The sequence below is a fragment of the Heptranchias perlo genome, chromosome 6 (assembly GCF_035084215.1).
Source record: "Heptranchias perlo isolate sHepPer1 chromosome 6, sHepPer1.hap1, whole genome shotgun sequence".
Lineage (NCBI taxonomy): Eukaryota > Metazoa > Chordata > Chondrichthyes > Hexanchiformes > Hexanchidae > Heptranchias > Heptranchias perlo.
This window is the reverse complement of record NC_090330.1, coordinates 40,976,261-41,097,865: the sequence shown is the minus strand read 5'-3', so window position 1 is coordinate 41,097,865 and position 121,605 is coordinate 40,976,261. Positions and strand designations below refer to the sequence as shown.

At 43.1% G+C, this 121,605-nt stretch overlaps 1 protein-coding gene across 2 annotated transcripts; it reads left to right on the top strand.

The window, feature by feature from the left end:
- Nucleotides 1-9,863: 9,863 nt before the first annotated feature.
- Nucleotides 9,864-119,388, top strand: LOC137322931 (coiled-coil domain-containing protein 138-like). Of its 2 annotated transcripts, XM_067986168.1 has the most exons (16): nt 9,864-10,184; nt 12,700-12,754; nt 24,326-24,395; nt 37,396-37,520; nt 39,383-39,570; nt 42,094-42,252; nt 47,207-47,326; nt 49,761-49,838; nt 55,469-55,579; nt 57,490-57,651; nt 59,896-60,015; nt 90,879-91,071; nt 91,167-91,214; nt 103,620-103,796; nt 116,366-116,504; nt 117,249-119,388. In XM_067986168.1, exons 1-16 carry the CDS (start codon nt 10,032-10,034, stop codon nt 117,427-117,429), a joined length of 2,079 nt encoding a protein of 692 aa, XP_067842269.1. In that variant the 5' UTR covers nt 9,864-10,031; the 3' UTR covers nt 117,430-119,388. The 2 variants fall into 2 exon arrangements, with proteins under 2 accessions (XP_067842269.1, XP_067842270.1); XM_067986169.1 differs by lacking the exon at nt 91,167-91,214 and having other exon boundaries at nt 9,865-10,184.
- The last annotated feature ends 2,217 nt before the right edge of the window (nt 119,389-121,605 follow it).

Sequence of the window (121,605 nt, the reverse complement as noted above, 5' to 3'; positions counted from 1 at the left end):
TTTTTCCTCGTGCAAATGTTTGCTTATCAAAGTTTGTCTTCAAATTCTGCATATTCTCTTATTGTACATACAGAAGGCACATGTAGCAGGAAAGAACCCACCAGTATAATATAGTGTGAAGATTCTCAGTTTCCCTAGGCAAGGATGATGAGATTATCCTGAAGGACAGGATGGTTTTGGTTACCTAACCCCACATACCAGGTATGAGTCTTGGGTCTAACGGATGTTAGCTGTGGCTCAGTGGTAGCACACTCGCCTGAGTCAGTAGGTTGTGGGATCAAGCCCCACTCCAGAAACTTGAGCACAAAATCTAGGCTGGCACTGACTGAGATGCTGTCTTTTGGATGAGACTTTAAACCGAGGCCCCGTCTGCCCCCTCAGGTGGATGTAAAGATCCCATGGCACTATTTTGAAGAGCAGGGGAGTTCTTCCTGGTATCCTGGCCAATATTTATCCCTCAACCAACATCGCTAAAACATCCTGTCATTATCACATTGCTGTTTGTGGGACCTTGCTATGTGCAAATTGGCTGCTGCGTTTCCTACATTACAGCAGTGACTACACTTCAAAAATACTTCATTGTCTGTAAAGCACTTTGGGACATCCTGAAAGGTGCTGTATAAATGCAAGTTTTTTTTTTCTTCAAACCAATCAAAGAACACAAGCACCCCAGCAAACAGCAGTAGAATTGTAGCAGATCTCTTGACCAAATTCATGCAAACTGCAGTCAAGGTAGGCTTTATGCTCCTCATTTGATTAGTAAGGCTATCAATGTATCTTACGTGCCTATTTTATTCCCAATGTTGAGCAACTAAGGTGAAGGAGATACAGGCACCATCACTGCTGCTGTGACTGGTAGGCTTTCAGGAGGACAAGTTAAAACTGAATTCTGATACAAATATAGATTTTGCTCATTCTGAACCAACACAGTCAGATTTGTATATAGATCTTATCCTGACTGCTGCTTGTGGATCAAATGTTTTTTCTTCACCACCCCCCCCCCCAAAAAAAAAAATCCAGTTCCATTAAGGTGTCTTATACCAAGGGGATGAGTGTCAGATTGGGCTTGGTTTGCATAGTATTTTCAAGACCAAAACCGATACAGAAGACCTACATTTAACTTTCAAGAGACCCATGGATGAGTGAGCCCTTCAGTCATAAAGGTTTCCCAAATAGCTTGACTGGTACAGTTGAAAGCAGCATTGAGTTGGCCTGTATATCCTCTGCCATAGGAGTTGATTGCCTTGGTCCATCTGGACTTGGACCGCATTTCCTATTCTTCAAAATCTGATAGGATGATTTGTTTAAAAATTGATTTTCGAGATGTGGGTGTCGCTGTTGATGGTCATTGCCTGGCACTTGTGCGTTGCAAATGTTACCTGCCATTTGTCAGTCGAAGCCCAGATGTTGTCTATGGGTTGCTTTGTTATTGGAGGAGTTGAAACTGGACTCATCAGCAAACAGCTTGAGTCCACATGACTGAAGGAAAATTATTGAAAAATCAGCTAAAATGGTTCTGTTTAGCATGCTTCCCTGAGGGACTCTTACAACAATGTCCTGGGGTTGTATGATTGGCTTCCAATAACCACAACCATCTTCCTATGTCTCGGGTATGACTCCAGTCATGGGTGGGTTTTCCTTTTATGAAGACCTCAGTTTTGCTTGGGCTCCTTAGTGTCATACTCAGTTGAATGCTGCCTTGATGTTGAGGGCAGTTACTCTCACCAGACTTTAGGCATTCAGCTCTTGCATCCATAATCTGGATCGAGCCTATGACCAGGTCTGGAGCCAAGTGGTTCTAACGGAGAGCAGGTTATTGATTCTCGTTCCATCATTTTATTGATGGGAGGAGGCTGATGGGGCGGTAATTGTTCAAGTTAGATTTATCCTTTTTTGTGGTTGGGACATACCTGGGCGATCTTCTCATTGATGAGTAGATGTCAATGCCATAGCTGTACTGGAATGGCTTGGCCAGGGGGCAGTTAGTTCTGGAGCATAAGTCTTCAGCATTACAGCCAGTATGTGGTAGGGGTCCGTAGCCATCACCGTTCATAGCATTCGGCCACTTGTCATGAAAAGTGAAGCAAATTGGTTGGACATTGGCATCTATGATGGTGGGGACCTTAGGAGATTGAGTAGGATTGTCCATCCAGCACTTTTGAAGTCTTGTCTTTTGCACTCATATCTTGGGCTCCACCATGGTTGAGAATGGTGATGTTCATAGAGCCTCCAACTCCTGTTAGTTGCCAGATTGTCCACCACCACTCTTCACTGGATGGGGTAAATCTACAGACCTTAGTTTTGATCTGTTGGTTGTGGGACTGCCTAGGTCTGGCGAAAGCCTGCTTCTTTTGGTATGTGGCATAGAGGAAACCCTGTGTTGTAACTAGTTCAGCATATCATTCTAAAGTATGTCTATGCATCTGGCATAACTTTCTACATTCTCAATTGAACCAGATTTTGCCTCAGACTTGAATTCGATGGAGTGAGGGATGTGGCAGGCCATAAGGTTGCAGATTGTTGTGGTATACAAATCATCTGATGGCCAACAGCACCTCATAATGCTCACTTTTGCACTTAGATCTGTCCTTAATTGGTCTCATTTAATCTGATCGTAGAGCTGCTCTACATGATAAAGGATATCCTCACTATGGAGAAGAGACTTAGCCTGGATTTTCCTCTTGAATTACTGCCCATTCTGGGGTGAATTTGGGATGCGGAACAGAATGGGTTTTGAGGCTACTGTTTCAATATGCTACCGAAAAAGAATTGCACATGAATTATCCTCCCAAAAAATTGCTAAGTAAATAGGGTCAAGAAGGTGTGGCTTTTCCCAACTTCCACCCTAAACTATTACTGCTACTATATAAGTAATGGTAAGGAGTACTAGTAAAATAACCCTACATAGATAATTGTTTAAGGAGGCCATTTTGGTTGCTGTAACTGTAGGTTGGTGCTGCTTTGCCTACATGTAAATCTGTTTCATACTTGAGCTTGTGTCAGAACTTTTACTTAAAAGGTATGACAATAGATAAGCAGTAGCAGACATTTAAAGAAATATTTCAGAATTCTCAATGAATATACATTCCATTAAGAAATAAAAACTCCATGGGGAAAGCAATCCATCTGTGGCTAACTAAAGAAGTTAAGGATAGTATTAGATTAAAAGAGGCTTATAATGTTGCAAAGAAGAGTAGTAAGCCTGAGGATTGGGAAAGTTTTAGAAACCAGCAAAGGATGACCAAAAAATTGATTAAAAAGGGAGAAAATAGAATGAGAGTAAACTAGCAAGAAATATAAAAACAGATTGTAAGAGCTTCTACAAGTATGTAAAAAGGAAGAGAGTAGCAAAAATAAACATGGGTCCCTTAGAAGCTGAGACAGGAGAAATTATAATGGGGAATAAGGAAATGACAGAGACATTAAACAAATATTTTGTATCTGTCTTCACAGTAGAAGACACAAAAAGCATACCAAAAATAGTGGGGAACCAAGAGACAAATGAGAGTGAGGAACTTAAAACAATTAATATCAGTAGAGAAAAAGTACGAGGCAAACGAATGGGACTAAAAGCCGAAAAATCCCCTGGACCTGATGGCCTACATCCTAGGGTTCTAAAAGAGGTGGCTGCAGAGATAGTGGATGCAGTAGTTGTGATCTTCCAAAATTCCCTAGATTTTAGAATGGTCCCAGCGGATTGGAAGGTAGCAAATATAACCCCGATATTTAAGAAAGGAGGGAGAGAGAAAACAGGGAATTACAGGCCAGTTAGCCTGACATCAGTCATCGGGAAAATGTTGGAATCCATTATTAAGGAACTGGCAACACGGCACTTAGACAATCATAACATGATTAGGCAGAGTCAACATAGTTTTATGAAAGGGAGATCGTGTTTAACAAATTTATTAGAGTTTTTCGAGGATGTAACTAGCAGGGTAGATAAAGGGGAAACTGTGGATGTAGTATATTTGGATTTCCAAAAGGCATTCAATAAGGTGCCACGTAAAAGTTTGTTACGCAAGATAAGGGCTCATGGGGTTGGGGGTAATATTTTAGTATGGATAGAGGATTGGTTTACGGACAGAAAACAGAGTAGGGATAAACGGGTCATTTTCAGGTTGGCAGGCTGTAACTAGTGGGGTGCCGCAGGAATCAGTGCTTGGGCCTCAGCTATTTACAATCTATATTAATGACTTAGATGAAGGGACCGAGTGTAATGTATCCAAGTTTGCTGATGATACAAAGGTAGGTGGGAAAGTAAGCTGTGAGGAGGACATAAAGAGTGTGCAAAGGGATATAGACAGGCTAAGTGAATGGGCAAGAAGGTGGGAGATGGAGCATAATGTGGGGAAATGTGAGGTTATTTGCTTCGATGTGAAGAATAGAAAAGCAGAATATTTTTTAAAATGGTGAGAAACTATTAAATGTTGGTGTTGAGAGAGATGTGGGTGTCCTTGTACAAGAAACACAAAAAGTTAGCATGCAGGAAGGCAAATGGAATGTTGGCCTTTATTGCAAGGGGATTGGAGTATAAGAGTAAGGAAGTCTTGCTACAATTGTACAAGGCTTTGGTGAGACCACACCTGGAGTGCTGTGAACAGTTTTGGTCTCCTTATCTAAGGAAGGATATACTTGCCATAGAGGCGGTCCAACGAAGGTTCACTAGATTAATTCCTGGCTGAGAGGTTGAGTAAAATGGGCTTATATTCTCTGGAGTTTAGGAGAATGGGATCTCATTGAAACAATTAAGATTCTGAGGGGGCTTGACAGGGTAGATGCTGAGAGGTTGTTTCTCCTGGCTGGAGAGTCTAGAACTAGGGGGCATAGTCTCAGGATAAGGAGTCGGCCATTTAAAACTGAGATGAGGAGGAATTGCTTCACTGAGAGGGTTGTGAATCTTTAGAATTCTCTACCCCAAAGGGCTGTGGATGCTGAGTCATTGAGTATATTCAAGGCTGAGATAGATAGATTTCTGGACTCTAGGGGAATCAAGGGATATGGGGATCGGGCGGGAAAGTGGAGTTGAGGTCGAAGATCAGCCATGATCTTATTAAATGGCGGAGCAGGCTTGTGGGGCCGTATGGCCTACTCCTGCTCCTAAATTCTTATGTTCTTATGGATGGCAGGGACCAAAAACATTTAGGCTACTGCCTTCCACCATTTCCTCCTCTGTGCTGAGCTCCCTATTCCGACTTGTTCCAATATCTACTCTTCTATCCATGATAAAGCTTTTAGTGGCCGCTTCCCTGTGCTCTACTAATTTAAATCCAACCCCAATGCTCTTTTAACCCTCTTAGCAAGGAGATTGGTAATCCAGTTTAGGTGAAATCCATCCTTCCTGAACAGCTTCCTCCTTTCCCAAAATGATCCCAATGTGTAAGAAATCTGAACTCTTTCTTCCAACACCATCTCTCAAGCTGTATTTTCACATACCTTATCTGTCTCTCCCTGTCTGTGCAGCACATGGCACTGGTAGCAATCCTGATACTACTACCCTGGGGATCTTGCACCTTATTCTATTCCTTGGTCTTGAAGCTGACTTTGTTGACCTCGGATCTGTCCTTTATGATGTCAGTTCCCATGTGACCTACAATTTTTGGCTGTTCACCCTCCCTTTCCAGGAGTTTCTCCACCCGCAACATAATGTTCTATACGCTTGCATCTGGGTCATATGCCATACAGGACTCCCAGTCACAACTGCAGAAAAGGCTATCTATCCCCCTAATTATACAGACCCCTACAACTACTACAATCCTGTTCTGTTCCCTCACATAGCCATTTGCTTCATAATGCCATGGCATTACTTCTGGCTACTGCTTTTTAATTATCAAATTATAATTCTTGAAGTTCTAGGGTCCTCTCCATTGTCAACATGTAAGAAACAGTACAGTATTAGGTGGGATCAGACTAAGCAAGAATAGAAGGAGGTCTAAGATAGGTTTACAGTGCACAAAGCGTAGTAAATAAGGTTGGTGAGCTGCAGGCACAAATAGCCACATGCGAATATGATGTGGCAATAACGGAGACCTGGCTCAAAAAAGGGCAGGATTGGGTACTAAATATTCCTGGATATAAGGTGTTCAGGAAAGATAGGGAAGGAAAGAAAGGAGGTGGGGTGGCAGTATTGATTAAAGAGAATATTGCAGTGCTGGAGAGAGAAGATGTCCTGGAGAGGTCAAGGACAGAATCTATTTGGTTAGAGTTAAGAAACTATAGAGGACAATTACACTACTGGGTGTATTTTATAGGTCACCAACTAGTGGGAAAGATATAAAGGAGAAAATCTGCAGGGAAATTACAGAGAGGTGCAAAAGTCATAGAGTACGAATAATGGGGGGGACTTCAACAATCCTAATATAGACTGGGATTGTAATAGTGTAAAATGCAAAGAGGGGGAGGAATTTTTGAAGTGTGGAAGGAGGCATTGCTGGATCTGGTTCTGGGGAACGAGGTGCGTCAAGTGGAGCAAGTGTCAGTGGGGGAACATTTAGGGAACAGTGATCATAGTATCATAAGGTTTAGATTAGCTATGGTAAAGGACAAAGAGCACTGTAGAGTAAAAATACTCAATTGGAGGAGGACCAATTTAAGTGGGATCTGGCCCAGGTAAATTGAAATCAAAGATTGCCAGGCAAAACTGTAATCGAGCAATGGGCGGCCTTTAAAGAGGAGATGGGTCGGGTACAGTCTAGATACATTCCCACGAGGGGGAAAAGAAGCCATTGCTCCCTGGATGACGAAAGAGATAGAGAGTAAGATGAAGCAGAAAAAGGGGCCGTTTGACACATGTCAGGTTGAAAATACAAGTGAGAACCAAGCTGAAGAGAGAAAGTTCAGAGGGGAAGTGAAAAAGGAAATGAGAGGGGCAAAGAGAGAGTATGAGAATAGACTGGCAACCAACATAAAAGGGAATCCAAAAGTCTTCTATAGGCATAAAAAAATAGTAAAAAAGTAGTGAGGAGGGGTGGGGTCGATTAGGGACCAAAAAGGAGATCTACTCATGGAGGCAGAGGGCATGGCTGAGGTACTAAATGATTACTTTGTATCTGTCTTTACCAAGGAAGAAGATGCTGCCAAAGTCACAGTAAAAGAGGTAGTTGAGATACTGGATGGGCTAAAAATTGATAAAGAGGAAGTACTAGAAAGGCTGGCTGTACTTAAAGTAGATAAGTCACCCTGTCCGGATGGGATGCATTCTAGGTTGCTGAGGGAAGTAAGGGTGGTACTGGCCATAATCTTCCAATCATCCTTAGATACGGAGGAGGTGTCAGAGAACTGGAGAATTGCAAATGTGACACCCTAGTTTAAAAAAGGATAAACCCAGCAACTGCAGGCCAGTCAGTTTAACCTCAGTGGTGGGGAAACTTTTAGAAATGATAATCTAAGACAAAATTATGTCACTTGGACAAGTATAGATTAATTAAAGAAAGCCAGCACAGAATTGTTAAAGACAAATCGTGTTTATCTAACTTGCTTGAGTTTTTTGATGAGGTAACAGAGCGGGTTGATGAGGGCAATGCTGTTGATGTGGTATATATGGACTCCCAAAAGGCGTTTGATAACAGGCTTGTCATCAAAGTTGAAACCCATGCAATAAAAGGGGCAATGGCAGCATGGATACTAAACTGGCTAACTGACAGGAAATATAGAGCAGTGGTGAACAGTTGTTTTTCGGACTGGAGGAAGGTATACAGTGGTGTTCCTCAGGGGTTGGTACTAGGACCACTGCTTTTCTTGATATATATTAATAATTTGGACTTGGGTGTACAGGGCACAATTTCAAAATTTGCAGATGACACAAAACTTGGAAGTGTAGTGAACAGTGAGGAGGATAGTGATAGACTTCAAGAGGATATAGACAGGCTGGTGGAATGGGCAAACACGCAGCAGATGAAATTTAATGCAGAGAAGCGCGAAGTGATACATTTTGGTAGGAAAAACGAGGAGAGGAATTATCAACTAAAGGGTACAATTCTAGAGGGGGTGGAGGAACAGAGATACCTGGAGGTATATGTGCACAAATCGTTGAAGGTGGTAGGGCAAGTTGAGAAAGCGGTTAAAAAGGCATAAGAGATCCTGGGCTTTATAAATAGAGGCATAGAGTACAAAATTAAGGAAGTTATGATGAACCTTTATAAAACACTGGTTCGGCCACAATTGGAGTATTGTGTCCATTTCTGAGCACCGCAATTTAGGAAAGATCTGAAGGTCTTAGAGATGGTGCAGAAAAGATTTACTAGAATGGTTCCATGGATGAAGGACTTTAGTTACGTGTATAGACTGGAGAAGCTGGGGTTGCTCTCTTTAGAGCAGAAAAGGTTGAGAGGAGATTTGATAGAGGTATTCAAAATCATGAAGGGTCTAGACAGAGTAGATAAAGAGAAACTGTTCCCATTGGCGGAAGGGTCAAGGACCAGAGGACATAGATTTAAGGTGATTGGCAAAAGACCCAAAGATGACATAAGGAAAATTTTTTTACACAGCGAGTGGTTATGATCTAGAATGCACTGCCTGAGGGGGTGGTGGAGGCAGAGTCAATCGTGGCTTTCAAAAGGGAATTGGAGAAGCACTTGAAGGGAAAATATTTGCAGGGCTATGGGGAAACACTGGTTCAGCCACAACTGGAGTATTGTGTCCAGTTCTGGGCACTGCACTTCAGCAAAGATGTGAAGGCCTTAGAAAGGGTGCAGAAGAGATTTACTAAAATGATTCCAGGGATGAGGGGCTTTAGTTACATGGATAGACTGGAGAAGATGGAGTTGTTCTCCTTGGAACAGAAACGGTTGCGAGGAAATTTGATAGAGGTATTCAAAATCATGAAGGGTCTAGACAGAGTAGATAAAGAGAAACTGTTCCCATTGGCGGAAGGGTCAAGGACCAGAGGACATAGATTTAAGGTGATTGGCAAAAGAACCAAAGGTGACATGAGGAAAAACTTTTTTACACAGTGAGTGGTTAGGATCTGTAATGCACTGCCCAAGGGGCCTTCAAAAGGGAACTGGATAAGTACTTGAAAGGAAAAAAATTGAAGGGCTACAGGGAAAAGCAGGAGCTCTGGAATTAACTAGATTGCTCTTGCAGAGAGCCGGTAGGGGCTCGACAGGCCAAATGGCCTCCTTCTGTGCTGTAACCATTCTATGATTCTAACATCTGTCCTACCCTGTTCCCCCTACAGGCTTTGATATTCAACTCTTTCAATCGATGAGGTGATCACCATCTGCAGTACATGTTCAGAAAAATTCTCCCCATCTTGTACGTATATTGCACAATGTAAACAATTGTTCCTGAGCTCAGCAATGTTCTGTTTAAGAGTCACAATCCTCAGACACTTAATGCAAGTGTATTTCTCTAAGTACCTTATGGATCCAGGATAGCCCCATCATGCATGTGGGATATATCCTGTAAGCCTCCTATTGCTCTGTAATAGTCCTTTCTAAATATGATAAAACCACCTCTTATGTGACCTGTCCAGACAGTACGAGTTATCCTGAGCTTTCTCTTATCACCAAACTCTCAAGAACCGAAACTCTCTTGCTCACTCCGCCTCTGAATAATGTCTTTGGACTTGAACTTGTGTCTTTCTTTCTCCGACCTGATTAGTGACTTACAGCTGCAGAAAGATTAACTTTCAATAGCTAGAAAGTGTAAGGTTTAAGCAATACATCTTTAAACAATATACATATATCCCCACCAATTAACTTGCTTATGAACCAAAATTCGGTTTCTGCCCCTCTGTCTCTGCTGGTTTTCTCAAGTTCCGGTTTACTCCATACTTGTCTATACCATGTAATATTGGGCGCGTCAATAGCCTATGCACGGCCAGCTGCGGTGTTGGTAATCACATACAGTCCTCAGAATTGCAGGCCAGCTGCGTTATCAACAGTCACTGCGATGAAGCTTAACAGTCGCCATAGCGCCTAGCCTTCCCTTTAACCTATGAACAACCGGAAGTTCCGGTTGGAACGGCTCGAAATTCGAACGGTTGCCCCGGAGACGCAGCTTGGTTTGTGGCGGCGAGGAGCGGGACGGTGATGGGAAGTAACGAGGACGCGGCCCTTGATTCCGTTATCGCGCGGTTAAAACACCGCTACCTCGACAATAAGGAGGTGGGAAATATCGGGGGTTCTCCTGTGAGCGCGATCGTGGAGCGGTTTAAAGAGCGGCTCCGGGACTGTGTGGATCAGGTGAGAGGATGGTGGCGTTCGCGGTGCTGGAGGAGGGAGGTGCGAGCGGCGGGGTGTGGTGCCGGGGGCTTTCATCAGTTGCTAACACGCCCCGCTGAGTCAGATGTCGAGGTTTCTCAGCCCACTCCAGAAGCTGGGCTGACACGCTGAGGTGCTGTTAAATCGAGGCCCAGCCTACCTCTTCCTGTGGACTTCAAAGATCATATGGCCCTGTTTCAGCCCGGAGCACTCCCGGTGTCTTGGCCAACTTTCCTCCCTCAACCAATAACAAAAAGAAATCTGCTGGTCATTTATCTCCTTGTTTGCGGGATCTTGCTGCGTGCAAAATGGCTGCCATATTTGTCTATATAAGTTACTGCACTTCAAAATAATCCATGTATTAACGACTTTAAAAGATGCGATGAAGTAAGCCAAGATGCTTCCTTTTGAACCTGCAGTAACCACCCATATCCTTGATCTACGATGATGTTCAATATTAGTATCAATGATTTGCTACAATATTACTGGAAGCTTGGCATGACATAATTCTAAGTGAACTCATTGCTGCAGTAGGTTAGCATACTGTACTGTGGGACCCAATTTTAAGTGACGGGATGAAATACGTCTGTGTGTCTGTCTCTCTTCTGCTTCCCACTCCCCCAAAGGGTTGAGAGTACAAAACTGCCCACACATTAGTGATTTTTTTCAGTTAGCATAGAAAGTGAAAACATTATCAGGGAATTTTTATGATGTGGCGAGTGTCTATTGGGTTGAGATGGCTGGATTTTATTTCATGGAAAAGTCCGTGGGCAGCGTTACTTCACGTGACCAGTTGAAAGGTGACATGCAGTTCTCCCTCCATTGGCTGCATTCAGTGTGGCTGTCCTGATGTTTGGGGAACCAAAGGTATTGTCAACCCATGATGTGCCCTTGGGTTAAGCCTGTCAGTTTCAGTAGGGTAAACTGGAGAGTCTGTCCCTTGACAATGATACATTAACATCCCAAAGTGATTCACAGCCAATGTATTTTTTTTGAAGTGTAGTCACTGTTGTAACTTCGATAAATGCGGCGGCCAATTTGTGCACTGCAAGGTCCCACTGATAGCAATTAGATAAATGACCTGATGATCTGTTTTAATGGTGTTGAGGGAGAAATGTTGGCCGGGACAATGGGAGAACGCCCCTGCTCTTGTTCAAATAGTGGCATGGGATCTTTTACATCCACCTGAGAGGCAGACAGGGCTTAAGTTTAACATCTCATCCGAAAGACATCACCTCCGACAATGCAGCCCACTTCCTCAGTACTGCACTGAAGTGTCAGCCTAGATTATGTGCACGAGTCACTGGGGTTGGACTGGAACCCTTGACTTTCTGACTCGGAAGCAAGAGTGCTATCACTGAGCCAAAGCTGACACCTAAATAATAGCTGGTCAACAGAGGCTTTTATATAATTAACTATACTTGGCAGGACTTTAATTGTATCATATTGTATTCATTTTGATAAATGCTGCATTTTTAGTGAGATGTACGTGGCATGTATCAGTGAGAAGGCAGATGTGCTAGTATATTTTGGGTTAGCACTGCAAGATTTAAAAATTGATTATGAACATTTATCGCTAATAACATCTCCCAATTTCATCAGTTCAGTTTCATTCTGGGTCTTCCTATTGTACAGTGGAGCCCAGTAGAACTACAGAGACTGGCTGTTATCATAGAGGATGCTCTCCCGAAACAGAATCAAAAACCTAGAGGTGAAAAAACAATGTACTAACATATTCTGCCACCCAATGGTTGTATTCTAATCTGCACTCATTAAATTGTAATACTAGAGGCAATTGTTATTTGCTGTTTATATACATTTTTACAGAAGTTAATTTCACAGATGTCAGTTGAAGCAGAGTATTTTTATACGTTGCTCCGTTTCTTTGTGTTTTTGTCGCAATTGACCAAATTAGCATACTGTAGCACTTTGGATAATCAAAAGAATGTTCTGGTTAAAGATTCCAGGAAAATGTTGTTAAAAAGTCAGACATGAGAAAACAGAAATAAATTTGATGGAATCAAGTATAAAATCAGGTATCAAAATAATAATGAAAATGAGTTTCATGCACACAAAATACTGAGACATATAGCATTGTTTGTAACTCCTATTGGTATTTCACCTCAACTTCGTGAGACTGGTCACTTGCTAAATGAAAGTGTAATAAAACATTAATTTTAAAATAAAATGCTTTTCAACTTTCATTTTAATCCATAAATGTCCATTTGATTCATCTGTAATTATCCCAATATTATAACGCATCATAAAGTGTTGCTAGGTTTATATTGTTCACAAGAAAGATGTGGTAACTTGCCCATAGTCTTTTATTACTTGTTAAATAAACCTAGCACTATATTGCTGTGGTGCAATATTTTACATGTAATGTAGCATATGTTTTCCCAACATTTTATGCAGTGAACTTTGCATGTTTTGCTATTTTGGGTATCTGATTTAAAAGTCACAGTATTCATTTTCAATAGTTCATGTTTTATTTTAGGACTCCAGAATAAATATGACCAGAATTAGTATGAAAATCAACCCATCTATCAAAAGTAAGGCTATATGATTTTAACTTTTCTATGAAATGAAAATGGTACATGTACTAGATTTGTAAACTGGTGTGTATTGCTGCAAAAATTTGTCACAGCCAGTCAGTCAACTTGTTTTTTATTAGTATATATCAAAATATTTGTACACTTATTGCCATTTGCCTTTCCAGAGCACAAGAGCTCTGGGAAGCTGTCCATAACTATAACTGACAAGTGAATTTTAAGAATGAGAAATTAAAAAATTATATGTACTAGTGGATCATCTGTGGTGCCAGAGGATACAATGGAGTTACGATGCTACTCAGTGGCAGCAACCTGTAACTGCAGTATCACAGATTTACTTACATAAGGGATTCCTATTATAACTGGTTACTGAAGCATTTTCAATGTTATAAGTTGACATGAAAGGTGTGATCAAAATTGCAGATCAGTATCCCCTCCGCCACTCTTCCCCTCCCTTTCTTTCTCTCTCTATCTCCATCTCTCTCTCTCTCTCTCTCTTGAACAACTAAGTCCGTCTTTGATAAGGTCCCACACAAGGGATTATTAATAAAAATGAGAACCTATGGAATTGGAGGTAACCTTATGGTTGGGAAGTAGTAGGAGAGAGAGAGAGTAAAGGGAATGTACTGTGATTGGTGGAATGTGACAAGTGATGTTCCAGGGTTCTGTACTGGGTGCCTCAGCTTTGCACCATATATATCAATGACTTGGATGAAGGAATAGAGATTTATATATCACTAAGATAGGAGGCACAAGAAGTTGTGTGGATGGGAGCAGGAAGTTAAAAAGGGACATAGATGGACTAAGCGAGTGGGCAAAACAATAGCAGATAGAGTTCAATGTGGGGTGTGAGGTCAGCCACTTTGGATCCAAGAAAGACAAATCAGAATATTTTCTTAACGACAAGAGACTAGGAACTGTGGAGGAGCAAAAGAATTTGGGTGTTTTACTAATAAATTACTAATTGCTCGTGCACAGTTACAAAAAGTAATCAAAAAAGCTAATGGAATGTGGGCCTTTTTCTCAAGGGGGCTGGAATACAAAGGGGTGGAAGTGTTGCTTCAGTTGTATAGAACCTTGGTCAGACCCCATCTGGATTACTGCATTCATTTTTGGGATGGATATATTGACCTTGAGTAGGATACGGTGCAGATTCACTAGAGTTACACCAGGGCTTAAAGGGTTAAATTATGCAGACATAGACTTAGCTTGTATTCCCTTGAGTTTAGAAGGTTGAGGGGTAATCTAATTGAGATGTTTAAAATGATGAACGGATTCAATGGAGTAGATATAGAGAAGGTATTTCCTCTGATGGCGGAATCCAGCATAAGGGGACACAATCTTAAAATTAGAGCTAGGTCATTCAGGAGTGAAATCAGGGTAGTGGAAATCTGGAATTCTCTTCCCCAAACGGCTGTGGATGCTGAGTCGATTGAAATTTTCAAGACTGAGAGCGACAAATCTTTATGAATGGCTTACTCCTGTTCCTGTTCTTATTTTAACAAATAGCTACAACTCATCATTTTGTTCTATTCTAACCTTTTTGAATCCTTTATATCCTTTCAATTGTAATTCTGCAGCAACATTTGTGTTCAAACCATGTTTCAAACATCAATGTAGTCTGAACTCTGCTTGGTTGCAGAGGACAAGAAAGAAAGAGAAAAAGATAATTTTCAGAAGGTGCTTAAGAGACATTTTTTCTTTTACCTTTGGACTGTGTCTTTTTCCAAAAAAGCCACCAACAATTACATCATGTGGCATTAGAATAGGATGAAAGGGGGTTGGGGGTTGGAAGAAGTTGCTGCTGCTGCCCTCAGGAGGAGGATACGGGTGAGGACAGGGCTGTGTGTGTATGCATGTGCATCCAGGTCTTTTACTTTCTTGGATAAATAAATTCATCTTCACTGCCCTATTCAGAATCTTGTCAGTGGACCTTCTGGCCTTTTCTCCACTTCTTTCTCCTTCACCAATTTGGGGGAAGAAAAACACAACTTCACAAGTCACCACTTGTCTTTGGATATTGGACAGGATTGCTCTAAATGCTTTCCTACAAGGTTACAACGTTGATCATAAACCAACCAGTGCCTGTCATTCTTTGTGAAACATTTTAATTCCTCCCCTTGACTTTCTCACCAACATCCACAGGAAATTAATTGATTTCTTCTGGAATAAAGGGAAGCACTGGGTCTCTGCTGAAGTTCTGAGTCTACCACTTGGGGAGGTCATTTAGGTGCTGGTGTGTGTTTGCTTGCAGGTGGTGACTTTCTGCTTTCAGACCCTGCAGAGATATGTCGAGGATGCTTCAAAATGGTGTGCGTTGGTGACATACCATCGACATCATGTCTGACCCTGAGCTGAGCTTTACACCCAACATCCTTTTCAATACCAAGAGTACTTAGTTCCACCTTTGCACCATTGTTGACCTCCTCAACATTGCCCCTCTCTCTTTCCCCCCCACCCTGCCCCCAATCAGCCACTCTGCTCCTGCAACCCTCATCTCTGCTTTCGTCACTTCCAGACTCGATTACTTGTATGCTCTTCTTACTGGTTTTCCATCGTCCACCCTCCAATTTACACAAAATGCAGTTGCCTGTACTCTGTCTTGCTCACCGATTATCCACATTCTCAGTGACCTACACTGGCTCCTTGTACCCCAGCGCATCTAGTTTAAAATCTATGGCCCCTCTCCTCCCTACCTCTGCAATCACCTTTAGTCTTGCATCCTCTCCCAAACTCTTTGGTCCTTTGACTCTTGTCTCCTGTGCATCTCTTTACCCCATCATTGATGGTCGAGCCTTCAGATGCTTCTGTTCTACTGTTTTGAAATCCCTCCATAAAATCTTCTGCCTCTACTTCTCTGTGCTGATTTTAAAAACTCAAAATCCGTATTTTCGATCTAGCCTTCAATCACTTCTCCTAACCCTCTCCTATGGCTCAACATTCATTCGTCTAGTTATTTCTCTGTAAATCGCTTTTACAATTTTGTGGGTTTTATGTTGGATATTCTCTTGAGTTCATTGTTACTGGTCACTCCCATAATTGGGCAATGAGTCCTCAATGTTCCAGACTGCACCTTTACTGTCCAATATCTAGTTTAATGATGGCGTATTCCAGGGATCATCACATGCAACCCTTGTTCCATTAATTGGCAATTGAAGCCTCGCCACATGTGTTCTCTTGTCTTTAAGGAAAGTGGACTGAGACAAGGCATGATTATAGATCAGCAAACTAGTTTATTTTACATAATATACATGAATGAACAAAATACAGTTTTCACAATGAGATTGATCAATGTCCTACCCATAAAAATAATAAAATGCAACTCTGCTGCTGTTCTAGGTAAAAACGCATTTTTACGCTAGCTCTTTCTAAGATAAATGGTCATGTCTTCCTTTGTTACAGTCTGTATGGGTTTAGTCTGGAATCAGCATCCCCAGGGAGAATCAAAGGCAGTCCTCTGATCCCTCTTCATTCTGACAGCTCGTCAGGCCAATCCTCTGCACACAAAGTTATGATCCTAAAAAGAATTACATTTCCTTTGCTGTAGGAGCCCACGGCTCCTGTGTATCTGTTTAGCTAAGGCTCCTTCTGGGCACATTGAATGAAAATATTCCATTACAATGGCAAAAAATGCTTAGAATAATACACAATTGTCTCAAAGCTAAAGTAACCTGCAGAAGTAAATAGTCTGGTGGTTATTCCATCTTTCTTTGGTAGCTCATTAACAATCCAAATCACCCAAACCTCCACCCATTGTTTAATTTCTACTGGCTTTAATGTTAAATCAAAAATGCTGCATTAAACATACAAATACATCCATGTGATATCAAGAAATGGCTGAGTGCACAGGATACAGCAAAGGCTACGGGCCCCGACGATATCCCGGCTGTAGTGCTGAAGACTTGTGCTCCAGAACGAGCCGCGCCTCTAGCCAAGTTGTTCCAGTACAGCTGCAACACTGGCATCTACCCGATAATGTGGAAAATTGCCCAGGTATGTCCTGTACACAAAAAGCAGGACAAATCCAATCCGGCCAATTTCCACCCCTTCAGTCTACTCTCAATCATCAGCAAAGTGATGGAAGGTGTTGTCGACAGTGCTTTCAAACGGCACTTACTCACCAATAACTTGCTCACCGATGCTCAGTTTGGGTTCCGCCAGGACCACTTGGCTCCAGACCTCATTACAGCCTTGGTCCAAACATGGACAAAAGAGCTGAATTCCAGAGGTGAGGTGAGAGTGACTGCCCTTGGCATCAAGGCAGCATTTGACCGAGTGTGGCAACAAGGAGCCCTAGTAAAATTGAAGTCAGTGGGAATCAGGGAGAAAACTCTCCAGTGGCTGGAGTCATACCTAGCACAAAGGAAGATGGTAGTGGTTGTTGGAGGCCAATCATCTCAACCCCAGGACATTGCTGCAGGAGTTCCTCAAGGCAGTGTCCTAGGCCCAACCATCTTCAGCTGCTTCATCAATGACGTTCCCTCCATCATAAGGTCAGAAATGGGGATGTTCGCTGATGATTGCAAGGTGTTCAGTTCCATTCGCAACCCCTCAAATAATGAAGCAGTCCATGCTCGCATGCAGCAAGACCTGAACAACATCCAGGCTTGGGCTGATAAGTGGCAAGTAACATTCGCGCCAGGCGATGACCATCTCCAACAAGAGAGAGTCTAACCACCTCCCCTTGACATTCAATGGCATTACCATCGCCGAATCCCCCACCATCAACATCCTGGGGGTCACCATTGACCAGAAACTAAACTGGACCAGCCATATAAATACTGTGGCTACAAGAGCAGGTCAGGGGCTGGGTATTCTATGGCGAGTGACTCACCTCCTGACTCCCCAAAGCCTTTTCACCATCTACAAGGCACAAGTCTGGAGTGTGATGGAATACTCTCCACTTGCCTGAATGAGTGCAGCTCCAACAACACTCAAGAAGCTTGACACCTTCCAGGACAAAGCAGCCTGCTTGATTGGCACCCCATCCACCACCCTAAACATTCACTCCCTTCACCACCGGTGCACTGTGGCTGCAGTGCTTACCATCCACAGGATGCACTGCAGCAACCCGCCAAGGCTTCTTCGACAGCACCTCCCAAACCTGCGACCTCTACCACCTGGAAGGACAAGAGCAGCAGGCACATGGGAACAACACTATTGGCACGTTCCCCTCCAAATTACACACCATCCCAACTTGGAAATATATCGTGTTCCTTCATCGTTGCCGGGTCAAAATCCTGGAACTCCCTTCCTAACAGCACTGTGGGAGAACCTTCACCACGTGGACTGCAGCGGTTCAAGAAGGCGGCTCATCACCACCTTCTCAAGGGCAATTAATGATGGCAATAAATGTGGGCCTTGCTAGCGACGCCTACATCCCATGAATGAATTAAAAAGAAAATACAAGAATTATAAATTATCAAAATTTTGCTCAGGCAATACGGGTAAAACCTAAACTACTAAAAGTGACGTGAGATGTTTTATAGATTAAAGCTGTTATCTCCCTAAACCTATTCACCTCTCTCTCCTTTCAAGACGCTCCTGAAAGCCTACCTCTTTTGGTCACCTGTCCAAATGGCTCCATTTTTGGCTTGGTGTCAATTCTTGTCTGATTACGCTCCTGTGAAGCGCCTTGGAACGTTTTAGTACGTTAAAGGCGCTACATAAATGCAAGTCCATGGAATCATAGAATTTTACAGCACAGAAGGAGGCCATTCGGCCCATCATGCCTGTGCCAGCTCTTTGAAAGAGCTATCCAATTAGCCGTACTCTCCTGCTCTTTCTCCAAAGCCCTGGAAATTCTTCTTTTTTGGCGATGGGTGAGAAGGACTTAATACAGGATAGGTTATGAGCAGCAGAGCTTTAGATTAACTGAAGTTTACGAAAGGTGGAGGATGGGAAACCAGCTAGGACAGCATTGAAATGGTTGAGTGTGTAGGTGACAAAGGCATGAATGAGAGTTTAACATAGAAACATAGAAAATAGAGGAAGAGTAGGCCATTCGGCCCTTCAGGCCTGCTCTGCCATTCAAAATGATCATGGCTGATCGTCTAACTCAATACCCTGTTCCCGCTTTTTCCCCATATCGCTTGATCCCTTTCGCATTAAGAAATATATCTATCTCCTTCTTGAGTACATCTAATGACTTGGCCTCCACTGCCTTCTGTGGTAGAGAATTCCACAGGATCACCACCCTCTGAGTGAAGAAATTTCTCCTCATCTCGGTTCTAAATGGCATACCCCGTATCCTGAGACTGTGACCCCTGGTTCTGGACTCCCCAGTCTTCAGGAACATCCTCCCTGCATCTAGTCTGTCTAGTCCTGTTAGAATTTTATATGTTTCGATGAGATCACCTCATTCTTCTAAACTCTAGTAAATATAGGCCTAGTCGACCCAATCTCTCCTCATACGTCAGTCCTGCCATCCCAGGAATCAGTCTGGTAAACCTTCGTTGCACTCCCTCCATGGCAGGACATCCTTCCTCAGATAAGGAGATCAAAACTGCACACAATACTCCAGAAGTGGTCTCACCAAGGCCCTGTATAACTGCAGTAAGACATCCCTGCTCCTGTACTCAAATCCTCTTGCAATAAAGGCCAACATACCATTCGCCTTCCTAATTGCTTGCTGCACCTGAATGCTCGCTTTCAGCAACTGGTGTACAAGAACACCCAGGTCTCGTTGCACCTCCCCTTTTCCCAATCTATCACCATTCAGATAATAATCTGCCTTTCTGTTTTTACAACCAAAGTGGATAACTTCACATTTATCCACGTTATACTGCAGCTGCCATGTTCTTGCCCACTCACCCAACTTGTCTAAATCACATTGGAACCTCTTTGCATCCTCCTCACAGCTCACATTCCACCCCAGCTTTGTCATCTGCAAACTTGGAAATGTTACATTTAGTTCCCTCATCCAAATCATTGATATATATATATTGTGAATAGCTAGGGCCCAAGCACTGATCACTGTGGTACCCCACTAGTCACTGACCCGTTTATTCCTACTCTCAAATTTTGCACACTAACCTCTTGTGTGGGACCTTATCAAAAGCCTTCTGAAAATCCAAATACACCACATCCACTAGTTCTCCTCTATCTATTCTACTAGTTGCATCCTCAAAAAAAACTCCAGTAGATTTGTTAAGCATGATTTCCCTTTCATAAACCCATGCTGACTTTGTCCAATCCAGTTAATGCCCTCCAAGTGTTCTGTTATCACATCTTTTATAATAGACTCTAGTATTTTCCCCACTACTGATGTTAGGCTAACTGGTCTGTAATTCCCTGTTTTTTCTCTCCCTCCTTTTTTAAACAGTGGGGTTACATTTGTCATCCTCCAATCTGTGGGAACTGTTCCAGAGTCTATAGAATTTTGGAGGATGATCACCAATGCATCCACTATTTCCAGGGCCACTTCCTTTAGGACTCTGGGATGTAGATTATCAGGCCCTGGGGATTTGTCAGCCTTTAGCCCCATTAATTTCCCTAGCACTATTTTTTTGCTAATACTGGTTTCCTTCAGTTCCTCCCTCCCACTAGATCCTTGGCTCCCTAACATTTCTGGGAGGTTATTTGTGTCCTCCTTTGTGAAGACAGAACCAAAGTATGTGTTTAATTGTTCTGCCATTTCTTTGTTCCCCATTATAATTTCCCCCATTTCTGACTGTAAGGGACCTACATTTATCTTCACTAATCTTTTTCTCTTGACATATTTATAGAAGCTTTTACAGTCAGTTTTTATGTTCCCTGCTAGTTTACTCTCATTCTCTATTTTTCCCCTCTTAATCAATCTCTTTGTCTTCCTTTGCTGAATTCTGAACTGCTCCCAATCCTCAGGCTTGCCGCTTTTTCTGGCAATTTTATATGTCTCCTCTTTGGATCCAATACTATCCTTAATTTTTTTTGTAAGCCACGGTTGAGCCACCTTTCCTGTTTTATTTTTGCACCAGACAGGAATGAATAATTGTTGTAATTCCTGCACACGTTCTTTAAATATTAGCCATTGCCTATCCACCGTCATCCCTTTTCGTAAAGTTCCCCGATCTATCATAGCCAACTCGCACCTCATACTTTCGTAATTTCCTTTATTTAGATTCAGGACCCTAGTTTTGGATTCAACTACTTCACTGTCCATCTTAATGAGGAATTCTATCACGTTATGGTCGCTCTTCCCTAAGAGACTCCGCACAACAAGATTGTTAATTAATCCTTTCTCATTGCACAATATCCAGTCTAGGATCGCCTGTTCTCTAGTTGGTTCCTCAACGTATTGGTCTAGAAAACCATCACGTACACACTCCAGGAATTCCTCCCCCACAGTATTATTGCTAATTTGGTTTGACCAATTTATATATATATATTAAAGTCACCCATGATTATAGTTGTACCCTTCTTGCATGCGTCTCTAATTTCCTGTTTAATGCCCTCCCCTACATCTCCACTACTGTTTGGGGGTCTATGGACAACCCCTACCAACGTTTTCTGCCCCTTGGTGTTTCTTAGCTCCTTACATACAGATTCCACATTGTGATTTTCCAAGCCAATATCCTTCCTCACTATTGCATTGATTTCCTCCTTTACTAACAACGCTACCCCACCTCCTTTCCCTTTTTGCCTGTCCTTCCTAAATATTGAATACCCCTGGATGTTCAGTTCCCATCCTTGGTCACCTTGCAGCCATGTCTCCATAGTCGCAACTATATCATAACCGTTAATATCTATCTGCGCTGTCAATTCATCTTACTTATTGTGAATGCTCTGCGCATTAAGACACAATGCCTGTAGACTTGTCTTTTTAAGATTGCTAGTCATCTCAGTTTTATTTTGCACTATGGCCCTATTTGTTTTTCGCCTTTGTTTTCTTTGCCTTCCACTATTGCTTCTTCCCTTTCTGGCTTTTGTTTCTATCCTTGTTTCCCCCTCCTCTGTCTCCCTGCTCAGGTGCCCATCCCCCTGCCATTCTAGTTTCAACCTTCTCCTACAGCACTAGCAAATACCCCCACGAGGACGTCAGTCCCGGTCCTGCTCGGGTGTAACCCGTCCCGCTTATACGGGTCCCACCTTCCCAGAACCAGTCCCAATGTCCCAGGAATCTAAATCCCTCCCTCCTACACCATCCCTGCAGCCATGCATTCATCTGGTCTATTCTCCTGTTTCTATACTCACTAGCACGTGGCACTAGTAGCAATCCTGAGATCACTACCTTTTGAGGTCCTGCTTTTTAATTTATCTTCTAACTCCTTCAATTCACCTTGCAGGACCTCATCCCTTTTTTTACCCGTGTTGTTGGTACCGATATGGACCATGAATACTGGCTGTTCACCCTCCCCCTCCAGAATGCTCTGCAGCCTCTCCATGACATCCTTGACCCAGCACCAGGGTTCAGCAGCATATCTGGAGCAGAGGTGGATAATGTTACAGAGATGAAAGTAGGCGGTCTTTGTGTTGGGGTCGGAAGCTCAGTTTGAGGTTGAATGGGAACCTGAGGTCGTGAACTGTCTGGTTCAGCCTGAAACCATGGCTGTTAAGGGAATAGGGTTTGTGGTGAGGATGCGGAGTTTATGGCAGGGGCTGAAGACAATGACAATGACTTCAGTCTTCCTAATATTTATCCAGAGGAAATTGCAACTCATCCAAGACTGGATATCAGACAAGCAGTCTGACATCACAGAGGTCGTGGATGGACCAAGTGAGGTGGTGGAGAGGTAGAGCTGGGTGTCATCAGCATACATGTGGAAGCTGATCCATTATTGCCAAAGGGCAGCATGTAGATGAGGGCCAAGGACGTATCCTCGAGGGACTGCTGAAGTGACTGTGTAGGGGTGGGAAGAGTTACAAACGCAAAGGTAAAGAGTAGACCAAGCCTTTTCTGTTCCAATACCAAATATGTATACACACTTAGAATTTCCAAACATGTGCATTGATTGCAGAATGATGAGCAGTGTCCAAAATTCAATTACAAGTTCTCCCATTAGCAAAAGCTTAGTCAACCAAAATAGGACTGAATGAGGCTGAAATAAAGAGAATGAATATGTAAATGTAGAAAGTGTGCATAAAAGTGTTGCATTCAAATATTATAAATCCTGTATTTAACGGTCACCTTTGTGGATGTAGAGAGGAGTACAAAATCTAGGCTGACAATCCAGTACAGTACTGAGGGAGTGCTGCACTGTTGGAGGTGCCGTTTTTCAGATGAGACGTTAAACCGAGGCCCCGTCTGCCCTCTTGGGTGGATGTAAAAATAAAGGATCCCATGGCACTAGTTCGAAGAAGAGCAGTGGAGTTCTTCCCGGTGTCCTGGCCAATATTTATCCCTCAACCAACATCATTAAAACAGATTATCTGGTCATCATCACATTGCTGTTAGTGGGACCTTGCTGTGCGCAGTTTAGCTGCCACATTTCCTGCATAACAACAGTGACTACCTTTCAAAAGTACTTAATTGGCTCCAAAGCGCTTTGGGGCGTTCTGATTGGTTGATGGTAATTAGGAGCTGAGGAGAAGAATTTGGGTGGCAGGAAGCTGAGAGGGGGGCTGTTGACTGACCAACTGGTGGGCTTCATGGACAAGATAAGTTTAGTGAGGGCAGATGGGAGTCTTTGAATATGAGTCTCTAGATTTGATGAGATTTACCAAGTTCTAGGTTTTAGTAAGTTGAATTCAGTCGGTTTTATCTTATAAAATGTACTGCATCAGCTTACTATACCCCTCAAAGAGTGAAAACTGAGCATTTCTGTGAGTCAGCCTAGATTTCAGAAGAGTTTTGTCCTATTTCAGATTCCTACTTTAAGCCCCTGGAATGGCAAAACTAACACTTCTATTGACACCTTTAATGTGGAGACCCTCAAACACACTTAACAACACTTCACAGATATATACAATTGGCAATGGTGAACAGATGTTCTGGGCAGATATGATCACTTCTACAAATCATATAGTGGAACAAACAAGTTCTTTCACATCAAAGAACCAATGCTGCAAATTAAATCAAAGATATGAGGCAGTTTGTTCTTTGAAGTAAATGAAACGAGCAACCAAGCCTTGTTACACATAGCCTAAATATTCCTCAAGGCCTGTTAAAGGAATTTAAGCTGTATGACCATTTCCACAAGTAAGATCAGGTCTGCCAAGAAACATGTGATGGAAATGGGTGTATTAGGTTTTTTTTGTCTTGTATTCCAAAGTTGAATGAAAAATTTTAATTATCTCGCTGAAAAAGAAGTATTTGTATTTTACTTTCCTCATTCCAAGATCTGGACCTTGGTATGATTTCTTAAGTTCAATTTTTTTCCCCAGTGAATGAACTATTTAACAAATTCTGTCCATGCAACCTTTTACCATAGAATCAGTAGATACTCACCATTTGAGACAGTTTTTTGAATGTAATTGCTGGTTCTTGATGTCAAATTTGAACCAGCAAACTGACACTTGTCAAATTTTTACCTTGTTAAATAATGATTAGTGGCAATTATGTTGTACAGTACACAGCTATAATTTTTGGTATTTATGTTGTGTGATTATGCATTCTGAGTAATCCAAAACCAGCTTTGTCCTGAATTTTAGGTGTTCTGGATACATCATCAGGAAAGAGATGTTCACCTTCTTCCTTGAAGTCACCTATATCTGATTTGAGGTACAGCGAGAAAAAGCATTATAACAGAATTTTGGGTAATCTATGCAAGACAATAAAACTTAACTCTGCATGGTAAGAGTAGAGACTGATAAAGGCGTGGTATACCTCAACATAGAGTATGGCTTTCTGCAACAGAAACGTCTTTTTCAGGGAATACCGTTAATTAAGAAATATTTCATTTTCCCTTGTATTCAGCATTAGATGTGAATGATTTTGAAAACTGCAAAGAAAATTGTGCACTAAAAAGCTTATCAGTGTGAATTAGGTACAGGTCAAGATGCTGAAAGTATATCATGTTAAGTAAAGATGATCACTTTCAAAAAGAAAATGAAATGCCTATTCTAATCATGTAAGGATGCATTCTAGGCTCTACCAATAGGCGCAGTGAGAGGGGGGATGGATAAATTGGGTATCTAGGAATTAATTGCTGTAATGTCACTTCCAGGCAAAATGTTAGAATTTGTAATTTGAGAAAAAGTTAGTGAGCATGTAGAAATGCAAAGGTTAATCACAGTTTGAGCCTAAGAGCACAATCTCACAGTTTGTGGATACACACAATTGGAAGATTTAGTAAACAGTGAGGAGACATTTAAAAGACCAGGAACATATAGAGAGGCTTACTGGGAGGGGCAGACAGGTGCTCGGAGGATTTTAATTTGGGTGAGTGTGAGGTAATACATATTGGGAGCTGAAGCAAGGAATAAGATTGTACACGCAATGAAAAGATGTTGAAGGGTGGAGATAAATAGAGAACTAGCAGTTCAGTTGTAACTGTGCGAGTGCAGGTAGATCATGCCATTATAAAGGTCATCAGCATTTGTAACTAGGAGCATATAATACATTCATAATGAAGCAATGATAAATTTGTGCAAAACAGTAGTTAGGCCACAGTTAGAGTACTATGTGTGGTTTTGGGTGCCCCATTTTAGAGAGGACAGTAACAACAACAACAACACCTTTTAATGTAGTAAAACGTCCCAAAGCACTTCACAGGAGTGTTACCAAACAAAATTTGAAACCGAGCCACATAAGGAGATATTAGGACAGGTGACCAAAAGCTTGGTCAGAGAGGTAGGTTTTGAGGAGTGTCTTAAAGGAGGAGAGAGAGGTAGAGAGGCGGAGAGGTTTAGGGAGGGAATTCCAGAGCTGAGGGCCTAGGCAGCTGAAGGCACGGCCACCAATGATGGAGCGATAAAAATCAGGGGTAAGAACATAAGAAATAGGAGCAGGAGTAGGTGATACGGCCCCTCGAGCTGCTCCGCCATTCACTAAGAGTACGGCTGATCTTCGACCTCAACTCCAATTTCCCACCCGATCCCCGTAGTCCTTGATTCCCGTAGAGTCCAAGAATCTATCGATCTTAGTCTTGAATATACTCAACGACTGAGTATCCACTGCGCTCTGAGGTAGAGAATGCCAAAGATTCACAACCCTCTGAGTGAAGAAATTTCTTCTTATCTCAGTCCTAATTGGCCAACCCCATATCCTGAGACTATGCCTCCTAGTTCTAGACTCTCCAGCCAGGGGAAACAGCCTCTCAGCATCTACCCTGTCAAGCCCTCTCAGAATCTTGTATGTTTCAATGAGATCACCTCTTATTCTTCTAAACTCTGGAGAGTGTAGGCTCATTCTACTCAATCTCTCCTCATAGGACAACCCTTTCATCCCAGAAATCAGTCTAATGAACCTTTGTTGCACTGCTTCTAAGGCAAGTACATCCTTCCTTAGGTAAGGAGACCAAAACTGTGCACAATACTCCAGGTGTGGTCTCACCAAAGCCCTGTATAATTGCAGCAAGACATCCTTACTCTTGTATTCCAACCCCCTTGCAATAAAGGCCAACATACCATTTGCCTTCCTAATTGCTTGCTGTACCTGCATGTTAACTTTCTGTGTTCCATGTACAGTGACACCCAAATCCCTCTGAACACCACCATTTAATAGTTTCTCACCATTTAAAAAATATTCTGTTTTTCTATTCTTCCTACCAAAGTGAATAACCTCACATTTCCCCACATTATACTCCATCTGCAACCTTCTTGTCCACTCACTTGCACAAGAGGCCAGAATTGGAGGAGAGCAGAGACTTGGAGGCTTGTAGGGCTTGAGGAGGTTACAGAAATAGGGAGGGGTGAAGCCATGGAGGCATTTGAAAACCAGGATGAGAATTTTAAAATCGAGGCGTTCCCAGACTGGTCAGTGAGCACAGCGGTGATCGGCGAACGGGACTTGGTGCGAGTTAGGATACGGGCAGCAGAGTTTTGGTTGAGCTCAAGTTTATGGAGGGTGCAAGGTGGGAGGCCAGCCAGGACAGCATTGGAATAGTCGAGTCTTAAGGCAACAAATGCATGGATGAGGGTTTCAGCAGCAGATGAGTTGAGACATAGCCGGAGATGGGTGATGTGATGGTCTTGGTGAAGGAGAGGATATGGAGTCGGAAGCTCAGCTCAGGGTCAAATAGGACGGCAAAGTTGCTAAAAGTCTGATTCAGCCTCAGACAGTGGCCAAGGAAAGCGATGGAGTCGGTGGCTAAAGAATGGAGTTTGTGGCGGGGACCGAAGACAATGGCTTAGATCTTTCAAATATTTAATTGGAGGAAATTTCTGCTCCTCCAGTATTGGATTAAGGTCATAGAGTGCATACAGGTAGATTCACCAGGATGATGCCGGGGATTGGAAACTATAGTTATGAGAAGAGACTTGAGCAACTGGATCTATATCGAATGGAGCAAATAATAAGCGATTTAATGCTTTTTAAAAAAATTATGAAGGATTTTGATAGATGAATAGGGAAAGACTTTTCTCTGGTTTAGAGGTTAGTAACTAGGAGTACTCAATTTAAAATTGTCACTGAGAGTAGAGAGGTTAGGGAAAATTTCTTTATGCAGAGAGTTGTTGGAGTGTGAAATGCATTTCAGGGAATACTTGAGGCAGGAACTGTTGTATCTTTTAAGGGAAAATTGGATAAATATTTGAAGCAGAAGGTGCCATAGGGCTACGGGGAGAGCGCAATGCATGGAATTAGTTTTGGATTGCTCTAACAGAGCCAGCACAGATTCAATGGACCGAATGATTTCCTTTTGTGTCTCCAAATGCAGTAATGTAGAAAATACTGTTGGGTGCAAACAATAAAATAAGATTGCTCTGCAAAGGTAGATGCCTTTCTTTTTGTTTTCAGGAAATACATACCACCCAAACTATAACTAGAGATACTACTGTGAGTTACACAGTGTTCACAGCAAAGAAACAGGCCTTGCAATCAAGGAGAAGCTGGGAACAAATTTGTGACTGTCTCACAAGTTCGAAACTAACCGCTAATCGCAGACATTGTTCTGCTGTGTACTGCTCACATTTCAATACTTAAGTTGGATGTGATTGTGTAGTTTTGAATCAAGCCACTAGATGGTGCTCTGTTCAAAAGTCAGTAATTTCTCATTCTTGATTTCAAAGTTTAAATGAAGAGTGGGCATCTGATTGTGAATTTGCAACTTGAAAATACAAATTTGCAGTAATGTGGGTGCTCTTTACAAACAACAAAACTAAATTTGAATTTGCCTGGGTTCTCCTGAACTAGCTGCGCCTCGAGCCAGAACTAGCTGCGCCTCCAGCCAAGCTGTTCCAACACTGGCATTTACCCAACAATGTGGGAAAATTGCCCAGGTATGTCCTGTCCACAAAAAGCAGGACAAATCCAATCCGGCCCATTACCGCCCCATCAGTCTACTCTCAATCATCAGCAAAGTGATGGAAGGTGTCGTTGACAGTGCTATCAAGCGGCACTTACTCACCAATAACCTGCTCACCGATGGTCAGTTTGGGTTCCGCCAGGACCACTCGGCTCCAGACCTCATTACAGCCTTGGTCCAAACATGGACAAAAGAGCTGAATTCCAGAGGTGAGGTGAGAGTGACTACCCTTGACATCAAGGCAGCATTTGACCGAGTGTGGCACCAAGGAGCCCTAGTAAAATTGAAGTCAATCGGAATCAGGGGGAAAACTCCAGTGGCTGGAGTCATACCTAGCACAAAGGAAGATGGTAGTGGTTGTTGGAGGCCAATCATCTCAACCCCAGGACATTGCTGAAGGAGTTCCTCAGGGCAGTGTCCTAGACCCAACCATCTTCAGCTGCTTCACCAATGACCTTCCCTCCATCATAAGGTCAGAAATGGGGATGTTCGCTGATGACTGCACAGTGTTCAGTTCCATTCGCAACCCCTCAAATAATGAAGCAGTCCGAGCCCGCATGCAGCAAGACCTGGACAACATCCAGGCTTGGGCTCATAAGTGGCAAGTAACATTCGTGCCAGAAAAGTGCCAGGCAATGACAATCTCCAACAAGAGAGAGTCTAACCACCTCCCCTTGACATTCAATGGCATTACCATCGCCGAATCCCCCACCATCAACATCCTCAGGGTCACCATTGACCAGAAACTTAACTGGACCAGCCATATAAATACTGTGGCTACGAGAGCAGGTCAGAGGCTGGGTATTCTGTGGCGAGTGACTCACCTGACTCCCCAAAGCCTTTTCACCATCCACAAGGCACAAGTCCGGAGTGTGATGGAATACTCTCCTTGCTTGGATGAGTGCAGCTCCAACAACACTCAAGAAGCTCGACACCATCCATGATAAAGCAGCCCGCTTGATTGGCACCCCATCCACCACCCTGAACATTCACTCCCTTCACCACCGGCGCACTGTGGCTGCAGTGTGTACCATCCACAGGATGCACTGCAGCAACTCGCCAAGGCTTCTTCGACAGCACCTCCCAAACCAGCGACCTCTACCACCTAGAAGGACAAGAGCAGCAGGCACATGGGAACAACACCACCTGCATGTTCCCCTCCAAGTCACACACCATCCCGACTTGGAAATATATCGCCGTTCCTTCATTGTTGCTGGGTCAAAATCCTGGAACTCCCTTCCTAACAGCACTGTGGGAGAACCGTCACCACACGGACTGCAGCAGTTCAAGAAGACGGCTCACCACCACCTTCTCGAGGGCAATTAGGGATGGGCAATAAATGCTGGCCTCGCCAGCGACGCCCACATCCCGTGAACGAATAAAAAAAAAAGTCACAGCACCCCGTCCCCATTCCAGCCAGTTTGATTTCTTCTTCCCGCCTCATTTCAAACTTCACAAAGTTTAGCCAGGGCCCTGTTTATGCTCTCACCATTGTAACTGACTGAGTTGACCCTGTCCCTCACGTTCTCACCATTGTAACTTATGGCCTCCAACTTCTTTCATCACACCTCTTTCTGTTCAGCAGGCATGAAGGAGGGGAGAGAGAGGGACAAGGCTGGGATAGAGGAGGAGCAGAAGGAGAATGTAGGAGAAAAGCAGATGCGCAGAGGAGGGTGGAGAAAGAAGCAGTGGGAGGGCAAGAAATTGAGAGGTGGGGAAGTGAGGGAGCTATGAGAGGGGGGATATAGAGAGAGTGAGAGAGGGGTGTGGGGAGACTGACAGTGGGTCCAGGAGAGTGAGAGGTCAGGATAGAGATGTGGGGTAGGGGGGTGAGGAGAGAGAGAGAGAGAGACACCCAGTAGGGGCAGATAGTGTCTGAGGGAGAGAGCGAGAGAGGCATAGAGGAGAGAAAGAAGTAGAAAGGGAGCAAAAGAGAGGTGTCAGAGAGCGCAAAGCAGTGTAGGGGGTAGAGGCAAAGTAGCGGGGCTGAGTGGGGGCAGCAGAGCTGGCAGAAAAGTTGAAGAGGAGAGAAACAGAGAGAAAAGATTGGGGATAAAGAGAAAGAACAAGAAAGAAAGTGAGAGAGAACCAGTGGTTTTATTATACAAGACTTGTTTTTCAGCAGGGATTGCAGGTAGGAATGAGGCTGTAATTTTACTTTTTAAAAAGTTTAGACTAGCGAAACAATTTTTAAAACTAACATTGGAGAGCTGAGAAAAGGAGAGCACATTCAGGAGCGGGTCGTAGTTTTTTTTTTCTAGGGGTAGCATTGCAGAGCTGGGAGGAATGAGGCTGGGTGGTGCTCCACTGTAAATAGAGACAGGAAAGCTGGCTGCAGGGCCTAACGCAGAAGAAAGGGTTAAATTTCTTAGCAGTCAACTGGGCAAAGATTGAAGAACAGGGCTACATTTTAAATTTTTTCTTGTTGGAGCTGCGAAGAGTGGTCCTGATGGGGACTGATTTAAAAAATGTCTTTTATTAGTGAAATCATGGAAACAGCCCGGAGCAGGGCTCAATGGTGCTGTATTTTAAATCTCAGAGAGCAGGGCCTGATGGGGCACAGGTCCAATTTTTATAAATTTTTTTCCGGAGACTGTGGGGAAGGGGCTGTGTACTTGGATGGGATTGAAGGCATGAATGTTTCAACAACTTTACTGGCGGCCTCAAGTTGTAAATTTGTGAGACGGCAGGGGTTGGGGCTATTCGACAGAAGTTGTAAATTTTTTTAGGTAGGGCTGCAGGTCTGAAGTTAAAAATGAAAGTGTGTGTGTGTGTGTGTAAATTTTTAAATCAGATAGCTCAGAGTGGGAGCTGGGGTGATCTCAACTGAAGAATGATTTGGATGCAGGAATCCTAGCTTACTGATCTGGACTTCATTCAGCAAACTCTGATGAGCTGTTGGAGCCAAGATAAACTCAGTTCAAGTTGAAATTGACTTAGACTTATCCCACTCTGTTCAGTTTCTCATAAGGAGCATGCTCTAAACGACTTGTGCTCCCCATCAGGCACCTTGCTTTAGCATGCTTACCATTTAAGTGGAAATACTTTAGAAATGTTGTTCCCATCTACATGATACTAGGTTTGGAAAGCACTAAGCAATTGAAAGGTCTTCCCATAGCTTAATATTTGAGCATTTCATGGAAGTGGCTCCTGAATTAGGTATCCTACTGTCTCCTTACCAACAGCAATATCCAAGGAGTGGGTTTTAAAGTCCATAACATGAACATTGCTTTTAAAGATCCATAACCCAAAAATTTTCTTCATTTAAATCTAACAAGTATATTCTAAAGCAAATATATCCTTAAAAAAATCAGTAACCCAGCTCAGAGTGGGAACGGAGCAGTTGGCTTGAGATAGATTGGTTGCAAAGTATTTTTTTTAAATCAGCCCTAATATTGCAAATAATTTTAACCTTTACCAAAATATTAGCAACTTCCAGAGCACAGAGTGTGCCATGACAGTCAACTGTGACTTTTCAACTCAGCATTTAACATTGAAAGTTCAATCTGTGCCATCTACAAGCACTTTTTTCTCCCTCTTCCCCCCCCCCCCCCCTCTCTGTCTCTTCTATATGCCTCTCATGCAGTTTGTGTTTTTCTTTCTTTCTCTCTGTATGTTTGACATTCAAAACTTTTCTCTCCCCTGCTCTCTATGTATGTGTTTATTCCTGTATGTTTTGTACTCTTTCATTTTCCCCTCTCCTACCAGGGAGACCTGAAACCAGATACAGGGCTCTAAACCACAAAAGTGATCTTGTGCCTGAGTGGAGGGCTGGGTGTGTACCATGTCACATTTGCGCAGACGAGCTGGGACAATGACCTAGGATGGGAGGGAGCAGAAAACTGGGTGAGATAGGGAGGGATGCAGGAAAACAGAAATGTACAGGACTGGAAATGATAATTTTGTTTAGTCAGAAACAGAATGTACAGTTCACTACTATATTCCTCAATTGATTTTTTTTTTGTATTACGTGTTCTGGGGATCTGGGTGATGTTGGCAAGGCTCATTTATTGCCCACCCCTAGTTGCCCTGAGAAGGTGATGGTGGGCCGTCTTGAACTGCTGCAGTCCTTATTGTGATTGTGCTCCCACAATGGTTTTAGGTAGGGAACTCCAGGATAATTATCCAGCAATGATGTAGGAACGATAATGTATGCCCAAGTCAGGCTGATGTGTGACTTGGAGGGGAAGTTGGAGGTGATGATATTCCCACAACTGCTGCTATTGTCCTTCCCAGTGATAGAAGTCACAGGGGAGGGAGGTGCTGTAGATCGTACATACTGCAGCCATAGTGGTGGAAGGAATAGTTATTGAGACACGTAACCTGGGGCTTGATCAAGCGCATTGCTGCATCCTAGAAGATGTTGAGCTTTTTGAGTGCTGTGGCTGCACCCATCCAGGCGAGTGGTGAGTATTCCATCACACTCCTGACTTGAGCCTTTGTAGATGGCAGATAGGCTTTGAAGGATCAAGAGATGAGTCACTCGTCGCAGAGCACCCAGCCTCTTTCCACTCTTGTAGCCACTGCTTTGATATGGCTGGTCCATATAGCGTAGGAAGTGCGGCCAGCGTATGTATCACAAACCTTGAACTGCTATGTATTCTTTTTAGACTATTGTGCTGACGATTGCTTCTAAGCAACCTTGAGTATAATCTTTAGAAATTGGTGAGTGTCAGCATTGCTAAAACCGTAATGTCTGGGTACGGGTATAATAATAAGCTAAGTCGTTGCTCACGTCTGTTACAATTGTATAGAAAGGTGAAGTGTCAACAGATGGTCTTTGTATGGACAAGTAAAACAAGGAAATAGTATCTATATCTGATAATGAAATAGCCTTCGGGTCATAGTTAGAACAATGCACGGAGTCCTTGTTATGGTTGAGCAAGGCCAGGTCACAAATATAGTAAACAAGTTGGATATAAATATAAATAGTGTAGCTGGTGTCTGGCAGAACAGACTTAAGAAGATAACATGCTGAAACCACTGTACTCCTGTTCCTGGCTTGAGGTAATTCCACTCTTTCTGTATTTTGCAGTTCTGTTAATAAAGTCTTAAAAGACAATCTGTTATTGTGAGCTTGATTGCATGGTTTCTGAAACCATAAGATTCAATCCTAACAGTCAACATTCAGTTAAGCGTCTGGTCAATGGAGAGCCTCTAAACGTTCATAGGAAATTGGTGTTGGTGGGCCGTTGAAGGTCAAGGGGAGATGGCTGGACATGGTCACTACCTAGCACTTCTGTGGCATGAATGTTACCTACTTGCTTGATGGCACTATTGATTTTCTTGCCAAATGCATCTCTAGCTTCCTTTCAGAAGTACTAATGTTATCAGCTTTGACCACCTGCTCGGGCAGTCCACTTGAAACATTCACCATCCTGTATGCAATATAGTTGTTTGCACTATTAATTAACATTAATATTATTGTTGATGTGTCTTCATCATTGGCTGCATAGCACTTAGACTGATCACGAGGATGTGAACGGTGCTATACAAATGAAAGTTTTCTCTCTTTTTCTCTATTTGTTGTTGTATGAATCTTATTGGCATAATACAGTTTTACTTCTGTTATTAATGTGGACTTCTGTATTATATAATCGCACTATTATTGCTGTGCAGGAGAAGTAAAGTCTAGGATCTGGGTAGGTTGGCTTAAATCTGAAGGCTGAAAAAGCAGGAGTAGTAAGGGGAAATATGCCAGGAAACAGCAAGGTTGAGCCTGTGGTAGCAAGATCATACTGAAATAAATAAAGTCAGTAATCTGTGCATGAGATGATTTTCTTTCTGGTGACTATTAACTTTAAAAGATACTGAGATAACTCGCCAAAACAGTAAAGCAGGACAATTTGGGGTCGATTTTTGGATGTCCGAGCGGGTGTGTTCATGGCAGGGGGGCTGCTAAAATTCGGGATTCCCGGGGTGGGTCCGGAGCCTGGCTCCAACCCGCTCACTTCCAGGCTCCCCAATGATGCGCTTAGATGTGCGCGCAGCCCCCGCATGCGGGACTCCCACCGGCAATTAAAGCCGGTGGGATCCCACTTAAACCAATTAATTAGATAGTTCAGGTTGTTTGCAGACCTGATTGGGAGGCTATTTTAGGAGGGGTGGGATTTTCATTTCAACTGAGTGTGTTTCCTGTACTGAGGGAAACACTCCCAGTTGAAACAGACGTGTTGCAGCCACCAGCCTGTGGGAGCTGCAAAGGTCCATTTGACAGGGGGGGGGGGGAAGAGACCCCCACTCATTGCAGGAAGCCACTCTTGTCACTTTGGACAAAGTTTGGCCTGCACCACCCTCCTCCTAACACAAAAATTCACAAACTTGGAACCTCAACTCCGGTGTGCAGGCACATTTACCTACCTTGCGGACCCCCTTAAATGTACATCTTGCAAATGGGGGCCGCCGTAGCTGCAGTCATGACCTCGTCGGAGGACGAACAGCATCACCAGCCTCGCCGTCCACGCCGTCCACCTCTGACACGTGGAGCTCCACAACACAGTGCTGTGACACATCCACCTGCACAGCAGGAGGGAGGGCAACCACAGAGAGAGATGCGTCGCAGAAGGCACTACCCTCGCCACAGGGTCTACAGACCGAGGCTCAGCTTCCTGGACCTCTCTGAGCAGCAGTGCACACGGAGGCTCAGAGTCACTCGACATGTAGTCATGGACATCTGCAGCCTCCTTGATGTCGAGCTGCTCCCGGTTGGCCCGAGCACCATCTTCTTACCTGTCGCTGTAAAGTCACCACTGCCCTCAACAACTTCTCCTCCGGATCCTTTTAGGGTGCCACCGGGGACATCGCCGGCTTCTCTGTCGTCTGCACAAAAGAGCCCTGCAAACACCTACACCCACTCTGCAATGACACAATGGGTGGTATCAGGTGTGGGTCTTCATGGTGATCCTCAGGAAAGGGTATTATTGCACAAACCAGACAAGATTTGCAAAGACGTGGCAGTAGTGGTGATAACAAATTTTAATGTGCTTGGCAAAACAAACAAAACTAAATGAAAAACATGACATTCTGTCATATACCCTTGTGCATCCCCTTTGTACTCACAAAAACTTAGCCTCACATTTACGGGAACCCCGACATGGTACTACCCCTGTGGCTTCAGCAGAGGTAGTGGCAGGTTGCTCCTGTCCACGCTCTGACCAATGAGATGCTTTGCGCAGACACCCTCTGGGTTTCGGTGCCCGTGAGGGCCCCTCCAAAGACTGCTCCACCTGCACCTGTGCAGGGGCAGACTCGGCCACCTGGAGAGGAGGCAGCATTGCGGATACTGGTTGAGACGGCGGAAACGGGTGAGACGTGGGAGCGCTTTGAGTGGCGTCCCCACTTCCAAGTTCCCTTTCGCCACCATCCCTCTCCTGGGCCTTCTGGCATCTCTTCTCCTATCAAGGCAAAACACAGAGAGGCGTGATTGAGTGATGGTTGCATCGTGACCTGCTGCATGCATTGGTGTGGGTGGGGGTGACCATGAGGGAGATGCATGGGAGGGTGCGTGTGATATATAACCATGAGATTGTATGAGGATTGGGTTGTGTGGTAGTGTTCGAATAGGAACTGGGGCAGCGAGTAAGTGCAGGCAAGGTGAAGATGATGGTTGAGTGGATGTGAGGAGTGATGCGAGAGCATTGTGGTGGCAGTGCAGAAGAAGTTGTGTGGTGGTGGAGGTGATGTGGAAGACGGCGTGTGGGAGAATGCGTAAGTATACTCATTTTGGCTGACCTGGTTAGGTCATTAAAGCGCTTCCTGCACTGGACCCAGGTTCGGGAGATGTTACTGCTTCTGCTGACCTCCTCCACCACCTCAAGCAAGACCTTCTTGGTGGCAGAGGCTGGCCACTTCCTCCCGTCCACTGGGAAAAACGTTTCCTTCCTCCTCCTGACCCCACCGAGCAGCACCTGGAGTGAGGAGTCTGAGAACCTTGGAGCAGCCTTGCCTCGGGGCTGCTCCATGCTGCCAATTTGGTTCTTTGCTGCAGGAGGAGCATTGGAGGACTGCCCCTTTAAATAGGGCTCCTCCTGCTGACAGCCTGTGATGCGGGTGTGCAGCGCGCCCGCTGCGCAGGTATGGTACGGGAAACCCGGAAGCACGCGTAAGTACGTTCAATTAGGCTGCAATCGCGTGCAGAACACCCCGATTTCACTGGGCGCGTTACCCACGCGCCCAGTCGCCCCCCACCCTGGGCTGCCAACCCACCTCCCTCCTAATTTTGGGCCCTTTATTGCAGTCACTAATCTAGTTCCAAACAATTTCCATTGTCCTAAAAGACTCCCTCCTAAGCTGGACCCATGTTAGTAGGATAAACATGCCTGCTTGTCCACTCTGCTATAGAGCAATGTGACTTTATTTTGTCAGCCTCCTAATTGTCATGGGCTGCAAATGGGCATAGTATGCTCAGAGCTCAAAATATTGGCAAGAAAGCCCAGGAAAACACTGCTAGTGTCTGGAACTAAATAGAACTCCAACTGCAATTCCCAGAGATAGTGACCTACTTATGCAGACAACAGTATTTCGAAGATAAAATATACAGATTTATGGATCAAGTTAGTGATTTCTTTGAGAGATTTTTGTTTCTTTTTAAAATTATAAAAGAAATATAACCACTTGGAAAAGTTGGAACAAAGTTTTTTGAGCAATTTGGTTAGTTTTCAGTTACTTGAAGTAGCTTTGAATAAAATTGATTTAATAGCTTGGTTTTATGCTGGATGCTCATTGCTGATTGGTAACTTTTGCTACCTCCCTAGTGAATTAAAAGTATTTTGATTGACCAAATGTGTATCATATATATGAGCCAATCAACACAATTAATTTAACAGATGGTTATTTGAGAAAATTATTTGTTGCCCTACTAATGTGGCGGTTTTTGAAGTGTGATGCTGCAGACATAACTCTGGAGTTCCAATTATATAGATAGCTCCTTTATGAATGTGATACTAATTATGTTGGTCATATTACGTTTATGGCAAAAATAAATGTGTGACCTTATGAAATTTTGCATTCAAATTTTGCTGGAACAAAGAACTTGCATTTATATAGTGCCTTTTATATGTTCAAAACATTCCAAAGCACTTCACAGTCATTGAGTTACTTTTGTGGTCACTATTTTGCAGGCAAAACACCATTGACTACACTATGACTATTGAATGTGCACTTAAAAATCAATTGCTTCATACTTATGTAATAATGTCAATAGATGAAAACCTGGTGTTCATGTTTGTGTAGCTTCAAGAAAAAGTTGTCTAAATATTTTAACTTGTATTTTAAACAATTTAATGATACTCATTTAAAACTTCATTAAATTTAAAGGGTTGATGATGATGCTTATGACTATGCTCATAACTCAGATCAAGCATTAGAGGGATATTTGAGTGAGGAAGAACCCACAACGTACACAAGACAAGACAGTGGAACACAATTTTACACAGAAACTGGTTAGTACTGACAAGAGTCAAGCTTCTTTTATACCAGTGTCTGTAGTGGTACTTTGTTTTTGTTTAGTTCTTGGTTTGGCAAGTTGATGGGAACAATATGTTCTTAAAGAAAAATGGCATCTAAACAAACCAGTTGCTGTCATGTTTTTTTTCCTGTTATGATCAAACATTTTATGGGTGGTTTCAGGGCAGCCCAGTGTGCTCAATCTTTGGCTCATCAAAATTTCTACCGATTGACAATGATTTGGTATAGGGTCTGCATGACTCCAGCCTTCACATTGGGCCAATCACCCAGCATGGGTCTGTCCTGTATAAAGCAGAACATCGAACAGTTTTTCTATGCTCCCACTGGTTAAAAGTATGCTATTCCTCACAGGGTGATCAAATTCCACAAAATGTTGGGGAACTACTGTAGGTTCCTCTCTGAACCCACCTCCCATTGAGTTCAGCCACAAATTGGGGTGTCTTTCTAGTAGGGCTCATTGAGTCTGGTGACTCCAAACTAAATTTGGAATACGTAGTCTCTGTCAAGTACAGGCTTTACTTAAAAAGCACTGTGAATGGTTGTGCTACTGGAACATTTCAGCTTCTTTTAGAGGGAGGATCTGCAACAATTTATAGTCTTCAATCCCAAAACAAGTGAAAAAGAAAAAAAAAACTTGCTTTTATATAGCGCCATTCATGACCTCAGGATGTCCCAAAGCACATCACAGTACTTTTTGAAGTGTAGTCACTGTTACAATGTAGGGAAACGTGGCAGTGAATTTGCACATAGCAAGGTCCCACCAATGGCAATGGGATAAATGACCAGATAATTTGTTTTTTTAGTGGTTTAGGGACACAGGGAGAGCTCCCCTGCTCCTCTTTGAATGGTGTCATGAGGGAGAGAACAGGAATTAAAGAGTAATACTATTTATCAAACTCCTTGCAAGTGAGTAGATATAGTCTGGACTGGTCACCAGTTGATGTGCTGGTGATCATGAAACAGCCTTCTAGGGTGGCACGTGTGCCTCCATCTCTAACTCAAACAGCATCCAGTTTCCAGTAGCCAATGATTCTGAATTCACTGCATACTTTGAAGATGCCTTCAGAATTGTTAAGGATAAGTATAAGAACTATCCTTGATCTGATTGCTAGTGAACTGGTGCACAGGTGGACCAACATATCTTAAATATGCCTTTTTAGAATAAAGACTCCTTATTGACAGGTTTTAAAAGCCAATATTCATATTTAGGAGGCCAGGGCCCCTCTGAAAAGAAACCTGCTAACTGTAGCCCTACTGCTAAGTCAATGGAATGATTCTTATGCAGCCACATGTTGAACCCACCGCTTGTTAACGTATTAGTAAATTATATGCTTTTTGAAGCTTCTCGAAGGTAGATGATCTATTGTATATTTTAATATTACTACTATTTCATAGCCTCGAAGAGCACACTGAATAGGCTGAGAGCTATTCCAAATAAAGGGGTTTCCAGAATATTTTCATATCCTTTTAAAGACTGAAAATGGTTAACTTGGTTTTCTCCCTAAAAGTGGCCTCCAGTTTAAACCACAACAAACTGTATGATTTCTGATATTTTTGCCGCCTTACTTTTTTGCATTTTAATATTTGACATTTTCACACAAAACATGCTAATTTGGTAATGACTGCAGCTGCAAAAGTTCCCAGATACATTACTGTATGATCAGTGGAAGCTATTCATTTTTATCTTCGATTTTGTGACCTTGTGACATTAGAGTAGGTCATTGTCCTCTAGTTTTGAATTTACATGTAAAAAATAGGTTTTATTTTGCCACTGTAATAATTTGAAAAAGATGTTCCCTGCTTGGCTAACTGTTTCTAATCTTCTTCTTGTCTTCAGATGTTACATTGCCTTCCAACCTAGCTGCCACCAATTTCACATCAGCTACAGTTCCTTATATAGATGACAGCATTACAGGATCAAAGAAGAATGGAAGCCTTTCAGAATCTTGGGAAGATCCCTGCCTTTTGCCAGCTGAAATATTGCAAATCTGTAATGAGTTAACATGCATACGGCAACACTTGCAGGTAGGTATGCAATGTACTAGTAGTATGACTTAATTATGATTATCAAAACTAGCAGTTTAATGGTCAGTTACTGTCGAACAAATGCATAATTCTATACATTTCCTGATTAGCCAAAAACCTCGCCAGGGATGCTATTTTTTATTTTTTAGCTTTTAATTCATCATTTTTACTACACCCATCAAGCTGCTGGGACTTTACTTCTTGGGTCTTCATTTGGATTGATTGCAATAAATGTTCCAAAGCAGAATCAAAGTCTTACTCTGTTACTACCACTGTCTACTAATCAAATCCTTAAATAAGTTGTGGGGAAAAATACATTGCTGCCGTTCATTACTACGGTGTAGTCAACTGTAATTCTGTTTGAGGAAAGGTCTTATGAAGTTCAAAACTAGGAAAGAATCTAGACAGCTTATAGCAAAGTAGCTCATTCTGCATCTCTCAAAATTGACTGCTGGGTCTGTATTTTAATTGTGTTTTTTTGGGTATCTGTATCCAAAATACCAACTGCTATTGGATGCACATAATGACTAATGTAACAGGACGTCAGTTTATGGTTTTGGAAAATAATTTCAATGAAAACTGGATGATGAGTTTGAGTAGATTTTCAATTAAATTTTTAAATATTAGCTTTTCTAATTTCACAAAGCAATATAGGCTGAGGGAGAGATGGAGATACAGTGGCCCCAATCTTTATGGGAAGGAAGGGAGAGAGCGGGCGCATCTGTCAGCAGCCGTGAAAGGCGGAGGTCCTGCTGAATTTAGCGGCAGGATCTCAATAGAATTTTTTTACTCAGTTTCCAGCCGGGCTGCTGGCCAGATTGGGGGACTGGCTGGCTGCCGGGTGGGAAAGCATGTTTTACATGGCCACAGCCCGGGAGGGAGGGAGAGATTGCAAGTGGGGGGTGGGAGAGATCTGATTGTCGGGGGTTGAGAGATTGCGGGGTGGAGGGGAGACCATCGCTGGTGGGGATTCTGTGGATCCCTAGGGGGATTGGACGATCACGTGGAGGGTTGGCAGATTGCTGGAGGTGTCTGAAGATTGTGGCAGGTTAGCTTAGGGGGCCGGGGGAAGCACTCCTTCTCCTTCTGGCCCACAAGTAGTGCTGGAAAAGCACTTACCTACTGGATCCGGCAGTTCTCTCCTTCCTTTAGTCAGGAAACCTGGCCCGCGGCCGTTAAATCCAAACGGCTGCCAAGATCTGTGGCACAGAGCCTCATTAACATATTATAGTTACTGACCCGCCTCTCGAGAGCGGGTTACTCCCTGACCCCTAACCCCAAACATTATAATTAGTGATAGCTGAGTGACAGAAACAGACAAACATCCAGAAAACAAGAAATTTAATGTTTGGAGAGATCTCTAAGTAACTTTGAAACTCGTGCTGTCAGGCCCTTGTCCTCCTTCCCCCCCCCCCCTTCTCCTCGCCTCACTGCTAATAGACCCCAGGAATCCATCAGTGAGCCAAATCCCATATTTCTTCCCTCCAATATGCCAAACCCCAGATTCCTCCTCCAAAGTGGTGGTAGACCACAGGATCTCTCCCCATTCTGCCAAACCCTAGCTCCCTCCCATAGTGCTGCCAAATTGTGTGACCTTACACATCAGATGTGCCAAACCCCAACACCATCAAATCCCAGAAATGACCTCAGCCATCTAAACCCTACCTACTCTCCAGTACTGTTAATTACCAATTACCCACTTCCAATTGATACATATTAAGCACTATCTTTCTGTGTATCCTTAGCTTTAAAATTGTATAGGTTAAAAATTAAATACATATTGGTAAAGAAATGTACATAAAGTAGGGGGTACTCATGTACCATTTCATATAACAATGGACAAAGTGGCAGAATTTGATCCTCAAAGCACCAGGTTTGACAGAATACTGTGTATTAAAAACAGAATTTGAATTATTCAGTCATGGCGTAACACCCCTATTATTATAAAACAGCATGTCCTCTGACTCGTGAGCGGTCCCATGGAAGATGTGCTAGTTATACATAATTAGTCCCATAGTGAATTGTTGTCAATATTCTTTTAGAGCCTTTTCTTACTATGTAGAAAAGGAAGATAGTTTTAGGGACAAAACAGCTTTAACTTCTTTTCAGGTAAAAGATTGCATTGGAAGGTTAGAGAGGAACACTTAGATATTGCAATTGTTTTTAGAACAGTTTGCTATAAAGTGCTATGAGTTATTTTGAGTCCTTAAGCCGTAATGTTAATGGTCTGAAAAAAGAACTCAAATTAGGATGAGGAGTGACACTATCTCCCCATATCTTTCTCTCACTCATACTTTCCAAAGTGAAAAATAGCTTTTGTTTAAAAGTTTAATATCAATAATTACAGTCATCGGGCTAGCATGACATTTTATTATGTTAAAGGCATTATAAAAATGCATGTTGAGTTTTTTTTTGTGGAGGATATAAACATTTACCTGCTATTTTGTTCTTAAGGTTTAAAATCTATTGATTGAGTGTATATGTCTAATAAGTAACTGGCTTGATTTTTATGTTGTAATGCAGAGGGAAAGTGTAGCGCTGCAGGAGTACAGACTTCAGGTGCAGTCACATGAACAACACCTAGCTGACAGAGAGGCATTGCTCTTCAAACATCAAAATGCGTTAACGAAGTTAAGAGGAGTAGAGGAAGAGGTTCATACCAAGTTTCAGATTATGAAGGAGGTATAGTTATCTACACCGCGTTATTCACTACACTACTTTTTGATAGTTTACATTTCACTTTTCCAGGTTTTCATCAGCCATTACTTGTCAGAAACTGTTCAATTGATGTAAGTGCATTAGTAAAATGGATGTTAATCCCAGTGGTATCTTCCTTTTTCATTATTACATAGACAAACTTTCATTTATGTATTATGAGCATATTTTCTAGCAAACATTCATTAGCATCTTTTCTCCTCTTACTTTTTATGTGATCAGAAATGCTTCAGATCATTGGACTTTTTACTATATGCCACTTATCTCCCTTCACCCAAGAATGAAAATACATCAAGAGTATGAAAGCTAAAGTTAGAGACTCTTTGATACTTGGGTTAGCATGTTATCCTGTTGGAAAGTACTGCTGTACCCTTTCTGAATATTTTAAAATAATGGAAATCCAAAGAGTCACATTCACACTATCTGTACAGAGTTCACAAAACATAGACTGACTTAGAAAGATTTCTGGGAAAGGACTGAAATTTTAAAAAACACACAACACGATTGCGCAGCCTCAAAGGAGTAAAAGGAGTCTCTCGTGTATAAAGCGAGCATGGTGCTTTTCTGAAGCAACGGAAGTTTAATCTCCACGGAACACATCAAAACACACTTGAACACCATAAATGCTTTAAAAAAAAAATTGCAAGGCAGGCTTCTCTAATATCTCAACACATTTATACAGCGAGGAGCTAAGGCAGAAGGTCTTGCGTTTGATCCCTGATCAGTTCGTAAGTTAGTTGATCTCAGCCACGTTCATGGTAGGGTTTCCATAATAAACTTCAACACCCCTGCGTTAGGGAGAAAAAAAAATCAGTTGGTGATCTCACCGCTAATCGTTATCCAGGATCTCTGCTGGTAGCCGGGTGTTTGATCATTGGGTAAGGATTAGGCTCTTTTTTTCTCAACTGGGTACCTGCTTTGCTGGAAACCCATCACCATGCTTAATAGCCAATCCAAATGATTGAATTTTCTTTTTGCTTGATATGGAGTGTGCACTCTGTCCTCATAAGGACACACTTTGCTTACCTAATCCCAAAGAACATGAGTGCAGTTTGTCAAGAGCCAAGGCTGGGGGACCCTTCAGTCTGCATAGTGGTATTGCTGGAGTCTAAACAGCTTAAATTTCACATCTTACCTACACAGAACTTCTTGCTCCTTGTCCAGCTTATTCATTAGGCATTGGCTAAAGAGTTATCTGCAGCTAAGTGGGAAGAATCCTAGCCCTCATGAACTGATCGGGTCCTCGTGGACTGGTCTACCCCTCCACATTCCATCAGTAGTTAAAATTTATCAGAATACTAAAATGCAGAGAATCTGAATCTTTCAGTTATTGGACTCTTGCTTTCATTTCACACTTCAATTTCCAAACGAACATGATCCTGCTCTGCATTGTTAGGCAGCCTAGGAGGTCACCATGTTACTCTTTCAACTCTGGGATATAGGTTTGAATCAAATTGAAATTGATGAGATGAAAGTCTCTTCTGTGCAGCTGTACATGAAACAAGTTTGGGCAGTTTCAACCCAGTTTCTGTTGGATGTGGGCTTATTACCAAACTACCTATAATTTGACAATGATTGACAATCTTGTAATGGGGCAGTAAGGTGTTGTTCTGTGTTTGGGATTAAGGCACATTGTTTGGGCAGAGTAAAGAAAGCTGTACTGTGTGTCTGACCATTCTGTACCTGACCTGATGAGCTTGATGCTGACACTGCCCAAAATGTAAAATTACAATTTTGCTCACTAAGCACATTTAATAATAAAAGAAATATAGTTATTTTGCTAAATATTAAAATTTTACCGAGCTGAAATTGGTTACCTCAGTAACTCATGTAAATTCTGCATTAAAAATCGTTAATTTGGTGATGCCTTGTTACATCCATGGAGGATGACATGTCCTCTAATCCCAAATTTTAAAACTGCTAAAATCTGTCTCAATGAAATTTTGTTTCCAGCCTCCCTCCATTATATATTGCTAAATTTTCTTGTAACATAACAAAAATTGTAATAAAATTACATAATGCTTGCATTTACATGATGACTGTTATGTAGACAAATGGTCTTATTTAAGCAACCTGGGTTCTCATGATATCTATTAATTTCATTTATAAACCACTTTTTAAAGCAATACAAGAAAGGATGATAAATCATATTTGTGAATCTTCCCCAAGTATATGGCATTTTCCTGAATTATGTGGTCTGCCATTGAGTCAAACAGATTTGAAAGGTCCCAGATTCAATCCTGGTCTATGCTGAGATAGAGATGAGGGTGCATTGATTGACCTTAGTGTCCTTGGGTTAACTAGTGATGGATTAACAACTGCACCCAAACCTGGTATAAATGAGCTATTTTACAGCTGAATACCCAGAGCAACTAAAGAGATTGTGAAACATTTCCGGCTACATTTATCTCAAAGTGCTGCTGTTGACAGCAGCTGTGATTTTACTTGATGCACAGCAAGCTAAATTAGGCAGCTCTGCTGCTCTCGCTGGCATGGATCTTGAAATCATTTTTTCCGCCACTAGTTGCAGGAGAGCTGAAGGATGCTGCCAGTAGTGTGAGCTATCCTTGTTGGGGTGGTTTGAATCTGCTTGTGCAGGCCAAGAATACAGTTTATGCATTTTTGTCCTGTACAGAACTTCCATAGCCACAGAGCAAAGTCGTGATTTGCAGCTTTTAAATAACTGCACAGGTAAATTCTGTGCGTTAACATTCTCTGATAGATGCTCTGGAATGTGGTAGATTCCACAGCATTGGTGACCAAGTCAAGTGGAACTGTTTCTATTTGAAGCAGTTTTGTATAATATAGACAACTGTAAAAGGATAGTTAGAAAAGAAAAGTTTTCAGAAGATATTTAGCAAGATAGGACTTTGGGTCCCTATAACCAACTATATGCCCTCCTATTATTGGTGCAGCAAACTGAGCAAGCCAATTCTAGAGCTACAACTACTACTCTTGCAAACTTTGCCAGTTTCCTGTTTTTTTTAAACTTGTGTGATGGAGAATGTAAAGTCCTAGTACTGCAGTGCTGTGGTCAGCAGTGGTGACAGGAATTATTATTACCCTGGCACCTTTACGATTAATGTTTAGCCCATCATTCTGTGACTTCTCATCTGGACTTCCATCTGTTATATGGCTGGCTCTGGTGCTCCAATGTAGCCTGTCAGGTATTACCACAAGGAATATCTATAGCATGTCTTTTTATTGCGATCTGGGACTGCATCTTTTAACAGTTTGATGCCTTGAGTTCCTTCTCGCCACACTCACCCCAATCCCTAAGAATGTGAACAACTAATTTTGCTAGTTTAGAGAAGTACAGTTAAGCAGAATCCATCTTAAGTGTTAGCCTTTGCTCGGTGGTAACACTCTCGCCTCTGAGTCAGAAGATTGTAGGTTCATGTCCCATTCCAGATACTTGAGCACATAATCTAGGCTGACAGTTCAGTGCAGTACTGAGGGAGTGCTGCACTGTTCAAGATACCATCTTTCAAATGAATTGTTAAACCAATGCCCTCTTAGGTGGTCGTAAAAGATCCCATGGCACTATTGGAAGAAGAGCAGGGAGTTCTCCCCGGTGTCCTGGCCAATATTTATCCCTCAACCAACACTACTAAAACAGATTATCTAGTCATTATGTCATTGGTATTGTGGGACCTTGCTGTGCACAAATTTGCCACCACGTTTCCCTACATTAACACAGTGACTACACTTCAAGTTACTTAATTGGCTGTAAAGCACTTTGGGACATCTTGAGGCCATGAAAGGCACTATATAAATGCAAGTTCTTACAGTCTCATTTTTCCATTCTGCTGTAGCCATTCATGTGATAACTCACTCAAGCATAAGGACCCTGAATTTCCTTGGGTTCTTGGCAAACTGGGGGCATTATCAGGATGGAAATTGGGGAGGGCCTGTTAATTTCAGGCCATGTTCCTATTTTGGATGTGTCAGAGTTTCTTTAGGGGAGGGGAAACATGTGCTTTTTGCATCCACAACCTCCCCTTTGCACCTGATGTCACAGGCAGAGGCTAGACTGATGGACATGATGCAGCCTGGTGGAATTCCCTCCATTTCTGCATCGGGAGCTCCATGCATGAACTAGGCATACAGTTCGGCCAGGTAGTGGAAGTGGGGCACACCACATTTGGAAAGGCTGGTTTCTTCATGGCAGCCGGTTGCAAAGCAATATCAGCCTTTCACTAAAAGGGCCAAGTTTTGTTGAATAGTTCCCTCTTCATCTGGATCTGCTGGCACTCCTCCCCAGTTGCTTTCCTCCGCTACTAATTTCCTACCTCCCACCTAGTGTGCGGCCCAGCTGTGCTGCTACTGGAATGGCCCTCCCCCACCACTTTTTATTCAAATGCCCCTGATCCTGGGAATTTGGATGAGATTGGGATGCATGGGGCCAGTGGGTTCAAGCCCTGCTCCATCATGGTTATGGCAGTGGAGTAGGATTACAGACTTTTGAGCCCAAGCTGTTTTCTTGTACCTTTTGCTTCTTGGTCATGCTGTGGTCTGATTTAGATACCATGAGGTCTTAACAAATTGAATCTTAAGAGAACACTAAGGAAATAATTTTGGCAAAGCACAAATTATGGAAGAATGAGAATTTGGAATTGCTCACCTATGCCTCAATTAAAAAGATTAACATTATTCTCTCTTGTATTGTTGAATATGATTGTATTTAGAAAATTAGATCGTGAATAATGAGACTGAATGGGGTAAGTTTTCAATTTGCCACCTGGGGATAAAACTGGCATTGTGAATTGGCCGTCCGTTATCGAAACTGCCCAACTTTAATTTCCATTGAAATTGGTGGAAATGGAAGTCGGGCATTTCTGTAATGCGTGGTTGATCTACAACCCTAATTTTACACCCGGGCGGTAAGTTGAAAATCTGCCCCCATTTTATTTTTCCACAGCAACATGCTGCAGAAGTCAGTCAACTCACAAATGCCTTAAAGGAGAAGATAAAAGAAAACAAGAGACTTAAATCCTCCTTTGACACATTAAAGGAATTAAATGACTCCTTGAAGAAACAGGCAAGAACTATTTTGTAAAGCTTACGTTACCATAATGTGGTTGTGTCTCAACTGGTACAGCCATGGAGAGTAACTCGCCTCAGGTCATTGAATATACTGACTATTTCCTGAGCATGAAAAAACTTTTAGTGAGTACTGCAGGTACAATCAAGTTAGGTAGATCCTTCACAAGTCAAAGAACATGTGAATGAAGTCTTTTTTTATTTTCCTTTAATCTCAATTGTTTCTCCCTTCCCTTGGGGGTTGCATTACCAGACAAACACAAAATGAGGGAAGAAAGCTTGAATATATGGAACCATATCCTGCCTGAAGTTGCAATATTACATAATAGTTAATTTACTTTTTTTCTACTTGACACCTTTTGTAATATGATGTGAAAAGAACGAATATTGTGGAACGGAACAAGAACAAAATTACTTGCTGGTCGAGGAAATATTTTCGTACTTCATGCCTCATTACTGTATATTTTATGTCCTACCCTGGCTAGTCACTCGGGCTGAACCAAATTATACAAAAATTAAGAGTCCAGTTTGATTTTCAAACCCATATCCAATCCATCAGCAAAGCTACTTATTTTCACTTTCACTACATCATCAGCCTCTGCTCCTACCTCACCCTCCACTGTTGTTGAACCCTCATCCACACTTTCATCAGCACTGGACACCATTTTCCCAGCACTCTCCTCACCAGACTCCCAATCTTCACCTACCATAAATTCCAACTTGAGCAAAGCTCCACTGCCTGCAACTTGTCTTGCACTAAATCCCACTCATCCATCATTTCGCTTACTGACCTTTCCTGGCTCCCAATTATCAAATCTAAAACCTCAATTCTCATTAACAACTTCTTCCCACCTTATCTCTGCAAACCTCTTCACCTTAATTTTAATGAATGTTGTTGAACATTTTTATTATTTGGATTATTTTCATGATTCAGAATGCAATTGCAAATGAGTAATTGAAATGATTTTATGATAAATTGGTAGAAGTGCAGTCAACAGTTGACTTGTGAAAATTGAATATTGGCATAGTGTTAATTTCTACAAAGCCATTACTTTGAGTAGTCTATAAACCGTACCTTAATGTAAAAAATGGGCTTTGTTAAAACTCATACTGCTTAGGAACTTGCTAAAATTAGATAATTATTATGTTGGGTAGCTTGATTCCACTAATTTTTGATGTGATGAATTATGTTAAATGGCAGTATCTGCTGGCTTTAAAATCCCACTGTAGTTATCATTATGCTTCTGCAAAATATGTTATCCTTTGGAACTTTAGTACTGTTCTCGTATATCAGCTGTTCCCCCTAAGCAGACCATTATCCCCTACACTCTGCCCTTGCAGAGTTGGGTTCTTAGAGCTAACTATAATTCTACTTGAAGTAACCTGAATTCATCTTGGTCATGTGCTACAAAAACAATTATTTTCTGTTACTACTGAGGTCAGAGGTTTACACACCAAAGCAACTATCTTTATTTATAAATATAATAGCACTATGGAGTACAATAGTTGACACATATTTCAAGTGCAATGCAAAAGTCTGAAATAAGTCAATTACCCTTATTAAGAAGAACTACTCCTGATTTAGTTCAAATGTCTGTCATTTGACAGACAAAGTTTTCTTCCTCCCCACGTGAAAATCTTCCTATTTCAAGTAGGACCTAATGGTGAAAATTCAGCAGCCAATCCAGACAACAGATTCCAAAAGATTTTCCTGCTTATTCCAAATCCTCGGAGTTTGAGACCACAGCTTCCACATTGGAAGACACAGTGGTCTCTGAGTATGAAATACATTTGGTTTAAAATTGAATAGAGTTGTTCCCAGACAAACTTAGCAATACTTTATGCATATTTCCAACTAAATTAAGAGACCAGGTTTCCCAAATGCAACTAATATTTATGATATCTTACTGAGAGATATGAACAATTCACATATCCCCATCTATCTTACAAGTCAAATGGGTTGTTGTAAATTGGTTTTGGGTTGCCATTATGGAAAACATCAGTTGTTTCAGATCAACAGAGCAGTCTGCTAATTTAAATCGCTGAACCAGTCTGGTCTATAGATCAAAGAAACAAACAATTCCGGCTCTTCCACAGAGACATTAAAGTAGAATTTTCTTTCTTTGGCGCTTGACGCACTTGCTGATAGCACATATCAGGAAACAGTGCATCCCTAGCCCATGATTTTCCACAATTAAAATGAATGAGCAAAAAATCATGGGCTGGGGTGCTCTGTTTCCCACGTTGAAGTGGAAAATCTCCCATTAACATCCCACCATTTATATACAGTATGTATACATTTCTGTTAAATGTTTTTTTTTAATAAAAAGGAAAATTAGCTTCTGCAAAACTATATAACACTAACTTCCAATGCAAAGGTATTGGATTAGAGTATGTCTTTTAATGCTGATGCTGCTGGTGATATTTTTCAGATTAATGATGTAAAGCAACAGAACAAGACATTGGAAGCTCAAGCCAAAAAGGTTCAAAATCGTTTAGAAAATCTGCAAGTGAGTTTTAGACAACTGTAGAAAATCTTGCAAAATCTATGGAAGAAAAAAGTAATAAAGAAAACATTCTGTCCTCTTCCCCCACCTCTTCGTACTAGAAGTACAAAATTCCAATGCCCCCCACAGCAAAATAGAGATAAAAAGGAAGATCTGAAGCTCCTCAAAATGCACAGCAGGCCTGTCAGTGTCTATAAGGTGAATAGAGGGTAGTGTTTTGGTCATAGACACTGACAAAATGAAGCACTCTTGTATGTTAGATTAGCTACTGGTTTCTTTCTTGTTGAGTACAGCATATGCACACTTAAGGTCAGTTATTGCTAGCCATTTCTGGAAGTTATATTGAATACAATTTTCACACCTCTGGGGAAAAGCATTCTTCATGAAGTCCTTATCTATGTGATTTGATTGGTACCACTGTACTTGGATGGGGATCCATGGAATTGCTTTTTAAAAGTATTTGACAAAGATCAATGAATCAAGCTATCCTATTTAGTTCAGCCATCCTATGTGATTGCTATCCGGGGGATCTTCTTGGGGGCAATAGGTTTGATTAATGGCTGTGTTAGGGGTGAAGACATGGGTCAGTTCCGAGAGGGGCAAGGATGGTGATTCTTTGTAATCTCTTTGACGAACAACTCTGTGGTTTGGAGCTTCTAGGGATTATATTTGTTAAGTTCATCAGATAACCTGAAGCTATCAGAAATACTGAACTAAGCAGACTCTGGTAGTTTCTCTCATATAAGAAGTGAGCAACAGTGTTTCAAGGATCAACTTTATGTTCATACTAAGTGCAGGAGAATCACCTTTGTTGTATTTACATTTGGAGAGAATAGTGAAGTTTGTAATTATTGTAAATACTAGTCGATCTCTGATGACGCTGTACACAGGGAGTCAAGACTAAGCACAGCCTTTAGGTCAAAGGGATTAGAGGGCAGAAGGAAGTGAGGGCAGAAGGAAGTGAGGGCAGAAGGAAGTGAGGGCAGAAGGAAGTGAGGGCAGAAGGGGAAAGAGGGGGAGCGAGGAAGGGGAAGAAAGGGAGCGGGTGGGAGAAAATAAGTTTTGAGAAATGTAATAAAAATGAAGAACAACTTTTCTTTTAATTTCAGCATTGGTTTAGTGCTCTTTCTATATATCTTTCTATATCCACTTCTACTGCAGTTTCAAAGCCTGGATAGGTGTGTACAAACCTGATCCTACTTTGAAACTTAAGTAGAATTGGAGGTGGGTTTAAATGGGGGTGGGGGTTGGGGGGCATGCGGAGAAGTAGTCTGCGGCAGAGAGGAGGTGGAGAACAAGGCTAAGGTCCAGTAGCTGGGGGTGAATTAAACTTTCTGCCAGGATCCCACAGACTGTAGCAGCAGAGTGGTTGAGTGACTGAGGCAGGAATGAGCCCGTAGGTAAGGGCAGCAGAGGCCTTAGTCGGAGAGGGAGACTTGCATAGGAGCGGAGTTCATACGAAAACGAAGGACAGGAAAAGACCACCTGATCCATCGAGCATGCCCCTATGGTGTTACAGGGGCATGTAACTTCTGCAGATCATGACCCCCATCCCTCACCAGCCACGTGATGTCCTGGGACAGGCAAAGAAAGACCAGAGAAAGACCTTAGATCAGATTAGGAAAAAACCTCTGGGAGATTCCTTTTCTGACTGCCGAGGGCAGGCAAACAAATTCCAGGAGACCACAGTGACTGGGAAACACATCCCCCATATCCACCTGCCTTCTATGCAGAGATATATTGGCCAGTCTCAGGAAGTCGTATAGCTCCGTTTTGAATGCTTGCAGCGAATCTGCACTCACTGCATGCGCCAGCAATTTGTTTGAGAGGTTGATGACTCTCTGCAAAAAGAAGTACCTCCTGACATCCTAACATGTAGTCCTGTGCTTACATAACTTATACTCATGTCCCAGTCCTTCTTACTGTATGTAGCTTGAATAGCAATCCTCCTGGATGGAATCTAATCCTTTCATTATTTTAAAAACCTCAATGAAATCTGCTCGAAGTTTACACTTTTCTAACGTAAAAAGCCTCAGCCTCTGAAGCCTATCTCGGTAATGAAGGGTCTTTATACTAGGTATCAATCTAGTGATCCTCCTTTGAACCTTTTCCAGTGCCTCTACATCACCCACCATGTGAGGGGATAAAACTGGACGCAGTACTCTAAATGAAGCCTAACCGAGGCCTTGTACAGAGACAGTTCAGTACTTCTTGTTTTGCACTTAATCATCCTGGCAATACATCCTAACATTTTGTATTTGCTTTTGCAGTAGCCTCTCAGCAGTGGTTGTAGACCTTCAAAGATTCATGCACTAAGGTCTAGGTTCTTCTCCTGCTCAGCAGCTTTGATCACGCAACCCAGCATTGTGTACACATGGTTAGCGTTGTTCTGCCATTGCATCTAGATCTGCCTGTAATCTATTTTTCTCATCTAAGGTCCTTACACCCGCACATAACTATGTATCATCTGCAAACTTGCGAACAGTTCTCCCAATGCTTTATTCCAGATCATTGATAAAGATGGTGAATAGCAGTGATCCTAACACCGATCCTTGTGGGACTCCACTAGTAACTGGTCCCCTCGCAGAACCACTACCATTGATAACAACCTTCTTTATAGGAGAAAGCAACCAGTTCCTTATCCAACCCAAAATTGGCCAGCTAATCCCACAGGACTCAACCTTATTTAGTGGCCTATTCTGTGGAACCACGTGAAAGGCTTTTTGAAAATCAAGATACGTAATGTTGACCGAGCTATCTACACCCACCAACCAGGTTGGTGAGACAGGACCTTCTTTTCCAGAAGATTGTTGAGATTCTCCAATAATCACTTCTCTGTCAAAGTGGTCATACACTGTATCTCTAATTATCCTATGTTGCCGACAATTGAAGTTAAATTAACAGGCCTGTAATTTCATGGTTCTAACTTATTGCCCTTATTAAAATATTAGCACTATGTGGGCATCCCTCCAGTCCATGGGAACAATCCTAGACCCCAGTGAGCTGTTAAATATATGAGCAAGGGGCTCGCAAATCATAGTCCCTATTTCTTTGAACACCCTCTGGTAAATGCCGTCAGGGCCAGCAGCCTGATTGTTTTGAGATTCCTTATTCTAGCCAGGGCTACCTCCAAATCCACTTTGACACTTTCAGCTTGAGCATCAGCCCTATATTGTGTTAGTGGTAACTCAGCATCATCTTCTGCAGTGGAGACTGACACAAAGTAGCCATTTAAGATCTCTACCACATACTAAGACTCCACCCAAATTTGCCTTGAGGAATCCTTCAGTGGCCCTCTATTATCTTTAATGGCCCTCTGAATCATAACATAACTGAAAAAACATTGCTATTACTACCACAGCGGTCCGCTATCATCTCCAATTTTCTTTTAGCTTCTCTGATAACAGCACCAAGGAACCCTAGTACAATTGAAGTCAGTGGGAATCGGGGAAAACTCTCCAGTGGCTGGAGTCATACCTAGCACAAAGGAAGATGGTAGTGGTTGTTGGAGGCCAATCATCTCAGCCCCAGGACCTTGCTGCATGAGTTCCTCAGGGCAGTGTCCTCGGCCCAAACATCTTCAGCTGCTTCATCAATGACGTTCCCTCCATCATAAGGTCAGAAATGGGGATATTCGCTGATGATTGCACAGTGTTCAGTTCCATTCGCAACCCCTCAGATAATGAAGCAGTCTGTGCCAGCGTGCAGCAAGATGTGGACGACATCCAGGCTTGGGCTGAAAAGTGGCAAGTAACATTTGCGTCAGACAAGTGCCAGGCAATGACCATCTCCAACAAAAGAGTGTCTAATCACCTCCCATTGACATTCAACTGCATTACCATTGCCAAATCCCCTACCATCAACATCCTCAGGGTCACCATTGACCAGAAACTTAACTGGACCAGCCACATAAATACTGTGGCTACAAGAGCAGGTCAGAGGCTGGGTATTCTGCGGCGAGTGACTCACCTCCTGACTCCCCTAAGCCTTTCCACCATCTACAAGGCACAAGTCAGGAGTGTGATGGAATACTCTCCACTTGCCTGGTTGAGTGCAGCTCCAACAACACTCAAGAAACTTGACGCCATCCAAGACAAAGCAGCCCGCTTGATTGGCACCCCATCCACCACCCTAAACATTCACTCCCTTCACCACCGGTGCACCGTGGCTGCAGTGTGTACCATCAACAGGATGCACTGCAGCAACTCGCCAAGGCTTCTTCGACAGCACCTCCCAAACCCGTGTCCTCTACCACCTGGAAGGACAAGGGCAGCAGGCACATGGGATCAACACCACCTGCACGTTCCCCTCCAAATCACACACCATCCCAACTTGGAAATATATCGCCATTCCTTCATCGTTGCTGGGTCAAAATCCTGGAACTCCCTACCTAGCAGCTCTGTGGGAGAACCTTCACCACACGGACTGCAGCAGTTCAAGAAGGTGGCTCACCACCACCAACTCAAGGGCAATTAGGGATGGGCAATAGTTGCTGGCCTTGCCCACATCCCGTGAAGAATTAAAAAAAAGCTTTGTTGCCGTTAACTGAAATGAATACCTATCCCTGTTCTCCTGAGACCTATTTTCTTTAAGCTTGTAAAAAAAAACTCGTGCTTAAGTCCAGTTTACCTTTGAACATGACCTATTGGACAATTTGGCTTTGTGTTACCATGTGCCCTTCTTTTAACTTTAGGGGCATGAATGGCTTCCTCGAGGGTCATATAAGACTGTGTTGTCCAGTATGTTAGCCACTAGCCACATGTGGCTAATTAGGAATACAGTTGTGGCAAATTGCTTTTCTGATTAGTAAATAAAATCATTGGGCATGTGATCGGCATACTCATATTCGCTGGGTGTATGCATGTGTACTTTAACCTTTTTGTGCGTTTGTTGGTAAGTTGAAAAGCAGAGTGCTCTAATGTTCTACTTTCTTGGTTGCTGAATGGTGGTAGTTGTTTGTTAAGTAAATATACAAATGTGAAGTACATTTGCCTGTATTGTGTGAGTGTATGTAAGGCATTTTCTACACAATTGGAGCATGTGGCTATAATGGTGACACTACCCACACCTGTGGCTAGTCAGCCATTTCTATTGAACAACATTGGCAGATGGATGGTTTTGAAGGCATTCTATTTATCTTCAGTGTCACTTTTACCCACAACTAGTAGGACTGTCTAATCAATCTAGTTCAAATCATTTGCTAACTTTGAAATCTGGTACTAGTAGTTCATTTTCAGCAGCTATAGTTTGGCTCATCATAATGGGCCTCTTGAACTGGAGGCCTATGACACTTGCCAATTATCAATTTTGGGCCAACTCTTGGGTCTCATCACATTTGCTTAAATATTGGGTAGATAAGGCCACACATTGGTTTGTAGGGAATGTGAGTTTACTTACTGGCTGCTGATGCGGAGCTCAAAGACATATCTAACGTTAAAAACTCAAACCGTAACAGAAATTTTGCAGCATCTGTAAAGAAATTGAAGTTCTGTGAAAGAATCTCCACCCAACTTTCTCTTTACAGATACTGATGAATCTGCTATGTATTCCAGCATTTTCTGTTTTTATCTCACTGCTAGGTAGCTGTGTCATCATAATTTTAAGAAAAATATATAAATTTTACTCCCTTGCAGAGGAAGAATGAATTATGTGTGGTGCAGAAATTTCATGAAAACGTTTCCACTGGTGTGAAGATCAGATTGGAGAAACGGGAGAAGATTCAACCTGCTCATAGAACCAGTCGAGTAAGATCTTTTGCTACATTGCTGGCTTTGATGTGAATTTGCGGGCCACCAGATTTGCTAAGTATTCTCACCCTCACCATCATTTTCCAATCCTCTCTGGCTACAGGCATGGTGCCGGAGGACTGGAGGATTGCTAATGTTGTACCGTTGTTTAAAAAAGGAGAAAGGGATAGACCAAGTAATTACAGGCCAGTCAGCCTAATCCCGGCGGTGGGCAAGTTATTGGAAAAAATTCTGAGGGACAGTATTAATCGTCATTTAGAAAGGCACGGATTAATCAAGGACAGTCAACATGGATTTGTTAAGGGAAGATCGTGTCTGACAAACTTGATTGACCCTCATTGTTACCACCTCAAAAAATTCAATGAGAGTAGCGCATTTGATGTAGTCTACGTGGATTTTAGCAAGGCTTTTGACAAGGTCCAACATGGCAGATTGGTCAGAAAAGTAAATGCCCATGGGATCCAAGGGAAAGTGGCAAGTTGGATCCAAAATTGGCTCAGTGGCAGGAAGCAAAGGGTAACAGTCAGCGGGTGACTTTATGACAGGAAGACTGTTTCCAGTGGGGTACCGCAGGACTCAATACTAGGTCCATTGCTTTTTGTGGTATTTATCAATGATTTAGACTTAAATGTAGGGGGCATAATTAAGAAGTTTGCAGATGATACAAAAATTGGCCGTGTGGTTGATAGTGAGGAGGCAAGCTGTAGACTGCAGGAAGATAGGTAATGCATTTGGGGAGGGCAAACAAGGCAAGGGAATACACAATAAATTGTAGGATGCTGAGAAGTGTAGAGGAACAGAGGGACCTTGGAGTGCATGTCCACAGATCTCTGAAGGTAGCAAGACAGGTAGTTAAGGTGGTTAAGAATGCATACAGGATACTTTCCTTTATTAGCCGAGGCATAGAATATAAGATCAGGGAGGTTATGCTAGAACTGTATAAAACACTAGTTAGGCCACAGTTACAGTACTGCGTGCAGTTCTGGTCACTCCCGTTACAGGAAAGATGTGATTGCACTAGAAAGGGTACAGATGAGATTTACGAGGATGTTGCCAGGACTGGAGAATTTTAACTGTGAAGAAAGATTGGATAGGCTGGGGTTGTTTTCTTTGGAACAGAGGAAGCTGAGGGGAGATTTAATTGAGGTGTATAAAATTCTGAGGGCCTAGATAGAGTGGAAGGGCCTGTTTCCCTTGGCAGAGAGGTCATAACTAGGTGGCATAGATTTAAAGTTATTGGTAGAAGGATTAGAGGGGAGTTGAGGAGATTTTTTTTTTCACCCAGAGCATGGTGGAAGTCTGGAACTCACTGCCTGAAAGGATGGTAGAGGCAGAAACCCTCATTGCATTTAAAATGTACTTGGCTATGCACTTGAAGTGCCGTAACCTACAAGGCTACGGACCAAGAGCTGGAAGGTGGGATTAGGCTGGATAGCTCTTTTTCGGCCAGTACAGACATGATGGGCCGAATGGCCTCCTTCTGTGCCGTAAATTTCTAAGATTCTACTGATTTTAAAATTCAGGAATATTTTTTAAGTTCACACCTCACCCCACCCCCCATCCTTGCCTCCAACAGCAAGAAATCTTGAGTATTTGTACAGCTACTTAAGATGCTATCTCCTGCTCACCCTTATCTTCTTAAGCAATCCCTGCCCTGACACCTTATTACTCTGTGAATTCTCCCAAGCTTCTCTTGCTAACAATCCTCACCAGGCGTATCTCCTCCATGAGGATCCTCTCTTGCTCCCTCAACTTCCTCCCCCTCAACTCTCGAATATTCAAATACCATCATAAATAGCTCCCTTTGTTCAGGCACCATTCCCATCCTCTTGAATACTGCCATCATCACCTTCCCTCAAAAAGGCAAGCCTTGATTCTCAGTTTGAGTTCTCTTGTTTATATTCCAGCTTTCTTTAAACAACAATTTCTATGAACTGCTTGGAGTGCTGCTGGATTGGATCTCTGATGGCTACCTTCGCTATTTGACTCCAGAGGATGAAAATGATATCCAGAAGTCATCAGGTCCCAATTGTTTAGCTGGAAAATCTATTCAAGAAAAGTGTGTGAAGGTAATCCTGTTTTTGTCCCTTAAGTGTTTTTAGTATTTGAACAACTTGTCTCTTGTATGAATGTCAATCTTGGAATTGAGCTATTTTGTATTTGATATGGTTATTGACGATCTTTCTGCTGACCAAAAAAGTCATCTCCTAACCTTACTTATCACTTAACTGATAAAAGATGAAAAAGAACCATGCCTGCCATTTAAAAAAAAACAATATCTGTGAGCCTTATATTGGGTTTTGATATGAGTAAGTTCAGCTAATTTCTATACATTTTTAAATCTTGTAGTTATTCATGAGTTGTATGAAGAAGTTGAACAGAAATTCACATCAAAAGTGAGTGTTTGTTAGTTAAAACATATACATTCCACTGTATAGCTACTCAAATGTTTCATCAAAAATGGTTTACTTTTTTCACTGGCACTACTGTACAATCATTGTGAGCATCACAATTACTGCACATGAGCTAATGCTAGTGGGAGGATGGGGCAACTTCTATTCCTTGCAACTCTTTTAACAATAAAATAAAACACCTTTCTGCTAATACTAAAAACAAAACAAAAAATTATGAATTCTATTCAACAGAACTCACTTATGTGAACAGCTCACTAGCTTTCAACAACTGCTTAGCAGTTTTCCTGAGCAAATCAGGGCCCGTATATTTAAGCTTTGTGCATAAATAATTTGTAATTTTTATCCTGGTAAGCTATCACTCCCCTTCTTGTATCATGCATGTATAGCATTATTTGCTTTGTCTTTAATAATATCACATGCTGCTGGTAGCACAGCAAATTAATAAATGCACTGAGCCACAAGTTGAATTCTGACTTGCAAACAGGTGCCGAGTAGAGATTTTCCCCCCTGAGAAGAAAGGGTAAATTGCATATGACTGTTGTCAATTCTAGTGACTAATTTCGCAGGGATGCAGATGGAAGTCCAGAGAGTCAGTCTGACCTCTTTCAGCAGGGCAGCAATGCATGCCACAAGGGAATTTAGGCAGTTACCACATAAAGTTAAATGAAGAAAGAATAAAAATTATAATCCACCACAATACATTATGAATCATGCACAGATGTTTATTAAAAACATGAGTTTTTTTTAAAACCTTGTATTAGATGTGTGAATGCTTGTTCATTTGACAAAGCTAAGTTACCCAGTGTCTGATGAAGGGTGTATGCCTGAAATGTCATCCTGTCTGTTTAATCATGTCTGGACATTAGAGGGTGTCTGTAATGCAGGCGGTTTCCTGATCTGACAGGAATTTTTTCTATGCATGCTGCTGACAGCCCCCCGTAACTTAACTTTGTTCTCTCCTCATCCCGTCTCGAAAAATTTTTTTTTTTTAAATTCGTTCGTGGGATGTGGGCGTCACTGGCAAGGCCAGCATTCATTGCCCATCCCTAATTGCCCTTGAGAAGGTGGTGGTGAGCCACCTTCATGAACCGCTGCAGTCCGTGTAGTGAGGGTTCTCCCACAGTGCTGTTGGGTAGGGAGTTCCAGGATTTTGACCCAGCGACGATGAAGGAACAGTGATATATTTCCAAGTCAGGATGGTGTGTGACTTGGAGGGGAATGTGCAGGTGGTGTGGTTCCCATGTGCCTGCTGCCCTTGTCCTTCTAGGTGGTAGAGGTCATGGGTTTGGGAGGTGCTGTCGAAGAAGCCTTGATGAGTTGCTGCAGTGCATCCTGTAGATGGTATACACTGCAGCCACGGTGCGCCGGTGGTGAAGGGAGTGAATATTTAGGGTGGTGGATGGGATATCAATCAATTGGGCTGCTTTGTCCTGAATGGTGTTGAGCTTCTCGAGTGTTGTTGGAGCTGCACTCATCCAGGCAAGTGGAGAGTATTCCATCACACTCCTGACTTGTGCCTTGTAAATAGTGGAAAGGCTTTGGGGGCGTCAGGAGGTGAGTTCTTGCTGCAGAATACCCAGTCTCTGACCTGCTCTTGTAGCCATAGTGTTTTCTGGCTGGTCCAGTTAAGTTTCTGGTCAATGGTGACCCCCAGGATGTTGATGGTGGGGGATTCGGCGATGGTAATGCCAATGAATGTCAAGGGGAGGTGGTTAGGCTCTCTCTTGTTGGAGATGGTCATTGCCTGGCACTTGTCTGGACGATCTAAATACCATTTTTTTAGACCTTAGTGATTTAGTAAGTACTTTTAAATGAAGCTCTACACTATGTTTCACGTTGCTTTGTTAAAACAAAGGATTATTTTTCCTGACTATACTTTCTGTATGTAATGGCTTGCAGATCCTACCCTTGATCACAGCACAAATTCATTTGATGCCATCTGGGGATATCAAATTACAGCTCACACTGGTGAAATTCATTTACTGGGCCTTAAGGCATATAGACCGAGAAGGGACACAGGTAAGTGTAGAGATATTTTCCTTCCCTTTCCATGAAATATGCCTCGTGCTTTGAGATTCAAAGCGGGCTCTAATAAGTGTTTATTTTTAAACTGCAGTTGATGTCTGAAAACAATACTTTTTTTAAAAAAAATAGCTGGAGACAGCATTCCTTTTTGGAGTTTGGCAAATGCCTTTTCATATAAAATATATATTGAAATACTTTCTTGAATTATATGTGATTAACTGGGTTTTTGCCATGTCTTCACTAGTATTTAGCAATTCTTTCAGGATGTTTATGTTTTCTGTCAAGTTTTCCTTAGCATCTGACTTCTAGAAGAAATTTCACACGTACTGAAATCAGGAACCAAACAGTAATGCAGTTACTTTGTGTGTGGAATGCCAAATTAAATACTTCCCTTTAACCTTGTATTTATTTACAAAATATGTTGCTAAAAAATAGCCGGGTTCCATGGATGTTAAATAACCAACAGTTTAAACTGTTTGGGGTCATCTGAGTGAGAGGCTGATGGTGAGCTTTTGCTGAGAGATAGAAAGGGAATGCATTTTGATCTAAACAGGAGTTTCACGTTAAGATAAAGTGGGCCAGAATCTGTAAGACCAGTGAAAATTATTTCGAATTAATGAAACCTAGAGCAATGCAGAAGCTAGGAGCGTAAAAATTTTAGGATTAGTAACTAAGTTAGTGATATGTGTGGTATGCATGATATTGAATATCCTGGATCTGCGAAATGTCCAGAGGAAATACGCTGGCATAAAATTATAGAAAGTTGTATTGCTCAAACAGAGGAATGCTGAGCTTGAGGCTGGCTACACGCTGCAACGTAAGTGGGACGAAAGGTCCTTACAGAGCATAGAGCACTAGGGAGGATTTAAACTAGGAAGCAGAGGGGTCCAAAGTAGGGAAAGCAGCCTAGGCTCAAGGGGAGTGGTAAGGAGAGGCCTGTCTTAGAACAAATGGGATAGAAATTTAAGAGAAAAGTACCGAAGAAAAAATAACAACTTGAATTTCTGTAGTGCTCATTATGTACAAAGAGATGTCTTGGCACTTTAGAAAGTGGAGACTGAGCTGAGTGGGAAGAAGAGACAGGAGGTCAGGATAGGGCAAATGCACAATTAAAGAAGAGGGTTTTAAGGGAGTTTTGAATGCAGTAAGGGAGTTGGCAGGGCAGATGCTGAAGGAAGGAGTTTGAGGATGGGGCAAAGTGGCAGATGGAGCACTCCCAATGGTGAAAAGGAGTAAAAAGCAAAAGCAAATTAAGAAATATGCATGGATCAGGGTTGCAGTGTTTATATGTAAATGTGTGAAGCATTTGAAATAAAGTTGGAGAAGTAGAGGCAATAATTAGAATAAGGGACATGATGTAGCCTTGATGATGTAGTCTTCAGCTGGGTAAGACTAGGAACTAAATATTCACAGCGACAAAATTTTCAGGAGAGATAGAGAAGATAAAAAAGGAGGGGGTGGCCTTATTACAGCCGCAAAGTTCTTATTGATGGTGATTCTCAGACAATGGACAGGATCTTGATTTTAAAATAATGGCGTGTTAATGCTGCATGACGTTAATAATGTGCAAATCGGCCAGCAAGTTCAAGGGATTAAGATAAATGGTGTGAGTTACAAACGGCATCATGCCCCTAGCCTCCCCATTATTTTTAAGAACTTGCTGGGTTTGCAAATTAATTGCCCATTAAACTCACCACAGAAAGTTAACAGTGCAAGTTTTTTTTTAAATTCGTTCACGGGATGTGGGCGTCGCTGGCGAGGCCAGCATTTATTGCCCATCCCGAATTGCCCTTGAGAAGGTGGTAGTGAGTCGCCTTCTTGAACTGCTGCAGTCCGTGTGGTGAAGGTTCTCCCACAGTGCTGTTAGGAAGGGAGTTCCAGGATTTTGACCCAGTGACGATGAAGGAACGGCGATATATTTCCAAGTCGGGATGGTGTGTAACTTGGAGGGGAATGTGCAGGTGGTGTTGTTCCCATGTACCTGCTGCCCTTGTCCTTCTAGGTGGTAGAGGTCGCGGGTTTGGGAGGTGCTGTTGAAGAAGCCTTGGCGAGTTGCTGCAGTGCATCCTGTAGATGGTACACTCTGCAGCCACAGTACGCCGGTGGTGAAGGGAGTGAATGTTTAGGGTGGTGGATGGGGTGCCAATCAAGCGGGCTGCTTTGTATTGGATGGTGTCGAGCTTCTTGAATGTTGTTGGAGCTGCACTCATCCAGGCAAGTGGAGAGTATTCCATCACACTCCTGACTTGTGCCTTGTAGTTAGTGGAAAGCCTTTGGGGAGTCAGGAGGTGAGTCACTCGCTGCAGAATACCCAGCCTCTGACCTGCTCTTGTAGCCACAGTATTTATGTGGCTGGTCCAGTTAAGTTTCTGGTCAATGGTGACCCCCAGGATGTTGATGGTGGGGGATTCGGTGATGGTAATACCGTTGAATGTCAGGGGAGGTGGTTAGACTCTCTCTTGTTGGAGATGGTCATTGCCTGGCACTTGTCTGGCGCAAATGTTACTTGCCACTTATCAGCCCAAGCCTGGATGTTGTCCAGGTCTTGTTGCATGCGGGCTCGGACTGCTTCATTATTTGAGGGGTTGCGAATGGAACTGAACTCTGTGCGAACATCCCCATTTCTGACCTTATGATGGACGGAAGGTCATTGATGAAGCAGCTGAAGATGGTTGGGCCTTGGACACTGCCCTGAGGAACTCCTGCAGCAATGCCCTGGGGCTGAGATTCTTGGCCTCCAACAACCACTACCATCTTCCTTTGTATGACTCCAGCCACTGGAGAGTTTTCCCCCTGATTGCCAATGACTTCAATTTTACAAGGGCTCCTTGGTGCCACACTCGGTCAAATGCTGCCTTGATGTCAAGGGCAGTCACCCTCACCTCACCTCTGGAATTCAACTCTTTTGTCCATGTTTGGACCAAGGCTGTAATGAGGTCTGAAGCCGAGTGGTCCTGGCGGAACCCAAACTGAGCATCGGTGAGCAGGTTATTGGTGAGTAAGTGCTGCTTGTTAGCACTGTCGACGACACACTCCATCACTTTGCTGATGATTGAGAGTAGGCTGATGGGGCGGTAATTGGCCGGATTGGATTTGTCCTGCTTTTTGTGGACAGGACATACCTGGGCAATTTTCCACATTGTCGGGTAGATGCCAGTGTTGTAGCTGTACTGAAACAGCTTGGCTAGAGGCGCAGCTAGTTCTGGAGCACAAGTCTTCAGCACTACAGCCGGGATGTTGTCGGGGCCCATAGCCTTTGCTGTATCCAGTGCACTCAGCCATTTCTTGATATCACGTGGAGTGAATCAAATTGGCTGAAGACTGGCTTCCGTGATGGTGGGGATATCGGGAGGAGGCTGAGATGGATCATCTACTCGGCACTTCTGGCTGAAGATGGTTGCAAACGCTTCAGCCTTGTCTTTTGCACTCACGTGGTAGACTCTGCCATCATTGAGGATGGGGATGTTTGCAGAGCCTCCTCCTCCGATTAGTTGTTTAATTGTCCACCACCATTCATGACTGTATGTGGCAGGACTGCAGAGCTTTGATCTGATCCGTTGGTTGTGGAATCGCTTAGCTCTGACTATAGCATGTTGCTTCTGCTATTTAGTATGCATGTAGTCCTGAGTTGTAGCTTCACCAGGTTGGCACCTCATTTTGAGGTACACCTGGTGCTGCTCCTGGCATGCTCTTCTACATTCCTCATTGAACCAGGGTTGATCCCCTGGCTTGTTGGTAATGGTAGAGTGAGGCATATGCCGGGCCATGAGGTTACAAATTTTGTTGGAATACAATTCTGCTGCTGCTGATGGCCCACAGCACCTCATGGATGCCCAGTTTTGAGCTGCTAGATCTGATCTGAATCTATCCCATTTAGCACGGTAGTAGTGCCACACAACACGTTGGATGGTGTCCTCAGTGCGAAGACAGGACTTCGTCTCCACGAGGACTGTGCGATGGTCACTCCTACCAATACTGTCATGGACAGATGCATCTGCGACAGTTAGATTGGTGAGGACGAGGTCAAGTAAGTTTTTCCCTGGTGTTGGTTCGCTCACCACCTGCCGCAGGCCCAGTCTGGCAGCTATGTCCTTCAGGACTCGGCCAGCTCGGTCAATAGTGGTGCGAGCGTGCCACTCTTGGTGATGGACATTGAAGTCCCCCACCCAGAGTACATTCTGTGCCCTTGCTACCCTCAGTGCTTCCTCCAAGTGGTGTTCAACATGGAGAAGGACTGATTCATCAGCTGAGGGAGGGCTGTAGGTAGTAATCAGCAGGAGGTTTCCTTGTCCATGTTTGACCTGATGCCATGAGATTTCATGGGGTCCAGAGTCAATGTTGAGGACTCCCAAGGCCACTCCCTCCTGACTGTATATCACTGTACCGCCACCTCTGGTCGGTCTGTCCTACCGGTGGGACAGGACATACCCAGGGATGGTGATGGTAGAGTCTGGGAAATTGGCTGAAAGGTATGATTCTGTGAGTATGGCTATGTCAGACTATTGCTTGACTAGTCTGTGGGACAGCTCTCCCAATTTTGGCACAAGTCCCCAGATGTTAGTGAGGAGGACTTTGCAGGGTCGAGTGGGCTTGGTTTGCCTTTGTCGTGTCCAGTGCCTAGTGGTCCGATGCCGGGTGGTCCGTCCGGTTTTATTCTTATGACTTTTTTTAGTGAGATTTTACAACTGAGTGGCTTGCTCGGCCATTTCAGAGGGCAATGAAGAATCAACCACATTGCTGTGGGTCTGGAGTCACATATAGGCCAGACCGGGTAAGGACGGCAGGTTTCCTTCCCTCAAGGACATTAGTGAACCAGATGGGTTTGCTGATGATACAAAGCTAGGTGCGAAAGTAAGCTGTGAGGAGGACACAGCGTCTGCAAAAGGATATACACAAGTTAAGTGAGTGGGCAAGAAGGTGGCAGATGGAGTATAATGTGGGGAAATGTGAAGTTATTCACTTTGGTAGGAAGAATAGAAAAACAATGTTTTATAAATAGTGAGAAACTGTTAAATGTTGGTGTGCAGAGAGACTTGGGTGTCCTCGAACAAGAAACACAGAAAGTTAGCTTGCAGGTACAGTACAATTAGGAAGGCAAATGGCATGTTGGTCTTTATTGCAAGGGTGATGGAGTACAAGAGTAAGGAAGTCTTGCTACAATTGTACGGGGCTTTGGTGAGACTACATTTGGAGTACTGAGTACAGTTTTGGTCTCCTTATCTAAAGAAGGATATACATGCCTTAGAATTGGTGCAACGAAGGTTCGCTAAATTGATTCCTGGGATGAGAGGGTTGTCCTATGAGGAGAGATTAAGTAGAATAGGCCTATATTCTCTGGAGTTTAGAAGAATGAGAGGCGATCTCATTGAAACATATAAGATTCTAAGAGCGCTTGACAGGGTAGATGCTGAGAGGTTGTTTTCCCTGGCTGGCGAGTCTAGAACTAGGGGTTGGCCGTTTAAAACAGAGATGAGGAGGAATTTCTTCACTCAGAGGGTTGTGAATCTTTGGAATTCTCTAGAGGGCTGTGGATGCTGAGTCATTGAGTGTATTCAAGGCTGAGATCGATAGATATTTGGATTCTCGCGGAACCAAGGGATATGGGGATTGGGCAGGAAAGTAGAGTTGAGGCCAAAGATCAGCCATGATCTTATTGAATGGTGGAGCAGGCTCAAGGGGCTGTATGGCCTACTCTTGCTCTTATATGTTGTGTTCTTATTAGTTCACCTAGAACTAGATGCTTTTCTCATTTCCTTGGAAGATGAGGAAGCAGGTAGGGAGAAGTGGAGTATGCCCTTGAAAGGTTTCCAGATTTGAAGCCTATCTTTTTTTCTGACTCAGAATTTTTGCCCCACCAATTTTCTCCCATTCTTTCCTGCAGCCAGTGACTCAGGCTGGGATAATAAGGTTTGCCAACATCTTTCAAACAATACCCAGCACAATTAACCAGTTTTGGAGCAAAAGGGAGGTGGAAAAAGAAGAGAAGTTGATGACTTCTAGCTAGCAAAATTAATTTTCTACTCATTGCTGTTATCTACTGTAACAGGGCCTGAATGGAAGATGGTAGTGGTTGTTGGAGTCCAATCATCGCAGCGCCAGGACATTGCTGCAGGAGTTCCTCAGGGCAGTGTCCTAGGCCCAACCATCTTCAGCTGCTTCATCAATGACCTTCCGTCCATCATAAAGTCAGAAATGGGGATGCTCGCTGATGATTGCACAGTGTTCAGTTCCATTCGCAACCCCTCAGATAATGAAGCAGTCCATGCCCTCATGCAGCAAGACCTGGACAACATCCAGGCTTGGGCTGATAAGTAGCAAGTAACATTTGCGCCAGACAAGTGCCAGGCAATGACCATCTCCAACAAGAGAGAGTCTAACCACCTCCCCTTGACATTCAACGGTATTACCATCACCGAATCCCCCACCATCAACATCCTGGGTGTCACCATTGACCAGAAACTTAACTGGACCAGCCGCATAAATACTGTGGCTACAAAAGCAGGTCAGAGGCTAGGTGTTCTGCGGCGAGTGACTCACCTCTTGACTCCCCAAAGCCTTTCCACCATCTACAAGGCACAAGTCAGGAGTGTGATGGAATACTCTCCACTTGCCTGGATGAGTGCAGCTCCAACAACACTCAAGAAGCTCGACACCATCCAGGACAAAGCAGCCCGCTTGATTGGCACCCCATCCACCACCCTAAACATTCACCATTGCCATGACCACCATTTATGATGGATTTTAAAAAGCATAATTCTTGTCATCTGCTGATCCAAGATTATTAGAACATGGAGTATTTGTCTACTGACAAAGCAGATATTCCTTGGGCTGCTTTGTGCTCCCAGCAGCCACCAAGGTCAGTCTTGAGATATATCTCATTACAGTTACCTTTGGCTGTACTTTTTTATGATGCTGATATCCCATTTTTCCCTTACTAATTGACTCCTTTCTGCTGCTCTGATGGACATTGACTCTTGATGGTATGTGGTTTCACGGATGGTGCTGGTTGTTGTTGTTTATGCGTGTGTCATCTGGTAGAAGACCAGATATTCTCCCGTGCACTTCCAGCAGGGGTTGCTCAATAGTAATTCGTAATGGGAACTGTAGCTGATTTTTCTTCTGAAGGGTATTGAAGTCAACTTACCTCGCAGACAGGATTAAACCTGACATCTTCCTGGTCTGTGAGGCTCAGCCATTCACTCGATAAACTTAGAGATATCAGAGGACCCCTTTTTGTTTTCAATATTAAGTGGTTTGCAGCCTTGTCATGGAGAAAATTGCACCTGTTTATCGTCGTTTGTTGATTATGCTGCATTGCTAACTATACCTGAGTCTAGTCACTTAACTCCAACACACAAACATTTAACTTAGAGATTGAATGACAACCTATTGTGCACTTTGAATCCATAGTGCCTCTTAAAAAGGTACCGATGTTACCAAGCAACCATTATCTGGATATCTAAATATTCTTACATGATTCTTCCCTCTAATTGAAACTGTTGTTAAGTTGAAGGATGATTTAAGTGTTTTTATTGCAGGATTACAAACTCTAGATGACCTCCCATTGTTACATGGCAAAACTGTTCAGGCTTTAAAGTTTTTTGCAATGAGTTTCACTTTTAATTAGTAGTTTTCCTGCAGAATGTTGACAGTTTTGATGTATTCTGTAGAATATTTTTTCCTTTTCAGTTATTATTTATATATTTGATAATAGATTAAACGAAGTATACAAATATTTCAATTTGGATTGGATTAAGAGTTGCATTAAATAAGATGTCCTAGTTCCTACCCAATCAGCGGAAAATTTGTTTATGCACAGCTTTTGACACTGTATTTTGCACCTGTTCTCCATAAAAAGCAGTCATACATTTGTATATCGCAGGCATAGTATACAGTATATGTGATTTAGCGGAAGCGATGGAGATGTGGCCTACAAAGCAAGTTTTGGTGTGTCGTATGTTTTGACTGTGTAACTGTGTCCATTCCAATGATTGTTGAAATCGGTTGGATTTTTTGGCTGTCTCTGTAGCTTTAACAGTTTCTACTGACAGTTAGGTAGGCCCCATATGGTTATGTCGGAGGATGCATATGTGCCAGTGTACAAAACTCAGAAAATCTAACTAACAGCTTCATTGAGGTTGATAACTCAAAAGAAAACCACATACAACTGAAAATAACCCTGAATAAAGAGCTATGACCAAGGCCACTGCCTCAAGGAGACCGAATAAGTTAAGTTTGTTTTTGTTACATTGAATTTCAGCATTTTTATTAGTGATTTGCAATCACATTCTGCAATTCAGCATGTTTTTCTGTGAAAACGGAAATCCAGTGGCCTAATGTATGATTTATGAAAAGAGAGTTACAAAGGGAGTGCAGTGGGACGTGAACATGTCACAACTTAAGCTGCGGCTATACTCAATATTCCATCAGTTGCTATTATAGGGAAGTACATAATTTTAACAATTGTGTATTTAGAAATTTTTGAAGGGGGAAGCACGTCCTAAAATTATACGTCAAAATTACATTTTACCAACCACGATTGGTTGATGTGCAGCCATTAAAAAATCACTTTAGCTTTCACAGACACGCATATCCACAACATCTAATGCTGTATTTTGCATAAAAATGAGGGGAGATTATAAGCATTTCTGTATGTGTGTTGTGTTCTTTGGAACCAGAAGAGAACATCCAAGACTGACTATTACTGAAACTGGCAGCAATAATCAGCAACGTGTTCCACTTAGTACATTGTGCTTTTTAATTTCAGACAATCCAAACTTACTGTGAATATGTGGGATAATATAATAATTCCCAGCACTAAAGCATTATGGTAGTAAATATTAATTTGCAGAAGTGGTGTAATCAGTGAACAAGATCACGATAGTAAAATTGAAACAAAGGACAGCTTTATGTGTGCGAGACTGATCTCTAAAGATTCCTAACCAGAGTTGGGTAATTACAGAAGCAGTATAAATTTCATTTATAAATTTTTGTTCACTTAAAAATATATATATTTTCACAGTTCAGACAATGATGACTTGTATCTTAAGAACATAAGAAATAGGAGCAGGAGTAGGTCATACGGCCCCTTGAACCTGTTCCGCCATTCAATAAGATCATGGCTGATCTTCGACCTCAACTCCACTTTCCCGCCCGATCCCCGTATTCCTTGATTCCCTTAGAGTCTAAAAATCTATCAATCTCTTCCTCGAGTATATTCAACAACTGAGCATCCTCTGGGGTAGAGAATTCCAAAGATTCACAACCTTCTGAGTGAAGAAATTTCTCGTCATTTCAGTCCTAAATGGCCGGCTTCTTATCCTCAGACTATGGCCCCTAGTTCTAGACACTCCAGCCAGGGGAAGCAGCCTCTCAGCATCTACCCTGTCAAGCCCTCTCAGAATCTTGAATGTTTCAATGAGATCACCTCTCATTCGTCTAAGTTGCAGAGGATATAGGCCCATTCTACTCAATCTCTCCTGAAAGGACAACTCTCTCATCCTTGGAATCAATCTAGTGAACCTTCGTTGCACCGCCTCTAAGGCATGTATATCCTTCCTTAGGTAAGGAGACCAAAATTGTATGCAATACTCCAGTTGTGGTCTCACCAAATCCCTGTACAATTGCAGCAAGACTTCCTTACTCTTGTACTCCAACCCCCTTGCAAAAAAGGGCAACATACCACTTGCCTTCCTAACTGTTTGCTGTACCAGCACATTAACTTTCTGTGTTTTGCGTACAAGGACACCGAAGTCTCTCTGAACACCAACATTTAATAGTTTCTCACCATTTGAAAAATATTCTGTTTTTCTATTCTTCCTTCCAAAGTGAATAACCTCACATTTCTCCACATAACATTCCATTTGCCACCTTTTTGCCCACTCACTTAACCTGTTTATATCCCTTTGCAGTCTCTTTGTGTCCTCCTCACTTTCCCACCTAGCTTTGTATCGTCAGCAAACTTGGATACATTACACTCGGCCCCTTCATCTAAGTGATTAATATAGATTGTAAATAGCTGAGGCACAAGCACTGATCCCTGCGGCACCCCATGAGTTACAGCCTGCTAATCTGAGAATGATCTGTTTTTTGTCCATTAACCAATCCTCTATCCATGTTAATATATTACCCCCAACCCCGTGAGCCCTTATCTTGTGTAACAACCTTTTGTGTGGCATCTTATCGAATGCCTTTTGAAAATCCAAATATACTATATCCACTGGTTCCCCTTTATCTACCTTGCTAGTTACATCCTCAAAAAACTCCAGTAGATTTGCCAAACACGATTTCCCTTTCATAAAACCATGTTGACTGCCTAATCATATTATGATTTCCTAAGTGCCTCGTTACCACATCCTTAATAATAGATTCCAGCATTTTCCCGACTACTGATGTCAGGCTAACTGGCCTGTTTTCTCTCTCCCTCCTTTCTTGACTAGCCGGGTTACATTTGCTACCTTCCAATCCACTGGGACTGTTCTAGAACCTAGGGAATTTTGGAAGATCACAACCGATGCATCCACTATCTCTGCAACTATCTCTTAGAACCCTAGGATGTAGCCCATCAGGTACAGAGGATTTGTTGGCTTTTAGTCCCATTAATTTCTCCAGTACTTTTTCTTTACTAATATTAATTACTTTAAGTTCCTCACTCTCATTAGACCCTTGGTTCCCCACTATTTCTGGTATGTTTTTTGTGTCTTATTGTGGAATTTTGCATTGACATCATGGCTTTGATAGAAACTTGGCTCATAGGTGGTGACACCCTACCCCTTACTGAAGCTTCTCTGCCTGACTATACTTTTATCCAACTGCACCACCCAAACCGCTGCGGTGGTGTTGTGGCCCTTACCATCAAATCATGCCGTGGTCTCTCCCCCTACTCCTCTGACACCTTCTCCTTCGGGTACCTCACATTGTTCCACCTTCGTGCTTCTCCTTTAAAATCCTCATTCTCCGCTGCCCCTCAAGCCTCACCCTGAATTTCTCACCAAGATATCCTCTCTCCTTTCTTCCCTCAGCTTCTGCATGGAGCAATTCCTGATCCTTGATGATTTCAGTTTCCAGCTCAACCCTCCTTGCCCATCTTTCTCTGATTTCACTACCCTCCCTTAACCTCTCCCTCCAAATAAACTCTCCTACACGTATCCATGGCCACCTGCTTGACCTTGTCACCTTGCGTGGCCTCTCTACTCCCGTGGTCTCCATCACAGACCAGGCCATTTCCGACCATTTCCTTGAATCTCTCACTACCCGCATCCCCCTTTCACCTTCCAACTGCACTTCTTTCTGCACCTGGCCCTGGGGGAAAAAAAACTCCCCAAGTCACTTAAAACTACACTTTCAAACTCTCAACTGTCTTCGCCAAAATACTTTTGCAGCTGTCAGTTTGCTCAACCACTCCCTTGCCTCCACCTTTGATGCCCTTGTTCCCAATAAAGCCCTTGCTCTCTCCCACCCTGATTGTTCCCCCTGATATGGCCTCCATCCTCAGTCCCTTAAGGGGCACAGACTTCAATTTATCTTGGCACACAAATGGTTTAACCTTCCATCGCCAGATCTGGCTGGATCGCATCAGGCCATGCTCTCCTCTGCCAAAACCATTTGCAAAGATTACTCTTGGCTTCTTTTCTCCAATACCAACCATCTCCTTAAACCCCTCTTCCCTACCCCCTCCACCCTCACCTCCAGCAACAAATACGAGAAGCTTATGGACAGTCACTAAGATTGAGACCATCCATTCGGCTATCTCTGCCGCATCCCTCCCTTCGCGTTGCCTACCAAGCCAATCCTCCCCCAGGGTTCATCCTGCCCTAGGCCTGTTTCTCTCCTATCTCCCCTCATGCCCTCTCTGAGCTCATCTCGTCCATGAGACCCACTTCCTGCTCTCTGCCCCATTCTTACTGAACTGCTGACCACCCTCCCTGGTCCCCATGCTAATTGACATTCTAAATGCTTCCCTCTCTTCAGGTACTGTACTCCACCCTTTCAACACCACCGCCATCATCCCCTCCTCAAAAAACTCCTAGTGCACTTCCCTCCTCCTCCTTCTTAACCTCTTTGGCTTTTGACCCGGTGACCACACCATCCTCCTCCAATGCTTCTCCTATGTTGTCCAGCTCAGTGAAAGTGCCACCGCTCGGTTCCACTCTTACTTATTCAATCATAGCCAGAGAATCTCCAGCAATGGCTTCTCTTCCTGCCCCTGCACCATTACCTCTGGAGCTCCCCAAGGCTCTGGCTTTCCACTGCCTCCTCTTCCTTATCTATATGCTGGCCCTTGGCAATATCATCCAAAAACATGGGGTCAGGTTCAACATGTATGTTGACGACACCCAACTCGACCTCTCCATCACCTCTCTCAGCCCCTCCACTACCTCTGTGTTATCAAACTGCTTGTTGGGCACCCAATCCTGGATGAGTCGCAATTCCCTCTAGTTAAACATTTGGAAGTCCAAATCCATTGTCTTCGGTCCCTGCCATAAACTCTACCTTCACTACCGATTCTTTCACCCTCCCTGGCCACTATGTCAGGTTAAACCAGACTGTTCACAACCTCGGTGTCCTATTGGACTCCCCGTTGAGCTTCCGACCACATATATTCTCCATCACAAAGTCCGCCTACTTCCACATCTGTCACATTGCTTATTTCCTCCCTTGCCTCTGCCCATCTGCTGCCAAAACTCTTATCAATGCTTTTGTCACCTCCAGACAACTGTTCTAATGCTCTCCTGGCCGACCTCCTCATCATGATCTTAACCTCATCCTCAACTCTGTGCCCATATCCTATCCCGCAACAAGTCCAATTCACCTATCACCCCTGCTGTGCTTGCTGACCTACATTGGCACTCTATCCCCCAAACTTTCAAATGTAAAATTCTCATTCTTGTGTTCAAATCCTTCATGGCTGCCCCTCCCTATCACTGTAACCTTCTCCAGCCCTACAACTCTTCAAGAACTGTGCTTTCCTCCAAATCTGGCCTCTTTGCAGCTGCTATTCCTTTTGCCTTACCAGTGGCAGCCATGCCGTCAGCTGCCTAGGCAGTAAGCTTTGGAATTCCCTCCCTAAATCGCACCCACCTCCCTTTCCTCCTTTGAGAATCTCCTTAAAACCCACCTGTTTGACCAAGCTTATAGTCACCCCTCCTAATATCTCCCTCTTTGGTCAGTGTCACTTTTGCCTAGTTACGCTTCTGAGATATATAGGGGTGTGTGTGTGTGTGTGTGTGTGTGTAACTCGTTATAATGGGTATTGATGAGCCACTGGGGTTGGCAGGGAGGTGATTAACATTACATTATCTGCTTTGAAGGTTCTTAGTTGTTCCCAATCATGAATGTATAATGGATTGCAAGTTTATTTTCATACAGCCTTTTTCAAGGATGAGCTGAAGTATTCCTTGGCTTGTTTCATTCCCCTGTGACTACAACATACCTGTCAACTCCTGCTCATGTGGCAACTTTTAAAATATCTTTCCTGTCTCTGGCTGACCTTCACACCATAGGAGAAACAACTTGCCTCTTCTGCACAAGTATGTCATTTCAGTGTATGCATAGGATAGGATCTTGAAATGACAAATGATAAAAATTCTTATCCTTGGATATGTAGTCCTAGAGCTATGTACAGAGGCATTAAGGTCTAATGGACTAAGCCTGTCCAATGAATAGTGTATCTTTAAAATTTCTGCACTTTGGAATATACCAGCAAATGCTTCTGAAATGATTTTAAAAAGGTGCTCAAACGTTGTCATAGAAAAAGATATGTCTTTTATGGTCATATTTGGCATAGCGCAGGCAGTACCTAATATTCTTTCCAAGCTGTTGGATGTCCCTTTGAGTAATGAATTTCCTTTACAGTTTTTGAAATATGCATACCATGATATCTGCAAAAATTACATTCCGTATAACTAGAAAAATGTACAGAATAACATATTATTTTATGCACAGTGTTTCCTAAATAAACTGGAAACCTTAAATAAGAGTATATACCAGGAAACATAGCAGAACAGGTCTCTGGAGCTGCCAATGCTCAGTGCCAGAGAGTGGTAGGATGCAGGATGTGGCAAGGATTTTCCAATATATGAATTCCTGATCTCAGCCGTGCTTTCATTGAGATGCTTCCCCGTAGAGAGAGAGGGAAAATGGGAGGGTGATTCTCATCCACCATCTAGTGATCCACTGAAGATCCACATTGAATGGTAAATGGCAAAGCTCTGTTTGTCAGGCCATCTCCTTATTTAGTTCAAAAACAGAATTAACTATCACATCAATCAGGGTTGGTGGAGAATACGTTACTCCAGTGTTGCTCATTAATGTCGGCCACAAACGCAACCAATGTGTTGTTGTTTAAGGGTCACTCTCAGAAATGCATTAGCAATAGAGTGGCAGGATGTGTCTAACTTCCATATTGCTGCGATTGGGAATTATCATATGACCCTTCCACATGTGCTAAAGGTGTTGGGATAGCTTTCTTCTTAATAGTCAAACAATATACCGCAACCAAATAGTCCACATTAGAACCCTGGAGATAACAGAGCATTTCTCTTGATTGGTGCCCTTGTCTACCTCTTTCGTCACTGGCATATTGTGGCTGCAGTACAATCTACAGGATGCACTGCAGCAACTCACCAAGGTTACTTCAATACCACCTCGCTTCCCTTCGACCTCTATCATTGAGAAGGACAAGAGAAGCAATGCATTGGGAGCACCATCACTTCCAAGTTTCCCTCCAAGTCATAAACCATGCTGACTTGGACATATCACTGTTCCTTCATTGTCGCTGGGTTAATATCCTGGAATTCCCTACCTAACTCCTATGGGGGTAGCACCATCACCACTAGAACTGCAGCAGTTCAAGGAGAAGGCCCACCACCACGTTCCCAGGGATGGGCAATAAATGCGGTCTTTCCAGCATCGCCTACATCCCAAGAAGAAACAAATAAAAATAATGGAGCAGCAAGTTTGGCAAAGGTGACAGGCGAGAGGGAAATGGGTTGCATTTGGCGTGTATACTAAGTTCTACTGCATTAGCCTATGGGAAAGTTCAGGCTTGTCCATTCATTGTCAGACCAGTACAATTTAACTAGGATTTTCTAGGCTCAGGAATCAGTATGTCAAATTTGTGAGACACCCGTCTCTGTTATGGTCAGAACCTGTTCATATCTCACCTAATACACAAAAAGACTCAAGGGGAATGGAAGTAATGACACAAAAACTGTGGCACAAAAAAGTGGTTATGTCAAACAATGCTCAAGATCTCAGGCATTTGAACATCACTAGTTATGAGAACGAAATACCTGTTAGTGACTGGAAGTTGGGGGCTTACCTTAGTAAATTCTTATGTAATTCATATGTAATTAGAAGAACACAAGGGGCGTAATTCTGTGATCTTGTCTGCCACCGGGGTCACACCAGATGGGAATGTGGGTTAAAGATACAGCTACAGCATTGTAGCCCTGATTCTCTGACCAGCATTCCCTTCGAATGCAGTTACTCGCCTGGAGCCCAGCATCACAGAATAATCTACTACCGACTGGATAAGATGATGCTTTAAAATGAAGATAAGAAAGATGCCTATGTGAGTATTTATGGTTGGTGGTGCTACAAAAAGTAATTAAAAAATGTTTCCTTACCACTGAATACTCTAAAATACTGTATTAGCCTACATTACAGCAGGGACTGCTGTATATAATAATCCATTAGCAGTATAGCACCCTGACACATCGTGAGGTCATGATAAGGTTCCATATAAATAAATGCAAGTATTTTTTTCTTTCTTTCCATTTAGTATCTTGCTAATTTTTGATTAAATTTTGCATAATGGAAAATAAAGTTTTCTGCTGTGCAGTTCTTGATACTTGCATTAAAATTCACACATACTTTATTTGTTGAGTCACAAAGAGTTCTATGTTATAAAAGTACTAAAGTGGAATTGTTTTGTTCTCTCCTCCAACAGCGTTTAGTGTCACTAGAGAAAGTACAGATGATCTTTTTTTAATAGTGGAACATTCATTACCTGCATTGTCTTCAAAGATGTGAAATGAAATCATGCACATACCATAGTCACACAAGATAAAAGAAATACAAGGGACATCAGGGTAGGTGGAATACTATAACAACACAATGACATATTGTTATACTATCCCACCCACCTTAATGGGGAGTTCTTAGGCGTCGCCACTCCGTATCCTTTGGAATCCAGGTTGCCTCCTACTTTCATTGTGTCACACGGTTTCCTCTGCTTAATATATTCATTCATTGTGGACTCCAGAAGGAAAGCGAACTTGCCCTTGGATTTACGGACCCGGGCCACACCCTCAGCTGTGGTCTTGGTGAAAACAGAAGGTTCTGCAGATTTCATGTAGGCCCACATTTTCTCATATATTGCTATTTTTGATCTCTGAAAAAGAGAAACTGGAATCAGCAACAACAACTTGTGCCATTCACATAGTAAACATCCCAAAGTGCTTAGCAGAGGAGAAATGGATGCTGTGCAGTATCTGAAGAGTTCATAGTGATGACTGCAAGCATGGTCAATGAGAAAGATTTTGAAAACAGAAGCAAAATACTGCGGATGCTGGAAATCTGAAATAAAAACAGAAAATGCTGGAAAAGCTCAGCAAGTCAGGCAGCATCTGTGGAGAAAGAAACAGAGTTAATGGGCTCGATATTAGCAGGGCGGCGGGTTCTCAGTGGGGGGGTCGACTGGGCACATGGGTAATGCGCCCGGTGAAATCGGGGTGCTCCGCACGGAATCGCAGGCTAACTGGAGCCACTTACCTGTGCTTCCGGGTTTCCAGTTGGGAAGCTGCGCAGCGGGCGGACTGCGCATGCGCAGCAAGGTCTGTCAGCTGGAGGAGCCCTATTTAAAGGGGCAGTCCTCCACTGACTGAAGCTGCAGAAAATAGGAAAAATTACAGCATAGAGCAGCCCAGGGGGAAGGCTGCTCCCAGGTTTAATGATGCCTCACTCCAGGTATCATTGGATGGGGTGAGGAGGAGGGGGAGGACAGAGATCTTCCCCCCCGGCGGGTGGGAGGAAGCAGCCTGTCTCTGCCACCAAGAAGGCTTGGCTCGAGGTGGCAGAGGAGGTCACCAGCACCACCAACATATCGCGCACCTTCATACAGTGCAGGAGGCGCTTCAATCACCTAAGTAGGTCAGCCGAAGTGAGTACACTTACTCATTCCCCTACACTCCGTCTGCCACATCACCGCCCCCACCCCACATCTCCTTCTGCACTGCCAACACTACTCTATCACATCACCCCTCACACCCACTCAAAGCTCATCCTCATCTTACCTGCACTTACTCACCTCTCCAGTACTCATCCCACCACTACCACTCAACCCAATCCTCATACAATCTCATGGCTCTATCTCACACTCACCCTCTCATGCATCTCTTTCATGATCAGCCTCACTCAACCTGCCACTACCTGTGCTGCAGCCACGTGGTACATCGGGCAAAGTTGTGGAGGGATTAGTAAACAAGGCAAGGATTTTGAATTCAATGGGATAGAAATTGGACCTCGTTGCACCCATTTTAGGGTGTAAAATGGGTGCAAGGAGAGCCAATTTTGGGAACTAATGTCCTGCACTCAAAGTACACCTGAAAGATGTCAACCCGATATTGGGTTGGGCCATTTTTAAGGCATCCATGGCAGCCATCTAAAAAAGGCATTCGGCCCCTTACATGTGTAAATCGGGGCCCCAGTGCCTGTTTTAGGCCCCCTTGCTGAAATTGGATATCGGGCCTGCTCCACTCAGGATTCTTCACCGGCTGGGAAGCTTTTTATTTAAAAATGTCAAAAAACGTTGCTATGGCAGGCTCCCCTGACTCCACAGTAGTCCCAATCAGCCCCCTGTCCCCGTTGCTACTCCACCACCCCCCTTCTCGGGACTTATCTTTGGGCCGCTGCCTGTGAAGCAAGTGGCCTGATATTCATTTTCTTAAATGGATGGGCTGCCTGTGGAGGTGCCACAGCCCCAATTACTATTAATGAGACTCGAGGCGCAATTTTGGGCTGTTTTCGCGCCTGTGCATGAGCCCATTTCAGGCCCGAGAATGGGCCTAAAGGAATTTCCACTCCAATGTGTTTGGGATGAAGAGCCAGTGGAAGTTGGTAAGGATAGGGGAATGGGTCTGCAGGACTTTGTGTAGGATAGGAAGTGGGCAATGGAGTTTTAGACAATTGGGAGTTTATGTGGGATGGAGCTTTGGAAGTCAGAACAAGCATTGGGGCAATCAATTAAATTTAGATTTAGCTCACGTTTGGTATTTTCTCTTCGTATAAATGCTGCAGTGCAACTTTTGGTGAAACTGTTTTATTAATTTTCCTGTAAAAAAGAGCTTCCATCTCTAGAATTTCTACATTTTTACTATTGTTATAATACATTTTGGCATCACTGTGAGCTTATACCCTGAACTAGCAGCAGAGAATTCACCTCACATTTAAAAGATTCAATCACTGAACTGGATTCTTGGTTCCAATTATTTGACATCTAAAATGACTCAGTTTACAGACAAACAACTCACTGTACATGGATGCTCAATTTCACTTCCATGTCAAGCTCAGAAAAGCACTGAAGGTAGTCCTGAAGACAACCATTGCCAGAATGTTTCCCACTAAAGGATACTGCACAAAAGTGAGCAGGAAAGAAAGGCAGAAGAAAAGCTACCCCAAAAAAAGGACAAACATGACATGAAACAATACGTGGCAATGGGGGTTATATTGGATAACTCCCAAAAATGGGCACTGGGATCGAGGTGTGCGATTAACCCATGCCCGTTGGTTGCAATGCAGACAGCCCACAACTTTCGTGCTGCCTGATGATTTCTATGATTGCTGCGTGCAGCCAACGCTACCAGTGCTGTTGAGTGGCTGCACGCACAGCATAAGAACATAAGAAATAGGAGCAGGAGTAGGCCATAAGGCCCCTCAAGCCTGTTCCGCAATTCAATCAGATCATGACTGATCTTCAACCTCAACTCCACTTTTCTGCCCGATCCCCATGTCCCTTGATTCCCCTGGAATCCAAAAATCTATCTATCTCAGCCTTGGATATACTCAACGACTCAGCATCCGCAGGCCTCTGGGGTAGAGAATTCCAAAGATTCACAATCTTCTGAGTGAAGAAATTTCTCCTCATCTCAGTCTTAAATGGCCGACCCCTTATCCTGCGACTATGCCCTCTAGTTCTAGACACCCCAAGCCAGGAGAAACAACCTCTCAGCATCTACCGTGTAAAGCCCCCTCTTAATCTTATATGTTTCAATGAGATCACCTCTCATTCTTCTAAACTCCAGAGAGTATAGGCCCATTCTACTCAATCTCTCCTCATAGGACAACCCTCTCATCCCAGGAATTAATCTCGTGAATCTCCATTGCACCGCCTCTAAGGTAAGTATATCCTTCCTTAGATAAGGAGACTAAAACTGTACGCAGTACAATAGGTGAGGTCTCACCAAAGCCCTGTACAATTGTACTAAGACTTCCTTACTCTTGTATTCCAACCCCCTTGCAATAAAGGCCAACATGCCATTTGGATCCATAATTGCCTGCTGTACCTGCATGCTAACTTTTTGTGTTTCTTGTACCAGGACACCCAAGTCTCTCTGGACACCAACATTTAATAATTTCTCACCATTTAAAAAAAAAATTCTGTTTTTCTATTCTTCCTACCAAAGAGGAGGATTCCCAAACAGGAGGGTTCCCTCCCAGTCGGGGAACACTTCAGCAGTCAAGGACATTCAGCCACCGACCTTCGGGTAAGCGTACTCCAAGGCGGCCTTCGAGACACACGACAACGCAAAATCGTCGAGCAGAAATTGATAGCCAAGTTCCGCACCCATGAGGACAGCCTCAACCGGGATCTTGGGTTCATGTCACGCTACACGTTACCCCACCAGCGAACAAATGTTATCTGTTTTTAATATAACGGGTCAGTTGCTGTCTTTTCTATGTTTCTACCCCTCTATCTTTTTTTTTTGTTTGTTGTTTTTTTTGGTGATTTGTATATTCTGAGACCTGGCAGGTAACACCTGTCTGTCTGCACACTGATTGCCTTGGCAATGGGCAGTTGAAAAAACTGTCTGTTATCACCAAGCATTGTTCTGTGAATTATAAATGCGACTTCATTTCGAGGATTTCATTTCCACATCGTTCACCTGAGGAAGGAGGTAGCCTCCGAAAGCTTGTGAATTTAAAATAAAATTGCTGGACTATAACTTGGTGTTGTAAAATTGTTTACAATTGTCCTACCAAAGTGAATAACCTCACATTTCCCCACATTATACTCCATCTGCCACCTTCTTGACCACTCACTTAATCTGTCCATATCCAATTGCAGACTCTTTGTGTCCTCCTCACTGCTTACTTTTCCACTTAGCTTTGTATGGTCAGCAAACTTGGATACTTTACACTCAGTCCCTTCATCCAAGTCATTAATATAGATTGTAAATAGCTGAGACCCAAGCACCGATTCTTGGGGTACCTCACTAGTTACGGCCTGCCAACCAGAAAATGACCCGTTTATCCCTACTCTCTGTTTTCTGTCCATTAACTAATGGTCTATCCATGCTAATATGTTACCCCCACCCCCATGAGCCCTTATCTTGAGTAACAACCTTTTATGTGGCACCTTATTGAATGCCTTTTGAAAATCCAAATATACTACACCCACTAGTTCCCCTTTATCCTGCAGCAGGGGGCCCTGGTATCGGGAGTGCTAGCACCACTTAAAGGCAACCTGCACCTCTTAAAGGGGAGGTGCACTGTGGCTGCAGGAGGTGCTTTAAGTCCATTGAGAAGTGAATCCGTCCTGGACTATAGTGAAGAATGGTGATGATGGGAACTCTGGAATTTTTAATAAGCAACAACTTGGCACCTCAGAGTTTGTGGGACTCTTATAATTTCAAAATATAAGATACGGGTCTGAATGGAGATGCAGGTCTCATCCTTATGTTTAAAAACTTTTATTTTATTTTAAAATATCGAATAAAAGCTTCACAATCTGCATGCCAGACCCCACCAGTCTGCTGATCTGAGTTTGTAACGGCCTGCGAGAGAGCATGCACCAAGGTTCTCTGATGATGCACTAGAGGCCTTGGTGCAAGAGGTGGACAGAAGGAGGGGCATCCTATATCTGCAGGCGAGGCAAAAGGCCTTCCAGACATATGCTTCCGAGGCAGTGGGTGGTGACATTGAGGCTAACCTTGGAGTCACCTCCCCCGCTGCCACACTCTCCTTTGTCGTACCACCATTTGTTTTTCAATTTGTCCAAGAGTCCTTGTTCACTCAGTTTTAAAACTGCGAGGTTAACAGCATTTCTTGAAACGATAAAACATACTTGTAAGAAAGTGCACAGCTGTTAAAAATTGAGACGGACGAGAACAATAGTAATCCCTTCCGTTCCATGCTAAATAACACCTTATCATTCGCACCTTTGATTCAGCAATCATGTTTTGACAAGTCGTGCTTTACAAACTTTTCAATATAATTATGGGTCCTCTTGCTGCAAAGCCAATGGGGGTCAATTTAACTTTTAGCGATATAGAACAGGCGATATCGAATCGGCCGCCCGTTATATACCCCGCCCGATTTTTCTTTCTATTAACTTCAATGGAAGGGAAATTCGGGTGGAATCTATGACGGGTGGGATCTGTAACAGACGGTCAATCCAATATCACTCATTTTACACTATTGCCAAAAGTTAAAATTACCCCCAGTGTGTCCGTTGAGAGGGTTGATTAGGAGTCAGCAAAATATATTCAGTAAATGCTGCTACTGCATGGTAGAAAAACACATGAATATTGAAGGATAGAAACCAAACAGAAAGTGGAAGAAATTCAGTGAGTGATAGTAAATTTGAATTTTGAATTGAATAAAATCATAGAAACTTCAGCATAAATGGAAGCCATTTGTCCCATTGTGCTTGTGGAGGTACTAGTTCCACATTGGAGCTTCCGTTCTAATCCCATTTCCCTGCTCTTTCCCCCCGTCCCTCAAGATTGTTCATCTTTAGGTGTTTATTTGATTCCCCTTTAAAAGTTATGATTGACAGCTTCAACAGCCACTTAGCATAATGCATTCTATAATCTAATAACTTTTTGCTTGGAAAAATATCTTCTAACCTCCGTCCCTAAGTTTATAGCAGTAATCCTAAATCTTAGGATTTTCACAATGTCCTTCTCATGGAATTGTAATGATCTAAATTGACACTGTCCTGATTGTGATTTATCATAATTTATTGTCCCAGTCCTATCTAGGGTTATACTCTCCAAACAAAATAACTGAAGTGATTCAGCAAAATAATTATAAATGGAAGCACATTGGTGGACAACTAAAACTTTTCAAGATGCCTTGAAATGTATCTATGAAAAGAATCATCATACCCAATGAAGTAGGGCAGGGTGACATCTCTGCAACAAAACATGATGTGGCAGAAGTTTAATATACAGTGGGAAGTTCTTCATCCAAAAGCAACATAAACTTTAATGTTTCAACATGTCGTACTGATTGAACAGCTGTTACAGCGAATCTACTGCTAGCAATACCCGATTTGTATACTTCTGAAAATAGCATTTCATTTTGCTAGATATTCCTTTTATAATATAAAATAATTATATAATTCTCTTAATCATCAAGTTATTTTCACCCAGTCTGCCTTGTTCTCACACATAAGCTCTTCCAACTCCACAGGTTCCCTAGGCAAAAAGCCCCTGTCTGTCAAGCAAGGCAGACTGTTGCTGCACTGATGGTGAGTCTAATCTGCAGACGATCATGGACTGTGACATCTACTCAGAAAATGGATGGTTAGCAACTATGAGAATGTTGGTTTGCTGTCATTGGCAGTAAGCTGAAGAGATTGTATCATTTCTAATAGTTTTCCTAGTAGGGTTCCTAAATATATCTGATATCAACTAATCGGCCTAGAAATTGGTTTGCTCCTGACTTTGGGTGTGAAGCCAGCAGCAAGTATGAACTGCCATGCCGAAACTGATGAGCAAGAGGACCACACAAAATTGTTACTCTTGCATCATTGGGACCTGTGCGGCACACTGGGTATGTCATTTGTGAAGAAGACAAAGATCAACTGGTGGAGACGCCGGCACTGGACCTACTGTGAGTCCAGGGTGGATGAGATATGGAATTGGGGGATGGGGGCGAGCAGTGGCTGACTGCAGCCCTTAGTTTTAATGTGGAGCCAGGGGGAGCACTCATGCTCCTCCTGGCTCTACATTCAGGTCAGTAAAATTTTTGAAACTTTCTTTGGTGGCAGCCTCCAGCGTTTCCTTAAGATCGCTTGAGTTTGGCTGCTGAGAAAACTGACCGCAGCAAACACGGCTCATGTTGCAGTCAGTCGGGATCCAATATCAGAAGGGGGCCTGAAATAGGCATTAGGCCCCCGATTTGTATAGGCAATGGGCGCAACATCTGTTTCAGATGGGTGCCTTGGATGACTACATGGTGCCCTAACCAATATGGCGTACGAGTATTCCCGGCGAGGAATTAGCGCCCTTCAGTGCGAGTTAAAGATGGGTGCGGTGTGATCCAATTTCTAGTCCACAATCTCTCTGTATCTGACATTGGCTAGATTTTTTAAAAGATATTTTGAATACTCAAGACCCTTATTATTTATCAGGATTGGCACAATTTCAGCTTCCCCAATGGCTTGGCAAACTTAACCAGTGAATAGCTGAGCCTACACATAAGAAAAGTCCCAGGTTGGATCCATATTTTGTGCTGAATTAACTGATCTCAGTCGAGTGACAGGAGGGACACTATGATTGGCCTCAGTGTTGTTGGATTAGGGAGGCAAAAATCAGCCATGGTTCCTGCTCCTGATTACTATCCATGTGTGGAAGTGTGTTGGTTGAGGATACAGTTGGATAGTCTGTCAGCACTCGTTAATGCTGATAAATGAATAATGGCCACTTCGACGAGATGTCAGAAGGCAACAGGCATCCATGGAAATGTATCTGAGTGAGGAACCTTCAGGAGAGGAAAGAACAAAGATAGCAAAAATAAAACCACAATTTCAGAAGTGGTAGTTTTAGCCATGAAGACTGGATGCAACAAAGAAATTTATCAGTACTCATTAATATTCAATGCTATTCAGTCTCTTTGTTTTTTAAAAAAATAAGGAACAACATTGGATGTGGTGAGGAAATATGGCAAGGGAATTATGCTACAACCAATTCCGACAAACAGAATTTCCTACTACAAACATTTTTTTTTATTTATTCATTCATGGGATGTGGGCATCGCTGGCAAGGCCAGCATTTATTGCCCATCCCTAATTGCCCTTGAGAAGGTGGTGGTGAGCCGTCGCCTTTGAACCGCTGCAGTTCGTGTGGTGACGGTTCTCCCACAGTGCTGTTAGGTAGGGAGTTCCAGGATTTTGACCCAGCAACGATGGAGGAACAGTGATATATTTCCAAGTCAGGATGATGTGTGACTTGGAGGGGAACTGCAGGTGGTGGTGTTCCCATGCGCCTGCTGCCCTTGTCCTTCTAGAGGTCACAGGAGGCGCTGTCAAAGAAGCCTTGGCGAGTTGCTGCAGTGCATCGTGTAGATGGTACACACTGCAGCCACGGTGCACCGGTGGTGGGGGGAGTGAAAGTTTAATGTGGTTAATGGGGTGCCAATCAGTGGGCTGCTTTGTCCTGGATGGTGTTGAGTTTCTTGAGTATTGTTGGAGCTGCACTCATCCAGGCATGATGTGGAGATGCCGGTGATGGACTGGGGTTGACAATTGTAAACAATTTTACAACACCAAGTTATAGTCCAATGATTTTATTTGAAAATTACAAGCTTTCGGAGGCTTCCTCCTTCCTCAGGTAAATGTCAGGAACTCCTCGAAGCCTACGCATTTATAAATCACAGAACAATACATGGTGATTACAGACATTCTTTGCAACTGCCCGTTGCCAAGGCAATCACCGTGTTCAGACAGAGAGGTGTTACCTACAGAACCCCCGAATATACATTCAACAACAAAAAAAAACAAACAGGAAAAAAAAACAGAGAGAGGCAGAAAGATCCGGAAGGCAGAGAAAGCCAGCAAATGACCCGTTATATTAAAAACAGATAGCTTTTGTTCACTGGTGGGCTTACGTGTAGCGTGACATGAACCCAAGATCCCGGTTGAGGCCGTCCTCATGGGTGCGGAACTTGGCTATCAATTTCTGCTCGACGATTTTGCGTTGTCGTGTGTCTCGAAGGCCGCCTTGGAGTACCCTTACCCGAAGGTCGATGGCTGAATGTCCCTGACTGCTGAAGTGTTCCCCGACTGGGAGGGAACCCTCCTGTCTGGCGATTGTTGCGCGGTGTCCATTCATCCGTTGTCGCAGTGTCTGCATGGTCTCGCCAATGTACCATGCTCTGGGGCATCCTTTCCTGCAACGTATGAGGTAGACAACATCGGCCAAGTTACAGGAGTATGAACCATGCACCTGGTGGGTGGTGTCCTCTCGTGTGATGGTGGTATCTGTGTCGATGATCTGGCATGTCTTGCAGAGGTTACCGTGGCAGGGTTGTGTGGTGTCGTGGACGCTGTTCTCCTGAAAGCTGTGTAATTTGCTGCGAACGATAGTCTGTTTGAGGTTGGGTGGCTGTTTGAAGGCGAGTAGTGGAGGTGTGGGGATGGCCATAGAGAGGTGTTCGTCGTCATTGATGACATGTTGAAGGCTGCGGAGAACATGGCGTAGTTTCTCCGCTCCGGGGAAGTACTGGACGACGAAGGGTACTCTGTTGGTTGCGTCCCGTGTTAGTCTTCTGAGGAGGTCTATGCGATTTTTCGCTGTGGCCCGTCGGAACTGTCGATCGATGAGTCGAGCGTCATATCCCGTTCTTACTAGGGCGTCTTTCAGCGTCTGTAGGTGTCCATCGCGTTCCTCCTCGTCTGAGCAGACCCTGTGTATTCGCAGGGCCTGTCCATAGGGGATGGCCTCTTTGACGTGGTTAGGGTGGAAGCTGGAAAAGTGGAGCATCGTGAGGTTGTTCGTGGGCTTGCGGTAGAGTGAGGTGCTGAGGTGCCCGTCTTTGATGGAGATTCGTGTGTCCAAGAAAGAAACTGATTCTGAGGAGTAGTCCATGGTAAGCTTGATGGTGGGATGGAACTTGTTGATGTTATCGTGTAGTCTCTTTAGCGATTCTTCGCCGTGGGTCCATAGAAGGAAAATGTCGTTGATGTATCTGGTGTAAGGCAAGTAGAGAGTATTCCATCACACTCCTGACTTGTGCCTTGTAGATGGTGGCAAGGCTTTGGGGAGTTGGGACGTGAGTCACTCGCTGCAGAATACCCAGCCTCTGACCTGTTCTTGCAGCAATAGTATTTATGTGGCTGGTCCAGTTTAGTTTCTGGTCAATGGTGACCCCCAGGATGTTGTTGGTGGGGGATTTGGCGATGGTAATGCCGTTAAATGTCAAGGGGATGTGGTTAGACTCTTTTGTTGGAGATGGTCATTGCCTGGCACTTGTCTGACGCAAATGTTGCTTGCCACTTAGCCCAAACCTGGATGTTGTCCAGGTCTTGCTGCATGTGGGCATGAACTGCTTCATTATCTGAAGGGTTGCGAATGCAATTGAGCATTGTGCAATCATCAGCGAGCATCCCCATTTCTAACCTTATGATGGAGGGAACGTCATTGATGAAGCAGCTGAAGATGGTTGGGCCAAGGACACTGCCCTGAGGAACTCTTGCAGCAGTGTCCTGGGGCTGAGATGATTGGCCTCCAACAACCACTACCATCTTCTTTTGTGCTAGGTATGACTCCAGCAACTGGAGAGTTTTCCGCCTGATTCCCATTGACTTCAATTTTACTAGGATTCCTTGGTGTCACACTTGGTCAAATGCTGCCTTGATGTCAAGGGCAGTCACTCTCACCTCACCTCTGAAATTCAGCTTTTTTGTCCATGTTTGAACCAAGGCTGGGGGTCCCAGTGCAAGAAAATCAAAAAGTTAGTATGCAGGTGCAGCAGGTGATCAAGAAGGCCAACGGAATGTTGGTGTTTATTGCTAGGGGGATAGAATATGAAAACAGGGAGGTATTGCTGCAGTTATATAAGGTATTGGTGAGACCGCACCTGGAATACTGCATACAGTTTTGGTCTCCATACTTAAGAAACGACATACTTGCTCTCGAGGCAGTGCAAAGAAGGTTCACTCGGTTAATCCTGGGGATGAGGGGGCGGACATATGAAGAGAGGTTGAGTAGATTGGGACTCTACTCATTAGAGTTCAGAAGAATGAGAGGCGATCTTATTGAAACATATAAGATTGTGAAGGGGCTTGATCGGGTGGATGCGGTAAGGATGTTCCCAAGGATGGGTGAAACTAGAACTAGGGGGCATAATCTTAGAATAAGGGGCTGCTCTTTCAAAACTGAGATGAGGAGAAACTTCTTCACTCAGAGGGTAGTAGGTCTGTGGAATTTGCTGCCCCAGGAAGCTGTGGAAGCTACATCATTGAATAAATTTAAAACAGAAATAGACAGTTTCCTAGAAGTAAAGGGAATTAGGGGTTACGGGGAGCGGGCAGGAAATTGGACATGAATTTAGATTTGAGGTTAGGATCAGATCAGCCATGATCTTATTAAATGGCGGAGCAGGCTTGAGGGGCCGATTGGCCTACTCCTGCTCCTACTTCTTATGTTCTTATGTAATGAGGTCTGGAGCCGAGTGGTCCTGATGGAACCCAAACTGAGCATCGGTGAGCAGATTATTGGTGAGTAAGTGCCGCTTGTTAGCACTGTCAACGACACCTTCCATCATGTTGCTAATGATTGAGAGTAAACTGATTGGGTGCTAATTGGCCAGATTGGATTTGTCTTGCTTTTTGTGGACAGGTCACACCTGGGCAATTTTCCACTTTGTTGGGTCGATGCCAGTGTTGTAGCTGTACTGGAACAGTTTGGCTAGAGGCGCAGCTAGTTCTGGAGCACAAATCTTGGATTCCAACATTCTGACATCATGGGATGTTGTCGGGGCCCATAACCGTTGCTGTTTGCAGTGCACTCAGCTGTTTCTTGATATCACGTGGCGTGAATCGAATTGGCTGAAGACTGGCTTCTGTGATGGTGGGGATATTGGGAGGATGCCGAGATGGATCATCCACTCGGCACTTCTGGTTGAAGATGGTCGCAATGCTTCAGCTTTGTCTTTTGTACTCACGTGCTGGACTCTGTCATCATTGTGGATGGGGATGTTCACAGAGCCTCTTCCTCCTATTAGTTGCTTAATTGTCCACCGCCATTCATGACTGTGTGTGGAAGGACTACAGAGCTTTGATCTGATCCGTTGATTGTGGAATTGCTTAGCTCTGTCCAGCATGTTGTTTCCGCTGTTTAGCATGCTTGTGGTCCTGTGTTGTAGCTTCACCAGATTGGCACCTCATTTTGAGGTACGCCTGGTGCTGTTCCTGGCATGCTCTTCTACACTCCTCATTAAACCAGGGTTGATCCCCTGGCTTGTTGGTAATGGTAGATTGAGGAATATGCGGGGCCATGATGATACAGATTGTGCTGGAATACAATTCTGCTGGTAACGATGGCCCACAGCGCCTCATGGACGCCCAGTTTTGAGCTGCTAGGTCTGTTCTGAATCTATCCCATTTAGCACGGTGATAGTGCCACGCAACACGTTGGATGGTGTCCTCAGTGTGAAGACGGGACTTCGTCTCCACAAGGACTGTGCGGTGGTCACACCTACCAGTACTGTCATGGACAGATGCACCTGCGACAGATAGATTGGTGAGGACGAGGTCAAGTAGGTTTTTCCCTGGTGTTGGTTCGCTCACCACCTGCCGCAGGCTCAGTCTGGCAGCTATGTCCTTCAGGACTCGGCCAGCTCGGTCAGTAGTGGTGCTACCGAGCCACTCTTGGTGATGGACTTTGAAGTCCCTCACTCAGAGTACATTCTGTGCCCTTGCTACCCTCAGTGCTTCCTCCAAATGGTGCTCAACATGGAGGAGGACTGATTCTTCAGCTGAGGGAGGGCGATAGGTGGTAATCAGCAGGAGGTTTCCTTGCCCATGTTTGACCTGATGCCATGAGATTTCATGGGGTCCGGACTCAATGTTGAGGACTCCCAAGGCCACTCCCTCCTGACTGTATATTACTGTACCACCACCTCTGGTAGGTCTGTCCTGCCTGTGGGACAAGACATACTCGGGGATGGTAATGGAAGAGTCTGGGACATTTGCTGTAAGGTATGATTCTGTGAGTATGGCTATGACAGGCTGTTGCTCGACTAGTCTGTGGGACACCTCCCCAATTTTGACACAAGTCCCCAGATGTTAGTGAGGAGGACTTTGCAGGGTCGAGTGGGCTTGGTTTGCCTTTGTCGTGTCCGGTGCGTAGTTGTCCGTTGCTGGGTGGTCCGTCGGGTTTTATTCTTATTGTAGCGAGATTTTACAACTGAGTGGCTTGCTAGGCCATTTCAGAGGGCGATTAAGAATCAACCACGTTGCTGTGGGCCTCGAGTCACATATAGGCCAGACCGGGTAAAGACATCAGGTTTCCGTCCCTAAAGGACATTAGTGAACCAGATGGGTTTTTAGGACAATCCGATAGTCCCATAACCACCATTACTGATACTAGTTTTTTTTATTCCAGATTTTTTATTTTAATTAATTGAATTTAAATTCCGTGGCGGATTTGAACTCATGACTCCGGATTATTAGTCCAGGCCTCTGGATTACTCGTCTAGCAACATAACCACTATGCTACCTTACCCAAATACAGTTACAACACAGAAGGAGGCCATTTGGCCGAACGAGTCCATGCCGGCTCTGTGCAAGACCAATCCAGCTCGTCTCACTCTCCCGCCCTATCTCCGTTGTCCTGCAAGTTTTTTCCTTTCAAGTACTTACCCAGTTCCCTTTTGACGGCCATGATTGAATCTGCCTCCACCACCCTCTCGAGCAGTGCAGTCCAGATCCTAACCGCTCGTTGTGTAAAAAAAAGTTTTTCCTCATGTCATTTTTGGTTCTTTTGCCAATCACCTTAAATCTATGTCCTCTGGTTCTTGACCCTTCCACCAATAGGAATAGTTTCTCTCTATCTACTCTCTCTGGACCCTTCATGATTTTGAACACCTCTATCAAATCTCCTCGCAACCGTCTCTGTTCCAGGAGAACAACCCTAGCTTCTCCATTCTATCCACGTAACTAAAGTCCCTCATCCCTGGAATCATTCCAGTAAATCTCTTCTGCACCCTGTCTAAGGCCTTCACATCTTTCCTAAAGTGCAGTGCCCAGAACTGGACACAATACTCCAATTGTGGCCGAAACAGTGTTTTATAAAGGTTCATCATGACTTCCATACTTTTGCACTCTATGCCTCTTTATAAAGGCCAGGATCCCGTATGCTTTTTTAACCGCTTTCTCAACCTGCCCTGCCACCTTCAACGATGTGTGCACATGTACCCCCAGATCCCTCTGTTCCTGTACCCCTTTTAGAGTTGTGTCCTCTAGTTTATGTTGCCTCTCCTCGTTCTTCCTACCGAAATGTATCACTTTGCATTTTTCTGCGATAAATTGCATCTGCCACGTGTCCGCCCATTCCACCAGCCTGTCTTTATCCTCATTTTTAGATACCCCTGGTGCTGCTCCTGGCATGCGCTTCTACACTCCTCATTGCTTTTGGTCTGCTGTTAGAAACAGGTTTTCTAACAGAAAATGAGTATGGGTTGAACAATTAGTAGGTGTACATGCAATTAAATAAATCTGAACTCCTTTTAATTACTGCTTCTAATTTTAAAAAGCCGGTAAAGATATAGTTATTAACAATAATACTGGGCTGTTGAATGTTTGAAGATTGCAGCAGTGATGTGTAACAATTGCATCTTTACTCCAGCAGACCTTGATTACTTCAACTATGCGAAGACTAGGAGAAGAACTGTTCCGGGGAACTGTGACCCAGATCGTGCAGGAGAGTCCTTCGGAATCTGTTGCAGAAGCCAAACCAAAGGCATCTGCTTTCTTCAGAAGCTCTGATCTTAATGTCCGATTTTTGTCAGCCCTCAGTATCCTCAAAACAATTACACAAGGTGAGCAGAAACTTTTAGCTAGAAAGGAATTTGATTTATTTTTATGATCTGCTGAGAGACCTACGAACCAAAACGCAGATTCTGCTTTATTTCAGGTACAGCTGGAAGATCCTTGATCCAGAGACAGTATTACGAAATTCAGGGTCTGACATTATTATTTTCATGCAAGACTTGATATAGTATCCAAAATTAAATATTTGGAATATATTAGAAATAAATTTCATTTGGAACCATAAAAGTTTATAGCTTAGAAGGAGACCATTCAGTGCATCATGTCTGTACCAGCCCTTTGCTTGAGTAATCCAAAACTAATTCCATACCTCATCCTTTCCTCATAGCCCTGTATCTTCCTCAGGTTCAAATATTTACTGAATTTTCTCTTAAAAGTTGTAATGGTCTCTATCACAGCCAGTCCCTGTGGCAAAAACATTCCATGCTCCAATTTCTCCCAACCCCTCTCCTCATTCTGTTGGAGACAATTTTAAATTGATGACCTCTTGTCACCGACTCCCAACCAAAGGAAATAGTCTTTCCTTATTCACTCTTATCAAAACTCTTCATAATTTTAAAAACCTCTGTTAAATCTCCTCTTAACCTTTTCTGCTCCAGTGGAAATCGTTCCAGTATCTCAAGTCTCTCTTAATAACTATAGATTCCCATCCCTGTCATTATCCTGGTGAATCTACACTGAACGTGCTTCATGACTTTAATGTCCTTTCTATAATGGGGTGCCCAAAACTCCACGTAGTACTCTAACTGTGGCGTAACCAATGTTTTGTACAAATTTATTATTTCTTTACTCTTGTACTCTGTACTCCTAATTATAAAATCTAAAGTGCCGTTGGCCTTTTTTTTTATGGCATTATCTATTTGCACTTCCAAGGAATTATAACAACAAGTACTTGCATGTTTATAACGCCTTTAATTTAGAAATGTGCCGCAAGGTGCTTGGAGAGGACCAGTCTATACCCCTAAGGGGCAAAAGCTCTATTTACCAAATAAAATAGACACAGTCGACAAAAGAGGTGAGAGATACCATAAAACTAAAGGAAAGAGCATACAAAAGTGCAAAGAATAGTGTAGATCCCGGGGACTGGGAGAGATGCAAAGGAAGACAAAAAGATAGTAAGAGCTGCAAAAAGGAAATATGAAAAGAAACTTGCAAGGAATATCAAGATTAACACACAGTTTTTACAATTATATTAGAAGAAAAAGGGTAATGTGGGTTTTATTGCAAATGAAAATGAGGAAATGGCAGACTTGTTGAATAATTACTTTGTGTCAGTTTTCATAGTAGAGGAAGAGGATAATATACCTGACATTCCAGGGAAACTAATAAGGAATCAAGAACTGGAACTCACTAAAGTTAATGTAAGCAAGAAAATAGTATTAGAAAAAATAATGGCACTAAAGACTGACAAATCCCCAGGACCTGATGGTTTCCACCCCAGGGTTTTAAAGGAAGTAGGTGAGGAAATTTCAGATGCTTTAGCCATAATCTTCCCAAGCTCTCTCAATTCAAGAATTGTCCCTTTTTATATTGGAAAATTGCAAATGTAACTCCATTATTTAAGAAAGGTGAGAGAGAGAAACCAGGAAATTATAGACGTTAGTTTAACATCTGTTGTGGGGAAGTTATTGGAATCTATAATTAAGGACAGTGTGACTGAACGCTTAGAGAAATTTGAGCTGATTAGAGAGAGCCAACATGGATTTTGTAAAGGATAGGTCATGTCTAACAAACCTCGTAGAATTTTATGAGGAAGTTAATAATGTAGTAGACAGGGGAATGTCTATGGATGTAGTTTATATGGACTTCCAGAAGGCATTTGATAAGGTTCCATTTAAAAGCCTGTTGGCTAAAATTAAAGCGCATGGAATTGAAGGCAAATTATTGACCTGGTTAGGAGATTGGTTAGGCAGTAGAAGACAGAGAGTAGGGATAATGGGTATGTACTCGAATTGGAAGGAAGTGACTAGTGGTGTCCCACAGGGATCTGTGCTGGGGCCTTGACTCTTCACTATAGTTATTAGTGACTTAGATAACACAACAAAGAGCCATATATTTAAGTTTGCGGATGACACAAAGATTGGTGACATAGTAAGTAGTGTAGATGGGAGTATAAAATTACAGAGACATTGATAGATTAAGTGAGTGGGCAAAACTGTGGCAGATGGATTTCAATGCAGGTGAGGTCATCCATTTTGGACCAAAAAGGATAGATCAGAGTATTTTTTAAATGATGAAAAGCTCGGAACAGTGGAGGCCCAAAGAGATTTAGGGGTCCATTTACACAGATCACTAAAAGATAATCAAAAAGGCTAATGGAATGTTAGCCTTTATGACTAGAGAGCTAGAATATAAAGGGGATGAAGTTTTGCTACAGCTATGCAAAGCCCTGGTGAGACCACATATGGAGTACTGTGTACAGTTCTGGGCACCGCACCTTGGAAAGGATATATTGGCCTTGAAAGGAGTGCAGCGCCGATTTACTAGAATGTTACCAGGGCTCCAAGGTTAGATTATGAGGAGAGATTACATAAACTAGGCTTGTATTCTCTGGAATATAGAAGGTTATGGGGTGATTTTACAAAGAATGTACAGCACAGAAACAGGCCATTTGACCCAACAGGTCATGCCGGTGTTTATGCTCCACGTAAGACTCCTCCCACCTTTTTTCATCTAACCCTATCAACATATCCTTCTATTCCCTTCTCCCTCATGTGTTTATCTGGCTTCCCTTTAAATGCACCAATGCTAGTCGCCTCAACTACTCCTTGTGGTAACGAGTTCCACATTCTAACCACTCTCTGGGTGAAGCAGTTTCTCCTGAATTCCCTATTGGATTTGTTAGTGACTATCTTATATTTATGGCCCCTAGTTCTGGTCTCCCCCTGCATGTGGAAACATCCTCTCTACATCTACCCTATCAATCCCTTTCATAATCTTAAGGTCATCCTTCAGTCTTTTTTTTAAAAGAGAAAAGAGCCCCAGCCGAACATGAAGGTTTTTAGGATTTTGAAAGGAATTGATAGGGTAGATGAAGAGAAACTTTTTCCACTGGTGGGGGAGTCTAGGACAAGGGGGTATAACCTTAAAATCAGAGCCACGCCATTCAGGAGAGAAGCTAGGAAACACTGCTTCACACAAAGGGTGGTAGAAGTGTGGAGCTCTCTCCCACAAAAGGCAGCAGATGGTAGCTTAATTCATAAATTTAAATCTGAGATCAATAGATTTGTGCTAGCCAAGGGTATTAAGGGATATAGAGCCAAGGTGGGTTGATGGAGTTTGGATACAGATCAGCCATAATCTCGTTGAATGGCGGAACAGGATTGAGGGGCTGAATGACCTACTCCTGTTCCTATGTAAGAAAAACGGGCACTGAGCCAAAAAAGGAAAGATAAGAGACCTTAGTCAATGAGTTTGATGTTATGGGAGATTTTAAAAGAGGAATCATAGAAATTTACAGCACAGAATAAGGCCATTCGGCCCATCATGTCTGTGCTGGTCGATAAAGAGCTATCCAGCTTAATCCCACTTTCCAGCTCTTGTGCCATAACCTTCAAGGCTACAGATCTTCAAGTGCACATCCAAGTACTTTTTAAATGTGATGAGGGTTTCTGTCTCTATCACCCTTTCAGGCTGTGAGTTCCAGACTCCCACCACCCTCTGGGTGAAAAGATTTCTCCTCAACTCCCCTCTAATCCTTCTACTAATTACTTCAAATTGATGCCACCTGGTTATTGACCTCTCTGCTAAGGAAAATAGATCCTTCCTATCCACTCTATCTAGGCCCCTCATAATTTTATAGACCTCAATTAAATCTCCCCTCAGCCTCCTCTGTTCCAAAGAAAACAACCCTAGCCAATCTGATCTTTTCTCATAGCTAAAATTCTCCAGTCCTGGCTACATCCTCATAAATCTCCTCTGTAACCTCTCTAGTGTACTCAAATCTTTCCTGTAATGTGGTGACCAGAAGTGTATGCAGTACTCTAGTTGTGGCCTAATTAGTGTTTTATATAGTTCTAGCATAACCTCCCAGCTCTTATATTCTATGACTCAGCTAATAAAGGAAACATAAGAAATAGGAGCAGGAGAAACTGGTATGCTTTTTGTGTCTTCTACTGTGAAGACAGATACAAAATATTTGTTTAACGCATCTGCCAATTCCTGAACCTCCATTATAATTTCTCCTGTCTCAGCCTCTATGGGACCAACGTTTACGTTTGCCACTCTCATTTTACATACTTGTAGAAGCTCTTACAATCTGTTTTTATATTTCTTGCTGGTTTACTTTCAAATTCTGTTTTCCCCCTTATCAATTTTTGGTCGTCCTTTGTTGGTTTCTAAAACTCTTTCAATCCCCAGGCTTATTACTCTTCTTGGCAACTTTATAGGCCTCTCCTTTCAATCTAATACTCTCCTTAACTTTTTTTAGTTAGCCACGGGTGAATCACTCTTCCCGTGGAGTTTTTATTTCTCAATGGAATGTATATTTGTTGAAAATATTGAAATATTTCTTTAAATGTTTGCCATTGCTTTTCATCTGTCAAACCCTTTAATTTAATTTCCCAATCTACCTTTGACAACTCCCCCTCATACCTATGTAATTGGCTTTATTTAAGTTTAAGACTCTAGTTTTTAACTTAAGTACGTTACTTTCAAACTCGATGTGAAATTCTATCATGTTATGATCGCTGTTCCCCAGCGGTTCTTTTATTGTGAGATTACTAATTAACCCTATCTCATTACACAATAGAAGATCTAAAATAGCCTGTTCCCTGGTTGGTTCCATGACGTATTGCTCTAGGAAACTGTCTCAAATACATTCCATGAACTCGTCTTCCAAACTACCTTCGCCAATTTGATTTGCCCAGTCTATATGCAGATTAAAGTCCCCCATTATTACTGCATTACCTTTGTTACAAGCTCCTATTATTTCATGATTAATACTCTGTCCAACAGTATAGCTGCTATTAGGGGGCGTATAAACTACTCCCACCAGTGTTTTCTGCCCCTTGTTATTTCTTATTTCCCCCCATACTGTTTCTACTTCCTGATCCTCTGAGCCAAGATCCTTTCTCACTACTGTCCTTATGTCATCCTTTATTATTAGTGCTACACCCCCTCCTTTTCTATTCTGCCTGTCTTTTTTAAATGTCATGTACCCTGGAATATTTAGTTCCCAACCTTGGTCATTTTGCAACCACGTTTCTAATGGCTATTAGGTCAAACCCATTTATCTTTATTTGTGCAATTAATTCATCTATCTTGTTACGAATGCTCCATGCATTCAGATAAAGAGCCTTTAATTTTGACTTTTTACCATTTTTTCCTGTTTTGACCTTACTTCTTGTTGCACTATTATTGGTAAACTCTCTGTCCCTTCCTGCCACACCCTGCTTATCTTTACCCAAGTCGCTACACTGTTCTATTGTCTTAACTTTTCTCATTAGATTTCTAAATTTCTCCTCACCTGACCCCTCTTCTCCCCCCCCCCCCCCCCTTTTAGTTTAAAGCCCTATCTACAGCCCTGTTTATTCGATTCGCCAGGTTTAAGTAGAGCCCAGTTTAAGTAGAGCCCGTCCCATCGGAACAGCTCCCTCTTTCCCCAGTACTGATGCCAGAGCCCCATGAATCGAAACCCCTTCCTCCTACACCACTCTTTGAGCCACGCATTTAACTCTCTGATCTGTTTGTCCCTATGCCAATTTGCATGTGGCTCAGGTAGAAAGTATCCTGTATGCCTTCTTAACCACCTTATCTACCTGTCCTGCTACCTTCAGGGGTCTGTGGACATGCACTCCAAGATCCCTCTGTTCCTCTAGGTGTGGGAGGCACCATCATTTCTAAAAACTGTTAGAAAATATTTATCTAATATCTCTGACACACTTTCATCCTCCACAGTTAGACTCCCTCCTTCATTCCTGAGTGGTAGTACCCCATATTCTTTTACTTTTATATGCTTAAAGCGTCCTGTTTCCTTTTATCAGCTAGAATTTTTTCAAATTTCCTTTTAGCTCTTCTAAACTCTCTTTTCACATCTCCACTACACTTTCTATATTCCTCGTGATTTTCTTTGGTATCATTAGCCCTTTTTCATCATATGTCTCCAATCAGTTTAATTTTAATCTCCCCATGGAACTCTAGACTTTGATCCATCCCTTTTTCCCCTCTAGGAATATATTTATTTTGTACTTCATGCATCTTGCATTTGAAAATTTTCCACTGCCAATCCACCTGCTCGCTAACTTTTCTGCCTTGTTAATTTGGGCCAGAATTTTATGTTGCTAAAGTTTACCGTCTTCCAGTCCAGTGCCACTAGCTTCATTATCTTTTTCTATTCTTGCACTGAACTTAACTATGTTGTGCTTCCTATTTCCCAGTTTCTCTGCTCTCAGATCAGTTATTTGTCCCCCTTCATTTCTTAGAACCAAATCTATCAAACCCCTTTGCTTGTTGGACTAGGTACCTCTGCAACTGTTGATTTGCTGAACCAGTCCCTCACCTACACTTGTGATGTCTTCATCCGCAACTAAACCAATATATTCCATTCCTTCTTCATCACTGGGTCAATATCCTGAAATTCTCTACCTAACACCATTTTGGAGGTGCCGTTGCTGCAAGGACTGCAATAGTTCAAGGAGAAGGCCCACTACCATCTTAGGCCAATAGGGAGGAACCTATTGGCTATATATCGTAAAAATCCCCAGTAGCTTTCCCATTGTGATGAATTTGTACAAAACAATCTGTATTCAGGAAGCCTACCAGCATAGCTGTTTGTGGTATCATAAAGTGAATCTTTTGGGTCTCTTTTTGTACTAATTCTGAAGTATCTCATCAGTAACATAAACATTATGTTTTCAACAAATTTGGTAAATGATTACCAAGCTTCAGATTGGTTTGTTTTGAAAATGAGCACTGTGAAATCCATCAGAGTGGCTGATCTGACCTTGTTGACCAAGGGCCCAAAATTCTGATGCGATGGGAAAGCGAAATTGAGGCAGATCCTCCGCCGGGGCGGACAAAGTGACAAAATTAGGGGTGTCACCCAGGCCTCCTGTTGGGAGACAGGTGGGTAGAGTCTGCTCACCTACCATCAAGGCAAGACTTGGGGGAAGTGTTTAGGAATGTTCCTGATTACTCCAGGAATTCCAGCCAGTGGAACCTCTAGTCAGCACAAAGAGCAGGTGTAAGTTCTGTCTTGGGCTTTAAAAAGACCCCCAAACAGCTGAAGGAGTAACAGTGATTGATTAGCTAATAAGGGCCACAATATGTATGTTCCAAGCTAAATTTTTTCTTTTTAAAAGGTAAAGTTCCTCTTCAGCCTGTTAAGAGCTTCTATCCCAAATCAGAGCGGCAGAGGCTCTAAATTGTTTGTCATAGGGATAGCTGGCATGGGAAATGTAGAAATTTACATTGATGCAGCAAGAAATGTTCTTCTGAATTTGGGGCAAAACAGAGGTAGCACCAGATTGTACTGTACTCGACTCGGAATGCTTGATACAATCATAAGTTTTTTTTATATAAGAAACTATACTTATACTTTGCTTGTTTGTAAACACAGAATTGCTAATAATTGAACAATGATTTGTGGAATTCTCATCACACTTGAACAAAATCTAATGTCTTTGTTGAAAAAACATTTTGCAAATATATATATATTTCTTCTGCACACAGTGATATTTGCTTGTCTATGTTTTTTCACATTTGCACCACAGACTTCCAAAACTGGCTCCATCACAATTACATTTTTTTTTCACCTTCAGCTGCTGAATTTTAAATATGTTGCTGAAGTAAATAATTCATACTGCAGAATTGAGGGAGTAAGTAAGACACTAAACTGAGGTCGCATCTCCCTGTTCCTATGGTTCGGGTGATGTTAAAGATTTCATTGGCCCTATTCAAAGAAGTCCAGGTAGTTCTCTGTGTCTTAGCCAACATTCTTCCCTCAACTGGTACCACTAAAAAACACATTAACTGGTCATTCATGTTATTGCTGTTTGTGGAACATTGCTGTGCACAGAACGACTGCTGCATTTTTTTTTTAAATTGCTTGTTCTCGGGATGTGGGTGATGCTAGCAAGGATGCATTTATCGCCCATCCCTAATTGCCTTGAGAAGGTCCTGGTGGGCCTTATAGCAATTTTCAACTAAATGAATTGCTTGGCCGTTTCAGAGGGCACTAACGGTAAAGCACATAGTGTGGAACTGGAGTGACAGTGTAGGCCAGACTGAGTACGGGTGGCAAGTTCCCTTTCCTGCAAAACATTAGCAAACCAATTGGGTTTTTACAAATATCTGGCAACTTTCATGGTCGTTTGTGGGCTGGCACCAGAAAAAAAAATTATAAATTTATTCAACTTAATTTTGCAACTTCTCATGGAGAGATTTGAGCACTCAGTCTTTGGGTTGTTAGTCCAGTTCCATAATACTACACTAATATACCCTGTTCACCTATATAACTAACTGGACTTTAAACAGTTCATTGTACATTAAGTGATTTGGTATGTTTTTGAGAGATGTGATCAGGTGCTATACAAATGCAAGTTCTCTTTCTGTAACAGCAGGGAATGAATATTATTCCAGGCGATTTTGAAAAAGTTGAATTTTAATTCATATAATAATAGAAATTTACAGCACAGAAGGAGGCCATTCGGCCCATCATGTCTGTGCCGGCCAAAAAAAGAGCTATCCGCTTAATCCCGCTTTTCAGCTCTTAGTCCGTAGCCATGTAGGTTGCGGCACTTCAAGTGCATATCCAGGTACTTTTTAAATGCAATGACGGTTTCTGCCTCTACCACCCTTTCAGGCAGTGAGTTCCAGACCCCCAACACCCGCTGGGTGAAAAAGATTCTCCTCAACTCCCCTCTAATCCTTCTACCAATTACTTTAAATCTATGTCCCCTGGTTATTGACCTCTCTGCTAAGGAAAATAGGTCCTTCCTATCCACTCTATCTAGGCCCCTCCTAATTTTATAGACCTCAATTAAATCTCCCTCAGCCTCCTCTGTTCCAAAGAAAACAACCCCAGCCTATCCAATCTTTCCTCATTGCTAAAATTCTCCAGTCCTGGCAACATCCTCGGAAATCTCCTCTGTACCCTCTCTAGTGTAATCACATCTTTCCTGTAATGTGGTGACCAGAACTGTACACTGTACTCAAGCTGTGGCCTAACTTGTGTTTTATACAGTTCTAGCATATTCCACCTGCTCTTATATTCTTATATTCTGTGTCTCGACTAATAAAGGAAAGTATCCTGTATACCTTCTTAACCACCTTATCTACCTGCCCTGCTACCTTCAGGGATCTGTGGATGTGCACTCCAAGGTCCCTCTGTTCCTCTACACTTCTCAGTATTCTACTATTTATTGTGTATTCCCTTGCCTTATTTGCCCTCCCCAAATGCATTACCTCACACTTCTCTGGATTGAATTCCATTTGCCATTTTTCTGCCCACCTGACCAGTCCATTGATAGCTTCCTGCTGTCTACAGCATTCCTCCTCACTATCAACCACATGGCCAATTTTTGTATCATCTACAAACTTCTTAATCATGTCCCCTACATTTAAGTCTAAACCACAAAAAGCAAGGTACCTGGTACTGAGCCCTGCGGTACCCCACTGGAAACAGCCTTCTAGTCACAGAAACACCCGTTGACCATTACCCTTTGCTTTCTGCTGCCAATTTTGGATCCAACTTGCCATTTTCCCTTGGATCTCATGGGCTTTTACTTTTCTGACCAGTCTGCCATGTGGGATCTTGTCAAAAGCCTTGCTAAAATCCATGTAGACTGCATCAAACGTGCTAGCCTCACCGACACTCCTTGTTACCTCCTCAAAAAATTCAATCAAGTTATTCAGACACGATCTTCTCTTAACAAATCCATGGTGATTGTCCATGATTAATCCGTGCCTTTCTAAATGACGATTAATGTCCCTCAGAATTTTTTTCAATAATTTGCCCACCACCGAGGTTAGGCTGACTGGTCTATAATTACTCGGTCTATCTCTTTCTCCCTTTTTAAATAACAGTACAACGTTAGCAGTCCTCCAGTCCTCCGGCACCACGCCTGTAGTCAGAGAGGATCGGAAAATAATGCTCAGAGCCTCCGCTATTTCCTCCGTTGCTTTTCTTAACAGCCTGGGATACAATTCATCCGGGCATGGCAATTTATCTACTTTCAAAGATGCTAAACCCCTTAATATTTTCTCTCTCACTATGTTTATCCCATCCAATATTTCACACTCCTCCTCCTTAACTACAATATCTGCATCATCCCCCTCTTTTGTGAAGACAGACGCAAAGTATTCATGAAGAACCCTGCCCACGTCTTCCGCCTCCTCACACAGGTTACCTTTCTGGTCTCTAAAAGGTCCTACTCTTTCCTTAGTTATCCTCTTGCTCTTTTTGTATTTATAAAGCATCTCTGGGTTTTCCTTGATTTTAATTGCTCTCTCTTTGCTTTCCAAATTTCCTTTTTAATTTCACTCCTGCATGTTATATACTCCTCTAGGCTTTCTGCAATAGTGAGCTCTCTGTATCAGATGTAAGCTTCCCTTTTTGGCCTTATCCTACCCTGTATGCTCCTTGACATCCAGGGAGCTCTAGATTTGGGAGTCCCATCCTTTTTCTTTGTGGGAGCATATTTGCTTTGAACCCTCATATCTCCTCTTTGAATGCCTCCCACTGCTCTGACACTGATTTGCCTTCAAGTAGCTGTTTCCAGTCCACTTTTGCTAAATCACTTCTCAGCTTAGTAAAATTGGCCTTTCCCCAATTGAGAACTTTTACTCCTGATATATCTTTGCCCTTTTCCATAACTATGCTAAATCTAACTGAATTATGATCACTACCACCAAAATGCTTTCCCACTGATACCCCTTCCACCTGCCCAGCTTCATTCCCTTAAACTAAGTCCAGAACTGCCTCCTCTCTTGTTGAGCTTGCTATATACTGGCTAAAAAAGTTCTTCTGAATGCATTTTATGAATTCTGTGCCCACTGTACCTTTCACACTGATTCTATCCCAGTTAATATTAGGGCAGTTGAAATCCCCTACTATTACTGCCCTATTGTTTTTGTGCTTCACAGAAATTTGCCTACATATTTGCTCTTCTATCTCCCTCTGACTGTTTGGGGGTCTATAGTACAGTCCCAGCAGTGTGATTGTTCCTTTTTTGTTCTTCAGTTCAACCCATATGGCCTCATTTGATGATTCTTCTAACATATCATCCGTCCTCACAGTTGTAATAGTTTCTTTAACCAATATTGCAACCCCCCCTCCTTTTTTATCCCCCTCTCTATCTTGTCTGAAAACCCTGTAACCAGGAATGTTGAGCTGCGATTCCTGCCCTTCTTTAAGCCATATTTCAGTAATAGCTATGATATCATACTTCTACATTTCTCTCTGTGCCCTCAGCTCATCTGCCTTATTCACTAGACTTCTTGCATTGAAGTATATACCATTAAGCACTGCCAAACTCCTTTGTTGTCTATTTTCTAGCCTTTGTTTCCTCTGCCTTCCAAACTCGCTTACTAATTTTCTGCCTTCCATTTCCAGCTTTGCTTCTCTCCCTTTTGAATCTATGCTCAGGTTCCCATCCCCCTGCCAAGCTAGTTTAAACCCTCCCCAACAGCACTAGCAAACCTCCCAACGATTTTGGCCCCGGCCCTGTTGAGGTACAACCCGTCCGGCTTGTACAGCCTGCCTCCCCCAGAACTGGTCCCAATGCCTCAGGAATCTAAAGCCTTCCCTCCTGCACCATCTCTCCAGCCACACATTCATCTACACCATCCTCCGATTTCTGTACTCACTAGCGCATGGGAAGGCTGTCAAAACTCTGTTACCTTTATGGTAAATATGTTGATGACGTCACATTTGGGTTCTAACTAGCAACCTGGGACAAAGAGAAAAATTTCAAAGCGTATAAATTGTTTAAGTATAATGTTTTGTAATACTTTGTCTTATAAACTACAGTAGTCATTGGAAGAATGCCATGCTCCCTCTTTGTTTCCTGACCAATTTATGGAAAAGAAAGAACTTGCATTTATATAGTGATTTGTTACATCCAATGCACTTCACAAGCAATTAATTACTGCAGCCACTGTTGTACGAAAGCAAACACAGCAGCCAATGTGTACACAAACAGTAAATGAGCTGAATGACCATTTAATTTGTTTTGATAGAGCACCCTATTCTTCTTCAGATAGTGCCATGGGTTTTTTACACCCACATGAACAGGCAGACGGGACCCGCTATCCAAAAGGTGGCAACTCCAATAATGCAGCAGTCCCTTTGTACTGCACTGAAGTGTCAGCCTCGATGATGTGCTCAAATCCTGGAGTGGGGCTTGAACACAGAACCTTCTGACTTCTGACCTGAGCCAAGTTGGTGCACTTTGTGATGTATTGTTTTGCTTCACTTTGTTGTATTTTGTGAGTATTGTTCCATGATATTGAGCAATTTTTCTCATCGTGACTATCACGGACATCATAGATAAAGAGTAATACAATATTTTTACTCAACGTGCTTCTCATTTAATAGTGGATTATCTGGCTCAAGCTTTTGACATTCTTCTTGTCGACCTGAAGACAGATGAAGGCAAGGCTTTGTTCTTGGAGTACCAGGCTGTGCAGATCATTCTTTGTTACCTGAAACCCTCTAGTAAAAGTCTGCTGTACAGTGCTGTTGACATCATTCTACAGATGACAATGGAGTCAAGTAAGTATCTATATATAATAGAATTTTCCACATAATAAATCTACTGATTTTTTTTGTGGCACATTGCATTAATACCATAAGCCTTAATTTTTGCCGTAACTCTGTTGTATGGCCTTCTAAAAATCCATATATACATCAAACACATACCCCTTATCTCTGTACTCTGTGATGTCCTCAAAAAAAATCAACTTAATGTCAAACGTGACCTGCTCTTTACAAATCCAAGCTGATTATCCTGATTAGCCTATGCCTTTTTAAGTGATCACAAATGTCATCCCATATCAAATTAATGCACAACTGAGGCAAGAATAACTGGCCTATAATTTCCTGACATCTCTTTCTCATTTCTTGAACAGGGTTTAACATTTTACCATCCTCCAGTGGAAAATGTTAGACTTTTGACACAATTTTGAAACTGTATTTCAAAAGTAATTCTTTGGCTGTGAAGTCCTTTGAGACATGCTGTGGATGTGAAAGGTGCTATATAAATGCAAGTTCATTCTTCTATCGTCTGGGGATCCAGTATTGTCTAAGATTTGGGAAAATTGACTACTAAATAAAATCATAAATATGGCCAGTAATCTCTCTTTGGGATTTAGATCTTGTTTTGCAGGAATTCAAAGCAGAACCAATTGAACCATTTTTTGACCTGCTTATATTGGTTAATGAGCTTCATGTCCCAGTGGTAGCCCATCTTCTATTATTTGGCATTCAGTTCTAATGCCACATCTAATTACATCTGCTGCAGCCACAGGGGATGCACCACGTAGAAGCATTAGGAAGAGGAAGTCAAAGGGTTTTGTAATCACCAAGGGTATGCACAAGGGTGTCTGACAGACTGTCATGTTTTTCATTTATATTTGGTTTATGTTAACTTCACATTAAATGTTATGATTATCACCACCATGGCTACATCTTGCCCATTCTTGAGTCCCTTTTGTGAAAGCGCCCTTACATGTGGTTGCTCATGAATGGCGAGACTTGATGCTACCCATTGGGTGCATTTGCAACGGATGCAATTCAATTGTGGCTTTCAAAAGGAAATTGGATAAGCACTTGAAGGGAAAAAAATTGCAGGGTCACGGGGATAGGGCAGGCAAGTGGGACCAGCTGGATTGCTCTTGCAGATAGCCGGGTCAGACTCAATGGGCTGAATGGCCACCTTCTGCGCTGTAATCATTCTATTCTATCTGATGTAAAGAATCTTACAACACCAGGTTATAGTCCAACAAATTTATTTGAAAATCACAAGCTTTCGGAGGCTTTCTCCTTCGTCAGGTGAATGTGGATATGAAATCCTTGAACGTTTCGCATTTATATTCAGAGAACAATACCTGGTGATTACAGATAATCTTTCCAACCGCCCGTTGTCAAGGCAATCAAAGTGTTCAGACAGAGAGGTGTTACCTACAGGACCACCGAATATACAAACGGCCAGAACACAAAACAGAGAGAGAGGGGGAGAAACATTCTAAAGGAAGAGAAAGACAGAGAATGACCCGTTGTATTAAAAACAGATAACTTTTATTCGCTGGTGGGGTAACGTGTAGCGTGAATTGCACCCAAGATCCCGGTTGAGGTCGTCCTCATGGGTGCGGAACTTGGCTATCAATTTCTGCTCGACGATTTTGCGTTGTTGTGTGCCTCGAAGGACGCCTTGGAGAACGCTTACCCGAAGATCGATGGCTGAATGTCCTTGACTGCTGAAGTGTCCCCCGACTGGGAGGGAACCCTCCTGTCTGGCGATTGTTGCGCGGTGTCCGTTCATCCGTTGTCACAGTGTCTGCATGGTCTCGCCAATGTACCATGCTCCGGGGCATCCTTTCCTGCAACGTATGAGGTAGACAACGTTGGCCGAGTCACAGGAGTATGAACCATGTACCTGGTGGGTGGTGTCCTCTCGTGTGATGTTGGTATCTGTGTCGATGATCTGGCATGTCTTGCAGAGGTTACCGTGGCAGGGTTGTGTGGTGTCGTGGACGCTGTTCTCTTGAAAGCTGGGTAATTTGCTGCGAAGGATGGTCTGTTTGAGGTTGGGTGGCTGCTTGAAGGCGAGTAGTGGAGGTGTGGGGATGGCCTTAGCGAGGTGTTCTTCATCATCGATGACATGTTGAAGGCTGCGGAGAACATGGCGTAGTTTCTCCGCTCCGGGGAAGTACTGGACGACGAAGGGTACTCTGTTGGTTGCGTCCCGTGTTAGTCTTCTGAGGAGGTCTATGCGATTTTTCGCTGTGGCCCGTCGGAACTGTCGATCGACGAGTCGAGCGTCATATCCCGTTCTTACGAGGGCGTCTTTCAGCGTCTGTAGGTGTCCATCGCGTTCCTCCTCGTCTGAGCAGATCCTGTGTATTCGCAGGGCCTGTCCATAGGGGATGGCCTCTTTGACGTGGTTAGGGTGGAAGCTGGAAAAGTGGAGCATCGTGAGGTTGTCCGTGGGCTTGCGGTAGAGTGAGGTGCTGAGGTGCCCGTCTCTGATGGAGATTCGTGTGTCCAAGAAAGAAACCGATTCTGAGGAGTAGTCCATGGTGAGCTTGATGGTGGGATGGAACTTGTTGCTGTTATCGTGTAGTCTCTTCAGTGATTCTTCGCTGTGGGTCCATAGAAAGAAAATGTTGTCGATGTATCTGGTGTACAGCGTTGGTTGGAGGTCCTGTGCAGTGAAGAAGTCCTGCTCGAACTTGTGCATGAAAATGTTGGCGTATTGGGGTGCGAATTTGGTCCCCATGGCTGTTCCGTGTGTTTGGGTAAAGAACTGGTTATCGAAGGTGAAGACATTGTGATCCAGGATGAAGCGGATGAGTTGTAGGATGGCGTCTGGAGATTGGCTGTTGTTGGTGTTGAGTACTGAGGCTGTTGCAGCGATGCAGTCATCGTGGGGGATACTGGTGTAGATTGCCGAGACGTCCATCGTGGTGAGAAGTGTTCCTGGTTCAACTGGTCCGTGGGTACTGAATTTTTGTAGGAAGTCTGTAGTGTCGCGACAAAAGCTGGGGGTTCCCTGTACGATGGGTTTCAGGATGCCCTCGACGTATCCAGAGAGGTTCTCACACAGGGTTCCGTTGCCTGATGCGATAGGACGTCCGGGTGTGTTGGCTTTGTGTATCTTTGGGAGGCAGTAGAAGTCTCCCACGCGGGGAGTACGTGGGATGAGAGCGCGTAGGATGCTTTGAAGGTCTGGATCGAAGGTCTTGATCAGTTTGTTGAGCTGGTGGGTGTGATCTTTGGTCGGATCTGTGGGTAACCGTCTGTAGTGTTCCTGGTTGTCCAGTTGTCGGTATGCTTCTTTGCAATAGTCCGTTCTGTTCTGTATGACGATGGCTCCTCCTTTGTCCGCTGGTTTGATGACGATGTTGCGGTTGGTCTTGAGAGCGTTGATGGCGTTGCGTTGTGCTCGGGTGACATTCTGGACTGTCTTGTGAGTGCGGCTGATGAATCTGGCATTGACTCATTTCCTGACAGCTTGAGCATACATGTCAAGCTTAGGGCAGCGACCCTCCGGAGGAGTCCAGTTTGACTCTTCTTCGGTTGCTGTACCGCAGATCCCTCTGTCTGCTGTTCCGGATCGTTGATTGTCTCATTGGGTTCGCTGCTGAAATCTTGGGATTTGTGGAAGAATTCCCGGAGCCTCATTCTCCTGATGAATTCCTCTGTGTCCGCCGCGAGACCAATGGGGTCCATTTTGGTAGTGGGGCAGAAATTGAGCCCTCGGCTGAGAACTTCGATTTCGTCTGGTTGAAGGGTGTGGTCGGACAAATTGACGATAGACTTCCCTGTGGTTGCCATCGTGGTACCAGGGGAAGCTTGGTTGATGCTGGTGGTGATGCCGAGTTTCTCAAGCTTCCTGCTCTTGGTTTTCATGTAGGCAGCGTAGTTCCATTGCCTCGTCTGTTTGGCGGTGTCTTGTAGCTGGTCTGCTGTATCCTGAGTACAGGTTGAGAGTATGGACTCTATCTTGGTTTCGAGGTTGCAGCTTCTGCTGGAGAGTTGGTGTACGAGATGGTTGCGGAGTGTGCGAGAGGTACGACGGCAGAGTCTCTCAGCGTAATCCGAGTTGTATGTCGACTTGAGTGGGTTCGTGATCTGTAGTCCTTTCGGGATCTTGTCTGCTTTCTTGCAGCTCTGTAAAAACTTGATGTCTGTGTCTATATACGCGATCTTCTTGGATATCCTTTCCACTGTGAGCCGGCAGTTTGTGGTGTCGATAGTAGCCATGATGTGGAGATGCCGGTGATGGACTGTATATTCTATCTGTATATTCTATCTCATATTCTATCTGAAGTTTATAGACTTTGCTTTTTCAGTTGCCTGAGAAAATATGGTAGTAGAATTGTACCTGTCGTCATATGCACCTTAGTTAGAAGTATTTGGTTGAAGTTTGTAGGTCCTTAGCTATTGTATGTGGCTGGAACCAAAGACATTCACTAATTTTAGACAGTTTTATTTGGTAACAAAACTAGGTAAACCCATCGCTAGATAGATTTTATAGTGTTATAGATAGAATAAATTACTGGGAAAGTTATTGAAGCAGATTAGACAATTGGGTTCCATAAACAACTCAGTGTTTCTGGAGAAACATGACTGGATATAGCAGGATTGTTGAGTAGAATTACTTTTTCCTGTTCCTAAAATATTTTGTTTCCATTATTCTTTAGCAGTTCATGATCCATTAGGAAAGGTTGAGAATTACTCTACCCAGTAGAAACTGTCTTTCTGAACAGAGTGTCATACGATTTTGAAATTTAGCCTTTAAGAATAAAAAAAAATTTGCGACAAGTGCAATACAGACTATTTGGTTCATCACTAGTCTGTGCTTGTCTCCAATTCATAGTTTTGTTTGAAGTGAGACTATTCCCCTCTGTTTAACATCCTTTTCAGTAGCTGTATACGCCCATCTATACTACCTGCTCATTTTAGACGTGCAGAAACTTGCTTGTAATCACCCAGCCTCTCTGACTTAAATTAACTCTCAATGAATATCCATGTACTATTTCAGCCAGCTACACAAATATGTAACCCTAACTGCAGCTGGAGCTTTATATCTTTTTACGTAATAGCAATAACTTTTTTAATATACAAGTAGCTCCTCTTCAAAATAATGCGATACCTGAGCAAGACTGAGTGACTCTAACATTGCCACCAACTGTTTCCTTCAATATTCTGCACCTTTTTTCTTTTACATTAGCTCTCCGCTCCCAACCTTTCACTGAAAGCTGTTACTTTCTCAGGCAGAGGTTGGTGGCAGAGTATACATGTGAGCTGCAGATGGCTTCAGAATTGTATTGCAGGTATATTTGATCAGATGCATGCCTGCAAATGTGATATGAAAATAAAATTGGTGGGTGGGAGGGAAGGGAAGAGTTTGTAATAGGATACAGAGCTTGAGCATAGAGATTGGTAAAGACAGAGAATGAACCTCTAGCAGTGAATTGCTAACAGAGTGAGGACCTTCAACTGGAAATTTGTTGAGTGTGGGAATTAGGTGTTGAAGGGAAAGGACAACCCTCTCATCCCAGGAATTAATCTAGTGAACCTTTGCTGCACCGCCTCTAAGGCAAGTTTATCCTTCCTTAGATAAGGAGACCAAAACTGTACACCGTACTCCAGATGAGGTCTCACCAAAGCCCTGTACAATAGTAGTAAGACTTCCTTACTTTTGTACTCCAACCCCCTTGCAATAAAGGCCAACAGGCCATTTGCTTTCCTAATTGCTTGCTGCACCTGCATGCTAACTTTTTGTGTTTCTTGTACGAGGAACCCAAGTTTCTCTGAACATTTAATAGTTTCTCACCATTTAGAAATATTCTGCTTTTCTATTCTTCCTACCAAAGTGAACAACCTCACATTTCCCCACATTATACTCCATCTGCCACCTTCTTGCCCACTCACTTAACCTATTTATATCCCTTTGCAGACTCTTTGTGTCCTCACAGCTTACTTTCCCACCTAGCCCATCGAGTCCGTGCTGGTTCTATGCAAGAGCAATCCAGTCAGTTCCACACTCCCGCCCTATCCACATAGTCCTGCAATTTTTTTTCCTTTCCAGTACTTATCCAGTTCCCTTTTGAAAGCCATGATTGAATCTGCCTTCACCACCACCCCTGGCAGTGCATTCCAGATCCTAACCACTCGCTGTGTAAAAAAGTTTTTCCTCATATCACCTTAAATCTATGTCCTCTGGTTCTTGACCTTTCCGTCAACAGGAACAGTTTCTCTCTATCTACTCTGTCTAGACCCTTCATGATTTTGAATACCTCTATTAAATCTCCTCTCAACCTTCTCTGTTCCAAGGAGAACAACCCCAACTTCTCCAATCTATCCATGTAACTGAAGTCCTTCATCCCTGAAACCATTCTAGTAAACCTTTTCTGCACCCTCTCTAAAACCTTCACATCCTTCCTAAATTGCGTGCCCAGAATTGGACACAATACTCCAATTGTGGCCGAACCAGTGTTTTATAAAGGTTCATCATGACTTCCTTGCGTGAATCAGAAGCCGTGGGAAAGCTGCCCAGGTAAGATTTTTTAAAAATCCTTCTAACTACCTTCTATATCACAAGTAAAGTGCCTTAAGTACCTCAATGAGGTACATTTAGCTCTTTAACTATCATCCCGCCGGCTTTAATTGCCGGCAGGATTTCCAGATTCGGGATGCCCGCGCGCACACAGGTGCGTCTGTGGGGAATTCAGAAGTCGGTGGGTTGGAGCCGGATCCTGAACTCGCTCTGTATTTCTGCAATTTTTGCAGCCCGCCCACTCCCCCCCCCACCCCACCCCCCGCCTGCCTCCAACACACCCTCAATTAACGTGTAAAATCGAGCCCCTGATATTTTTTCTCTTCCATAGCCTGAAGATTCTGCAGCACATTGTAATGTCCTCACTGCTACTCTAGCTGATAATATTTAATTTAATACAAATCAGGAATTAAATCCAGGAATTTCATGGCTCGGCACCATTTACCCACTGAATTGTCAAGCTTTCATAACATTGAATCTAGTTCTAAGTTGTTTCATTATATTTTACAAGTGTACCAGAATGTTCATAAGAACAACACATGCAGTACAGCTAGTTATTTCCATTGACTTATAGGCCCCGATATTAGAGTGGAGGCGGGATGGCAGTGGGGGGCTGAATGGGCGCGCGGGAAACCCGACCAATAAATAAAATGTCTGTTTCCCACTCGATCGCAATTCAATTTAACATGGCTTCCGGGTTTGCCGTCCGAAAGCTGTGGGCGGACTGCGCACCCGCATCACAGGTTGTCAGCTGGAGGAGCTCTATTTAAAGGGCCATTGCTCCAATGGCTTTTCCTGGAGCAAACACCCACACACCACAATGGAGCAGCACAGGGGCAAGGCTACTCCAAGATTCAATGATGTCTCACTCCAGGTGCTACTGGATGGGGTGAGGAGGAGGAGGGATCTGTTTTACCCGACGGATGGAAAGAAGTGGCCTGCCTCTGCCACCAAGAAGGCCTGTCTCGAGGTGGCAAAGGAGGACATCTCACGCACATGGATCCAGTGCAGGAAGCACTTCAATGACCTAACTAGGTCAGCCAAAGTGAGTACGCTTACACATTCTCCTACATTTCATCTTCCACATCACCGCCCCCACCCTCCAACTCATTCTGCGCTGCCAACACTACTCTACCACATCACTCCTTACACCCACTTAAGGCTCATCTGCAACTTACCTGCACTTACTCACCTCCCCTTTAGTCACCCCACCTCTGCCACTCAACCCAATCCTCATCCAATGTCCTGGCTCTGTCACATATTCACCCTCTGATGCATCTCTTTCACGGTCAGCCTCACCCAAGCCAATGCATTCATCAGTTGGCCACTTCACCATCACTCACTCGCACGTCTGTTCTTTTTCTCCTTATAGCAGAAGAAAGCGCAAAATGCACGGGAGAGGGCGGGGACCAGAGGGGGGCCGCAACAAATTGTCGTCCTTACAGACGCGGAGCAGGAGGCGCTGGAGCTGAGCAGCACCCTCGAGTGCCTGTCCATCGGGGACGGTGAGACTGGCACCCGACAAACGTCTGGTGACGTAACTTTAACATTCATCACACACAATATGAATTGATGTTAACATGCCTTGACATCTTCAGCACCTCAGTATGCTCATCGCAACATGACACATCTGTGATGATGCTTAATATTGCCTTCTGTTCTCTTACAGGGCCTTCAGCGACCACTGTGGTGGCAGAGGGCGATTCCTCAGAGGACCTGCCGGTCTCTGAGGATGCACCATCACATCTTAGCGAGCCATCCACCAGCGCAGATACTCACACGTTGGTGGGTCCTAGTCCTCAGTTAGTTAGGTTGGTACCTGGTGAGTTACCACACACGTGAGCATGAGCAGACACTGGTGGCAGGGGCAGCTGCAGAGAGTCCGCGTGGGTGGGAGCATTCCTCTCCAGGCTCTGCTCAACTGGACGCAGATGCGGAACCCTGGGGGTCATCCTTTAAAAGGAGAATGATGGAGGGACAACAGCACATGCATGAGTGGAATGGTGGCACAGGTACGGGAGGGAATCTCTGAGATAGTGTCACAGGTGAGTGCGGGAATGTCTGCAATGGAAAGAAGGCTAGCCTCCGTTGAGCTTCAAGCCCGGCTCACAAATCAGTCCATTCAGGCCCTGACAACGGCCATTTGGATTCAGGGTGAGCAACATTCTGCCGCCTTAAACAGGCAGGCAGATACTTTACAACTGGGCTTCCAAGGCATCGTACATGTCCTCCAAACTGTTCTCCAGCAGGATGGCAGGAGTGATGTGGGCCTGGTCCAGGAGAGGGATGATGGTGAAAGGGGACATGGAAGTGGTGGGGACGCCACTCAAAGCGCTCCCATGCCTCACCCGTTGCCCCCTCCTCAACCAGTACCCGCAATACTGCCTCCTCGCCAGGTGGCCAAGCTTGCCCCTGCACAGGTGCAGGTGGAGCAGTCTTTGGAGGGGCCCTCACGGGCTCCAAAACCCAGTGGGCATAGGTCCAAAGCATCTAATCGGTCAGGGGATAAACATGAGCAACCTGCCACTACCTCTGCTGCAGCCACAGGGGATGCACCGCGTAGAAGCAGTCGGAAGAGAAAGGTGAAGGTTTTGTGAGCATGAAGGGTATGCACAAGGGTGTTTGACAGACTGTCCTGTTTTTCATTTATATTTAGTTTTTGTTAAAGTGACATTAAATTTTATGATTGCCACCATGTCTTACCCATTCTTGACCGGCTTTTGTGATAGGGCCCTTTCATGAGGTTCACCATAAACGGCGACACTTGATGCCACTCATTGGGTAACTTTACAGTGGGTTTATGTGTAGTTGCAGGACTGTTTTGTGCAGGGAGGGGTGGGTGGCCTGGTGTGGGTGCTGCTCTTTCCAGGTGGTGTGACGACAGGACTGTTCACACTTTCTGATGTTAGGAGAACTGTTCACACATCAGTGACTCCCTGGCCTCATGAGCAGTCAGGTGAGCCACTGCTCTGCCCATGGGCTCCTCCTCCTCCTCCATGTGGGTGGCAGATGTGGTTGGGGCCTCCTCAAGCGGCACCTTCTCTGTTGTTGCCCTCTGTGATCTTGTGCAGGTGCCTGTGGCGCAGCACAGTGTTGTGGAGCTGCAAGTGGCGGAAGTGCACGCCGTACCTTGCGAGGCTGGTGATGTTGCTCGTCCTTGGATGTAGTGGTGAAATCAGCCATGGCGCCCCACATCCTGATGGTGAGAGTTTGAGGGGGTCTGAAAAGTTGTTAAATATGTGTGAACAGAGGAATTGTGAGTGAAAAGTAAGAATTTTCAGTGAAAACACAAAGATCTTGCAGCCAAAAGTTTGTATGAAAGAACTGAGTGCCCTGCAGCAAGAACTCACCTTTTCTCCCCATCTGTCAAACAAGCATTTGAATGTCCCAGTGGCTGCTGGCTGAAACATGTCTGGCAGAACATGGAGTGTTTCCCACAGCACGGGAAACACGCTGGGGATGTTTCAAAATTGGACCCCTGCCTTAATGTGGTCAAAATTAAGTACTTTAGAGCTAAATAAGTCTTAACTATCATCCCGCCAGCTTTAATTGCCGGTGGGATTGCTACATTCAGGAGGCGCGCGCGCACCCAAACACGTCAGTGGGGAACCGGAAGTCTGCTGGTTGGAGCCAGGTTCCAAACCCGCTCGGGATTTCCGTGATTTTCGGGCCCCAACGCACCTGCTACTTCACTGGAAAATTGAGCCCATAGTTTTTTTTAAAAAATCATTTTGAGTTCATGTCAATGTGATGCTTAATTTTATGAAGAACAGAGGAATTCAGTTATATACCATAAAAGAGAACGCGGACATGACACTGCGCAGGTTCCGATGCAGAAACATTTTTGCAGTGTTGCACAGTATAAAACCTGCACAATTGAAAATTGTGGAGTCATTACATTCTAAAAGAATTAAGTGGGAAGAGATGAAACAAGGAACATGAGGGGTTACATTGGATAACCCCCGAAACTGGGCGCGAGGGTCACGATGTGCGATTAACCCGTGCCCGGTCGTTGAGATGTAGGCAGTACGTAACATTCGTGCGGCCCGGTGATTTACCTGATTGTCGCATGCAGCCAGCAGTACCTGTGCTGTTGAGTGGCTGCTCACCAGCAGGGGGCCCAGATATCGTGAGTGGCTAGCACCACTTAAAGGCAGCCTGCGCCTCTTAAAGGAAAGGTGCTCTTTGGCTGCAGGAAGTGGTGGAAGTCAATTGGGAAGTGAATCTGATAGTGCAGCATGGTGATAATGGGACCTCTGGAATTTTTAATGAGCAACAACTGGGCTGCTCAATGTTTGCGGGACTCTGATATTTGCAAAATATAAGATACGGGTTCACACGGAGACTGAACGGAGATCAGACATCGCACATGTAAAACATAGATGCAGGTCCCGTCCCTGTGTTTACAAACTGCTGGGTTATGTTAAAACATTGAATAAAGGTTGCGCACTATTAAATCCCACATCCTCCAATCTGCTGATCTGAATTTGTACCGGGCCTGCGAGAGAGCCTGCACCAAGGTTCTCTGCTGATGCACTAGAGGCCTTGGTGCAAGAGGTGTACAGAAGGAGGGGCATCATATATCTGCAGGGGGGACAAGAGGCCCTCCAGACATATGCTCCCGAGGCAGTGCCAGGCGCATAGCACCACGCACATGGATGCAGTGCAGGAAGAAGTTCATTGCTTTGACATCAGTGGTCAAGGTGAGTGAGGTCAACTGTCAAGTGGCATCTCCTACCAACTGCACTACTAGCTGCATCCGCTGCTCCTTGCAGTACGCTCCTATCACTCACCTACCAACAAACTCTTTCAATCAGTACTCAACTCTGCCAATCAGATGCTTCCTCTCACCCTCACAAATTATCACTGTTGCAAACCGCACACCCACAACTCACAGGTCACACACACTGGCAGCTATTCAACCATGACTGCCACTTCACCCAAACATCTTGCACGACATTCACCAATACACGTCCCGCTTTCTTGCAGGAGAAGGTGGTGCATAACAGGAGACAGGAAGTGGCAGTGGCTCCATGGAACATGAAACTGCTGGATGACAGCATTCCTGCCCCACCCCTGCCACTCTGCCAGTGCCCTGGCTGTTGCCTGTCAGCTAGCCAGCCCACTCCCTGTAGAGTGTTGAAACTTTTTTATAGGAAAATAGGAACAAAAGTAGGCCATTTAGCCCCTCGAACCTGTTCCGCCATTCAATGAGATTATGGTTGATCTGTGACCTAAGTCCATATACCCGCCTGAGCCCCATATCCCTTAATACCTTTTGGTTAATAAAAATCTATCAATCTCAGATTTAAAATTAACAATTGAGCTAGCATCAACTGCCGTTTGCGGAAGAGCGTTCCAAACTTCTACCACCCTTTGTGTGTAGAAGCGTTTCCTGCAAGTCCTCGCTCTAATTTTTAGGCTATGTCCCCTAGTCCTAGTGTTCAAGTATAGGAGACCTCCAAAAACAGGTACAAATGCATCAGCAGCCAGAAGCAATAATCCAGCAACTAACCTGTAACTCCTGTATGATCCCTTTAAATAGCGCTGCTGGGGTGGGTGGGGGGTGGGGGCGGGGGCGGTCTGCCATGCTGTTTAAGACCTGTTCAGCTGTGCGAGGTTAAGACAGTGTGTTGGCTGGAACGTTGAGTTCCAAAATCGCATCTGTCCCTTTAAGTCAGTGTTGCACACTGATCTACCGCATATTCACCCTATTTTACATGATGTGGAGATGCCGGTGATGGACTGGGGTTGACAATTGTAAACAATTTTACAACACCAAGTTATAGTCCAGCAATTTTATTTTAAATTCACAAGCTTTCGGAGGCTTCCCCCTTCCTCAGGTGAACGATATTTTACATGGCGCTGGCATTCCATTATCTGAGTGTGCACAAATGCCTTTACCAATGTGCACGTCACGCTAGAAGTGTGCGCATGCATCTGGATGCCATTTTAGGTCCTTAGGCGTCTGCTTAGCGCCCACACAACGGGTACTACGCTGCCCAATTTAGAGCCCATGCTGTATTACTATAAGTACCATATTTTCTTTGTTTTTCAGGATATTTGCAGCATTTCCTCGAGGCATGCAGCAATGAGACCTGGTTCTGTGCTTGTTCCATGCTTCTGAGAAACTCTAAACTGGAGGTACAAATACTAGAGAAACTCAGCGTCATCCTACAGAAACTCTCTAAAATAAAGTACGAAAAATTACATCTTGCTGAAGTGACTGAAATGTTGCCAATGTACTAAGTATAATTTCAAAAAATGTATGTGTAATGTTATTTGTTATTTAAGTTGGATTTTATTCATAACATTTGGCATGCCTGTGATACCTAGCACTAACTTTTAAAACTACTTCACAAAAAGAGGAATTTGTTCTTGGAGCCCATATGTGTGGAAGGATTCAGACACTTTATAGTCCAGTTACTTTATATTCCAGTTACCTCCCCCAATTAATTAAGGTTTTCTGTAATGACATAGGCAATTTCAAACATGAAGCTTGCTATGATATTTAACATTTTATCTGATTTTAAGATGATCCCAGAACACATTATGAGCATGATATTTAAGCATGCACAACTCAATTTTTATTGAATTTCAATTTTTAATAAAAAATTACACTCTGCACTGAAGCTGGATATAGTATTTGAGATTAATCTTCTGGTCCAGGTTATAAACAGGAGAGAGTACGTCAAATGATCCTCATAAACCAAAAAAACGGAAAGCAAAGCCAACTTGCAGTCTCCATTTGGAGAACTAGCTACACCTTTAAAAATACTTATTTATATCAGCTGCACTTTATAACTCTAGTTTTCAGCAGTTAAATTTAATGTTTCCGATGGATGAGGATCAACCCCAAAACTTTGTTGTCTAAACCCTCAGTGATAAAGTGTAATACTATCGAACAGAGAGACTAATTGAAATGTATATTTTCTTTACAGGAATAATAAGAAGCTATTTGAATTGTTCACAATCCACATCTTGATTCAAGAGTTACACAGGACTGCAGATCCAGAGCATACTTTCTTGGTTATCAACCTCCAGTCAATTCTATTTAACTTAGGCATAACTAAAGGCACTGCTTTGGTCAGCAGTCTGGGCAACAGACATTCAAATCGGTGAACATTATCCATTTAGACTAAGATACTCAGTGCTGTTTTTTATACCGTTACCATCACTGGTAAGCTTTCTAGGTCTAATTTATCAATAATTCACAGATCTTGTACATTGCTATATTTAAACAAAGTATGCTTTAGTGTACATATTTTTAATTGAAACCGAATCGATTGAAAAATTCAGTTGCTTCATAAGGAGATGGAGACTTTACCTCTAAGCTGATGGGGTACATTCTCTCTGTGTCAGTTGTTAACATTCTCACCGCTGGGTTAGAAGATTGTGGGTTTGAGTCCCACACCAGGAGCTTATATCTAGGCTGACACTCCATAACCATACTGAGGGAGAGCTGCTACCTTTCCGATGGGACATTGGCCTGGAAATTAGGCTGAGTGGCGAATGAACCTTGCCCACCACTCGATAGTTATAAACTCATCCACAAACTATTTGCAGGCTTCTGGGTGCCAACTTGCTTCAGTGGTGAACTGCAAAAATTGAAACTGTGTTTCCTGGGCCTCTGTCAGCTGTAAGACAGGGAAAGGAGCGTGCTCTCCCCTCAACCAATCAGCTTGACCAACCAAAGCATCCTTGACAAGCCGCACAGTCAGAGCCAGGAAGTGAAAGCTACAACAGTGAATTCAATTTTAAAATCAGTTAGGGAAAGCAAAATACAAAGAGGGTAAGATTAATAGAGACTGAAAGAAAAAGCTTTTGAAAAATTTTTAAAAAAATGTCCAACAACAATATCGGGAGGAATAAGACTCCACATTTTTAAGTTAATTATCAGTGCCAGAGACTGTTTAGCAGTCATCAATACTTACTAGGCCGTTAAAAGTTAGTTTAAACCTGATATAACTCACTGTACCTTTTTTCTGGAGAGATTAGTTAGTTTCCAGCTGGGCAGGAGAGCAAGTTTGCGCTGGTCCATTCATTCCAGCTGGCTAAATCTCTTTACCACGAAGCTTTTGGGGAAGCAGGGAATTGGGTAGAGCAATTTCTGGATTTCCGTGTTTGACTGCGCATGTGCGCTCTCCGGAACTTGCTCTTCCCTTTTCCCTGAAATAACGGTGAGCCCTGTCAGCATCGCCATTATTGTACAAGCAATTTCTGGGCCAATAAGTCAAAGTCCTGCCTGCCTGTTCAGGAAGAAGACCCAATATTTCTTCCTCAACCAATACCACCAAAAAGGACAGTTAACTATTTGTGGGATGTTACTGATGCAGAATGGCTGCTACATTTGTCTACATTATAGCCACTGCACACCAAAGGTAGTTCATTATGTGACAATTATTTTTTCTTATTTCATTCCTCCAAAGGTATCCATTAAATGTATTTGCTACATAAAATGGTAAGTTATAATGTGCCTTATAAGTTGCCAACATTGTAATAAAACTGTTAAAATTCTGGAGTGCAAATAAGAAATGTTCTTTTTCCCTCCCCTTCAGAATGTTTCTTTCCCTGTCCTCCTCCTCCTGGTTCTAATCACTTATGCCATGATATGGTTCCATGAGCAGCAGAGGCCCTTGCCTCAACCAAGTGACCATTTTCTAACGATCCCAGATAATGTCAGTGGGCTAATTTACTTTGAGGGCCATTACATGTTATCTCCATTCCATACCTGCAACATCTATTTCAGTATGTCACTGAATAGTAATCAAGAACAGACTCCTAACCAGCTGATTTTTAAAGAAAATTCATCCCTCTAATTTTCCATTTCCACTTCTACCATTCACACTTCTTTCCTGGCTAAGATTAATCAACAAAATACAAATCCAAAACTGGATGTTTCTACCTTCCCAGTCCAGGTAACCAGTGCACATCACTTGGTGCAATTACACACTGAACTGTTGGTGAGTTCAAAATAGGCTTGTATTTAGGTTGTTCCCTTTTAGACTCTAGGTTTACAGATTTGTTTTTTGGTAAAGCACACAGTGCATACAGTACCAATAAAAATAAATTGGAAATGTTTTGGATCGTTTGGTTTTGTGCTACAAACCTAAAACCAATAAGCAACCATCTAATTTGTCCCTCTGTCATTTTGAATAAAAATAGACATGGCACTTGTTTTTGTTACTTGTGTCAGCACTTCGACAGACGCAAAGTTGACAGTTAATTTTGTGGAAAAATTGCACATGGCATGTCTACCACCAATTTATACTATTCCCTTGATGCTGGTACTTACTGCCAAAGTGATTAAGAACCAAATAAGCTTATAATTAAGCTTACAAGGAATGGTGAGGAAAAGGCCAAGTGACAAATTCCAGTGCTAAAAATTTAAGTGATATTTCGTCAAAGTTGAAATTGGACTTAACATTATGGTTCCAAAGCACTATAAATGGGTTCTGGGATACAGATTCTATTCCAATATTAATGGCGCACGAGTTGTATACCAGCAAAAAGAAACATGAGATAGTGGCGGGAGGTAAAAAAAAATGCTGTCCTGAGACACCTGCTTTAAAGTATACGTGTGTGGATATTGGACGAGGATAGACTCCATCTTGGCTGTAATATCCCCATGGTCAAATAACCTGTTGGCTCACTACATGAACTCACATATGAAGAATGGCCAAATGGGTGAGATACCAGAGGTTCTAGCAGAGCCAGTGAAACTGGACCCCAGGAAGAGGCAGCTCCCAATTTTTCATGTTACAATTTTTGCTATATTGTGGACTATTCACTACAAACACATCTTGTGTGCAAAGTGCCGGGCATCCAATGCAGGTGGGGTTCATTACTGAAATTAATTTCTCATTGTAAGTTAATGTCTTTTTTTAAAATAGCAAACGGAAGAATTTCATGGAGTGTTAACATGTCCATTACTACTGTTGTACAATGCAATTTCACCCTTCCTCCATCTTTAAAATCTCCTAATCTAATAATACTGTCACAATTAGTAACCAAAAAAGAAATCCTGTTATCTTTCAAAATCCAATTACCTGCTATATGCAGCAGCAAAGTTTAGCAGTAAAGCATGCTTATAACTAGAATTTAGCCTTCGAATCCATTCATTAGAGGGGGAAAAATTACAGGCTTACAATTTGGTCTCTGACTCATCAGAGAATTGAGTTCTCCTGATGTATTATTTTTCAATTTGTTCTAATATACTTCTCACTTTTCCTACAATTTTGTGCCACTATTAAAACTGAGGAGAGGACCCTGTTGCCAGGAACATTTTTCTGGTGTTTAAATAATGGCTATAATTAACATTTTGAAAGGAAAGCATTCATACAGTTTGGAGTCTCATTTGCAGTGGTGAGATTAGAAGTAATTTCTTTAAACAAGTTTTTACCAGTAAGGAATTGTCTGTGTTTGGCTCAGCATCAGTTTTTGTTTGATTACGCTTGTGTGAAGTACTTTGGAACATTTTCTTATGTTAAAGGTGCTATATAAATGCAAGTTATTGAATAGCCCACGTGTTTTTCATGATCTTCACAGAAGAAGTTTTCCTAATATAAGATTTTACATTTGAGGGGTAGGGTCCTAAAAACCCAATCTTTGTTCAATGATCAAGAATGTAAAATAGGTTAATCATTTTGAGTTGACTGATTTAGTGTTATATTTTCCTCCATTCTCTAACTTCAGTCAAAATGGTCCCTGTTTATACTCACATCAATTTTTTCACTATTATTAGCAAACAGAGGAAAATACAGCCCATAAATAGTAGCTAAATAAGGAAATCATTCAGACAACCATATTCCAGACATCATAATGTGGAGATGCCGGTGATGGACTGGGGTTGACAATTGTAAACAATTTTACAACACCAAGTTATAGTCCAGCAATTTTATTTTAAATTCACAAGCTTTCGGAGATTTTCTCCTTCCTCAGGCAAATGGTCCTATGTCCAGACATCATAGACATAGGACCATTTTTTGTACTTTGTTCTTATTCCCTCTCTTTTCCTTATGTCTCCCTGCAGTATGCACCTTCCCTTGCCAAAAGGACAGGTTGGAGACCTGAATCCAGGTCTTCACAAACATTGCTCTTTATATGCCTGTTAGGACTTGAGAGTTGGCTAGAACAGCTGACCTTTGGATTACAGGGAAAATCACCCCTATCTCCCAACAGTAGGCCAACTGAAATTGGAAACTTTCTATATGAAGAGTTGTAGTTTTAGAACTGCTTCCCAGCACTTTTATGGTGCAACACACTGGAACTCCACCACTATGATGTACTCCTGATATA

Bases quoted from the DNA above. Each gene is read 5' to 3' on its own strand.
- LOC137322931 (XM_067986168.1), top strand. From the start codon at position 10,032: ATGGGAAGTAACGAGGACGCGGCCCTTGATTCCGTTATCGCGCGGTTA. The intron at 49,839-55,468 runs GTGAGTTTTAGA...ACTCCCTTGCAG, and splicing joins ATCGTTTAGAAAATCTGCAA to AGGAAGAATGAATTATGTGT. The intron at 57,652-59,895 runs GTAATCCTGTTT...AATGGCTTGCAG, and splicing joins TTCAAGAAAAGTGTGTGAAG to ATCCTACCCTTGATCACAGC.